At 43.2% G+C, this 144,179-nt stretch overlaps 4 protein-coding genes and 1 long non-coding RNA gene across 8 annotated transcripts in view; 2 read left to right on the top strand and 3 right to left on the bottom strand.

Moving 5' to 3' along the window:
• Window positions 1-11,858, bottom strand: part of LOC128414860 (cytochrome P450 2J2-like) — a 16,238-nt gene extending 4,380 nt beyond the window's left edge. Inside the window, exons 1-5 of the mRNA XM_053390772.1 lie at window positions 11,731-11,858; window positions 9,481-9,630; window positions 8,866-9,026; window positions 3,033-3,209; window positions 595-736 (exon numbers count right to left, since the gene is read on the bottom strand). Coding sequence (XP_053246747.1) covers window positions 595-736; window positions 3,033-3,209; window positions 8,866-9,026; window positions 9,481-9,571 — 571 coding nt within the window. The 5' untranslated portion in view covers window positions 9,572-9,630; window positions 11,731-11,858. The remainder of the gene's footprint in view (window positions 1-594; window positions 737-3,032; window positions 3,210-8,865; window positions 9,027-9,480; window positions 9,631-11,730) is intronic.
• Window positions 11,859-34,647: 22,789 nt separating this feature from the next.
• On the top strand, window positions 34,648-57,470 carry LOC128414868 (cytochrome P450 2J2-like). Its single transcript, XM_053390783.1, has 9 exons — window positions 34,648-34,818; window positions 38,658-38,820; window positions 41,467-41,616; window positions 42,332-42,492; window positions 44,532-44,708; window positions 45,899-46,040; window positions 48,649-48,836; window positions 49,875-50,016; window positions 57,248-57,470. Exons 1-9 carry the CDS (start codon window positions 34,651-34,653, stop codon window positions 57,439-57,441), a joined length of 1,485 nt encoding a protein of 494 aa, XP_053246758.1. The 5' UTR covers window positions 34,648-34,650; the 3' UTR covers window positions 57,442-57,470.
• Window positions 46,025-48,554, bottom strand: LOC128414871 (uncharacterized). Its single transcript, XR_008330748.1, has 3 exons — window positions 48,123-48,554; window positions 47,079-47,223; window positions 46,025-46,127 (listed from the first exon to the last, which is right to left on the bottom strand). It is a non-coding gene; the product is annotated as an uncharacterized LOC128414871 (long non-coding RNA).
• Window positions 57,471-72,564: 15,094 nt separating the features above from the next.
• On the top strand, window positions 72,565-118,842 carry LOC128414857 (cytochrome P450 2J2-like). Of its 4 annotated transcripts, XM_053390766.1 has the most exons (10): window positions 72,598-74,139; window positions 74,672-74,821; window positions 75,024-75,184; window positions 94,063-94,239; window positions 95,921-96,062; window positions 101,581-101,768; window positions 102,144-102,285; window positions 117,210-117,311; window positions 117,752-117,773; window positions 118,643-118,842. In XM_053390766.1, exons 1-10 carry the CDS (start codon window positions 73,977-73,979, stop codon window positions 118,647-118,649), a joined length of 1,254 nt encoding a protein of 417 aa, XP_053246741.1. In that variant the 5' UTR covers window positions 72,598-73,976; the 3' UTR covers window positions 118,650-118,842. The 4 variants fall into 4 exon arrangements, with proteins under 4 accessions (XP_053246740.1, XP_053246739.1, XP_053246742.1 ...); XM_053390765.1 differs by lacking the exons at window positions 117,210-117,311; window positions 117,752-117,773; window positions 118,643-118,842 and adding an exon at window positions 103,735-103,957 and having other exon boundaries at window positions 72,565-73,891; window positions 73,977-74,139; XM_053390764.1 differs by lacking the exons at window positions 117,210-117,311; window positions 117,752-117,773; window positions 118,643-118,842 and adding an exon at window positions 103,735-103,957 and having other exon boundaries at window positions 72,567-74,139.
• An 11,531-nt stretch (window positions 118,843-130,373) lies between these two features.
• LOC128414859 (cytochrome P450 2J2-like) overlaps window positions 130,374-144,179 on the bottom strand; it is a 15,844-nt gene continuing 2,038 nt past the window's right edge. Inside the window, exons 2-7 of the mRNA XM_053390771.1 lie at window positions 139,927-140,083; window positions 136,880-137,029; window positions 136,379-136,539; window positions 134,719-134,895; window positions 132,714-132,855; window positions 130,374-131,203 (exon numbers count right to left, since the gene is read on the bottom strand). Of these exons, the coding sequence (XP_053246746.1) occupies window positions 131,010-131,203; window positions 132,714-132,855; window positions 134,719-134,895; window positions 136,379-136,539; window positions 136,880-137,029; window positions 139,927-140,083 (981 nt within the window). The 3' untranslated portion in view covers window positions 130,374-131,009. The remainder of the gene's footprint in view (window positions 131,204-132,713; window positions 132,856-134,718; window positions 134,896-136,378; window positions 136,540-136,879; window positions 137,030-139,926; window positions 140,084-144,179) is intronic.

Here is a 144,179-nt window from a genome sequence, read left to right as displayed (position 1 = left end):
ATGTTTGCAATTTGGTCTCTGGTTCCTCCAGCTTGCACTTCTGGGAGTTCTCAGTCCACATACTGCTCAGTCCACATACCACAAGGCTTAAGCCTGCCTTGTAGAATTTTGAGCATAACCATGCTAGCGTGTGAAATGATCGCAATTGTGCAGTAGTTGGAGCATTCTTTGGCACTGCATGACATAGCTCATAGCTTCTCTGAGTTATTCAAGCCCCTTTGCCATGACAAGGCAGTGATCCATGAAGGAGTTACAGACCTTACAGGGGCTGTTTCAGGTAACCTGGTCCCAAGTTTCTCAAGGCCTCATACAATAATGTGTGATGAAAACATCCAACATGCGATGTAAAGGGTTAATGCTCACAAGGGCTGCAGAACTCTGTGATGCCATACATGTATGTCAAAAGCATTCAGCTTATTTCAATAACCCTTTGTCTCCCCAAACCTCCATCATAAACTCACTTACTTTTAACTCTTTCTGATGTTTTATGTTCTTTGTTTTATCATCTCATTAGATGTGAATGAAACCGTTAAATAATTACGGTCCACTCTAGAGATCAAGAGAAGCCCAGGCTCCCATTGTTCCCTCTCTCACCTTGGATATCTGGATGACTTGCCAGGAGGAGAAGCGCCCATTTCAGAGAACTGACGGTTGTGTCTGACCCTGCTACAAAGAAGTCAAAAATACACCAAGCCATGTTTTCTTCATCATAGGTGGACTCTGGGTCATTCCTGCTCTGATGTTGAAAATGAGGAAGGTGACAAGTCATTCACATGCATTACGATCTGTCCTTCAGCACTTACTTTTTCTTCTTTTACCCAGTTACTACAATGCCACCAACATATGCTTGATGAAGAGCAGGGCACCCCATTACACTGCTTGCTGCAAAATGGGAAGATGCCACCACCGCCGCCCTGCTGCCACTGCTGCCCCCCTTACCTGAATCGCACAACAGTGCCCACAAAGTGGGCTGGATAGAAAGATCCCGCTTCTTGCCATTCCACCACCCAAGGCAGCTGCCTCAGCCTGCCTAATGGGCTGGCCGGCCCTGTGCTTCATAGTTGGTTGTGGCAAGAGATCTATGCACACCTTCCTGTGACCACAGTTGTAGCTGCTGGTGCTGCATTTGAGGATCTGTGGTTTGGGGTAATAATCCAGCACTGGCAGGAGGAGTGGGATCCAATGGAATCTCTCTGGCAGCACACATTCAAAATGTGCACTAAAGGTAAAGGGACCCCTGACCATTAGGTCCAGTCATGACCGACTCTGGGGTTGCAGCGCTCATCTCGCTTTATTGGCCGAGGGAGCCGGCGTACAGCTTCCAGGTCATGTGGCCAGCATGACTAAGCCGCTTCTGGCGAACCAGAGCAGTGCATGGAAACACCTTTTACCTTCCCTCCGGAGTGGTACCTATTTATCTACTTGCACTTTGATGTGCTTTCAAACTGCTAGGCTGGCAGGAGCAGGGACCGAGCAATGGGAGCTCACCCCGTCACGGGGATTTGAACTGCCGACCTTCTGATCGGCAAGCCCTAGGCTCTGTGGTTTAACCCACAGCACCACCCGTGTCCCGAAAATGTGCACTACTTAACACTAAATATAATTATTTATTCTTTTGTCACCATAATGAAATTATGTTAAAGTTTGTTGGGTCGTATATCTTTGACCCACTGAGTCTGCTGCAACGGCCCTGCAATAAATTTGTACCCCTGCTGTGGGGTACAAACTCCTCTTGAAAGGACCATGCTGTAAGATCATGCAGACTGAAGGTGTAATGAATATTTCTTAAAGCCACAACAGTCTCTGCCATGTCTTCAATTCTCCAAAGAAACACAGATCCTGGGTGGGTGCCTGCTGCTGCTACCGCTCGGCAGAGAAAGAGGGGCAGGGACTCGACTTAAGACATTCCCAAGGTGCTTTTGAGTTGGCTTTTGGTGACCATGGTTAAGCTCTGAATTGTGGTAGAGATGAGGTTTCAATCTGTGGCTTATTTGCCTGCTTTTCAACTAGTTTTAAATGTTTTAATCTGTCCTGAACGTGAGGGGTGTGAAAGGGTTAGCAATTCAAATAAAGTCTTATTTCATGCTAATGGATCTGCCCAGTGGTGGAGGAAGGGGGGGCAGCGGGGGCGGCGGTCCGCCTAGGGTGCCATCTCTGAGGGGGATGACAAGATGGCACCCCGCAGGGGGCTTACCCTGCCACCCCCAGGCGTGGTGGCGTGAGCCGCTGCCATCGCACCACCACCATGTGCAGGATCCCTCTGCTGTCCGTATGGTGCACATGTGGCACCGCTGTATGTAGTGGCGCTGCACATGTGCCATACCTAGTGGCGCTGCACATGCTCAGCTGGGCGGTTTGCCCTGCCCCTGTGGGTGGTTTGCCCCGCCCCTTGACACCCCACACCTGGTGCCAGACAGCCTTCCTTCACCCCTGGATCTGCACCCAGGAGCGGTATAATTTGATCGCTGTTAACTGGAGGTGCCTGGGGTGGCATACAGAAAATTGGCCAGATGTGTAAGCCACAGATTGTGTCCACTGGGTAGATTGGTGGCATTGTGTACAGTCCTGCAAAGGATAGCATGGGTTAGAACTATGTACCAACAAATCCTTCACTGAAGAAAAGTGGGGTGAAAATGAAATCATTGAACCAACAAGCAGTGCTTTTCTGTTTTCTCAGTCCATGTCTGAATGTGAGATGAACAACAATACAAAATAATTTATGTACAGAAACAATGCTCCATAGGGAAGACCCCTCAACACACATGAACTCCTACTCATTCACACTCATATTTGGGGTTATGAAAATATCTGCCTTTCCCTAGCCATTTCAATAGATGCTTCAATAGATGGATGTTCACCCACTTTAGCAACTAAAAAACTGTGAAAGAAATTTGGGGAAAGCTCAAGGTGGTTTCCAGCTGAGATTCAGAAAAAAAATGTTGGTTTCCTGGCAACAGATTAGTATTCACATGTAACAGGGAATATAATGACTCCTGGGATGAGCAGTATTCAGTTGCAAAATAGATACTTACTTTCTCCATCTGAAGTAGATAGAAATCAATGAAATCCTGTGGCTCATGCAGAGATAGATTCTCCTTATGCTTCTCTATCTCCTCCTTTGCAAATGAAAGCATTGCGTTCAGGCAGTACAATGCCTTCTTGTGAGGCCCTGGGACACGTCTCATAAGCCATGGGAACATTTCATATAGCTAAAGGAAAGATAGAGAAAATTTGGTCACATTGTTCATGCTTGGATTAGCAATGTTCAAGGGACGTCTCTGCTCTCAGTATTTCTCTTGCAGAGGGGAGCACAGAGAGAAAATCATTTTGACTGTTGACCTCTGAGCTCCAAAACCACATTGCAATTGGGGATAGACCCTGTCAGAGAGTCACTGTAATTTGTTGAGAAGCACAGGGTGATTCCATGATAGCTCCACGATAAACAGGTCACACCTGTCTTGTGGCATGGATTATTTCCTCCAACACTGCAAGACGAACCCATGAAAGTGCATCATGGTGGCAAACAGATGGCTGAATCCTGACAAGACAGAAGTACTGTTCTTGGGGGACAGGGGGCTGGCTGGTGTGGAGGACTCCCTGGTCCTGAATGGGGTAACTGTACCCATGAAGGACCAGGTGTGCAGCCTGGGAGTCATTTTGGACTCACAGCTGTCCATGGAAGTGCAGGTCAATTCTGTGTCCAGGGCAGCTGTCTACCAGCTCCATCTGGTACGCAGGCTGAGATCCTATCTGCCTGCGGACTGTCTCACAAGAGTGCTGCATGGACTACTGCAATGCACTCTACATGGGGTTACCTTTGAAGGTGACTCGAAACTGCAATTAATCCAGAATGCGGCAGCTAGACTGGTGTCTGGGAGTGGCCACCGGGACCATATAACACCAGTCCTGAAAGACCTGCATTGGCTCCCAGTATGTTTCCAACCACAATTCAAAGTGTTGGTGCTGGCCTTTAAAGCCCTAAACGGCCTCAGTCCTGTATACCTGAAGGAGCATCTCCACCCCCATTATTCAGCCTGGACACTGAGATCCAGCACCGAGGGCCTTCTGGCGGTTCCCTCATTGCAAGAAGTGAGGTTACAGGGAACCAGGCAGAAGGCCTTCTCGGTAGTGGCGCCTGCCCTGTGGAACACCCTCCCATCAGATGTCAAAGGAAATAAGCAACTATCCTACTTTTAAAGGACATCTGAAGGCAGCCCTGTTTAGGGAAGTTTTTAATGTTTAATGCTGTAATGTGTTTTTAATATTTGATTGGGAGCCGCCCAGAGTGGCTGGGGAAACCCAGCCAGATGGGCGGGGTATAAATAATAAATTATTATTATTATCATGAGGGAGGAATTGAGACCAGCTTTCAGCACTTCCGTTGGGATTCCATCCTGTCCCACATGCTTAAGAGTTGAAGGCGTTATTCAGCTTGGCAAGGGAGAGAGGGACATTCAGCACTTCAAAGAGAGGCAAAGACTGGATACTGTCAATGTGTTTGAGACCATGTTTTCCCATAAGCACAATTCATGATAATGCTCTGCCCATCACTTCATCTGCTTGCTGCTGTGTCTCCAGACAAGGTTTTCAGTGGTGCCGTTTTCCTGGCTGTTGGTCCAAAGGTTGTCTTCATGCCTTCATACATTTTTCACTGTCATCAGTGAGTTAAATGTTTGACAGAGCTTTAGCCACTAGTCACTGACACATCATCTGATCCTTGCCTTTCTCAGTGCAGGAAACATCTTCTCATAAGGCACAAATTTGTAGTTCACAAATGTGAACCTCACCCTTTGCAGCAATAGCAAGCGCCCTCTCCTGACAGCCTGCTCTCGTTCTTCATAGAACATGTCCTTGGTCTGTATGTCAGAGCACATAGTGGGACTGCAGATGCTTAAGATGCTATAATAACATTCAAACCTGCAATTTGCAGCTTTGCAAAAATGTGTATTTTAGGCAAAATTGCATACAAATGTGTGCATTAGGAGAAAATAGCACCAAAAGGCTGATGAAATTTCATGACTATTTTTTTTTAAAAAAACATATCAGAAATTGATGTAGAAGTGTGGAGAACCAAATTTAAGATGGGAAAAATGAGAAACTAAGAGAAATAATAATAATAATAATAATAATAATAATAATAATAATAATAATAATAATTTATTATTTATACCCCGCCCATCTGGCTGGGCTTCCCCAGCCACTCTGGGCGGCTTCCCCAAAAAATATTAAAATACTCTAATACATCAAACATTAAAAGCTTCCCTGAACAGAGCTGCCTTCAGATGTCTTCTAAAAATTTTGGTAGCTGTTGTTCTCTTTGACATCTGGTGGGAGGACGGTTCCACAGGGAGGGCGCCACTACCGAGAAGGCCCTCTGCCTGGTTCCCTGTAACTTGGCTTCTCGCAGTGAGGGAACCGCCAGAAGGCCCTCAGAGCTGGACCTCAGTGTTCGGGTAGAACGATGGGGGTGGAGACGCTCCTTCAAGTATACAGGACCGAGGCCATTTAGGGCTTTAAAAGTCAGCACCAATGCTTTGAATTGTGCTCGGAAACATACTGGGAGCCAATGTAGGTCTTTTAAGACTGGTGTTATGTGGTCTCAGCGGCCGCTCCCAGTCACCAGTCTAGCTGTCGCATTCTGGATTAGTTGTAGTTTCCGGGTCACCTTCAAAGGTAGCCCCACGTAGAGCGCATTGTAGTAGTCCAAGCGGGAGGCAGTCAGCAGGCAGATAGGGTCTCAGCCTGCGTACCAGATGGAGCTGGACACAGATTTGACCTGTGCCTCCATGGACAGCTGCGGGTCCAAAATGACTCCCAGGCTGCGCACCTGGTCCTTCAGGGGCACAGTTACCCCATTCAGGACCAGGGAATCCTCCACACCTGCCCGCCTCCTGTCCCCCAAGAACAGTACTTCTGTCTTGTCAGGATTCAACCTCAATCTGTTAGCCGCCATCCAACCTCCAACCGCCTCCAGGCACTCACACAGGACCTTCACTGCCTTCACTGGTTCTGATTTAAAAGAGAGGTAGAGCTGGGTATCATCCGCATACTGATGAACACCCAGCCCAAACCCCCTGATGATCTCTCCCAGCGGCTGCATGTAGATGTTGAAAAGCATGGGGGAGAGGACAGAACCTGAGGCACCCCGCAAGTGAGAGCCCAGGAGTCTGAACACTCATACCCCACCACCACTTTCTGAACACGGCCCAGGAGAAAGGAGCGGAACCACTGTATGACAGTGCCTCCAGCTCCCAAGACGGCCCAGAAGGATGTTATGGTCGATGGTATCAAACACCGCTGAGAGAGAGAGAGCAACAGAAACGTAACCCAGATACAACTAAGTCCAGTGCCACCTTGTGGCTAAACTATATAATTATATTATCCACACACTATAGACCTTCTTTTAGCAACTGCACCAGGAGACAAAACTGCCCCATAAGGCTAATTCATAAATTAAAATAAGCTGTCGTCTCTCAAATCTAGGTCCATTATTCCAACTGGCCACTTACTCCTCCCCGGCCCAGGGCTGACTGTAGCTCTTGCACACTCCAAACCTCTACCTCGCAGCCAGGCCAAGGTTTGTTTTGCAGACAAAAAGTCTCAGGTCTTGTGGTCAGCTCAGGTTTTGTGCACTGCCTAGAGGTTTTATTGACAGATAAGCAGTATACAAATAAAATAGGGCTAGGAAAAGGCCTCCATAGCTCTGTTTCTCAGCAGCCTGCAAACACAGAGGCTGCAAACGCCACCTAGAGGAATGAAATTAAACATTGTTTTTGATGTATTAAGCACACCTTTCTGAGACAGCCTGCACCATTGATATTTCACATTATGTATGCATGAGTTTTTTTAATCTATAAAATAATTTATGCACTGCCATTTATATACTGTGATATCAGAGTAAAGCAGAAAAAAAGCAGACCATTAAAAACAGTACAAACCACTAAAATGACTAGCCAGTCAAGACAGCCTCATACAGCTGCAGTGGCATAGTGTGGGTTGCCAGTGCCTGGGGGCATGTGGAGGCAGGGGATGGCCAACAATCACCCAGTCTCAAATTTACCATTCATATAGATATTAAAAAACATGGGGGAGAGGACGGAACCCTGAGGCACCCCACAAGTGGGAGCCCAGGGGTCTGAACACTCAACCCCCAACACCACTTTCTGGACAGGGCCCAGGAGAAAGGAGCGGAACCACTGTATAACAGTGCCCCCAGCTCCCAGCCCCCCTGGATGGTTCAGAAGGATGTTATGGTCGATGGTGTCAAAGGCCACTGAGAGATCCAGCAAAACTAGGAAACAGCTCTCACCATTCTCCCTAGCCCGCCGGAGATCATCAACCAGTGCGACCAAGGCAGTTTCAGTCCCATGATGAGGCCTGAATCCCGACTGGAAGGGATCCAAATGGTCCGCTTCTTCCAGGCATGCCTGGAGTTGTTCAGCAACCACTCGCTCAATCACCTTGCCCAAGAATGGAAGATTTGAGACTGGGCGATGGTTGGCCATCGTGGCCGCATCTAAAGTTGGTTTTTTAAGAAGCGGTTTAATAACCGCCTCTTTCAGCGGGTCTGGGAAGGCTCCCTCACGGAGGGAAGCATTCACCACCCCACAAAGCCCATCGCTCAGTTCTTCCCAGCTAGCTTTTATAAGCCAGGATGGGCAAGGATCAAGGAGACAAGTGGAAATTGTCAGGTCCACCCATCCCCCTCAGGTCAAAAGGGTTTAGCTGAGGTCATACAGAAGGGGGCTGTTTTCCTTAGCAGTGCAGGGAATGCTTGAGTTGCTGACCTTTGTTTCATTAAAAAAACCCCAGCAAAGGAGCCACACCATAGGCGCCATGACTGCCACTGCTAAGTTGCAGCTCCCCCGCTCGCAATACAAATCAGGAGATTGATTTGCCCCCCCACTTGGGAAAATCAATGCACCTCTGTTGGGTTTAGAGTTGAACTCTTCAACAGTTATGGTAGCACTATTCAAACATGGGCATTTATGGCTCTCCTGAAACTTACTAGTGATGTTCCCAAAATTTAGAGATGCATAAATATTTATGGCACAAAGGTTCAAATACTGCCATTGTATATTCCAGGCAGAAGACAACCTTCACACCCACAGCAAAATGTAGTCATGTGGAGTTTATGGATCTAGCCAGCCAGCCAGCCATGCTGTCCTTGCATTTCCAAATTATATCACCAACATGCTTGGCAGGGGGTTGGACTCGATGGCCCTTGTGGTCTCTTCCAACTCTATAATTCTATGATTTTTTTCCCCTATGTCCTGGTCTGTGGTCTGTGTATGCTCAGTGCTCATTTGGATGTTTGGCAAGTCAATGTGCCATAGTAGGTCCCTGCCCCCAATAACATTTTGTCTTTCTTAAAACTTGAAGATAGCCCAGGATCTTAAATTGGTCCAAAATATGGCTGCCAAGACATATGCTCATCAATCAAGTCCTATAAGCCTTGATATACAGTGAGCAAAGAATAGACACATTTATTTTTCCATAATGACAATAAAATTGTAGAATTCTCTTCTTGAGAAGATTATTTTGTTCACTGCTGTTTACTTAAGGTGGGCTCTAGACAACTTGTTCTGAAAGGTTATTGTTCCATTTTTATTCAATTTTTTCTCCAAAGAGTCCCTTGTGGTTGGACATAGTCTTTTTATTCTTTCTTTCAATTTTTATAATAATCTTGAGAAATTATTTATGCTATGAGATCGTAAATAGACCTTATCTCAGATTAGATTTAAACCTAAACTCAGTTTTCCAACGCTCTAACTTCTATCATAATGGATTCCAGAATGCTGATTGGGGGATTTAAGGCACTTGGGAGACCTGTCAGGCTCAGTAGGAATGAAAATGACAACTCACAAAATGAGCAAAGCTACATAGATATTTTAGGAGAAAATTCATAGCTTCTATCAGCTTCTGGAACCTTTCATCTTCAAGAGCAAACAGGTGCCCAAAAGCCACAGCACATATCACGTTGGAGGCTGAATTAGTGATCGGCATGGAGGGGTCAAGTGGTTGTCCTGCAAAATAAGGTTATACTAATGTGAGTTCAGCCACTCCTGTTCATACAGAGAATGGTATTTTATGGTGGACAAGAGAAACTGCAGGAATCTCCAGAAATTTGTTTATTAACATCAATTAATTAATTGATTGGTTGGTTTATATACCACCCTTCATCACAAGATTCTAGGGTGTTTCACAGAGTAAAAATACAAGATAAAAACCCAGGTAAATAGTTAAAACAAAAAAACAAAACATTCCATAAGCACATTTAAAAGGCTGTAGAATATTAATCAGCCAAACACCTGTTTGAAGAGGAACATTTTTTCTTGGCACTTAAAGATATATAATGATAGCATTCCATTTAAGGCTCATTAGGAATCAAACAAAACATATCACAAAATGTACAGAGGTTATACACAAAGGTTTCTTCATACATATGCCAACCCAGCACCATCACCTATCATCACATACCCTTTGAACGTGCAAAAACCTCCACGAGCTGATGGGCTTCCTCTTCTATTTGGTGCTCCATGCCTTTCCTCCCCAGGCCTAGCTTCCGCATAGTAACAATACCAAACCGTCTCTGTTGCCTCCAGGTGTGACCATTTGATAATATAATGCCTATTAAAAATCAGTGACAATAGTGGAAGAAGGGAGAACTTTAGATAATCCCGAGGAAGTTAAAAAGTGCTTTATAAAATATTGTAATAAGCTATATAAAGCAGGAACTGAGACAGAGGATGAAATAAAAGAGTATTTATGTGGAAAGGACATACCTAAAATTAAGAAAGAAAATATTCAAGACCTAAACTCCCCAATAACTCCCCAATGTGTAATGTTGACAAGTTTCCATCTTTCCCTGGAAGGAAAAAAAATTCACTTCTCATTTGGGAGACGAATGGATGCCAAGTGTTGTAGAAGGATAAAGGAGTTCTCTTGCTCCTAGTCACCCTGACCTGACAGGTCAGTTTCTTGGCCAAAGCAATAGACCACACCTGAGCATACCATGAGTCTATTGAGAGCCCTGTTGAATAGTGCCAACATTCACCCTTTTCTAAGCAAACATTTACCAGCAAATATGTCAGCATCTCCCAATGAGATAAATTTGATTTGATTCACCTATTATTCCTAGTATGGCTATCAAAGGAGTTGGATGTGATAATCAAACAGAAATCTGATTGTCTCAGAAGTTCCTGCACTAATGTGTCAGCGAAAAGCGAGATCTCTGGAAAGCACTTCAAAATTTGACTTTTGTAGGGAAAACTGGCATCTGATACACTGGTAATTGTGGGCCCAGCCAGAGTGCCACCCACTTCTGGGTCAATGTCTACATGTAATATATGATTAATAACTCAGACAAACAACGATCTGGATTAAAAATGCCCACAACTTTTTTGATTAAAGATGTAACTTTTTTGATTACAGATGTAATCTGTAATCCATGCCTCTCCAAGACTTTGATCATCCTAAGTCCACTGCTGGAAGCCCTATGGCTTATCTTCCCCATGCTTGACTTCAGGACAGAGACATCCACCAATGGAGTCCTGGCTGTTTACTCGTGAGCAACCATATGCATCCCTGACACTTAGCTCTTCCTGCAGGTGGGCGGCTGTTGTGCCCTCTCTCACTCGGTGGCATCCTGAAAATGGTGCAGGATCACTACTGGGTGATGCACCCCACACTTGAAGACCAGGATGCCACCCAATACCTTAACTGTTGCTATGGTGAAGGCAAAACCTCTACACCAGCCAATTTGTTTACAGTGAAATTCCTTCCCAGCCCTTAATATGGCATTTGCAACCATTTGCAACCGTAGTAAGGTCAGGAGATATATGGGAAGCAAAATAAGGTTAAACTGTGAATGAAGGGAATAGAACATTGTTAAAGCAGTAACCTGAAAAGCAGAAAACATTTTAAAACCCCAAAATGACCTGAAAAATAAGAAAGGTTAATGACAAGGGAGGTGGGGAGAGTTTTGCTCCTTCTCTGACTGTGGTGAGGCAGAATGGCGCTGCCAGCTTTTCTGCCTCGCTAGCTGTGAGGCCACAGCCAATGCCATTTCAGCCAGCGAGGCGCATCCCCCCAAAAGAGCTCACTAACTGGCCAATTTGAAGTGCATCACCTGGTGGGAACTTGAGCCAGCTGCTCAAGGAGGCCAGTGAGAATTCCCCCAACAGCCGCCTGGCCATGTGCACTCCATCCTCACTGCCCAGGGATGGCAACCGAGTGAGAGAGGGCACAACAGCCGCCCACCTGCAGGAAGAGCTAAGTGTCAGGGATGCATATGGTTGCTCACGAGTAAACAGCCAGGACTCCGACCTGCCTTTTTACAGGTTTTATTAGGTGCAAGCTATATACAGTGGCGCTGGTGACACGGGTGGCGCTGTGGGTTAAACAACAGAGCCGAGGACTTGCTGATCAGAAGGTCGGTGGTTCGAATCCCCGTGACGGGGTGAGCTTCCATTGCTCGGTCCCTGCTCCTGCCCACCTAGCAGTTCGAAAGCATGTCAAAGTGCAAGTAGATAAATAGGTACCGCTCCGGCGGGAAGGTAAACGGCGTTTCTGTGTGCTGCTTTGGTTCGCCAGAAGCGGCTTAGTCATGCTGGCCACATGACCCGGAAGCTGTACGCCGGCTCCCTCAGCCAATAAAGCGAGATGAGCGCCGCAACCCCAGAGTCGGTCATGACTGGACCTAATGGTTAGGGGTCCCTTTACCTTTACTTTTATATACAGTGCAGAAGCCCAAAGTTCATGTCTGCCTCAGTCACTAGCAGATTCCGAGAGTGGGTTCTTCCTGTCCCCTCCCCAGCTTAAGGACCTCGACACCCTCAGTCTCCTCCTCCTTTCCTTACGTTTGACTCCCTTGCGAAAACTACGGAAGCTACATGTCTGTTTCCCTATCAGCCTGCCTGGCAGTGGTGCTAGGGCTCGCAGTAACCTCTGTGAGCCTTTGCCTCACTTCCCTCCTCCTTTCCTCCTCCGTTTTGCCGGAGGCTTCGCTCTCACCAGTCTCTGATGAGGTGTTACTGCTCAGCAAAGTCGGAGGCTCCCTGTACGTTTCTGCCTCCCTCCCCCTTCGATGGCAGTCCCCTGACACTAAGCAACAAATTTCTGCAATGAATACTGAACTTGAAGGTGTCACTTGAGCTTTCATAGAATATTAAACACCAGCAGTAAACTTCAGTCAAAAACCCATTTCAGCTAAGTTTTCCACACTGTTTTTAAGGATATAATTACACTGGTGTGTGATGTTAATAAGTTATTTTTCTACTGGCCCAACCAGACTGGTGTTTTATTGAAGGTGTGTATTCTGCAACATATTCTGGACACAACAAAAGCCAGTTGGGCAGTTCCCTCGTCCTGGCAAAGGGACTGAGAATGAATTGGGTGCCAAACTGCCCCCAACACCGCCTCCATCTCCAAGGGCACAGAGATGCCATGTATGAACTAACCTTGCAAGTCCAACACGCTCAAAGGAATGCTGGCTTGCTCCCCAACCTTGGAACTCTGCTCACTTACTGCAATAAAAGCTGTGTGGGATGTTAGATCAACATCTTAGCTAGCACTTAGCCATGTGTCTTTACCTTTTATATACCTGCTACACCTTGTAACCTGTGCCTTGGCAATGCATCAGTCTGATGTAGGCATCAAAGCCTTGGGTAGAAAGAGCTAGGAATTCAAGTTCTTCATCCAGCATTGAGACCTAGGCCAGTAAATGCATTAAAATGGCAACAGGTAACAAACTTCTGCCTGCAGCTGACTTTTACCACAGTGCACTACAATTGCTACTTTCAGAGAGCACTTGCTAGAGGCATTGGGTTGTATCTAACAATGTTAGAGCAGACCCACTGAAATTAATAAACCTACATTGGTCATTCCAATTAATTTCAGTGGGTGTACTTTGAATAGAACTACTATTGTCTACAACCCATTTCCTGTTGAGTGCAACATTAATAGAGAAGCTCTGTTGTTCTGTTTTTCCAGACAGCCCTTTAAATGTTTTCCCTGGGGAAAATACCAGTGGAAATTCTCACATTTCACTACTTACCCTTTCCTTTCCCTACAGTCATAAGGAAAGGAGTACGTGGTCGGTCTTCAAAATATTCAGAGTGGTCAACGAGCGCTTCTTCCACTGCTCGGAATCCAGACAGCACTACAAGGGGCAGATGTCCTAACCAAAGGGTGTAAATGTTTCCATATTGCTTTGCCATCTACCATTTGGGTCAAAAGAGAGGAGAAGATTGTTATAGTCAAAGAAAGAAGATACTAATTTGAACCTAAAACATGAGCTTCATCCTTCCTCCATGGGTGTAGCCAGGATTTTTGTTAGGGGGGCAGGCCTTTTGTTAGGGGAGGCAGAACCTCAGTTAGCTATGTATTTTTTATTGATTTTTATTGATTTAGGGGGGCAGTATGAGCTCCTTTGACAGTGGAACAGTCTCCCTTGGGAGGTTGTGGACTCTCCTTCCTTGGAGGTTTTTAAGCAGAAGTTGGATGGTCATCAGTCATGGATGATCTAGTTGAGATTCCTGCATTCCTGCAGAGGGGTTGGGATAGATGGCCTTTGGGATCCCCTTCCAAATCTACAGTTCTTTGATTTTATAATCTGCCTCTCTCTAATGGAACTGGTCTGATAACTTGGAGCTAAATGGTACCTTTGGGGATACCAGAACTGAGCCCAGGGACCACTTATTGCACAAAAAGAAAGTCAAGACTGCACTCCTGACCATTGCATTTGAATACGCTAATTCATTTCTTAATGTATGCACATTTAAATTTGACCCTTAACTTCTGAAAATGCTGAAGTGGGAAAAGGAAAACATCTGAAGAGGAAGAGGCATAGGCTGGGCTAGAGCACTGATGCAGGTTTCTGACCCACAATGGATCACAGCAGGAAAATTGCCACCATACAAATATATGGGTAAGAAATTAAGATATGCTCCCCCAAATGCATGTTTGGGTTAGAAATTATTAGCAATTTCAGATGTTTTAAAAGTTAATACATTCATATCTGATGATGTAGTAATTATGTATTTTTTTAAGAGTTTCCTCTAGAAAAAAATGACTTATAAATGTATTTAATAAACAATAAAACAAAGTATGGATTGACAAAGAGTGAATTCTTCTGGAGGAGGCAATGGAAAAGTCCCTGTTGTGTTTGTCTCTTGTCTACACGTGAGCTGTAGCTCCCCTTGGCTTTACTAAAATGAGTTTACGAGCTTCTGCTTCACTGCCAAGAGAATTTGGTGCCTATTAATCAGTCAGAAGGGGAGTGTTACACAGTGTTCTAGGTCATGTTGCAACATACACTAGAGAAGAAGGAACACAAGTTCCAGAGCAGGCTTCCTCAATCTAGGCCCTCCAGATGTTTTTGGCCTACAACTCCCATGATCACTAGCTAGCAGGGCCAGTGGTAAGGGATGATGGGAATTGTAGTCTCAAAACATCTGAAGGAACGAGGTTGAGGAAGCCTGTTCCAGAGCTTATTGTAATACAGTGGTACCTCGCAAGACGAAAAACTCGCAAGACAAAAGAGTTTTCCGTTTTTTGAGTCGTTCCACAAGACGAATTTCCCTATGGGCTTGCTTCGCAAGATGAAGGTGGGCGGCAGGGAGAAGAGCGCTTCTCCCCGCTGCCTACCCCGCAAGCTCCGGGGACAGCGGGGAGGCGCAGTGTGTCTTCCCGCTGTCCCCGGACCTGGTCTGCAGGCGGGCGGTGGGGAGAAGAGCGCTTCTCCCCGCTGCCGGCCCCGCAAGCTGCTAAGTACCGTTAATAGCCATGCTTCGCAAGACAAAAAAATCTGCAAGACAAAGAAACTCGCAGAACGAATTAATTTCGTCTTGCGAGGCACCACTGTAAACTGTTTTATTAGCTCAGCTTCCTGTTTTGATTGGTTCAGAGAGATGCCTCCTTCGGCCAGTAGCTATAAGCAACACAAACAATAATAATATTGTTACAAATCTGGGGTAACAGACTTTGTGGGTGCAAGGACTTTCATAACTTCTAGAGTTAGTAATTATTCAAAATTATAAAAGAGTAGAAATTAGTAGAAGAGAAGATGCCAGGCCAGGGCCTCAACTGCAATAGAAGCTGCTAAGAATGTGGAAAGGTGCTGGAAGCAAGTCATTAACACATCAATGGCAACCATTTCCAGGGCAGGAAGTTACAGGAAATATGATGACACATGGAGTAAATCTGCCCTTTTTGAGAAAAGGGTCTGGTTTCTGATTTGATCCCAGAATGCCCTGCTTTTCCTTAAAAGGTAAAGGGACTCCTGACCATTAGGTCCAGTCGTGGCCGACTCTGGGGTTGCAGCACTCATCTCACTTTATTGGCCGAGGGAGCCGGTGTACAGCTTCCGGGTTATGTGGCCAGCATGACTAAGCCGCTTCTGGCGAATCAGAGCAGCGCACGGAAATGCCATTTACCTTCCCACCACAGTGGTACCTATTTATCTACTTGCACTTTGACATGCTTTCGAACTGCTAGGTTGGCAGGAGCAGGGACCAAGCAACAGGAGCTCACCCTGTCGCGGGGATTCAAACCGCCGACCTTCTGATTGGCAAGCCCTAGGCTCTGTGGTTTAGACCACAGCGCCACCCACGTCCGGTTTTCCTTAGGTTGTCCCTATTTTCATTGGAGAAATGTTGGAGGGTATGGAGTTATCCAACTTCCAAGTGGTCTGAAGGCAATCCTGCATAGGGAAGTTTTTTAAATGTTTACTGTTTGTGTGTGTGTGTCCCAGTAAGATGTGTGGGGTATAAATAGTAAAATAATCATCAAGGAATGGGATGTCCCTATTTTCATCAATGTTGGAGGGTATGGGAGAAGGGGGGCAAGCAGGCAGAATATATTTCATTTTGCAATGTGTTCAGGGAACAAGGAGGAGGAAATGGGTGGAACTCCATGCAGCACTGGCTGGTGGAGGCTGCACCAGAGACCAGGGGCCATGACTTACTGCTGCTTTCAACCCAAGCTATGAGAGAAGCACAGCTATACTCTTGCAGTGTATTGTTCTGCACTCCCCCCACTGAAGGCTTTAGGTGTAAATATGTGTAAAATAAACCATATTTCTTAAAGACACCAGTCACTGCTGTGCCTCGATTTTCCAATGGAAACTCAACCCTGGGTAAGCACATGGGACTCCCTGGAATCTTGCTATGCTACCACTTGGCAGAGATTTGGGGTAGCATGAAATATATACAGTGATACCTCGGTTCCTGAACACCTCTGTTGTTGTACGTTTCGGTTCTCAAATGCCGAAGACCTGTGAGTAAATGCTTCTGTTTTCGAATGTTTTTCGCAACCCGAATGTGTGACATGTCTTCCGCTGAGTGCAAGAAGCTCTTGCAACCAATGGGAAGCTGCACCTCGGTTTTCAAACAGGCTTCCTGAACGGATTACGTTCGAGAACCAAGGTACCGCTGTGTGTGTCCAATATTTTCCCAGTATTACCACGGTTTTGCCAATTATACAGATTCCATTAATATTAAAATAATTCCAGTTAATTCCAAATGTATACAATTTAATCAAAGTGTTTTTTTGATCAATGTTTTTGTCCAGTTATTTTATTGCTGTGGTTCATATTTCTTATTAACATCTAATTACATTTCGTTGGTATAATCATTAAGATAACAGCTGCATTTTCAGCGATTACTATTTGTGTTAATACCTTATCTTACTTTCCATAGGAATTCAAATGAGGTGCTCTAAGTTATTTTCCCTTTCTCTGCTTGTGTCAGTCTGAATACACCCAATTACAAATTCCTTGGCCTTTATCTGCTGTCCAGTTCTTGAAATTCCTCCTACTGCTGTTGTCTGTCAGCATAGCTGGGGTGGGGCTATAATCCTGGAGAATTCTCAAAAAATCTCATTAGCTCCCTCCCATCGTGCTCTCATCTTGCTCAGTGTTTCTGGACAATCACATACTCCAACAGTCCACTCTTTCTCACTACTCATTCAACATCTAGAAAATTTCCACAGCCCGACAAGAGGGATCCAGCTCCCACCGCAGGGGATCTTGGAGTACTTTCATTTTAATTAATCACCATCAAAGTCTACATGCCTCCCTCATCCATGACCCCAAATTCCTTTCATTACGACAGCATTTTGGCCAAAGTCCACTTAAGCTGTGTCTCTTCTCTGTTGTTTTTAAGGAGGGTAGGGAAAGTATCCACTCTAATTTCCCAAAATAATCCATTCCAGCATTAGAGCTCTCCTCTCATCTTTTTAAACCACACGCAGTTAACTGTTCTTTTAATCACACGTTTTATTCCATACTGCAATCCAACATCATTTTGTATCTTTAAAATTTTGCGTTTGGAGAGAGTTGCCGAATCATTAATAAAGAAACTCAAAGTAAACAAGAAACCAGACACTCCCCTCTCCACCATCCGCCGCCCGCACTGAATAAAATCTTTCCTCGTTCCAAACCTCAGATCAATGCAGCTGGGTAATTCCACAGTTCTGGTGACAACCCACCCACCCTCTTCTTAAAAACCCCGAAGGAAGGAGAGTCCATCATGTTCCTAGGGAGTCCATTCCACTGTCCAAGACATTGGAAAATTCTATACCATCGGACTTCCGCTTGAGGCGCCATGGAAAATGGCTGAAAATTCCATTGCTCCGGTTCTCATGGGGTAATTAGAGGCTGAGATGGGAGTAAGCCTCCCAAAATCTTCATGGGGGTACAGGAAGACACAGTCTCATCCGCAGATGCCCAACAAACCAGCCCCAAATTCAGAAGGAAGGAGGGGCTGGGGGCACTGGATGGAAAGCCCCCGAGAGAGTCTGGCTCTCCTGGACGCTGTCTCTGTGAGCGAATCAAGTTCCATTTCTTAAGATGAAAAATTGGATTTAAGTTTTGGACATGCTTTGAGCGAGGAGGGAGGAATTACTCTGCTAATTAACCCAGCCTCTGAAGTGCCAAAAAAGACTGAGTGAAAGAAGGACTAACATCTAAGTTGGTATGTTGGAATGGAACGAAAAGGGGGGGGGGAGAGCCTCTCTTATTAATGTACTTTGCTTTATTATATTATTTGGCCCCCCCAAAAAAACAACAACCCCAGAAGAACTGTTTACATTAACTATAACAAGCGAGATTGGAAAGTTTTGTATTTGTTTATATAATATGGCTCTAAAATTATAAACTGTTTGGAAATAATAATACTATATAATTAAGGCTTTTGATCTTTGATTTGCTTGGAAGAGAATAAAAGATTCTCCAGGGTGTGGACATCAGACAGAAGCAGAATCTCATTAGCCGCTGGAGAGGTGTTAAAAAACCTTGGGCGGTTTCCTAGAATCTATGTGGGAGCTGTGTCACAATTTTAATTTGGAAACCCGCCATGATTGGAAGTCAACACCAGGCTGCAGGATTACAAATAGCCATAGAGGGAGGTGAGCTTTTAATATGTCATTATATTTGTGTTTATGGTTTGATTTGGTAAATCTCTCCTGGAAAGGCTAATATTTGATGCAATCGGTCTGGGAAAAGCAGACGCTTAGACCTGATTTTATCGGAACTGAGTGAAGATGGTGGCTGCCAGCAGCGAAAAGACCTTTGGATTGATTTGGCAGAAACACCAGCATGTGAGGAAATGCTACGAACTTACAGAGGGGAATCATAGACATAAAATCCACACAGAAACACATCATTGTTTGTTTTAACTCGCTTGTGGGAACAATTCAGAGGCTGTGAAAGAATGAAGGTCAACAACAGAAAGAATTAGAGGAGCCATCGGAAATGACTATGAAAAGCAGTAGAAGTATGAGATGATCAGAACCTTCAGAACTTGAAGCATGGGAAGTCCTATTAAAAATATATAATTTGGCAGAATATTCAGACTATTTGATATGTATAATTTGGAATATTTAATGTGATTTGATTGGATTGTTAAAATGGAAAACTTAATAAAAATGAATTTAAAAAGGAAAATTCTAAACCATCATAATGGCTGGGGGAAACAAACAAAACAACTGTTAACATTACATTAAGTTATTGCTAAGAAATACATACCTTGCTGAAAGTATCTTCACGAAACTTTACCCCAGTCCGCCACATGCTTCCAATGAGAGGAAGCTGGAGAGGTCCTGGAGGATAGTGCCTATTTGACCAGAGCTGTTTCAGGAAGTGCAGAATCAGAAGAGCCACCAGGAGAGCAATAAAAAATGCCCATATCTCCATCCTTGCTATCTCTTTCTCCTAAATTCTTCCTAGGATGTCTGATGAGGTTCACTTCTCTTTCTCTAAGGGCTTTTTCCTTTCTGCAGGGACCTCAGCACTGCACTGGAGAACATTTATAATTGATAGGTTGGGAAGTGGCTAGCTTGTTTGCTTTTGTCGAGGAGGGAAAAGTCACCCTGGTACTGCTTGTTCAAGATTTTGGGCGTGTCCACTCTGGAGTAATAATAATAATAATAATAAATTTTATTTATTTCCTGCCCTCCCCAGCCGAAGCCGGGCTCAGAGCGGCTAACAACAGTAAAACGATAAAATATTCTAAAATCATTTTGTTATAAAATTAATTCCAATCAAATTAATGGCAACCATTGGGCTAGCGGTTCTGTGAGGATTGCCAAAGGAGGGAGTCAGGCTGTGCCCTGGACAAAGGCCTGGTGGAACAGCTCTGTCTTGCAGGCCCTGCGGAAAGATGTCAAGTCCCGCAGGGCCCTAGTCTCTTGTGACAGATCATACCACCAGATCGGAGCTACAGCTGAAAAAGCCCTGGCTCTGGTTGAGGCCAGCCTAACCTCTCTGTGGCCTGGGACCTTCAACATGTTTTTGTTTGAAGACCGTAAATTCCTCTGTGGGACATACCAGGAGAGGTGGTCCCGTAGGTACGAGGTATACTAGGTATAATGTGAACTTGAAGTTGTTTGTGCTGACATCCACTGCAAAGAACTGTGATCTTGTACATTTCCCCCCAATGCATTTGAATTTCCCTGACCTGGGGATAATCCAGTAATCCCCCAATTTGTACTTCCCCCAAATTGGTGCACTTTGGGAAGAGGATGCTTTGCATTGGATGTTTTCTGCTGGGTTAATCAGTATTTCACTTTAACTACTCTCCTTTCTATGCCCTCTTGCTTCCCACTGTGTCAATTTAGCTTCCAGAGAAACTTGTGCCAAAATTTTCCTTTTTTTTTTTGGCCAAAAATTGTGTTCTTTCTTCTTCTTCTTCTCATTTGGAGAGGACTTCCATGTTCTTAAGGAATACTACTTTCTTCTAATAGCTTCTTTGATGTTGCTTGTTGACCATGCTGGCTTCTTCTTGGCCCTTATGATATCTTTCTTGATCTGTGGTATACATCCAAGCTGAGTATCCAACACTGTGGTTTAAAAATAACTCCCTAGCATTCTCAGTCTAGGACACCATCTTATGCCAAATCAGACCATTGGTCCATCTGGGTTAGTATGGTCCATCTGGGTTAGTATGGTCTACACTGACTGGCTGTGGCTATCCAGAATTTCAGACAACACTCTCTCCAAGTTGTACCTGAAGATGCCATGGATTTAACTGGAACAATGCTATTTTTCTAAACAGTGCTCTTTTTTCTAGAAAAAGAGGTGCCAGAACACACCATGAACTCCTCCCGTAGTCTCTTATAATGGCAATGACACCCACCTGAGAGGTGCTGGAACTGAGTTTCAGTGAGTTCCGACTGAAAAAAGCCCTGCTTTGACCCTCTGTCAGCTTCCTTCTGTTTTTTTTTTTTAAATAACTTTTTATTAAAAATTTAAAAAAAAACATATTATCCAGAAACATATAATCCTTATTTCCCCCCCATTTTTCCTCCCTCCTTCCCCCTCCCTCCCCCACAGAACCCCTCCAACTTCCCTCAGTTCCAGTCTTTGATTTCTCTAAAAATGCTGTTTTCTGCATGTTACACAGTTGTATAGATCCTCAAACTATTTAGCTGATTGTTATCAATAAAAAGTTTGTGAATGTTTATTCAAAACCAGCCAAGGAGTCCAGTTCGCTTTGTTGCGTCTTCAAATACTTTGTAAAGGGTTCCCATTCATCTTTAAAATCACAGTTATCCTTGTCCTGTAGCTTGTATGTCAGTTTTGCCAGTTCTGCATAGTCCATCAATTTTTCTTGCCATGATTCTTTAGTTGGGGTTTCTTCAGTCTTCCATCCTTGTGCTATTAAAACTCTCGCGGCCGTTGTTGCATACATGAAGATGTTTTTCAGCTTTTTTGGCAGATCTTTCCCTTCAATCCCTAATAAAAATGCTTCAGGTTTTTAAACAAATGTTAAATGGAACATTTTCTTCAATTCGTTGTATATCATTTCCCAATTTTTTAAAATTACCTTACAATCCCACCACATATGATAAAATGTCCCCTCCTTTTCCTTACACTCCCAACATATATTTGAACTAGTTTTGTACATTTTCCCTAACTGCACTGGTTTTGTGTACCATCTCTGCACCATCTCCATGTAATTCTCCTTCAATAGGGAACAATCTGTAAATTTTACCGTATTTTTCGCTCTATAGGACGCACTTTTTTCCTTCCAAAAATTAAGGGGAAATGTGTGTGCATCCTATGGAGCGAATGCAGGCTCCTTGGCTTCAGCGATAGCAATGCAAAGCCTCCAAAGTGTGCACCGACCCCTCTCGCTCTCCAGGCTTCAGGGATAGCCGCCTGAAGCCTTTGGAGCGCAGCGGGACCTTGCGCTGTGCTCCAAAGGCTTCAGGTTCCTTTTGCTGAAGCCGGGAGAGCAAGACTCTCCTGGCTTCAGCAGAGAGGGGGAGTTGCGCAGCGCCCCTTCAGCGAAGCAGGAGGAGAAATGGAAGGGGCTCCGTTTCTCCTGCCGCTTCGCTGAAGGGGCGCTGAGCAGAGAGGGGGAGAATTTTTCCCTTGTTCTCCCCCTCTAAAACAAGGTGCATCCTATGGTCGGGTGTATCCTATAGAGCAAAAAATATGGTAAGTCAGTTTCCCATAATTTTTCCCAATCTTCCATCATAATGTTGTGACCTACATCTTGTGCCCATTTGATCATAACTGATTTTACCTCATTTTTGGGAAGTTTCTTCTTTGGAAATTAAATGTACTGAGTTGAATTTTCTTGACAATTGCTCACTTACATCTGTATATACTTAATTTGAGTGCACTATAGTCACTGTTTCCAATCCGTTGAACAACACTTACACTATATCTCATACCAGATGCTGAATGCTACTCAACATTAAATCCAGGCTAAACATACCCAACTCCCTCAACTGTTCCTCTAGGTGAAAGATTATAAAATGTGGGGCTTTTAGTTTAGAAAGAAGGTAAGTAAGGGGGAACATGATATAAGTTTACAAACTTATGTGTGTTGTGGAGAAAGTGGATAGAGAAATTGTCTTTTTCACAGCTGCAGCACAATGGGTCAACATCTTCACTGAGCTACCTCAAGATCTTGTTCCTGTTCAGTCAACACCAGTTCAAACCCCAGAGTGTATGTGTGAAATTGAGATTGTTTTGCCCCAACATGCATCACTTTTACACAGTGCTATTTTTCTAGAAAAGGACATGCCATGAACACCTCCCTCATTCTCTTGGAATGGCAATGGTGAGGTGCTGGAACTAAGAGGTGCTGGAACTGAGTTCCTGTGAGTTCCCCTGAAAAAAGCCCTGCTTTTCTATTTCATAGAACAGTTACCTAAAGGTATAGAATGAAATAAAAAGAAACATGGAAGTGTGGGGGAGGATGAACTTGTCATTGTGGGGAAGAATTTCGGTGATAAAATGAATGTATTGCCAAGAATGTTGTTCTTGTTCCAATCAATGCCTGTAGTCAGAGAAGTAGTTCACATCAAACAATGGCAGAAGGATGTTTCAAAATTTATCTGGCAAGGGAATAAACCCAGAATTAAATATAAATTATTAACAGATGTAAAACGAGTCTCTTTGCTGGACATGAAATTATACTATGAGGTGTCCTGTCTCCTGGCTACAGGAATGGATATTATTAAATAATACAGAAGTATTAGTTTTGGAAGGACATGATAATAGATACGGTTGGCATGCTTATTTATGGTATGCCAAGGTTAAGGTACACAAGGGATTCCAGAACCGCATCATAAGAAAATAGATTTACCAAGTATGGGAAAAGTATAAAAGTCTGTTAGAGGCCAAGACAGCATGGTGGCTTTACCCACTTGAAGCAATATCTGTGAAAAAAATTAATATGAAAGGAGAGTGGGTAACCTATAAATATCTGTTAACAGTCAGAAAATCAATTAAAGGTTAAATATTATAATGATATAAATCATCGGTTGACAGATTGGTTACAATACCACCAGTTAATTGACATATTTAGAGGAGATAAACAAAGTGGGCTTTGGGAGAGAACTCTCAAGGTTCAAAAAAGAATTACTGGGAAATAATGATAAACTGTTATTGAGAATGTATAAGTTACTGTTGGAATGAGAGATGAACGATGAAGAAGTGAAGGCATTTATGATTCATTGGGCAAAAGATATAGATTATAATATACCACTAAATTTATGGGAGAAGTTGTGGAAAGAAAATCTAAAATTTACAGCTTGTAGTGCTTTAAAATAAAATTATATGAAAATGATGTACCGTTGGTATTTATCTCCAGTAAAGTTAGCAAAAATGTATAAGAATTTATCTAACGTATGCTGGAAGTGCAAAGATAAAGTGGGTACATTTTATGATATGTGGTGGTAGCGCAAAAAGGTAACAGGTTTCTAGGAAATGATTTATAATGAAGTGAAGAAAATGTTTAAGATAACTTTTCTTAAAAAAACAGAGGCCTTTTTATTAGGAATAACAGGTGAAGACATACCAAGAAATGTTAAAAGACTATTTATGCATGCAACTACAGTCATACCTTGGGTTACAGACGCTTGCGGTTTTTTGGGTTACGGACCGCTGAAACCCAGAAGTACCCGAACGGGTTACTTCTGGGTTTCGGCAGTTGTGCATGTGCAGAAGCGTTAAATCATGCTTTGCGCATGCGTAGAAGGGCCGAATCGCAAGCCGCGTGTGTGCAGATGCGCAGCTGCGGGTTGCGAACGTTGGGGGTGGCAAACATGCCTCCTGCATGGATCACGTTTGCAACCCGAGCGTCCACTGTACAGCCACCAGGATGCTACTTGCCCAGAAATGGAAAGAAGACAAAGTACCAATGAAGGAGGAATAGATAACTAAGATAATAGACTATGCTGAAATGGCAAATATGACAGTGAAAATCCGGGACCAAGATGAAAAAAAGTTTATACAAGACTGGATTAAATTTATAGAATATCTTAAGGTCCACTGTAAAGACTTAAAACATTAGCAGGATTGATATAGTATCTATGAATTAATGTGAATTAGGATTATCAATGCATTTACAACTGAAAGCAAAACTAAAGATGTGTAAGGTAACAAGGGAGAAATTGGAAACCAGGGGGTGGGGGGAAGTTTAGAAGGGATGAATAAGTAATTAATTTGGATGTTAAATTGTTAAATTATTGAAAATTGAAAATAAAATATGGGGGGGGGGAGAATCACGGGAGTCTGTTCTACTGCTGAACAGCTCTTACTGTCAGAAAGTATTTCCAAATGTTTAGTCAGAATCTCCTTTCTTGCAACTGGAAGCCATTGGTTCGAGTCCCACCCTCCAGAGCAGGAGAAAACAAGCATGTTCCCTCCTCCAGGTGACAGCCCTTAAGATATTTGAAGATGGCTATCACATCTCCTTTCAGTCCCCTCCGTTCCAGGCTAAACATACCCAGCTCCTTCAAGTGCTCCTCATAAACCTTAGTTTGCAGACCCTTGATCATCTTGGTCGCCCTCCTCTGCACACGTTCCAGCTTGTCAACATCCTTCTTAAACTGTGGTGCTCAGGATTGGACACGGTCGCTCACAGCAGGAGCATCACCACCATACAAATAGGTAAAGGTAAAGGACGCCTGGACGGTTAAGTCTAGCCAAAGTTGACTATGGGGTGTGGCACTCATCTTGCTTCAGGCCGAGGGAGCTGGTGTTTGTCTGCAGACAGCTTTCTGGGTTATGTGGCCATCATGATAAAACTGCTTCTGGTGCAATGGAACACCGTGATGGAAGCCAGAGCGCACGGAAACACCATTTACCTTCCCACCACAGTGGTACCTATTTATCTACTTGCACTGGTGTGATTTCGAACTGCTAGGTTGGCAGAAGCTGGGACAGAGCAACGGGAGCTCACCCCATCATGTGGATTAGAGCTGCTGATTAGAACCTTCCAATCTGCAAGTCCAAGAGGTTTGGTGGTTTAGACCACAGCGCTACCCGCATCCCGATCAGGAATGAAATATGTTGTGTGGAGGCACTATGGACTATTTGAAGACCACATCCTATATTACAGCTAAGGAATGGAAGAAAGAGAAGTTCAAAACAGCCATTCACCTCACTTCCACTATCCTTTCCTTCAATGGAAGAAGTTTGAGTAAAATGGAGGTAGAGGGACACTGATATGACTGATTAAGAGCCCCTCTAGCTGACACAGTTCCAGAGAGTTCCAGCTGTAAAAATAATAATGGTGTAATAAAGGAGTTCTAGGTGTAAAAATAACAAACAAAACCTTTTTCAAATGCAGAAGAAAAGTCACCCCCCCAATCATTTTCTGAGGTTATATTTTCTGAGAATTCTCCGGAAAAATAATCTCTCAAAGGACCTGTTGAAGGCATTTTACCATTGTACTGTTGAGAGTGTATTAACTTATGGTCTGTGTGTGTGGTTTGGGAGCTGCACAGTCAGGGGAAAAACAATGCTGTCCAGGGTTGTAAAGACTGCGGAGAGAATAATTGGGTGCACTCTTCCCACCTTGGATCAAATCTATGCTTCCAGGTGCCACAAGAAAGCTGCAGAGATAGCGCAGGATAGTGCGCACCCGGAAATGATCTCTTTCAGCTTCGGCCTTCTGGAAGAAGGTACAGAGTTATAAAGACTAGGACTAGCTGCCTGAGAAACAGTTTCTATCCAAATGTGGTTTTGGTTTTAAATGCAGTGTAAGGTAGTCTCTATGGGAGTATATTGTATTTAATTATGGGGTATCAGAGTTTTTAGGGGGCTAACCAGGCTGGGATAGCTGGGATAGCAGGCTTGTTGGTTTTTGAATGTGTGATGTAGATTTTTTCAATTTCATTGTTCTGTATGGGACAATGACAATAAAGACCAGCAATCATAGTCACAATCAGAATTATATTGTTTCCTCACTTGAACTTAATGAAAAGGTGCAAGTCACACACATATGTTATAGACACAAGTCCCTATGCCAGAGATCAATGAGGGTTTTATTGGCATAGCTAGATACATCAGTCAGGCAATTATGAGTACAGGTTAGACTTACGGAAGTAACAAAAGATTACACTTATGGTTACATGTACACCTAAGATTACACTAAGGTTACCTCTACCCACATGACCTACCTCTAGCACTAACACTGGTAAGCTTTTATCACTTGTATTGCTGGTTTTATCATTTGTATAGATTTCATTTTACAATATCCTTATTATATTTGTTCACTTGCTTCATTTTAAACATTTTGATGGCAAGTTGCCTTGTGATGGCTTGCAAACCTTTCTGCAAAAACTCTACTTTATCAAGCTTGTGGATCAGATGATAGGAAGTCAAAGAGCTGGGTGCAGTCAGCATACTAAAGCTACCACTTCCTAGATACTCTAGATGACTATGTCCACTGGCTTCAGGTAGATATGAATTAGCATGGCAGATAGCCCTGTTACTTCTTGAACAGTCCTATATCATCATCATCATCATCATCATCAAAGCCTCTTTCAAACACAGAATAAAAGCTCTTCTGATTCTGCACTTCCTGAAACAGCTATGGTCAAATATGCAGTACCCTCCAGGACCTCTTCAGCTTTCTATCATTGGAGGCATGCGGCAGACTGGGTTGAAGGTTTCATTAAGGTACTTATTTCTCAGTCTAATGTCAACAATTGTTTTATCTATTTTCCACAACCATCATTATGTTTAAGCTTAAACAGTAGCATGGGTTAAAATGGTAAATCAACAAAATCAGCTTTGATGTAACCCATAGATTTATAAATGTGCCTGAAGAAGTACGTTTTTGCCTGGTGCCAAGAAGTATATAATAAAGGCAGTAACCAAACCGCCCTGTGGAGAGCATTTCACATTCTCGTGTTGCCTCCTCCCCAAGGAATCCGGAAGGTGGCACCTTCCGGAACTCTTGTGGAGGAGGCACGCTAAGAAGAGCTTCAGAGAATGATCTCAGAGTTTCGATACGTGCATATGGAGACAGGCGGTCCTTGAGGCATTGCAGTCCTGAGCTGTTCTGGAGCTTGTGTTCCTTCTGTTCGAGTGCTTGCAATATTTATATTGCAACATGGCCTTGAATGCTGTATACCTCTTCCCTCCCAATAGATTTATGAGCACCAAGTTCCCTTGGCAGTGAAATCAAAATCTCTTCCCAGGAAAAGGGAGGGGAGCTTCCAGCTCACTTGTTGTTGTTGTTTAGTCATTTAGTTGTGTCCGACTCTTTGTGACCCCATGGACCAGAGCACGCCAGGCATGCCTGTCTTCCACTGCCTCCCGCAGTTTGGTCAAACTCATGCTGGTAGCTTCGAGAACACTGTCCAACCATCTTGTCCTCTGTCGTCCCCTTCTCCTTGTGCCCTCAATCTTTCCCAACATCAGGGTCTTTTCAAGGGAGTCTTTTCATCTTATGAGGTGGCCAAAGTACTGGAGCCTCAGCTTCACAATCTGTCCTTCCAGTGAGCACTCAGGGCTGATTTCCTTCAGAATGGATAGGTTTGATCTTCTTGCAGAACTGTGTGGAGGGAGTCTGTATGGAGGGAGTTCAGATCTTACAGCATGGTCATCTCAAGCAGAGCTTATTCTACACAGCAGTACAGCACCAAGACATCTTTCTCTGCCATACTTCAGTCTGCCCAAGATGGATCTCTATCTTTGCTCTCACGCATGTTCTTCTTTCCAGCACAGCTTTTTCTTTTCCTGTCACTTCACACCCAGTTAACCTGGCAACCTCTATCCTTTCTGGGCTCTGAGAAAGGACCAAGGGAAATCCTTCATGCCAGTATGCTGGCCAAGGTGGCTTGCAAAATGAGGGTGCCAATGCTGCAGCTTGTGGGGCTGGCTAGAAAGGCCTTTTCAAACAGATTTATTTTAAAGCCTTAAAAGAGAGAGAGAGTGCTTCAGTAATGGAGCCATTTTCCCAGCCAACCCACACAAAATGGCTGACTTCAAAGAAAGATACCTCTCTGACCCTTTCTCAGAACCTGGAGGTGGTGGAGAAGCTGCTAGAGCTGATGCCACTATTGTGACAGTGAATAATAAGAAGGGGAAAGAGGCAGGGATGCCACTACCAAGAAAAGAATGACAGGGGTGGCGGGTCTATTAGCTGTGGGAGTTGTGACAGCAGGGACACTGAAGAGGAGGGCACCTGCCAGAGTGTGCAAAGGGCTCCCTGATGTCAGAGGCAGAGGAGGATTATGATGAGGGTGTGGAACTGGAGAAATTGGACTCTGAGGAGGGGCCTACCCAGATCCAGAAGAGGGGCCAGGTGGACTATCAGGGAAGAAGCCCATCTCCGTGCCACTGGGCACACTGAGCACCGCATCAAAACAGGCTGACATGACTCCCACCAGTGAATAATCTTCCTTGCCTCACAAAATCACAAAGGGCACTTTTCCTTTGCTTGGTGCCCTAAAATGCACATTCTAGGCAGCGCGTCAACCCGAAATTGCACGAGGTTGCAGAGGCCATTTTGATCACTCTCCTCTCATGAAAAAAAATGGGTTGTCCCTTTTTTCTGGGGCAGTTGATGGGCAGGGAATCTGCAAATCAGAATGGGATCTATAATATGCAAGATCATGGACGCGGTTTAATAGCATAATCAAAGCCTTTTCAAATGGCTAAGAAAACCCCACCCCACAGTGAAGCAGCAATCATAGGCACAATTAGAATTATATAGTTTCCTCACTTGAACTTAATGAACCAGAAAGGGCATGAGTCAAGCACATGTGTTATGGTCAGAAGTCCCTTTGCCAGGGATCAATGAGGGTTTTGATAGCATAGCTAGATATATCAGCCAGACACTCACAAGTACAGGCCTTGGAAAAGCTACATCTATGTGAAGTGCTGCTAGTAAGCTTTTCTCATTTGTATTACTGGCTTAATAACAATAACAATAACAATAACAATAACAATAACAATAACAATAACAATAACAATAACAATTTATTACTTATACCCTGCCCATCTGGCTGGGCCTCCCCAGCCACTCTGGGCGGCTTCCAACAATATATTAAAAACGCAATAAAAGGTCAAACATTAAAAACTTCCCTAGACAGGGCAGGGCTGCTTTCAGATGTCTTCTAAAAGTCAGATAGCTGTTTATTTCCTTGACATCTGGTGGGAGCGTGTTTCATAGGGCAGGTGCCACTGCCAAGAAGGCCCTCTGCCTGGTTCCCTGTAAACTCACTTCTCACAGTGAGGGAACCGCCAGAAGGTCCTCAGAGTTGGACCTCAGTGTCAGGGCAGAATGATGGGGGTGGAGACACTCCTTCAGGTATACTGGGCCAAGGCCGTTGAGGGCTGTCAAGGTCAGCACCAACACTTTGAATTGTGCTTGGAAAAGTACTGGGAGCCAATGTAGGTCTTTCAGGACCGGTGTTATGTTGTTTTGGCAGCCACTCCCATTCACCAGTCTAGCTGCTGCATTCTGGATTAATTCTAGTTTCCGGATCACTTTCAAAGGATTTTATGGATTTTGTTTGACAATTTGTTCACTTTCTTCATTTTAAGCATGTTGATGCTATGTTACCTTGTGATGGCTTATAATCCTTTCCACAAACTGGAACCCTATGGTCTCACACATGTTTTCAAGCCGCTTTCAGACCTTCCTGTCCAACATGTGGATGAGATGATAAGGAGCCAAAGAACTGAGTGTTGTTGGCATACCAAAGGGATTACTTCCCAAAGATGACAATGTCCCATGGTTTTGGATAGATATGAATTAGCATAGCAGGCAGCTCTGATAATTCTTGAACAATCCTATATGGCAGGATCAATGGTCTTCCAATACCAAGTTATGGAGCCCACCTATAAGACAGAAGGGGATTCAGTTCATTCACTCACACAGGGTATCATGGCTGATAATATTGAAGACCACTTGGAGGCCTACAGGTGGCAAAAGGGCATGATTGCCCTTGTTGTCCTGCTGCTAGTAATCTAACATGGGGTCAGAGGCACTTTCAGTCCACAACCCATCCCAAGAACCAGATTTACAAGGTTTAAGAGGACCTGTGCCATTCCAGAAGGTCTGTAGCTGACAAAATATACCAAATTAGAATCTTATCTGCAATAGGGAAGACCAAACAGATGAGGTGTAATAATAATAAGCAAAGACTTTTTCAAACGCAGAAGGAAAGCTCCACCCCAGAATGAATCAGTAATCATAGTCACAATCAGAATTATGAACTTAGTGAACTTAATGAACTTGCTCCAACTCCTCGCTTGAACTTGATGAACAAGAAACGGCACATATGTAATGGGTACAAATTCCTGTGCCAAGGATCACTAAGGGTTTTGATGGCATAGCTAGGTGTGTCAGCCAGGCACTCATGAGTACAGTGGTACCTTGGTTCTCAAACTTAATCCGTTCCGGAAGTCTGTTCCAAAACCAAAGTGTTCCAAAACCAAGGCACGCTTTCCCATAGAAAGTAACGCAAAACGGATTAATCCATTCCAGACTTTTATAAACAACCCCTAAAACAGCAGTTTAACATGAATTTTACTATCTAACGAACCATTGACCCATAAAACAAAAGCAATAATCAGTGTACTGTACTATAAAATAAATAAGACAGTATTGTAGATGATAATAATTAAAATTAATTTTTCCCCTTACTTTCACTGATGATAGCCATTGTTTGGATGAGGGCTTTTATTGTGTGGATAAAAGCCACACAATCAATCAATCCACAGCCACACAATCAATCAATCAGTAGCTGAACTGGGTTCCACACAGTCACAAAAACAAATTAACCGAAAAAGCCTCAAAAATAAAAATGCAAAAACAAAAGCGCCAAATTTAATCTGTTCCAGAAGTCTGTTTGACTTCTGATATGTTTGAAAACCAAGGCACAGCTTCTGATCGGTGCAGGTGCCCTGGAAACAATAGCCAACAGCCGCATCAGACATTTGGCTTCTGAAAAATGTTCAAAAACCGGAACACTTACTTCTGGGTTTTCAGCATTTGAGAACCAAGGCATTTGAGAACCAAGGTACCACTGTACAGGCCTTGGAAAGGCTACACCCACATAAACCAACTTGGGCCTGAAGGTGGCCTTATAACCTCCAAGGCTTAGATGTTCTGCTCTCTGGTGTACACCACTAAGGTCATCTAAGCTGATGAGTACCAGTGACAAATGACATTTAACATCTGACAACTGAACATTTGACAACTGCTTGAACCATTTTCTTGCCACCCTTAAGCCACCCCTAAAACTGTTTTATCTCAGTGAGCTTTTGTCAGTTTCATTCCCTTTATATGATGTTATTTGATGCTGCTCTTATGATGATTGTTCACTTGTCTTATTTTCAACATGGTCATGGTCAGTTAACTTGTAATGGCTTAGCAGCTGTCCCACAATCAAGGTCCTTTTTGGGGGGTTTTTTTGGGGTGTGTGTGTGATGAAATGGAGAAGATCCACTTATTGTATGACTCAGTGTTTGATTAATGGAAGCCACGGTGACAATAATTCCTTCTTAATAATTCCTTCTTAAACTCAAGAAAAAACATGCTGCCTAAGCATGTTGGAATACATGGATCATTCCACACATACCCCCAAACAAACATTGAAATAAGCACAATGGGACCTATATCTTCTTTTGAAGATGGGTATCTGAATGGCAGAGAGTTCTCTGATGGCAGCACAAAAGAGAGCCAAGATGAGAAGATTCTTGGTACTGTATATTCTAATTAAAAAAAGGGGGGAGGGGGAGGGAATGGTTGTGCTGAGTGTGAGGTCTTCCACTATCTTCCAGTTGTGCACTTTGAGAATATAGGCAGTGTGTGATGCCCATCTAGTCCAACGTCATCCAACATGCAGCTTCCTTTGCTGTCCACAAGTTCTACTGCTATGAGAGAAGGAGAAAAACTTTCTTATCTATTCATGGCCTCCACATCATGCATAAGCTTATAAACTTCTATCATGTCACCACTTAGTTTCTCTAAACTAAAAAGTCCCAAGTGCTGCAATTGTTCCACAAAAGGGGAGTCACTCCATCTCCTTGATCCTCTTGGTTATTTTATCTTTAACAATGCTTCCCACCAACTTTGCATTCATATTATAGGTTTGCTACATAAGAAGATTGCTTTTATATTAACCAGCACTGTCTTCCCTGATAGAAGCCTTCATTTCGGATAGTTAGTTTGAGAAAGAGGGGTACAATCTCATGGAGCCAGAAACCAAATGGTGTGCAGATGCTCTTTCTTGGCTTTGGCAGAATTTATGAATTGGTTTTGACATCAGAAGTGGAAGGATTCTGGGACCATTAAAGGAAGAAGAATAAAGAAGATTGAGAATCTTGGTGTAAGTCATGAACAAAAAGAGAAGTAATTTTTATAAGGAATAAAATTATTCAGGGGTGTTTCCAGAGAAAACCAATAAGTATGACAGCAGACTCCGAATTAGCAGGATTTTTCTATTAGTGAAACAGGCAGAGAAGTGGGAATGTTTGGCATTACCTTTTCTCTTTGCTCTGTAGAGATTAATCTAGAAAATAATTTGGTACATTTATCACCAAATTCAAATTTCTTTTACCTCAAATTGGTTAAAATTTATTAGATTTATGGTTATTTATCAACTCTAATGGTTTCCCTAATCCTTACAGCTTCTCATAGACCTTCACTGATCCATTTTTCTTTCTGTTCACACTAACAATTTCCCTAGTTAGCAGCTGTTTTTTTCTTTTGATTAGCAATATCTTTTTCAAAAATATCCCACTTACACATCAGATATCACACTATAATATTCCCTGGTTTCTTGTCTATCTTTTGCTACCAACTCATTACTCTTCAACTATACACTGTTCAGTTCCCATTGTACGGAAGGAAATGCTTCTTTATTTATCCAGGGGAAAGAAATTGGGTCATGAGCTGCATAAAGTACAGGTTCAATTCTAGACACCATCTGTACTATTCATTCGAAGATGTATCATACCACTTTCAACAGTCATGGCTTCCCCCAAAGCATCCTGGGAAGTGTAGTTTGTTAAAGATGTTAAGAGTTGTTAGGGGTCCCCTATTCCCCTCACAGGAACGTGGGTGGCGCTGTGGTCTAAACCACTGAGCCTAGGGCTTGCCGATCAGAAGGTTGGTGGTTTGAATACCCGCGATGGGGTGAGCTCCCGTTGCTCGGTCCCAGTTTGAAAGCACATCAAAGTGGAAGTAGATCAATAGGTCTCCGGCGGGAAGGTAAACGGAGTTTCCGTGTGCCGCTCTGGTTTGCCAGAAGCGGCTTAGTCATGCTGGCCACATGACCCGGAACCTGTATGCCGGCTCCCTTGGCCAGTAAAGCGAGAGGAGCGCCGCAACCCCAGAGTCGGTCACGACTGGACCTAATGGTCAGGGGTCCCTTTACCCTTTACCTTTACCTTAAGAAAAGAGAACAAATTATAGTCTGATCTATAATATTCAAGGCCAGGTGGATCAGGTGTGATAACACAATCAAAGGCTGTTTCAAAAGGGTAAGGAAACCCAACCGAAGGAAGGAGTAAACACAGTCATAAATCAGAATAATCGCTTCTCTGCATTTGAACTTTATGAACCAGCAAAGGCATGAGGGTTTTGATGAGATAGCTAGATATGTCAGCCAGGACAACATGAGAACAAGCCTTTGAGCACAAGTTGGTGTCCTTCATAGAGATATTTTATGTATATATGTGTATATATATGTATATATGTACACACACACACACACACACACAGAGACACTTGAGGACCCCTGAGAAATGACACTCATTCAATCATTCCTACGGTTTTGATATATTTTTCAACATGTAAAACAAAGAATAAATAATAATAACAAAAAAAAACCACCCAACGTTTTCTCCTGGCATCAAAAAGTGTATAATGAAGGTCCTAGCAGGACCTTCCTGGGGAGATCATTGCATATATACATTTTTATTCCTTGAACTTTATTATTATTTATGATAAATATTATTTTGCTCCAGAAAATGTATTCTAAATGTTGTACACCACCCTGGGATCTTTTGTTAAAGGGTGGTATGTAAATTGAATAAATAATAAATAATAAAAATAATAACTTATGGTACACATATTTCTAAAGTTCATCATACAGTAAACTTCCCTTGTTGCAATTCATATTAAACACACCTCCTCTTATCTGAGTGACACACATAAGAATTATTATAGTGTTTAGCTTTGGAATTACATATCGAGGCTAATTGGATATGGCGTCAGAATGCTTACTGATTTTTTTAAAAAATAATAATAATGATGGAGCATATAAAAAGAGAGAGAAATGCTGATGTCTCTGAGGAAAGCAAAAAGTCCTTAGAGAAAGAGGATTGAACCTAAGAAGGCATCCTAGAAAAAAACGAGGATAAAGGGAAGGCAAAGAAAGATGGAGATACAGGCATTTTTTATTGTTCTGCTGGTGGTTCTTCTGATTCTTCACTTCCTGAAACAACTCTGGTCAAACAGGCACTATCCTCCTGGACCTCTCCAGCTTCCTCTCATTGGAGGCATGTGGCGGATTGGAGTGAAGCCTCGTGATGATACTTTGATTAAGGTACTTATTCCTTCGTTATAACTGAATCTAATGTCAACAATTGATTAATCTGTTTTCCCCAACAGTTATTTAAGCTTAAACAGTAGCAGTGGTTTAAATGTTAAATGCAACGGCCCCAATTAAAAACAGAATTGAATGCAACAAATCCCCTACATTTATAAATTAGTGAATTAAACTTAGAACTGAATTTAATTAAAAATCACCCAAGGCTCCATTGCCAAAGAAATTTAATTCATGTTCAGATCACCTAGAATTTTTATAAACTGTTCTCAGATGTAACAAGAGCAAGAAAAAGCAACTAAGAAATTTTTAAAAGATACAAAATAAGATAAACAATTCAGATATTATTTTTGAAATTATTCAGTGATTTTGTTGCTTGGAATTAGTCCATTCCAGGCACTGCCCCTGTGTATTATTTAAGGGTATTATTATTAATACTTAAAAGCATAAAACGATATAAAAGCTGAAAATGTGCACTCAGAAATTAGCGATCAAAAAGATAACTTGTTCTATACCATTGCATTGAGGAAGCACATAACATGCATTTTTTATAAGCAACCAGAGATTTAACATGGAGAAGTCTTTACCTTTATTCTTCCCAATTTTCTAAAGGCATTACTTCTGGTGTGCATGAGCACCCTATCTGAAGCCCCACAGCAGGAACCACACACACACAAGACACAAGGAAATGCATTAAAAATGGACTGAGCACATAGGTCCTCAACATGAGTCCAGGGCAGTGCTTCATCCAATACAAACCGGCATATGCTATTCAAGTTGTTTAGGCTTGAAAAGTCTTCATTTTGTTCACTCAAATTAGAAACTCTTTATAAATTTTAATTAAAGAGTTTTGGAATATTATTTATGATGAGATGAAAAAAATATCTTTAAAGTAACATTCCTAAAGAAACCAGAAGCTTTTCTGTTCGGAATCTTGGGCAGAGATATTCCGAAAAATACAAGAAAAATCTTTCTATATGCAACAGCTGCCACTCGTCTATTAATAGCATCTAACTGGAAGAGGGGGAAAGATAGCAACATTAATGGAATGGCAAAATAAATTATTAGACTATGTGGAAATGGCTCAGTTAACAAATAGGTTAAGAAGTAACACAAAGCAATCATTTTTTCAAAAGTGGGAAATGTTTAAGAGATACGTACAGAAAAAATAAAATAACAGTGACATACTATCTATGGCAGTGTTTGAATGACCCTTGTGTAAGTAAAATATTAAGAAACAAAGAAAAATTGGTATGATATGTTGTAAGAAAGTATTCGAAGGTACGTTAAAAGTAAGGCAATATTTATAAGTGCATTCAAAATCGTAAATGTCAACTATACCGGGAAATGATGGGAAGTCCACAATTATTTTATCATTTTATTTTACTTTGATATATGTTATTTTTATTTTATGTAATATTATTTGATCTTAGCTTAGTGAAAATCTAAGCGGAATTTGAAGTTTAAATAAACATCTTATAGTAATTCAAATTTATTTTTTTTTCTCTTTGTATGCATGTGTATGTGTATTTGTGAAGTTAAATTTGTAATGATATTAATGAATTTCAATAAAGTGAAGAGAGAGAAAAAAAGAAACTATAAAAATGCAGTTCAAAGACTAATATAGCCCTTTCATCTTAACGGATCTCTGCAGTAAATACTAATCTCCAAGTACTGCTCCCACGAAGAGGGCAGCACCAACTGCAGCTGTGAAACGAATGGCACTGAGACAGGGAGTCCACAAGGTGATTCTGCTACCACCTACGAGTCGACACATGCCATATAGAAACTGCAACCTTTTGCCATGTGTATTTTCCTGATTCCACATAATGACCCATGCCCCAATTCTGTGGTTTTGTGCTTTGCAGTATTTATCATAATCTTGTATTTTTAGTTTTACATTATTTTTAACCAGTGCTATTTTTCTAGAAAAAGAGGTGCCAGAATTCACTATGAAAGCTGTGCTTGTGAGGCATCTGATCAAGGCCTGTATTTTCTGATCAAGGCCTGTATTTTAAAAATGAGCTTAAAGATGTTTTAATGCCAGGCAGAAGACCAGCTGTCTAAAAGACTGGCAGATGTTTATCCTCCTGGACAAGGGCCCCCTGATTTATAGCAGGAGCCAAAATTCTCAAAGTTGTAAAAAGGGAATTACAGGCTGAGAGCAAAGGTTACTAGGTTACTGACCCTACAGAATATAATCAAGCTGCAAAAGCACTAATAAGAGTTGGTAAATAGTAGGATTCATTGTTTAACAAAATATAATACCATGTGTCTCCCATTAGAGACTTGAGCCACAGGTTAAAGGGCAAGAGCTAATGGGAAAAGCAGCTGGCCAGGAAAGAGGGTTGTAAACTGAAGAAGTTTTTACTTTGAAAAGGCCTTTGCTTCTAAAAATCTATATATGTTATGTATGAAATATATTGGCTTAAATGTAATTATGCAAAGGATTTAGAAAGTAAGAAATGTTAGATTCTTATGTTAGATTCTTATTTCATAGAATCATAGAGTTGGAAGAGACCACAAGGGCCATCGAGTCCAACCCCCTGCCAAGCAGGAAACACCATCAGAGCACTCCTGACATATGGTTGTCAAGCCTCTGCTTAAAGACCTCCAAAGAAGGAGATCTTTCATTGATGGTGTGTGAGAATGTGAACCCAAGATCTCTGACCTCTGTTTAAGATAAAAATTTAAAACCATTAGCCATCTGTATTGGAGGGCAATAGGGCAAGGAGGGCAAGAGGTGATCTCGTAATTAAGGTGCCTTGTTGAGGCAAATGTAAGATATATGGCTACTTGTTTGCCATTTATAGATAGAAGGAAATATAGCTCTTTGTCTCCCATAAAAGGTAATAGGAAATGGGTGTATCTTTTATGATTGGTTCTAGCAAACAGCCAATAGAAATTTCAACCAGGCTGATTGGACAGAGGCAGCCAAAGGAGGAGCAAGGGGGCTGGGCTGAGGAAATACAAGTGCTGACCATCAGGGCTGGAGCAGGGCAGAGCTTGGTAACCATATACCACTGTGTCTCTCATTTATTTGTCTGACAAATAAATTATTATTTTAATTTCTCTATTGCTGCGTTGAATATTTCATTCCAGCTAAGCGTTAACCACAAGCAGGGTGCTACACTTGTTCTCTTAGAAGGGCAGTGGCACCCACCTAAGAGCTTCCAGAACCCACCTGAGAAGTGCTGGAACTGTGTTCTGCTGAGTTCTGGCTGAGAAAAACCCTGGTTTTAATATTATTATGGGTGTTGCATACAGCTGCTGGTTGAAGAAGGCATATCTCTAAAACACATTTTGCAAAACAAGAAGCTCAGCTGATTAAGCAGCCCTGGAGCTTGTCTTCCTTCTCTTCTATTTTATGTTGCAGCTGCATGTCCTAAAATGATGTGTACTTTCCCCATTGCAACTGATTAATGGGCATCAAGTTCTCTTGGCAGTGAAGATGGAGCTCACAATCCCTTTTTTTCCGGGAATGCCAGAGGGGAACTTGCAGATTGAGAAGACAACAGAAAACAGGAGACAAACAGAACAGGCCTTTTTCAAGGGCTCTTCCACACTCTTTGTTAGTCCACATTTGCTTTATGTATTTGTTTATTGAATACATTTATAAGCCTTTCCCCCCCAGGCAGGGAAAACACAGGCAGCGGGGAATAAAACAAATGGGCTGGAAGGAAGGAATAAGGAAGGAAGGAAAAGCAGGTGCTGGCAAAGAACTGCACATAGCAAGAAGCTGCAGAAGTGAGGAAGGCTGAAGCCACACATTAAGTTGAAATAGCCATCTGCTTTCTTTGAACATAACATTCCTCTCCTCTATTTTACCCAAATGTTAGCTGGCAAAGCAATATGGAAATATTTACACCATATGGTTAGGACATCTACCCTTTGTAGTGCTGTCTGGATTCCAAGCAGTGAAAGAAGCGCTCATTGACCACTCTGAAGAATTAGATGAGCGACCAGAGACTCCTTTCTTTATGGATATAGCAAAAGGAAAGGGTAAGTAGTGAAGAACAAGAATTCCATAGTAACAATTGCTCTGCACGGTGATTAGAGATTCAATTGCAGGTAGCAGTTTGTTGCTTGTTGCAATTGTAATTCATTGACTGTCCTGGCTCTCAGTGCTGGGAAAAGAACTTGAATTCCTAGCTCTTTCTACCAAAGGCTTTAATGCCTACATCAGATTGGTACATTGCCAAGACACAGGTTACAAGATGTAGCAAGTACATAAGAGGTATAGGAACATGGATAAATATAGTACCAGCTAAGGTGTTGATCCAAGTAGCAATACGTCTCCCACATCTTTCTTTTGAAGAATGCAGTAGGCAGAGCTCTTAGTGCAGTAGGTGAGCAGAGCTCAGGGCTGGGAAGCAAGTGGGTGCTCATTTGAGCATGTTGGGCTTGCAAAGTTTGCTCACACCTGGTGTCTCTCTGCCTTTAAAGAAGGAGGCAGTTGTTGGCGAGCGGCCCATCAGAATCATCACATGATGTAAACAATATGCTGCTATCACGCAGCTGGTGAGTACACAAATCCCAACAGCAGTGTTGGTGCCAGCTTGGCATCCAATTCACTCTCAGTCCCTTCATCAGAATGAGAAGGCTGCTCACTGGCAATTCTATTTTGCACTGCGGTTTTTATCCTCTAGCCAGGTCAGTTTCATAGTCTTTTATTGCGTGGACAGGCGGAGTCCCCAGATCCCGAGTGGTCCCCCCCGTCATGTGGAATAACGACTCTAGACAATGTGCTATGGGATTAAATTGGCCACAACTTTATTAAATTTCAAATGTGGGTAGACCTTGGCTCAGGCATTGGGCGTTCTCCCTCCCCAGTCCCCAGCCGGGGACCTAGGGAGCTTCAGGGTTATCCAGTGTGTGGGGGGGGATGGGCTGGCTCTGGAGAACATATGTTCAAGCAGAGACAGCCGCCCCCGTTACACCACCGCTGCAGGGGAGAGCAATGACGACCTTTCGGCGTACGGTCAAAGCCTCCCTTCAGAAACCCCTTTAACGGGGAACCCTGGTATCGCCGCCACAAAGAGGAAGATGGACTAAAGGATTCCGCCCAAGGCCTGATACCGCCAAAGTTGTGACGTTTTGCTACGGGAAAGGCGAAACCTGCCAATGCAGGGAAATTCCTTTCCGGCCCTTTAACAGCGACCTTATCATAGCAGTGCCCGTATACCTGTGGAGAAAGGTTAACCTGCAAAACCTATGAAGAAAAGTCAACCTGCAAAAGAAGACATTAACTGAGGGTGGGTAGGGTGGGAGAAGCTCTGGAGCCAAGTGAGGATTACCAGGTAAGATCCTCTCTCTTTGTGTGGGCAGGTAATCCCTCCCCCTACCTGGCCTGGTTTCCCTGGCAACGCTTCCCCCAGGTGGGATTAGACAACTCACTGAGGTAGGCAGGGACCTCCAGGTATCCCACCTGAGGGAAGGCAAAGCCTATGCTGATGGGGCCACTCCAGATCCAGGGCTGCACGCGTCCACGCAAAGGGCGCCCCCCGTTTTAAGCGGGGAGCGGTCATTGTCTTTTAACCCTCTGGCTCTGAATTCTATTTATAATATTACTGCATTTACTGCATTGCACCAGGTACAAGTTTTCGAGCACGTGTGGGAGGATTATAGAGAACAATGAGCCTTAGGGTGATAAAAAAGACCCAATGAAATTGGCAGATATTACTAACTTAGGCTCATTAGTTTCAATGAGTCTACTGCTGAAAACTACAAATGCATAAACTTAATTCTGTCCCTCGTTTGTTGCGGCATAGTTGCCCTAGACAGCAAGTTTACATCTGATGGTATCTCATGATAAAGAACTACAAAACTTTTTTAAGACCTCTGAAAGCAGCCCTGTATTGGGAAGTTTCTAATGGTTGATGTTTTATAATGTTTTTATATTCTGCTGCGGAAACCTAGTGAGATGGGTGGTATGCAGATGTTGATGACGATGATAATAACTACTATTACTACTACTGGTGGGACGTGGGTGGCGCTGTGGTCTAAACCACAGAGCCTAGGGCTTGCTGATCAGAAGGTCGGCAGTTCAAATCCCCACGATGGGGTGAGCTCCTGTTACTTGATCCCAGCTCTTGCCAACCTAGCAGTTTGAAAACATGCCATTGCAAGTAGATAAATAGGTACCACTCTGGTGGAAGGTAAATGGCGTTTCCGTGCACTGCTCTGGTTTCACCATAAGCGGCTTAGTCATGCTGGCCACATGGCTTGGAAGCTGTACGCTGACTCCCTTGGCCAGTAAAGCGAGATGAGAGCCGCAACACCAGAATCCGCGACTGGACCTAATGGTGTCAGGGGTCCCTTTACCTTTACTACTACTACTACTACTACTACTAGATACTTGCAAGTTCAGTCTTTGTTGCAGAAATTACTAGTGCATCAGGTACCAGTTTTCCCTACAAAAGTCAAAGTTCATAGAGCTGTACATAAATCTCACATTTTGCCAATATTGTAAAGTGCAGGAATTTCTGGGACCACCTAAATTCTGTTATATTATCACACAAATTGGGATAGCCAAAACCTTTGTGTAAATCAATAATGAATGTCAGTAAACAAAGTTTCTTCTTGGCTGGTAACTTAATGTTTAACATTAATTTCGGAAAGAAATAATTTCTCATTGCTTTTCCGTAGGTATTGTATTATCAAATGGTCACACCTGGAGGCAACAGAGACGGTTTGGTGTAGTTTCTATGCGGAAGCTGGGACTGGGGAAGAAAGGCATGGAGCACCAAGTAGCAGAGGAGGCCCATCAGCTCGTGGAGGTTTTTGCACGTTCAAAGGGTATGTGATGCTAGGTGATGGCGCTACGTATCAATACATCGTCCAGGACTGGTTTGAGGGCCAGAGCACGATGACACCTTCACCTGGTGGTATATTGCTAGTGGAACTACCACCAATTCTCAGCTCCCCCTGCCACCACCCCCATGCGCAGAGGGGGGAACAGGTAGCATCGGGCCCAGCCTCATGAGGTACCAGGGTAAAACCACCTCCACTCCCACTGAGGATGCTGAGGCGGTTTCACCCCAACACCTCATGGGGGTTGGGACCAATGCAGCTTCTTCCTCCTCTGCTTTTCACCATTGTGATGTATCATTATATCACAATGTTTGGCTGGTGATACATCACAATGTTGAAAAGTTGATATCACCCAGACCTAGTAGTTCGAGCCTAGCATATGTTGTAGTATGAAGAAATCTCTGTGTATGGCCTCTGTACATTCTATAATTTCAAAATATATCATATTCCAAGGAATATGATATATTTTGAAATTATAGAATTGCAGAATTGGAAGGGATCTTGGTCCAACCTCTAGCAACCAGCTGTCCCTGGGTGGACATGAACCACCAGCCTTCTGGTTAGCAGTGAGACCCACTGACCCTCTGTGCTTGATCCATAATGTGGAAACAAATTGCTGTTTCTGTTGACTGCCATAAAATACCACTCTTGGTATGAACAAGAGTGGCTGAATTCACATTAGTATAACTTGCTTTTGCAGGACAACCACTTGACCCCTCCATGCCCATCACTAATTCAGTCTCCAACGTGATATGTGCTGTGGCTTTTGGGCACCGGTTTGCTCTTGAAGATGAAAGGTTTCAGAAGTTGATGAAAGCCATTGAAATTTTCCTAAAATTTCCCGGTAGCATCTTACATGCTGTGAGTAGACATTTTCATTCCTACTGGGGTCTTAAGTCCCCCAATCAGCATTCTGCAATCCATTACGATAGAGGTTAGAGTGTTGAAGAAGTAAAATCAGAATTTAATTTAATCTGATGTAAGGTCCACTTACTGTCTAAGAGCCTAATCAATTTCTCAAGATCAACAGAAATATAGTGTCCAGATCAAGGGAAGTAACAGTACCACTCTATTTTGCCTTGGTCAGACAACACCTGGAATACTGTGTCCAGTTCTGGGCACTAACTGATCTTTAAGGAGAAAACGAGGGAAAAGGAAAAGCTCCCTTCTTAAAGGTTTGATTTTTTTTTTAAAGGGGAGTCATGGTTATTACTTAACTGGGGGTCTGGGGAATTCAATACATAAACAAATTCTCCCCATCTCTATTTTCCACCCACACCCATCTCATGTAAAAAGGCCAGTCTCTTGTTCCATTAGGAGTCCTGGGATTGTGCCCAGTTTTGGAATGAAGCCTGTCAGCTGGAAAAATCTTTTGAGCCCTAGTTTTATTTCACATTTTCAGCCAGGGATAATTCCCAGTATCCAGTCATTGTGGGATTCAGGAGAAGTTGCAGACACCTTCCTTCTTCTCAATGAGACTCAAACTAATAAACTACCCCTGAAGAATAATCTTTTTTTTTATTTTTATAATATTTTTATTAGAGAATTTTTAACATAACATTACAATAAACACAACAAATACATAAACAAACAAGAACGAAAACAAAAAAAACAAGTACAATTTCATATCTTAATTTCTTATACCTTTCTTCCTCGGCTTCCTCATGCCTCCCTTTTCTGTATTCCAGATTCTAATCAATTATTCAGCAAATCTTCCCTTATTTTAATTTAATTTAATCTTCCTTATTCTCCTTGTCTTAACCATTACTAATAGTAACCGTTTACTTTCTAGTCCAACATCATTCTAACTTTCATTAATTTTGTAATATTTCTTTAAATAGTCCTTAAATTTTTTCCATTCTTCTTCCGCTGCTTCTCTTCCCTGGTTTCGGATTCTGCTCGTCATTTCTGCCAGGCCCATGTAGTCAATCACCTTCATCTGCCATTCTTCCAGAGTGGGTAGATCCTGTGTCTTCCAGTACTTCGCGATAAGTATTCTTGCTGCTGTTGTGGCATACATAAAAAAAGTTATATCCGTCTTTAACACCCCTTGGCCGACAATACCCAAGAGAAAGGCCTCTGGTTTCTTAGGGAAGGTATATTTAAATACTTTTTTCAGTTCATTATAGATCATTTCCCAGAATGCCTTAATCTTCGGGCACGTCCACCAGAGGTGAAAGAATGTACCTTCCTTTTCTTTACATTTCCAACATTTATTATCAGGCAAATGGTAAATCTTTGCAAGCTTGACTGGGGTTATGTACCACCTATAGATCATTTTCATAATATTTTCTCTTAAGGCATTACATGCCGTAAATTTCATCCCGGTGGTCCACAACTTCTCCCAATCAGCAAACAAAATGTTATGACCAATGTCCTGAGCCCATTTAATCATACTTGATTTAACCGTTTCATCTTGTGTATTCCATTTCAGCAGCAAATTGTACATTTTTGACAAATTCTTAGTACTGGATTCTAACAATTCAGTCTCCAATTTTGATTTTTCCACCTGGAAGCCAATTTTACTGTCCAATTTAAACACTTCATTTATTTGGTGATAGTGCAACCAGTCTCTCACCTTCCCTTTTAGTTTCTCAAAACTCTGCAATCTCAGTTTGTCCCCTTCCTTTTCTAAAATTTCCCAATATCTTGGCCACTTCGACTCCATATTTAGCTTTTTAACTGCCTTAGCTTCCATTGGCGACAGCCACCTTGGGGTTTTATTTTCCAGCAAATCTTTATATCTAATCCAGACATTTAATAGTGCTTTTCTGACAATATGGTTTTTAAAACCTTTATGAGCTTTGACCCCTGAAGAATAATCTACGGTAAATCAGTTTTTTAAAGTGCTAATCCAAAGCACGAACCATGTGACCAATTTTTCTCTATCTTTCCTTTAGCTTTATGAAATGTTCCCGTGGCTCATGAAACATCTCCCAGGGCCCCACAAGAACGCCTTGTCCTGCCTGGAGATGGTGCGTTCATTTGCAAAGGAGGAGATAGAGAAGCATAAGGAGAATATGTCTCTGCATGATCCACAGGATCTCATAGATTTCTATCTACTTCAGATGGAGAAAGTAAGTATCTGTTTTGCAACTGAATACTGCTCATCCCAGGAGTCATTATATTCCTTGTTTCAGAGCACAAACTGAAATGTTAAAATCTGAAAACCAGAGAGAGAAAATAGTGAGCACAAGCCATTTCTTTATAGACAATGTTAACTATAAGATTCTATGGCTCAGTGGTTCCTAAAGTGGGTGGCACTGCCTCCTGGGAGGGAGGGCTGGAGGTGTAAATGACTATCAGACTTTGAAAAGCTAGTATCACTTGATCAAGTTAATCAGTTTTGCTTAATTAATTAAACTGAATAGTTTTAACTGGATTTTGAATAAATGTGGAATTAATTGTAACTTATTTTTATTAGGGTAGAGGACACTGGGAATGAGTTGATGGAATCAAGGGGGCAGCAGTTGGACAAAGTTTTGAGAATCACTGCTGTAGCTCATAAGCATATCTTCACCACTCAAATGTTGCCTGTGATGCCTGAATAGTATGAATGGCCAACTCACCAAGTAGATTGTGGCAGGTGTCTTAATGCACATTACAATGCAAGGCAGGAATAATAATAATAAAAAAATCACTCCTCATTTTCATCAACAGCACCAAACAAATCCTAAACAAAATATTCCTAAACATAACTTCAAACCTCTGCCTCATCTATATTCATACATATTCTTTCCTTTCAACAATCCTTATTATGGTGATGAAAGAATGGTTAAGTATGTTTAGTGGTAAGTAATGCATATTTTGAATATCTGCTGCCAGAGAGATTCCATTGGCTCCTTTGCAACATGCCAGTGTTGGATTATTACTGCACAGATCCTCAAATGCAGCACTGGCAGCTACTGTTGTGTACACATGTCATCTCTAGTCCTGTGAATACCCCACCTAGCTCACCACTGATGGAGAAGCGATGATGGCAGTGGTGGCAGATTCCAGAGAGATTTCCCTGAAACCTCACAAGATCTCAACTGGGTCTCTTGTTTTCATTGCCACTTTGTGGGCACTGCCATGCAGCCCAGGTATTGAAGGCAGTAGTGGTGGCATTGTCCCATGTTGCAGCAGGCAGTGTAATGGGATGGCCTGCCCCACAACAAGCATGTGTGGTGGTATGGTAATAAGTGGAGTAAAGAAGATAAAGTAAGTGCTGAAGGATAGATTGTAGTGCATGTAAATGATATGTCACCTCCCCCGCTTTCTATATCAGAGCAAAAACATCCCAGAGTCCACCTATGATGAAGAAAACTTGATTCAGTGTATTTCTGAGCTCTTTGTAGCAGGGTCGGACACAACCACCTGTTCTCTGAAATGGGCACTTCTTCTCCTGGCAAGTCATCCAGATATCCAAGGTGAGCGAGAGAGACCGGTGCAATGGGAGCAAGGGCTTCTCTTGATCACTAGGGTGGACTGTAATTCTTTACAGGTTTCATACGCATCTAAGGAAATAATAATAATAATAATAATAATAATAATAATAATAATAATTTTTTATTTATATCCCGCCCTCCCCGGCCAGAACCGGGCTCAGGGTGGCTAACATCAAAATATATAATACATTAAAACATAAATTCAGCAATCAACTGAAATAAAGCTTAAAATCGGATTAAAATTAAAATAAACTCAGATGGCTACCCACAAATTATAACTATAGGGTTGGGAACCTTAAGTACTCACCAGGCCCAGCTATTTGTATAAGCTGGTGAGAAGAGATAGAGAGGGCACTTATATGCAGAGTCTTGTAAAAGGAGGGGGGTCAGGTCAGACTGTGCCCCGACCAAAGGCCCTGCGGAACAGCTCTGTCTTGCAGGCCCTGCGGAAACATGTCAAGTCCCGCAGGGCCCTGGTCTCTTGTGACAGTGCGTTCCACCAGACTGGGGCCAGGGCCGAAAAGGCCCTGGCTCTGGTCGATAGGCCCTTTCCACACTGTCCGTAGCAAACATTAAGCAAGCAACTTTGTTATATGGTTTTAGATGCTGGTTAAAACGTTTCATTTCAGCAACCTATATGGGCACATAATTCAGTTACATAATCTTGTCTCTGAATCCTGTTGAATTAATCTCTATATTATTAATAATTATGTCATGTTTGATGCATACATCTTAGAGATTTTATTTTTGATTCAGCAGTTTATAATTGCAATATTCAATGCACTTGTTCCATCAGCATAAGGACTTTTTGTTGCACAGTTAAAGTGCTTCCCCTGGGACTGGTTTGGAATATGCAGCTGGTGCAGAATGCTTTGGCCAGGTTGTTGAATGAATAACATACACCTCTGCTGAGGTAGCTGATGAGCTACCAGGCCATGTTCAAGGTCTTATTCTTAAGCTATTAAGCCGTGAACAACTTGGGACTAGGTTAACAGAATGAGATTCTGTAAGGTCACTTACACTTATTACAGAATGCAATCGAGTGGTGTCCCTAAAATGAGCATTTCTATTCTTGTTCCTGGGTTGTGGAATGCTCTTCCCTCTGCCATATGTGAATCATATGTGTGGTTTTGTTCTGTTTCTGTATTTCGCATAACGTACACTGCTAAAAGATGTTTAAATTATTAAGCATTTTAGAAATACATTTTAAATAAATACATACATGCAAGCAAGGCCTCCTTAAAACCAATGTTCATGCTGTGTATAGTGGTACCTCTGGTTACGTACTTAATTCGTTCTGGAGGTCCGTTCTTAACCTGAAGCACCACTTTAGCTAATGGGGCCTCCTGCTACCACTGCACCACCACTGCACAATTTCTGATCTCATCCTGAAGCAAAGTTCTTAACCCGAGGTAATATTTCTGGGTTAGCGGAGTCTGTAACCTGAAGCGTATGTAACCTGAAGCGTATGTAACCCGAGCTACCACTGTACAAGGATTTCAAGGGAAGAGCATGGGACATTGGTGACAGGTCTCCTCTCCTTTCCTCAGACTTGCTCCTTGCTCCTTTGTTTCTGCCCCACGTTTACACACATACATTACTGCTTTCCAATTTTATACCGTTTTATTCCGTGAGGAGGGATTTGAATGAGGAGAGAGAGGAAAGGAGTAGAAAAAGGAGTAGGGAAGGCAATTTGAAGCTTGGCAAGCAGCATGGTCAAAGGAAGGAAGGAAGAGAAAGATGCATAAAGAGGTTAATTGCTTTTGCCAGGGGTGTAGTGGTCAATCCAAAAGTCCAGGCTCCCTTCATGACAACCCCCAAGCCATGCCCCTTCTACAACCCTGCAACAAATATGAAATATTGATCAATGCACAGATTATGACTTCAATAAGAAGCCACCATTTTTCTTCTCGACCACCCTGTCTATCCTTGGTGCTGCTTTGCATAACACCTAGCCTGAAAGAGTTCTGGTGGACTCCCTCCCTCCCTCCCAACATTTTGTTTGGGACTCTGGAATCTTTTAAAATATAAATGTCAGTTTAACACGTAGCCAGTATAACCCACCTTTTCATCTTCTTAGATGAGTGGGTGATTTTCTCTTTGAGAAATTCATCATTATTCGGCATGCAGAGGGCTGGCCAAGAGGTCCCCAGCAGACATCACCATTGCCCCTGTTGTAAAATAATTGCCTGAGCCTCATCTCCGCCTCTTCATGCTCCACTGCATGACTGAGATCAGGCGAGGAAAGGAGATTTAGTGAAACAAAGTAGGAAATATTGTGGGGTGGAGGATATGTTTGTTTGTTTTTAAGTGTAAAACAGACAGCCTTGGATCATAGCCCTTCAGCCAGCTCTAGTAACCGGAAACAGCTGAGAGGAGGTTCACTTTCCCCTTTTTCACCCCTGGGATCTAGAGTAGAGAAGAACCATGTACATTGACATGAGCTCCTTGGAGGAAAAGGAGGGCTATAAATGTAAGAAACGGGGACTCATTCACAAAATCTATGCAATAAATTCGTGGGAAATAAATGTCCATCTTTAAAAAAATGCAATATTCAAAATAAATCTTATGTTTCCATCATTCTCTTCAGATAAAGTCCACAAGGAGATAGAAGATGTCATAGGTTCTGCTCACTCAATCAGCTATCAAGATAAGAAGAAACTGCCCTACACCAATGCTGTGATTCATGAAATGCAGCGCTTTAAATATGCCTTGCTTTTTGGGGTTAACAGGCAATGCACAAAGGATGTGAAGATTCATGGTTTTCTCATTCCCAAGGTACAGAAGATTGAGATGACTGCACTTACGTATCCCAAGAGCAAAGAGCAGCAGAAGGTTGCATACTGAGAGATGCAGGCAGCCATGCAGAAACTTTCTGTGTAGTCTAAAACTTGAAGGGCAAGAAAGACAAACAAGAGCAGGAGCTCCACCTGCAGACATCGGGCATGTGGGGCAGGGAAGGAACATGCAGTGGCCAGAAGTCTCAGCCTGGCTGTGAGCTTTCCTTTTAAAAGGGGGGGGGGCACCCTGTGTTCCTGTCTGTACAGAAATATTTTTTAAGGGGGGAAGGTGGAGTGAATATGGCTACTGGTAAATGTGTACAGAGACACACAGACACACACACACACAAATAAAGCCCCAAGTTTGGATTCAGTCTGAACTCTGAAAAATTTAGTTCTGGGATTTGTTGTTGTTGTTTAGTCGTTTAGTCATGTCTGACTCTTAGTGACCCCATGGACCAGAGCACGCCAGGCACTCCTGTTTTCCACTGCCTCCTGCAGTTTCATCAAATTCATGTTGGTAGCTTCTATAACACTGTCCAACCATCTCGTCATCTGTCGTCCCCTTCTCCTTGTGCCCTCCATCTTTCCCAGCATCAGGGTCTTTTCCAAGGAGTCTTCTCTTCTCATGAGGTGGCCAAAGTACTGGAGCCTCAGCTTCAGGATCTGTCCTTCCAGTGAGCACTCAGGACTGATTTCCTTAAGAATGGATAGGTTTGATCTTTTTGCAGTCCATTGAGTCTCCTCCAGCACCAGAATTCAAAAGTATCCATTCTTCAGCGATCAGCCTTCTTTATGGTCCAGCTCTCACTTCCATACATCACTACTGGGAAAACCATAGCTTTAACTATATGGACCTTTGTTGGCAAAGTGATGTCTCTGCTTTTTAAGATGCTGTCTAGGTTTGTCATTGCTTTTCTCCCAAGAAGCAGGCATCTTTTAATTTTGTGACTCCTGTCACCATCTGCAGTAATCATGGAGCCCAAGAAATGTATTTATCTGAGTGCATTCTGATTCAATTGTTTCTTCTTTGCAGGGGACTGGTATTTTTCCTGATCTGCGCTCTGTTCTTCTTGATCCGACACGATGGGATACACCTGCAGAGTTCAACCCAAATCATTTTTTGGACAAAAATGGACAATTTGTGGACAGAGAAGAATATCTGCCATTTGGTGCAGGTAAATGCAGAAGTTCAAGCTATGTTGTGAATTGTAGCTGTGCTTGTTCAGCACTTCCAGGAAATGATATCAACAGCAGCAAGGGGCTAGAGGAGAAGTAGTGTACTTCTGGGAGGAGTGGCTCTGATGGTCGGCAGGATGGGGGAAGGCAATGAAAAGTTTAGGGGATATCTTGGGTAGGCAGATATTCACCTATGGGGCCTCCATCACTGACAGTCTGGACCTCTGCAAACTTGCTACTCCCTTGCCCTGTCACTGAGAGAGGCAACACTGCCAGGACCAGGATGCTGCTGCTCCCTGTCATGTTTCAATTTTTAAAGAACAAATGAATATTTTTGTTCCCTATGTGTCAGAATCTGGGCATTTTGTAAGGTGAGGTAAGCCTGGCAAGACAACTTACTCTATACTCGTATTCACGTCATGCTTTGATTAGACTTAACCAGCCTCATATAACCAACATGCTTATCCCACACTTATGTCCTATTGTATTTGTAGATAGTGTTGTACACCACCTTTATTTTATGAGTGGGTGGTATAGATTTTTTTTAAAAAAATAAAAGTTTAGAAAGTTTAGACAGCATTCCTATGTGCACTTCACAGAGAACTCCCTCCTGAAATAATGGGGATTTACTTTTTTTTTCATAATATTTTTTATTAAACAATTTTTATATTAACACAAACAAAACATACAAAAACAAACAACAAACATTAACAGAACAAAAAACAAGTACCATTTCATGTCCTAATTTCTTAAACCTTACTTCCTCGACTTCCTCTTGCTTCCCGTTTCTGTATTCCAAGTTCTTACAATTATTCAGCGAATCTTCCCTTATTTTACTATAAATTTATGTTAATCATCCTTATTCTCTCTGTCTTAACCATTACTAATAGTAACCATTTATTTTAAGCCCAACATCATTCTAACTGTCATTAATTTTATAGTATTTCTTTAAGTAATCCTTAAACTTCTTCCATTCCTCTTCCGCCGCTTCTCTTCCCTGGTCTCGGATTCTGCTCGTCATTTCTGCCAAACCCATGTAGTCCATCACCTTCATCTGCCATTCTTCCAGTGTGGGTAGATCCTGTGTCTTCCAGTACTTTGCAATAAGTATTCTAGCTGCTGTTGTAGCATACATAAAAAAAATTGTATCTGTCTTTAACACCCCCTGGCCGACAATACCCAAGAGAAAGGCCTCTGGTTTCTTGGGGAAAGTATATTTAAATACCTTTTTCAGTTCATTATAAATCATTTCCCAGAATGCCTTAATCTTCGGGCACGTCCACCAGAGGTGAAAGAATGTACCTTCCTTTTCTTTACATTTCCAACATTTATTATCAGGCAAATGGTAGATCTTTGCAAGCTTGACTGGGGTTATGTACCACCTATAAATCATTTTCATTATATTTTCTCTTAAGGCGTTACACGCCGTAAACTTCAACCCGGTGGTCCACAACTTTTCCCAATCAGCAAACATGATGTTATGACCAATGTCCTGAGCCCATTTAATCATACTTGATTTTACCATTTCATCTTGTGTATTCCATTTCAGCAGCAGATCATACATTTTTGACAAATTCTTAGTACTGGATTCTAACAGTTCAGTCTCTAGTTTTGATTTTTCCACCTGGAAGCCTATTTTACTGTCTAATTTAAACACTTCATTTATTTGATGATAATGTAACCAATCTCTCACCTTCCCTTTTAGTTTTTCAAAACTCTGCAATCTCAATTTGTCCCCTTCCTTTTCCAAGATTTCCCAATATCTTGGCCATTTCGACTCCATATTTAGCTTTTTAACTGCCTTAGCTTCCATTGGTGATAGCCATCTTGGAGTCTTATTTTCCAACAAGTCCTTATATCTAACCCAGACATTTAATAGTGCTTTTCTGACAATATGATTTTTGAAACTTTTATGCGCTTTAACCTTGTCATACCACAAATATGCATGCCACCCAAAAATATTGTTAAATCCTTCCAAATCCAAAATGTCTGTGTTTTCAAGAAGCAGCCATTCTTTTAGCCAGCAGAAAGCTGCCGCTTCATAGTATAATTTAAAGTCTGGCAGGGCAAACCCCCCTCTTTCCTTTGAATCCGTTAATATCTTGAATTTTATTCTGGGCTTCTTGCCCTGCCAGACAAATTTAGATATATCTTTCTGCCACTTCTTGAAACAATCCATTTTGTCCATAATTTGTAATGCTTGAAACAGAAACAACATTCTTGGCAATACATTCATCTTTATAACTGCAATTCGACCTAACAAGGAAAGCTTCAGATTTGACCAAATCTCCAGATCTTTTTTCACTTCTGTCCAAGTTTTTTCATAATTATCTTTAAATAAGTTCACATTCTTAGCTGTCATGTTCACACCCAGATATTTCACTTTTTTAACCACAGTCAACCCCGTCTCATTCTGAAACCTTTCTTTTTCAATCTGTGTTAAATTTTTCTCCAATACCTTAGTCTTTAACTTATTCAATTTGAATCCTGCCAATTGACCAAACTCTTGAATTATTTCCAAAACTCTTTTCGTGCTAGCTTCTGGCTCTTGCAATGTAAGTACTAGGTCATCTGCAAATGCTCTCAGTTTGTATTGTTTAGCTCCGACCTGAATCCCTTTAACCAACTGGTCCCTCCTGATCATATTAAGCAAAACCTCCAGGACCGATATAAAAAGTAATGGGGAGATAGGGCACCCCTGTCGTGTCCCTTTTTCAATCTTAAACTCTTCTGTTACCACATTATTTACAATTAATTTTGCTTTCTGTTCAGAATATATTGCACCTATACCATTTTCAAACCCTTGGCCTACCCCTATCCCCCGGAGGTTCTTCAACATAAAGCTCCAAGAAATATTGTCAAAGGCTTTCTCGGCGTCCACAAATATCAAAACAGCCTTAGTGTTTATGTTCACTTCCAACTTCTCCAAAATGTCAATTATATTCCTTACATTATCCGACAAATGCCTTTTCGGGAGAAAGCCCGCCTGGTCTCCATGAATCTCCTCCATCAAAACTCTTTTCAGTCTCTTTGCTAAAACATCAGCAAAGATTTTGTAATCCACATTTAGTAGGGAGATGGGTCGGTAGTTCTTAAGTTGGGTCTTTTCAGTCTCTGTCTTTGGTATAAGTGTAATGTAGGCCTCTCTCCACGTATCGGGTGCCCTTCTCCCCTCCATGATCTCGTTGCAGACTTCCTTCAAAGGTTGTATAAGCCCTTCCTTCAAAACTTTATAGTATTTGGAAGTCAATCCATCCGGTCCAGGTGATTTGCCCAACGTCATGTTTTGAATGGCATCTTCTATTTCCTGTGCTGATATCTCCTGGTTCAAAATTGTCTTACTTTCCTGGGAGATCTTTTTCAGCCCATTTTTCTCGAGGAATTGTTGTATGTCTTTATCTTTCTGCGGCCCTTGTGTATACAATTGTCTAAAGTAGCTCTGGAAACAGTTCCTAATTTCCACTGGGTTGCATATGTTCTTTCCATCCACTTCTAAATTTGTTACCGTGTTGAGTTTTTGTCTCTTCTTTATTTGCCAAGCCAGTAACTTGCCACATTTATCTGCAGATTCAAAGGTCTTTTGCCTCATTTGTTTAATTTTCCATTCTATTTCTTGATTCATCAGTTCCATATATTGTGTTTGATACAATTTAATTTCTCTTAAAATCTCTTGTGATTTTGGCTTCAGTCTTAATTTCCTTTCCCCTTCTTTTATCTTTTCCAAGATTTTCTCTTTCCTCTCATTTTGCTTTCTTTTCTTTAATGAATTTTGTTGTATCAAAAACCCTCTCATCACGGCTTTACTAGCGTCCCATACTATTCTTTTTTCTACTTTAGTCCTTAAGTTGATTTCAAAATAATCTTTCAAAGTTTTTTGGGCCTTCTTACAAATCTCCTCGTCTCTAAATAAGGTGTCATTCATTCTCCATCTGAAGGAACCAGTTGTTGTTTGCTTCATCACCATCTTAACTGCGTTATGGTCGGAGAAGGTTTTTGGGCAGATTTCCACTTTCTTTATGTTCGACGCCATACTGCTAGTCACCCAAATTTGATCAATCCGTGTCCATGTCATTTTGGCTTCAGAAAAGAAGGTTCCCTCTCTTTCTAATGGGTGTTTTGTTCTCCAAATGTCAATCAAGTCCATATTGTCAGTCATTTCAAAAAAAGTTTTTGGTAGTCTTCCGTCTTTTGTGACTACCTGTCTTTGTGCTTTGTCCATATTTGTTGAAACTACTCCATTCATGTCTCCCATCATAATCAGTTTATAATCCATATAGTCCATTAAAGTCTCATGCAACTTCTTAAAAAATTCTGCTTTCCCTTCATTTGGTGCATATATCCCCACTATCAAAAATTTTTCTCCTTGAGATTGAATTTCAATTGCCAGATATCTTCCTTGATCATCTTTAAAGATTTGTTTCGGCTGCAAATTTTCCTTTACGTAGATCACCACTCCTCTTTTTTTTACTTTGTCTGAAGATATAAATTCTTGTCCCAATCTCTTATTTATTAACAATTTTCTATGTGCTCTTGTCACGTGGGTCTCTTGTAAACAAATCAAGTCCAATTGGTCTTTCTTTAAAGCATGAAATATATTTTTCCTTTTTCGGGGGTTGTTTAGACCATTACAATTCCAAGTTAGAAGTTGCAAAGCCATGATGGGGTTATTTAGTTCCTCCTACAGCTCCCAATTGTTGTTCGTCCTTTGTCGGTGGTTCTGTGTCCGTATCTAGTCTTGAAGGATGTCCTTCTCCTGGATAGGTCTCTTTCTGTAGGTCTTCTTCGTGTTCTCCCAGGAACTTGTCTTTATCACTCACTGTTTTTATTCTTCTTTTCTTCCCCTTATATTTAAAAGACAGGCCTTGGGGAAACTCCCACCTGAATAGTATGTAGTTCCTCTTCAGTAGTGTCACCAGATCCTTGTAAGGACCTCTTGCATCCAAGATACTTTTAGGGATATCTTTAAAGATCTCAATATGAAAATCCTCAATTCGAAGGGTTGTTTGGTAGTGCAGGTTCAATATTTTATCTCTCTCTTCTTTGGATCTTAGAGTTATCAAGCAATCTCTGGGTCTATTCTTCTTCTGCCTTATTCCCAACCTGAATGCACTCTCTATTTTGAACTCTTCTTCTTTCAGATCTTGCTTCCAGAAGTCAGAAAACTCTTTTGTCAAATAATCCACCAAGTTATCTCCTTCCTTTTCCGGCACAAGTCTAATCCTTAGGTTTTTCTCCTTGCGTTGCATATCCTGCATAGAAAGTGTCAGTTCATACTCATCCAGTTTCCTGTAAACCGGTGGAAGTTTCCCTTCAACGGCAGTGGCAATTTCCTTAGCTTCTTCAGCTATCTTTCGCGTTGTAGATGAATCTTCCAGTAGTTTCCCAATTGCTTCTGCGTTAGAGTTCACTTTATTCCCAAGGTCAGTTATGCTTTTAGTATTTAAATCAATTTTCCCAGAAATTTCTTCAATTTTCTTATTTGTTTCAGCACCTTGCTTCTTTAATTCCTCTAGAGAATCACTTATTTTTCCCAAGGCCTTTGTAAACGCTTCTTCCGAAGACATTGTTTTCACTCTTGCCTTTGTGACAGCTGCAGTTCCCGAGGCCCCTGATACAGAGGCCCTTCTTTGCATAGAAGAGTCCACTTTGTATTGTCTACCAGATCTCAAAGTTGTTTCTTGTGAATCTTCTTTCTGTTTACCATCTGCCATAACAAAGTCTTTCGTTCAAGGTCATTCCCACACTCTTAAGCTGTCAATAGAGAAAAGTTCTCAGGTTTTAAATTCCACTTGGTTGCTGAAACTGTCCCAATCCTCTAGAGGGCGTAAAGTCAGTTCCTGAACTTTAAATTGTTCCCACACTTCCAAAGAGCAAAAGCCCTCCAAGTCCTTTTCTTTGTAAAAGATCCAAATCAATAATGTCCTGCAAATAACTTACTATGTAGCCAAACACGATGTTTCAAGTTGAGAGTAGCCAGAGTCTATATGTCAGTTACTTTCTAACCTTTTTTGTAACGACCGTCCTTAGCCGGTTCCTTTCCTCCGGCAGTCCGACCCCCAGGTAGATAGGCAGCGGTAAACAATTCAATCTCCTTTAAAACAGGCAGAGAATCCCTTTAAAATCTTCTTCCCCCCCTCTCCTGCCTTCTGGGGGGGGGAGTTCTTTACTTGGTGTTGGGTTTCTTGGCTCATAAACTCTCCTGTCAAAAGTTACAGCTTAGCTGTCTTTCGCTTTAATCTTGCTGCAGGACGGAAAGCAGACTTCCTTTTTAATGCTTATCCATCTCGGTGCCCAAATTCCTTAATTTTAGTGTCCAATTTTTAATGCAAACTCAATCCTACTCACGGAAAGTTGCTCTTTTTAAATCCAAAATCCTCGGAAGAAGTCAGCGCTCTCCGCTGATGGCGACGCGGCTTCGCTTCGCAGGCTGGGTGATAGCGACTCTCAGCACCGCTCCACGCACCCTCCGCTGATCTATAGCCTTTAGAAAGGCTATTTCACAACGTCGGGGGGGGCAAAGGTGCCCGCCGAGTCTCCGGTTCACAGGCTACGCGCCTGTGACTTTTGAGGGTCCTTGCTCCGCCGTGAGCTACGGGACCCGAACCCGCAAAGCAGATCTCTCCCGGAGCTCCGGGAGAAATCCGCCATTCAGCGCTGGCGCTAACCCGGAAGTCAATAATGGGGATTTACTTCTGGGTCAATATACATTGGATCTAATTGTTAGTGTTGGATTTCATAGTATAATCATTCTCATACTACACATGGAATCATTTAGTATTCTAAGACTTCTTTGATGAAACAGTTGAAAAGCAAATTAACATGGCTAATATAGGCACCTTAGAGGTAGTGAGTTTCTCCCCCTTTTTCTGAAAGAAAACAAGTGTTCTTATACTGAGGACTCAACAACACAGCTGCAAATATAACATTTTAATTGCTTTTCAAGTGCATTATACAAATGTGAACTCTATGGTGCTGATGAGCTAATGGCAAATTCCATATATATATATTAAAACATTTTAAAGCATTTTTACAGCACACACACACATACACACACTTGGCCTGAGTTGTGTGGTTTCTCCTCTGACTGCCAGGGGTTCTGCAAGGTCTCAGGCAGAGGCTGTGTCTCAGTCCTTGCAACTGAAGGCTCTAGGAGTTTTATAGCTGCGAAGTAATTTACACTGATAAGTAAATTATTACTCAGTTGCTGACTTTCCCATGTCTCCTCTTCAGGGGCTCGCATATGTTTGGGAATGCAGCTGGCAAAGATCGAAATCTTCATCTTCCTGACCAGCTTGCTGAGAACATTCAGCTTCCAGCTGCCAGAAGGAGCGAAAGAACTCAATCAAGAGCCTTTACTAGGGGCTACAACACATCCCCATCCTTATAAACTCTGTGCTATTCCCCGTGGCAATGCAAACCTCTGATTTTGTTTAAAAGCACCATTTTCCTCTCAGTGTCCCTCTAGTCCTACTTTACTCAAACTTCTGTCATTGCTTAAAATAGACACTTTTTCCCTTTTAGTGTAAAACCCATCTCACAATATTCAAACCGGATGGCAGCATGCTGTTGGCCATGTGAAGGTGTCAGTTGCTTGCATATTTATTTTTGCCGTTGCTTAATAAGAGTAGAAAAGCATAAGAGGAACTCTGCTGGACCAGGCAAGAAAGGCCCTGTCTAGTCCTCCAGATGCCTATGGGAAGCCTCCAAACAGGAAACTGAATGCAACAGCACCCTCCTCACTTACAATTTCCAGAAAGTGATATCCATAGCCACAGTGTAGGCAGAACACAGCCCTTGTGGTTTGTACCCATTGATATCTTTACCCTCCATGAACCTATCTGATTCTCTTTCTGAGTCATCCAAGTTGATTGGAATCACTACATATTCTGGGAGCAAATTCCATAGTTTAATGCTGCAGAAATGATGTATTGGTCCGAAGGGAAGTCACTCCCAAATTTTGTCTGCACACCTAAAATGAGATCTCTGTAACCATGACTCCTCTACCTACAGGTGTGTGATTGTAAGGCACAACCAAGTTTTATGCAAGCCAGATTTGAGGGTGGGCACTAGAGCATACATAGAATGCCCAGGGCAAACATGGTGTTTTCAATTCCATTTTCACTCAGTGCACTCTGTCTATGCTCAGAGATTTAGAGAAACCTTTTTAAATGATTGTTTGGGAAGCAATTGGGTTGCTTGCTTGTAAAAGATCATGCTGGTTCTGCTTGAGCAAGATTTTGGGCTTCTCTACCCTGGAGTATAATATGAATTTGAAGTTGTCAGTGCTGACATCCGCTGCAAAGAACTGTGATCTTGTGTCATTAACTCCAATACCAAAACACTTTCTAAGGCCTACTGACTCCTCCTTGACTGGGAAGTCAAGGAGGAGGAGGTTAAATTGGCCATGATTAAGTGGGGTCAAGACCATGGCCATACCACTGAGATGTTCCAATGGGAGAATCTTTGGCAGGTAAATTGGAAGTTTACTGCCTGCTGTTCCGTAAGAGAAAACCTGAAAAAAAATGCTGTATTGCTGGTACTTGACGCTGCGTAAGCTTTCCAAAATGTACAGGAATTTGTTGTTGTTGTTTAGTCGTTTAGTCGTGTCCGACTCTTCGTGACTCCATGGACCAGAGCACGCCAGGCACTCCTGTCTTCCAGTGCCTCCCGCAGTTTGGTCAGACTCATGTTTGTAGCTTCGAGAACACTGTCCAACCATCTCGTCCTCTGTCGTCCCCTTCTTCTTGTGCCCTCCATCTTTCCCAACATCAGGGTCTTTTCCAGGGAGTCTTCTCTTCTCATGAGGTGGCCAAAGTACTGGAGCCTCAGCTTCAGGATCTGTCCTTCCAGTGAGCACTCAGGGCTGATTTCCTTAAGAATGGATACGTTTGATCTTCTTGCAGTCCATGGGACTCTCAAGAGTCTCCTCCAGCACCATAATTCAGGAATACCTTAGATATTTGTTGGAGATGTGGGAAAGCAGGTGGCACTATGTTTCATATATGGTGGACTTGCAGGAATGTTAAAGGGTTCTGGAATGATATTCATCTAGAACTTAAAAAAAAGTTCAAGGTAAATTTCCCTAAAAAACCAGAATCATTCCTACTGGGCATCACTGGTACTGATATTCCTAAGGATACAGTGGTACCTCAGGTTACATACGCTTCAGGTTACATATGCTTTAGGATACAGACTCCGCTAACCCAGAAATATTACCTCATGTTAAGTACTTTGCTTCAGGATGAGAACAGAAATCGTGCTCCGGCGGTGCGACAGCAGCAGGAGGCCCCATTAGCTAAAGTGGTGCTTCAGGTTAAGAACAGTTTCAGGTTAAGTACAGACCTCTGGAACGAATTAAGTACTTAACCTGAGGTACCACTGTATAAGAAAAAGGTTTTTGTATGCAACCGCTGCCGCGAGAGTGCTTATTGCGACATATTGGAAAAACGACAAAATCCCTACTAGAACTGAATTGCTTTTGAAACTGAGAGAATATGCAGAGTTAGCTTCCCTCTCTGAAAGAATTAGAGATAAGCCCAGACAGAAGTTCATACTAGAATGGGATAATTTTAAGAAATATCTGAAAAGTAGCTGCTATAGTCTAAACATGGTGATAGCCTTTGAATGGTTTCTGTAATCAATGCTGGTTAAGGAAAAAGACTTTAATATAGCAACGATTGTGTTATGTTAACATATGAGAGTGCTGGAGGTGAAATAGTTAAACAGGTTAAACAGGTTACCCAATCGGAACCCAGGAGGGTGGAGTCAGAGGGACTATCAAACCAGCTCTGGGAGGGGCAAAGAGGGGGAGTTCGTTGGGAGTTGGGTGGTTGGTTGGAGTGGGAGTGAATTGGGATAGAGTCTGTGGGGAGGTTGAGTTAGTGTAGTGAAATAAGTTGAGTCAGGAACAGGTAGGAGCTAGGAAGACAAGTAAATATCTGAGAGGTGGTTTAGTGAGTGAGAGCAGGTAGCGGAAGTTGTAGGTCTGGATAGGCACCCCATGATTGTAACTGACTGAGACAGTTTATGAAACCACACGCTTGTTAAACTGCAATAAATAAACAGAAGTTTATGTTCCAATTTAACCTTGACTGGACTCAGTATTTTACCCAGTAGGGCCTGGGTGGTGGCAGTGAGAAATAAAGTGGTGGCACAGGGATCAATAGACGGTGAAACGTCCGGGGACCCTGTGTGATCGCCACAGAAAAGTGGCGGCAGTGGTGGGATACGATTAGTCTAAGAGCCTGTGAGGGGAAGCAATACACTTGGAGAGGGGAAGGGTAAAATCAGTGAAGTGATTACCTGGCCCGAGGATGTGATTGAGGTAAACCCCAGATTGCCACGAGGCCAAGATCCCAATAAGAGCAAGAGATCTCAAAAGACTGTTCTGGCAGAGGCTTAGGCTCAGGGTCAGTGGATGTAAGCTTGAAAGGTTAGTGTGATGGCCTGGGATTCGGACTCGGATGCTGAACCTGAGGGATCCCAGCCTGTACAGGATTCCCCGCTTTCCAGAACCAGCTGAGCTGGGGCTGGGGCATGAGCCTGAAGGGTCCTCACCTGTGCTGGATCCTCAGGTGCAGGCATCAGCTGAGTCTGCTCTGGCTCCTGAGGTGATGGAGGACCCATTGCCTGCAGGTGCTCCACTCTCAGCCCCGTCAGAGGAAGCTGAGGTTGCCTCTGGGTCCGGTAACCCTCCAGCGCTCTTGAGCTGCAGAGGCTCAGGGCAGAGAGGTGGAGGGAACTAAGTTTCTGCAGGAGGAGGGCTCGCCTCCAGGCCAGGAGATGCGAGTCACCAGAAGATCGGGGCCGCCCTATGCCTTGGGGCCGCCCTATGCCTCGGGGCAGATAAAAGCTGGCCAGCCCTAGTCCCAAGTTGTAGGAGCAACATTGTTGGTTGCCAGTTCCTGCCTGAACCCTGTCCTGCCTTCCTGCCTGAGCTCTGATTTCACTCGGCTCCCTGTCCTGCATCCAGCTTCTGCTGCTACGGATTGCCTCCCCGTTGCACCTTTGACTACAGACCGGACTTGGACCTTGCCTCTCGGGTAACCCACGGGACCAGCACAGTTAGAGGCAAAAACCTAAAGCTATACTTTGGGAACCAGGGTCTTGAAGAGCCAAGCCGGGAGGAACAGGGTTGAGAGTAAAATTCTCTTATTTAATTAATTAGTGAAAATACTGACACACATAATGCCCCCCAAGAAGACCAAGCACCCCGTGAGAGAAAACCCATACGAAATCTCTGGAGAAGAGAATGGGAGTCCCCAGGGGGAGGAAATGAGAATAGAAGAGATGACTAAAACCCCACCTGAAGTAGAAGTTCCACAGTTCTCGGAGCATTTTGAAAAGTGGAAATTAGTACAAGAATGTAACTTGAAATTGGAGCTTGAGAAAAATAGAACTGAACAAGAACTGAAAAAAGAAAAATTGAGGGCTGAGCTGGAAACGGAACAGTAGCGGTTTCAGTTAGAGATGAGACGGTTGAAATTAATGGTTTAGGAAAATCGAAATAATAGTAGTAACACTGATGGGCAGAATCAAATGAAGATAGATTTAAAACACCTTCCTGAGTTTAGAGATAAGGATAGCCCAGAAGCATTTTTAGTATCCTTCGAGAAAGCCTGTCACCATTTTCAAGTGAGAGAGGAAGATAAAATGATGATCTTGAGAGCTAGAATAAGTGGCCCTCTAGCCGAAATGTACACACAAATGACTGAGGAACAATCCCAAAATTTTGAAGTGTACAAGCAGTTAATATACACCCGCTTTGGGATTACCTCAGAGCAGTTGGGAAAATTTTTTAGAAGTGTGACAAAGGTGAGGGAAACAAAAAATTTTTTTCCTTCCAGTAGCACCTTAAAGACCAACTAAGTTAGTTCTTGGTATGAGCTTTCGTGTGCATGCACACTTCTTCAGATACACACTTCAGATACACACTATTCTTCAGATAGATGTGTATCTGAAGAAGTGTGCATGCACACGAAAGCTCATACCAAGAACTAACTTAGTTGGTCTTTAAGGTGCTACTGGAAGGAAAAAAAATTTTTGTTTTGACTATGGCAGACCAACACGGCTACCTATCTGTAAAGGTGAGGGAGGAAACCTTGGTGCAAAGATAAAAACTTACCTCACGAGATGGTTAGAGCAAGAGAATTCAGACATGGTACCTAAGATTAGGGAAGTGATAGCATTGGAGCAATTTTACGACACAATAAATGCCCAATTGAAATACCTGATAAAAGAAAGGAACCCCAAGACAATAGAGGAAGCAGCTGGTTTAGCCGATAAAATAAATGAAATCAGAGACCATGGATTTTAATGGACCAAAATTTGGTGGGAGATATTGGGAAACAAACAAGAATAAATTTCAGCAAATCAAAGGAAAAATTACCTCAGAAACCGATAAGAGAAGTAGCCCCTCATCAAAGAGCCAACATGAGAAGGCACACACCCATACAAAGTTTACTGAGGGAAAAGTCACTAAAACAAGTTATGCAGGACCCAAAGACATTTCATGCTGGAGATGTGGAAAATTAGGTCATAAAAGTTTTGATTGTAAAACAGGAAAAGGAATGTCCATTTGTAGCACCACACAAAAACAGACATATTGTATCCAGCCTGTGGAGCAGGGCCAGACTAGTCAGGTTGTCAAGGGAACCAACATGCCAGCTAGGCCTGAGCCTGCTGAGGTAGTAGATGCCAAAGTCCTGCACTGTTATGCGATTCAACAAGATAATCTCTTGTTAAAGAAAGCTGGAGAGTATATCTGGATAGACGGAAAAAGATATCTCGGGTTAAAGGGCACGGGTTCACAAGTCACTATAGTCCACCCGGAGATAATCAGGGCTGAAGCCATAATTCCAGGAAAATTAATAAAATTAAAAGGCATTTCGAAACAAGCAGAGATCCTAAAGGTGGCGGAAATAGGTGTCAGGTTCAAAAACTGGGCAGGGAAGTGGCAGGTAGCCCTTTCAGAAGAAATTCCCACCACTGTGCTCATTGGTTGGGACATTTTAATAATAATAATAATAATAATAATAATAAATTTTATTTATATCCCGCCCTCCCCAGCCGAAGCCGGGCTCAGGGCGGCTAACAACAATAAAACAATACAAAAGTACAACACAAACAACACTCTAAAATCATTCATTATAAAATTAATTAAATTCAAGCCACTGGCCACCATTGGGCCAGAGCTCCGCGAAGATTGCCGAGGGAGGGAGTCAGGCTGTGCCCTGGCCAAAGGCCTGGCGGAACAGCTCTGTCTTGCAGGCCCTGCGGAAAGATGTCAAGTCCCGCAGGGCCCTAGTCTCTTGTGACAGAGTGTTCCACCAGGTCGGAGCCACAGTCGAAAAAGCCCTGGCTCTAGTTGAGGCCAGCCTAACTTCTCTGTGGCCTGGGACCTTCAAGATGTTTTTATTTGAAGACCGTAAGTTTCTCTGTGGGGCATACCAGGAGAGGCGGTCCCGTAGGTACGAGGGTCCTAGGCCGTATAGGGCTTTAAAGGTTAAAACCAGCACCTAAAACCTGATCCTGTACTCCACCGGGAGCCAGTGCAGTTGATATAGCACCGGATGAATGTGATCTCGCAGCGAAGACCCCGTAAGGAGTCTCGCTGCAGCATTCTGCACCCGCTGGAGTTTCTGGGTCAGTCTTAAGGGCAGCCCCACGTAGAGCGAGTTACAATAATCCAGTCTGGAGGTGACCGTCGCGTGGATCACAGTGGCTAGGTCAGGGCGAGAGAGGTAAGGAGCCAACTGCTTAGCTTGGCGGAGATGGAAAAATGCCGCCCTTGTTATAGCTGCAATCTGCGCCTCCATGGAAAGGGAGGTGTCGAAGATTACACCCAAACTCTTAATGGACGGTGCTGGCACTAACTGCGCCCCCGCAAGAGATGGGAGTTGCCCCCCCAATCCCATATCGTCCCGTCCCAGCCACAGGACCTCTGTCTTCGAAGGATTTAGCTTCAACCGGCTCCCACGTAACCATCCAGCCACAGCTTCCAAGCATCTGATCAGTGTGTCTGGGGCCGAGTCAGGATGGCCATCCATCAACAGATAGAGTTGGGTGTCATCGGCATACTGATGGCACCCCAGCCCAAAACTCCGGACAAGCTGGGCGAGGGGGCGCATAAAGATGTTGAAAAGCATTGGGGAGAGTATTGCACCCTAAGGTACTCCACACACCAAGGAGTGGCGCGATGACAATTCCCCCCCAAGCGCCACCCTCTGTCCCTGACCAGAGAGAAACGAGCGCAGCCATTGAAGGACTGTGCCCTGGATCCCCACGTTTAGAACATGTGCAGAGTACTTTCATAGTTACCAGAGCAAAAGGGAGCCTACAGTCACCTAATCCTGAGGGGGTGGATACAGTAGCAGAGGCAAACAATGCTGAACGACAGCAAGGGGATAATCTGTGTGAGGAAAGAAAAGACACCTTTTTGTTTCCTTTGACTAAAAGTCAAACCCCAAGTTTTGCCAAAAAGCAAAAAGAAGATACTGAGTTACAAATGTACTTTGAGGCAGCCAATTTGGAGAGGCCGTTAACTCCTGAGTGTCCAGAACGTTTTTGTTTGAGCAAGGACCTTTTATATCGATAAGTCCTTCCCCACCATCTGGGTAGGGTGGGGGTGAAGAAGTGAGAAGGCAGTTAGTAATCCCACATGAATACCGGGGCAAAATCCTCCAGCACGCTCACAATAGTGTATTTGGAGCGCATATGGGGATCACACATACAAAACGGAGAGTTGCTCAAAATTTTTACTGGCCAGGCATGGGGAAACAAATAAAACAATACCGTCAAGCCTGTGACATATGTCAGAGAAGAGGCACCGGTCAAGGCAAAACAAAAGCCAAATTGTGCCCCTTGCCTATCATATCAACCCCTTTTCAACGGTTAGGGCTGGACCTGATAGGGCCATTGCCTAGAGCCAGCAGGCAGGGAAACAGATACATTCTCACCATGGTGGATTATGCAACCAAATATCCAGAAGCCATTCCGTTGCAAAACACTGAAACAGAAATGGTGGCAAGCGTTTTAATTAACTATATGGGTAGATTGGGCTTTGCCAGTGAAATAGTCACTGAATTGGCTTCTTCTTTCACATCAAGACTAATGAAAAGGCTATGGGAAGTGTGTGGTATTAAGCATTTAACATCAACACCTTACCACCCTGAAACTAATGGATTAGTTGAAAGATTTAATGGAACCCTAATGAGAATGATTAAAACCTATATCGCAGAAAATCCCGATTGGGATGACAAGATACAACCACTACTGTATGCACATAGGGATGTACCCCAAGAAAGCACCGGGTTTAGCCCATTTGAATTATTGCTGGGACGTAAAGTAAAAGGGCCCCTGGACTTACTTTGCATGAATTGGGAAGAACAGCGAGATCAAGATCCAGAGTCCGTAGTGGAGTATTTATTTAATTTGCAGAATACCTTAAAGAGATCCCTAGAGTTAGCAGGGGGGGGGGGAATTTAAAAAGTGCCCAAACCAAGCAAAAAAACTGGTATGACAAGAAGGCCAGGGTAAGGTCATTTGCACCTGAGAGTGAAGTGTTGCTGCTGAGACCAATTAAAGGGAACAAACTACAATTAGCTTGGGAAGGACCATATAAAATAATAGCCAAAATGAATGAAGTAAATTATGTGATCCAGCAAGGAGAGGCAGGACGGAAAGTGGTGCATGTAAATATAACCAAACCTTATTTTAGAACAGAAAACTGGGCACTGTATGCCCTACGAGAGGATCCAGGTGAACCAGACATACCATGCTGGGGGACGACGACAAGAGAGAGTCCCAGGGTAGTTTAAAGGACATAAAATTGGCCCCAACTTTAACCCTTAAACAGCAAGAGGAAGTAAAACAGATCTTGCAGGAAAATGAATCCTTATTCCATAATATTCCAGGAGTGGCCAAGGGTGTAGAACATCAGATAGACACAGGGGAAGCCAAACCCATTGCTGTGAACCCCTACCATATAACAGGAGGGTATGTGGAGAAGGTTAGCAATGAGGTGCGGGACATGTTGTTGTTGTTTAGTCGTTTAATCGTGTTCGACTCTTCGTGACCCCATGGATCAGAGCACACCAGGCACTCCTGTCTTCCACTGCCTCCCACAGTTTAGTCAAATTCATGCTGGTAGCTTCGAGAGCACTAACCATCTCATCCTCTGCTGTCCCCTTCTCCTTGTGCCCTCCATCTTTCCCAACATCAGGGTCTTTTCCAGGGAGTCTTCTCTTCTCATGAGGTGGCCAAAGTATTGATTTAACATGTTAAATCATAGGACATGTTAAAAGCGGGAATTAATGCACCTTCAGAAAGCCCTTGGGCAGCCCCTATAGTGCTATTGGACAAGACCGATGGATCGGTATGCTTTTGTTTGGATTTCAGAAAACTGAACCATGTCACCAAAGCAGATGCATATCTCATGCCATAATTGGATAATATGATAGAGACCATTGGGCGATGTCATTACATCACGTGCTTAGATTTAACCAAAGGATATTATCAGGTCAAAATGAATCTGAGGGACCAAGAGAAGACAGCATTTAAAAGTCCCTTAGGGCTCTATGTGTTCAAAGTTATGGCATTTGGGTTAAAAAATGCACCCACCATGTTCCAAAGATTAGTGGACAAGATTCTAAAGGGACTGAGCTGGTGCCCAGTCACCTATTTAGCTGATATTGCAGTGTTCATTGTGACCTTGGAGCAGCATAAAGTACATTTAAGACGAGTTTTACAGTGACTTAAGGAGGCAGGGTTGACTATCACAGCGAACAAATGCCAGATAGGTGGTGCGACCATACAGTATCTAGGACATATGGTCGGAGGAGGGGTAATTAAACCAGGAGAGGCAAAGGTTGAGGCCATTTCCACCTGGCCTACCCCTACTTCCAAACGGAAGGTACGCACTTTCTTAGGACTAGCAGGGTACTATAGGAAGTTTATTCCAAACTTCAGTGAACTAGCAGCGCCGTTATCCGACCTTACGCAGAAGAAGGAGCCAGACCAAGTCAAGTGGACATCAGCCTGTCAGCAGTTCTTTGGCGCATTGAAAGGAGCCTTGATGTCAGGACCCGTTCTTGCAGCGCCAGACTACAATCAAGAATTCACTGTGTTCACAGACGCTTCAAATGCCGGAATTTGGGCTGTATTATGCCAGCCAGGACCAGAGGGAGACCTGCATCCAATCACCTACATCAGCAAAAAGTTACTGCCTAGAGAAAAGCACCTCTCAACAGTTGAGAAAGAATGCTTGGCAATTGTGTGGGCCCTTCAAAGATTGAAGCCGTATATCTGGGGACGAGGCTTTGTGTTATGTACAGACCACTCACTATTGATATGGCTGCGATCGATGAAGAGTAAAAGTAAGTTTCTGCGGTGGGTCCTATTACTACAAGATTTCAATTTTACTATCAAAAGTGTGAAAGGATCCTTGAACATTGTGGCGGATGCCTTATCACGAAAACCAGAGAGTGAAGGATGAACAGAGACAATCAACAATTTACTTGTTTATGTATGTATATATATATAGGAAAAAAACAAAACAAAACTGTTTGATCAGGAGTGTAACTTTAAGAAGTTAACTCTCCTGAATCGAAACTTCTTAAGGTGGGAGGTATGTGATGTTAACATATGAGAGTGCTGGAGGTGAAATAGTTAAACAGGTTACCCAATCAGAACCCAGGGGGGTGGAGTCAGAAGGACTATAAAACCAGCTCTGGGAGGGGCAAAGAGGGGGAGTTCGTTGGGAGTTGGGTGGTTGGTTGGAGTGGAAGTGAATTGGGATAGAGTCTGTGGGTAGGTTGAGTTAGTGTAGCGAAATAAGCTGAGTCAGGATGTAGCCTTATTTGAGTTCACCGATTGGGTCTGCATTGCTCCGGGACAGGAGGAAGGAAGTCAAATGACACCGAGGTTGGTTCAAAGAAAGAGTTTATTCTGCTCTCCGGATAGCAGAAGGCACTTGCGTGATCAAGTCCACAGCAAGTCCAAAGAAATGACAAGTTTCATGCATATATATATATCCTCTGGGCACCCTCTCCCCCTTCCCCAGCCACGTCAGCTTGTACACGCAGGTTGACATCACAGATGTTCCTGCTCCGGCACTCTTAACCCTAAAAGGGATTTCCTTCCTGCACTCCTGAACATAAAAGGATCTTCCTCTTTCTACTCTTATCTTGGAGGAAGGGGTCATCATCTCCGAGAACACGCTTCTGGCGTTTTCCCCAGACTTGGGTCTGTGCATCTTTGTGGTGGGAACATAAGATAAGGCACAAATGTGTTTTCTCTGTTCTACTGGTACAGTCAGGGTCATCCTTGACGTCACAAACTGATAAAGGAGAGAGCTGTGTTCTTGTTATGCATTTGCTCAATGGCTCAAGTTTATGCATTTTAGCTAAGGAAAAATAGGGATTTTGGTGCAGTTTAAAACTGTCTGCACAGTCAGTTTTGGGTTTTGGGAAACCCATTCCTTCAAGGAACAGTTAGGAGCTAGGAAGACAAGTAAATATCTGAGAGGTGGTTTAGTGAGTGAGAGCAGGTAGCGGAAATTATAGGTCTGGATAGGCACCCCATGATTGTAACTGATTGAGACAGTTTATGAAACCACATGCTTGTTAAAGTGCAATCAATAAACAGAAGTTTATGTTCCAATTTAACCTTGACTGGACTCAGTATTTTACCCGGTAGGGCCTGGGTGGTGGCAGCGAGAAATAAAGTGGTGGCACAGGGATCAATAGACGGTAAAACGTCCGGGGATCCTGTGTGATCACCACAGATGGTTTATTAAGTAAAAATGACAAAATTATGTAATATATGTAATTAAAAGGATAGCTGTATGGAGAGGATAGGAAGTTACATGTTCATGAAGAAAATACATAGCCGAAATTTAATGTAACTTTGGTAATCAATGATATGTTTATTTGACTGAAAAAGACGATTATGATTTCATGTTGTATATAGGTATAAATGAACAATAAAGCAAAATTTTAAAACAAAGAGGGGGAAAAGAACGGTGATCTTGTACATATCCTCCAATGAATTTGGATTTCGCTGGCCTGAGGATAATCCAGTAAATGGTGAAAAAACTTTCCCCAAATTACTGCACTTTGGTCAGTGGATGCTTTGCCTGGCGGTGGGAGGTTTTCTGGCAGATGAACCAGACTTTCACTACTACACTCCTTTCGACTGTATGCCCCCTGGTTCCCTCTGTGCCCATTTGTGTTCCAGAGAAACACAAATGTGGCAAATTTTGTACTCTCTTTTCTTCTTATTTGATGGGATTTCCATGCTCTGAAGGAATACTACTTGCTTCTGATAACTTCTTCGACGTTGCTTGTTAAGCATGCTGGCATCTTCTTAGCCCTGGTGGTACCTTTGCTGATCTGTGGTATACATTCTAGCTGAGCACCTAATACTGCAGTTTAAAAATAACTCCCCAGCATTCTGAACATAGGATTTGGCCTTATGCCAAATCAGACCATTGTTCCATCAAGCTCAGTCTTATCTACATTGACTGGCTGTGGCTATCCAGAACTTCAGACAAGACTGTCTCCCAGTTGTACCCGGAGATGCCATGGATAGGACACAGTACTATTTTTCTAGAAAAACAGGTGCCAAAACTCACCGCGAACTCCTCCTCCCTCCTCCTCCTCCTTTGTTCTTTAGAGAACATGTCCAGCCCAACCTTGAGATGCTGGGTCTTTTGCATGTACAATTCACATCCTACCACTGCGCAACAGCCGTTTCTCTTTCTTGGGCAGCAGCTGCTACTTTAAAAAAAATAATTTTATTTTCTATTTTGACAAAGTGATAATAAATAAGAATAAAAATGTGCACCCTGCCCCCGAGACCATTCCATTATAACTATCCAACCTCCCAAAATTTCAACACCTCTTGTGATAGTTTGACCCCTTTCTGTTTTAGCAGCACAAATTCTGCAAACACCTTCCGTATCTCCTGTATATTCCCCGTCTTACCTTAATAACACATGATAATTTATCATTAATAGCTATATTAAGGGCTATTGCCATGAGGTCCTGGCTGAGGGCTTCACATGGGCATTTGCACCGGGCCTTTTCCATATGCAATTTTATTTCATGAATTTATGGTACATATTTTCCCAATGTTTCTAGCACAAATCAGTCTTACACTAGCCAAAATTCTAATTGCAATTCATATTAATCAGACTTCCTGTCATCTGAGTGACACATGTAAGAATGTTTATAGTGTTTGACTGTAGCACATGACTTGGGATTACATTCCAAGGTTACTTGGATATGATGTCAGAACACGTTCCTTTTTAATAAGAGAGTATATAAAGAGAGAGAAATGTTGATTTCTCTGAGGAAAGCAAGATCTCCTTAGAGATAGAGTGTTGAACTTAACCAGGAATCCTAAAAAGTATCCAGGAGAAAGAGAAAGCAAGAGAAGGATGGAAATAGGGGCATTTTTTATTGTTCTGCTGGTGGTTCTTCTGATTCTGCACTTCCTGAAACAGCTCTGGTCAAATAGGCACTATCCTCCTGGACCTCTCCAGCTTCCTCTCATTGGAGGCGTGTGGCGGATTGGGGTAAAGCTTCGTGATGATACTTTCATTAAGGTACTTATTTCTAACTCAGTCTAATATGAACAACTGTTTTACCTATTTCCCTTAACAACTATGATATTTCAGCTTAAACAATAGTAAGGGTTGAAACAGTAAATGTCATGGCCACAACCAAGTACAGAATAAAATGTGATGAAACCCCTACATTTACTGAAACTGAATTAAAAATCCGCCAATGTTCCATTGCGAGAGAAGCGTCATTCATATTCAGGTCACACAGAATTTTTATAAACTACTTTCATGTGTAGTAAGGTCAAGAAAAAGTGGCTAAATAAAAATTTAATAAATGAAAAATTATACAAAATAAACACATATTTTTTAATAAATTCAGTGAACTAGGTAATCTGAATTTGTTCATTCCAGGCACTGCTGCTGTGTTACGTACAAGGGCATTAGTATAAAACCACACAAAAGTTGAAAATGTGCATTCAGAAATTACCAATTGTTATAGGAATTCTAAGGTCTACAAAATAGAATAAATGTTGATAATTAAACAAGGTAAACACACATGTTGTTGTTGTTGTTGTTTACTGTTTAGTAGTGTCCGACTCTTCGTGACCCCATGGACCAGAGTACGCCAGGCACTCCTGTCTTCCACTGCCTCCCGCAGTTTGGTCAAACTCATGCTGGTAGCTTTGAGAACACTGTCCAACCACCTCGTCCTCTGTCGTCCCCTTCTCCTTGTGCCCTCCATCTTTCCCAACATCAGGGTCTTTTCCAGGGAGTCTTCTCTTCTCATGAGGTGACCAAAGTATTGGAGCCTCAGCTTCACGATCTGTCCTTCCAGTGAGCACTCAGGGCTGATTTCTTTAAGAATGGAACGGTTTGATCTTCTTGCAGTCCATGGGACTCTCAAGAGTCTTCTCCAGCACCAGAATTCAAAAGCATCAATTCTTCGGCGATCAGCCTTCTTTATGGTCCAGCTTTCACTTCCATACATCACTACTGGGAAAACCATAGCTTTAACTATACGGACCTTTGTCGGCAAGGTGATGTCTCTGCTTTTTAAGGTGCTGTCTAGGTTTGTCATTGCTTTTCTTCCAAGAAGCAAGCATCTTTTAATTTCGTGACTGCTGTCACCATCTGCAGTGATCATGGAGCCCAAGAAAGTAAAATCTCTCACTGCCTCCATTTCTTCCCCTTCTATTTGCCCGGAAGTGATGGGACCAGTGGCCATGATCTTCGTTTTTTTGATGTTGAGCTTCAAACCATATTTTGCGCTCTCCTCTTTCACCCTCATTAAAAGGTTCTTTAATTCCTCCTCACTTTCTGCCATCAAGGTTGTGTCATCTGCATATCTGAGGTTGTTGATATTTCTTCCGGCAACCTTAATTCCGGCTTGGGATTCATCCAGCCCAGCCTTTCGCATGGTGAATTCTGCATATAAGTGAAATAAGCAGGGAGACAATACACAGCATTGTCATACTCCTTTCCCAATTTTGAACCAATCAGTTGTTCAGCCCATATGGACACCGTGAGCGAACGGCAGCTCATAGGGATGCCACAAGCGGTGCCATACTGACTGCTTGTGTGCCCTTCGCCGCTTCACAGCTGGGGGGAGGCAGTGGCCCATCTTGACACCCCCCCCAGGGTGGCACCTGGGGCGACCTGCCCCCTCTGGCCTCCTCTTCATACACCACTGTGTATACTGTTACATGTTATGTGCTTCCTCGGTGTATGTTTATAACCAACCAGAGAATTAACATGAAAAATCTTTACCTCATTCTTTCAAATCTTCTAGAGCCATCACTCCTGGTGTATATGAACATTATATATAAAAAGAAACCCCACAGCACTAACCACAGACACATAAGAAAATGCATTTTAAAAAGAGTGAGCACAAAGATCACTCTGCATTCATTCATGGCAGCACTTATCTGTATCTGTTGCAGACCTGCATATGCTATTCAAGATTGTAAGCCTGGAAAAGTCTTCATCTTCTTCATTGGAAATACAAACACTTTTTTAAAAAAAGGAATTCAAAGACTAATACAGCAAACTGCATCTCTGCAGTAAATGCTAATATCCAGGTAATACTCCCAGCAAGAGGAAAAGGCCAGGTCTGTGAAATCAGCATCAGAGAGTCATTTAAAAGCACCAGCTGCAGCTGTGAGACTAATGGCACTGAGACAGGAAGGATGCACAGGCTGATCCTGCTACCACTTACTAGTCAACACTTGTCATAGAGAAAATGCAACAACATTTTGGCACGTGTATTTTCCTGATTTCACCTGGCTCCCCATGCTGTAATTATCCTACTTTATATGGTTTAGTGCTTTTCATTATTAATCAGATTCTTGTCCTTTTATATTAGTTTCTATATTATTATTATGTGTGTTGTTTGTATCTGCAGGATGAAGGATGCTTAAATCTGAAAGACACCACACAAAACAAGCAGCTGGTCTAATGAAATAGTTTATTGCAATATACTCTGAAGCTTGTCCTCCCACTCTTCCCATGTGTGATGCAACATGGCCCAGAATGCTATGCACTTCTCCTCTTCCAACAGATGAATGGACACCAAGTTCACTTGGCAGTGTAGCAGGATATTATTATCTATTTCCAGGAAAGCCATGGGACTTTTGTAGCTCGTATGTAGCCAGGGAAGACACGAGACAATATTTAATTTGTTTGTTTGTTTAATACATTTATAAGCCAAATTACTCAGACAGGTATTTCTTAATTCCTTACCACTTAATTCCATCCTCTTCTTAATTCCTTACCACATATTTGTATGGTGGCTCAACAACTTTGGACTACCCTGCCTAAAAAAAGGCTTCTCCAAAAATTTCAATGTGCGGGGATGACAAAAGAAATTCTGCACCAGGTACCACCTGACCTTGCTACACCTCTGCTGTTGTGACCCACCGTGGGTCATAAACCTGACCCAGTGCTCTAGCCAAGCTTATACCAACTTGATGCCCTCCAGACTACAATGCCCATCTGCCCCAACCAGCATGGCCAATGGTCAGGGATGATGGGAGTTGCAGTCCAACACTATCTGGTGGGCTCCAGTTTCCATATCCATTCACAAAAGGTTTTTATGGTGATGATGAAGTAGCCTCTGGCAATGGTTGGCTCATCTAGTTGCCTGTCACCAGATGGCTGGAGACTATGAAGTGCCTCTCTGCCGCTCTGATCCCATGCAGAGAAAACACGGGCAGGAGGGAGTAAAACAAATGGGTTGGAATGAAGGAAGGAACGAAAGAAAGAAAAGGAGATGCTGGCAAGAGAAGAGAGTATAGTGAGATGCTTAAGAGGTGAGGAAGGCTGAAGCTCATATATTAAGTTGAAATACCTATCAGAACATAGCATTCCTCTTCTCTCTTTTGACCTAAATGATAGATGGCAAAACAATATGGAAACATTTACACCCTTTGGGCAGGATATCAACCCTTCATAATACTGTCTGGATTCCAAGCAGTGAAAGAAGCGCTCATTGACCACTCTGAAGAATTTGAAGACCGACCACAGACTCCTTTCCTTATGACTATGGCAAAAGGAAAGGGTAAGTAGTGAAGAATGGGAATTTCTGCTGGTACTTTCCCCGAAGAAAACATTTAAGTGGCTGTCTGGAAAAAGAGAACAAAGGTTTTCTATTAATGTTGTACTGAACAGGAAATAGGGGTTCTATGCAGTGCCAGTTCTTACCAGAGAAGACCCACTGAAATTAATGGGCATGGCTAATGTGGGTCTATTAATTTCCATTAGTTTACTCTAACAAGTGCTTTATGGAAGCCAGAATTGTACTACACTGTGGTTAGATTGAACTGCAAGTAGAAGCTTATTTCCTGTTGCAGTTGCAATGCATTGACTGTCCTGGCTCTCAGTGCTGGATGAAGATGTTGAACTCTCTGCTCTTTCTGCTGAGATACCTGCGAAATACACTGAAGCAGACTTTGCATCGTTTTGTAATTGTTTGCCTCAGAGATACTGAATAGCTTGCACATTCAAGGGCATGAACAAAGTTTCTTCTTGGCTGGTAACTTAATTGTAACATTAATTTCTGTAAGGAAGAATTTCTCACTGATTTTCCATAGGTAATATATTTTCAAATGGTCACACCTGGAGGCAACAGAGACGCTTTGGTGTAGTTACTATGCGGAAGCTAGGAGTGGGGAGGAAAGGCATGGAGCACCAAGTAGCAGAGGAGGCCCATCAGCTCATGGAGGTTTTTGCACGTTCAAAGGGTATGTGATGCTAGGTGATGGTGCTGAGCTGGCGTATGAAGATATATTTGTGTACTACCTCTGTCCATTTTAGAAAGGATTGTGATATGTTTTTCTTGGTTCCTAATGGAGATCCCAGCAGTTTCTCTTGGCCACCATGAAATCCCACTCTCAGTATGAACAGGAGCAGCTGAACTCACATTAGTATAACCTTATTTTGCAGGACAACCACTTGACCCCTCCTTGCCCATCACTAATTCAGTCTCCAACGTGATATGTGCTGTGGCTTTTGGGCACCGGTTTGCTCTTGAAGATGAACAGTTCCAGAAGCTGATAGAAGCCATGGATTTCTCCCTAAAATTTATAGGAAGCTTCGTTCATGCTGTGAGTAGTCATTTTCATTCCTGCTGATTCAGAGAAGTCTCCCAGGGGCCTTAAATTTCCCATTCAGCATTCTGGATTCCATTATGATAGAGGATAGAGTGTTGGTGAAGTGAGATGAAGTTTAAATCTAATCTGAGATAAGGGCTATTTTACAGCCTAATCAATTTCTTACCATGAATATAAAAGAGAGAGTAATGAAACTAGGTCCACAAATCGGGACTCTTTGGAGGAAAGACAGGCTAGAAACGGAACAATGGCCTTCAGAACAAGTCATCTATAGCCCACATAAAGTGAACAAAATAATTTTCTCAGGAAGGGAATTACACTATGGTATAGTGTGGGTGGAGCCATGCAGCCTGTGGCCCTGGATGTGACCAGACGCTACTATGACAGGCTCCCTCATGATGTTGAAGCCATGGGGAGACATCAGATGATTCCCCCTTTTCTTTCTCTGTAATGCAGGGGTCAGCAAACTTTATCAGCAGGTCCACTGTCCCTCAGACCTTGTTGGGGGTTGAAGTATATTTTGGGGGAAAGGGGGGGAAAGAACGAATTCCTATGCCCCAGAAATAACCCAGAGATGCATTTTAAATAAAAAGACACATTCTACTCATGTAAAAACACGCTGATTCCCAGACCGTCCGCGGGCCGGATTTAGAAGGCAATTGGGCCGGATCCAGCCCCTGGGCCTTAGCTTGCCTACCCATGCTGTAATGTGTTTCTCTGTCCCCTTTTCTTCTGCTGGCTGCAACGAGCCACCAAAAGGCAAACTTTAACACTTCTCCATTCCATTCTACTGTGCTCCACATCCCTCCCTCACCTGCTTCTGTTAAAATAAGAATTTTTTTTACCTGCCAAACAAAATCTCTCTCTTTTTTAATAATAATTTTTATTAATTTTAACAGATAAATTATAATACATACCACAAAACTTCACCACTTATACAATCTTTTTTTGGACTTCCATCAGCACCTCTGATGATCCACCGTTTTAACCACTTCTTATGCATTTCTTAAATTCATATTGCCTTTAATTATCTTAACTAACCATCCTCCCCTTTATCCATTTTTGCAATAGTTCCAATAATTCACCTCACAAAACTTCTTGCAAACCTACAAACGTAGTCTGATCATCACAATTACTTTTCAAATAGTCTGTAAATTTACACCAGTCTTCTGGGAATTTCTGGTCCCGCAGATTTTGAATCCTTCCTGTTAATTTATCTAGTTTTGCATAGTCCATTAATTTCATCCTCCATTCTTCTCTCGTCGGTAATTCTTCTTGCTTCCATTTTTGTGCCAATAATATTCTTGCTGCCGTTGCATATAAAAACAGCTTACATTCTTTTCTATTTATATCACTTTCTACAATGCCCAATAAAAATGCTTCTGTTTCTTTATAAATGTATATTTCAACATTTTTTTTCATCTCATTATATATCATTTCCCAGAAGCTTTTAACTTTTTTACATTCCCACCACATGTGAGAAAATGTTCCTTCTTTTTCTTTAAATTTCTAACATTTATTGCTAACTTTATACATTTTAGCTAATTTAACGGGTGTAATATGCCATCTATACATCATTTTCATCACATTTTCTTTTAAAGCATTGCATGCAGTAAACGTTAAACCTTCTTTCCATAGTTTTCCCCAATCACTCAGCTGTATATTATACCCAAAATCTTTGGCCCAATGAATCATAACTGACTTTACCTTCTCATCCTTCAAATGCCATTCAAGCAGCAATTTATACATTTTAGACAAATTTTTACAGTTATTACATTTAAGTAATAATATCTCTAGTTCAAACTTTGATTTATTTTCATCAAATCATTTTTTTCTCTAAAATCCTGTTTAAACATTTCATTGACCTAACGGTAGTGCAGCCAATCATTCACATATTCTTTGATTTCCTCATATGGTTTCATCTTCCATTTACTTCCTTCTTTTTGTATTAATTTCCCATAAGTTATCCATTTCCCACTCGTATTGATCTTTTTCACACTCATTGCTAATGGAGATAACCAATGCGGTGTTTTACATTCCAGTAAGTTTTTGTACCTATCCCATATTTCTATTAAAGATCTTCGAAATATATGGCTTCCGAATCCTTTATGGACTTTTGTTTTATTATACCACAGATATGCGTGCCATCGAAATCTATTATCGTAACCTTCCAAATCTAACAGTTCTGTATTTTCTAATAACATCCATTCCTTTAACCAACAGAGGCAAGATGCTTCATAATACAATTTCAGATCTGGTAGAGCGAAGCCTCCTCTTTCTTTAACATCTGTTAACAACTTATACTGTATTCTCGGCTTCTTTCCCTGCCAGATATATCTTGAAATTGTTTTTTGCCAATCTTTAAAAATTGTTGCCCCTTTGATTATTGAAATTGTCTGAAACAAAAATAACATCTTTGGTAGCACATTCATTTTAATAGCTGAAATCCTTCCCCAAAATGACAATTTCATCCTTCCCCATATTTCTAGATCTCTTTTAATACCATTCCACACCGGTGTATATTATTTTGAAATAGATCAATATTTTTGGAGGTTAACCAGATTCCCAAATATTTAACTCTTTTAACTGCTGCTATACCTATTTGTTGCTGCAACCCTTCCACCAGGTCCTGTTTCATATTTTTAACTATCATTTTAGTTTTCTTTTTGTTCAATTTAAAGCCTGCCACTTGCCCAAACTGTTCTATCTCCTCTAGTACTTCTTTCACACTTGTAACTGGCTCTTCTATTGTTAATACCAAGTCATCGGCAAAGGCTTTCACTTTATACTCATTTCGACTGACTGAAATTCCCTTTATTTTTTCATTTCTCCTTATTTACCTTAAAAAGACTTCCAGTACCGATATGAATAATAATGGTGATAATAATTGACACCCTTGTCTTGTACCTTTAGTAATTTCAATACATTCTGTTACTATATTGTTTACAATCAATTTTGCTCTCTGTTCTGAGTATATGGCTTTTATTCCTTTTAGAAAGAATTGACCAGTGTCCATTAATTCTAAATTCTTTAACATAAATTCCCAGGATATATTATCAAAGGCCTTTTCTGCATCCACAAAAATTAACATCGCTTGCTTTTCATTTCTGGCAGTCAGATATTCAATTATATTAACTATATTCCTTATGTTATCTTTCATCTGTCAGCCAGGTAAATAACCTGCTTGGTCCTTATGAATAGTCTCATCCAATATTTTTTTCAATCTATTTGTTAGTATACTTGTGAATAATTTATAGTCATTATTTAACAGCGAAACTGGCCTATAGTTCTTTACTTGTGTTAAATCCGAATCTTGTTTTGGTATAAATGTAATATATGCTTCTTTCCACGTTTCTGGTAATTCTCCCTTTCTTAGTATATTATTCCTAACCTCTTTCAGCAGCACAAGTAGGGCGTGTTTCATTTCTTTACAATATTTTGCTGTAAATAAATCCGGTCCCGGTGTCTTTCCACTTTTCAATTCTTTTATAGCAACTTTAATTTCCTCTGTTTCAATTAGGTCATTCAGTCTGTCTTTCTTTTCTGTCAGAATTTTTTGCATTCCTTTCTGTCTCAAGAAATCTATTTTTTTAATGTCGTTTTTTCCAGCTCTTTTATAGAAATCCACAAATCCTTTTCTAATATCTTTCGGATTATCTATTTCTTTTCCTTCCACTGTGACCTTCTTAATTGTATTCTGTTCCTTTCTCTTTTTAATCTGCCATGCCAACCACTTTCCAGATTTATTAGCATATTCAAAGTTCTTTTGTGGCATTCTTTTAATATTCCACTCCACTTCTCGATTTATTATCATTGCAAATTGACTTTGGAGTATTTTAATATTCTGTTTTATTTTCACATTATTTGGGTTTTTAACTAATTTCTTCTCATTTTCCATTATTTGTTTTAATATTTCTTTCCCCCCTTTTTCTCTAAATTTATTTCTGATAGTGTTCTGCTGTATAAAAAACCCTCGCATTACAGCTTTGCTAGCATCACATACTACACTCATTTCTGTTCCTTTGTTACAATTATTCACAAAGTAATCAGTTAAGTTTTTCTGTGCTTTCTCATTTATTTGTTGATCATCCAAGAGGTTCTCATTTAATCTCCATTGAAAGGTTTTTCCTCCATTTCTTTTATTTCATATTTTATTGCATTATGATCCGAAAGTATTTTGGTTGTATTTCTATTTTTGTCACTCTTGGTGTTAAGTCGCTGGATATCCACACATAATCTATTCTTGACATTGATTGATTTGGTTCTGAGAAATAAGTAAATTGTTTTTCTAATGGGTGTCTTAATCTCCAAACATCTACCAAATTACAGTTCTCAATCATTGAAAAAAAAGTCTTAGGTAGTGTGATGGGATGATGAGCTGCTTGTGCGTAAAGTCCTAGTCCCTCAGAGTTTGGCTAAGTCCACAAACCTCTGTCTGTGACGGAGCTCCTTAAGCATGGCTCCATCAGTCGCTCGTAGAATCGGACAGTGGGTGTTTACGGAACTTCTTCCAGCATAAAAGTTCCTTAACGGAAACGCGTCTTCTGGACTCTCGGCGTGACAGTTTCCGGCGAGGAGTGGGTGTCCCTATGGGAGGTCCTGAAACCTCCCCACTATTTTCGCTGGAAGTGTCTCTGAGCCCTCCCTCCGACTCACTTTCCCTTGGAGCCCTTCCTCTCCCCATGCTGGTTCCCTCCCCAGCTGATAAGTCTCTCTCAGCCTCTGTGAGCCCTTTCACCTCCTGTTTCTCCGATGGCAGTACCCTGACAGGTAGTTTTCCTTCCTTCGATTTTTCTCTTGGCCTCAACCTATCCATTTCCATTGAAACCACTCCATTCATATCACCCATTATTATAATTTTCTGATCCACAAATTCAAAAAGTTTTTCTTCTAAATCTTTATAAAATTCTGTTTTACTTCCATTTGGTGCATACACCGACTATTATCAATTTTTCACCTTGCCATGTGACTTGTACCGCAATTATCCTACCTTCTTCATCTTTAAATATCTGCTGAGCCTCAAATTTATTTTTTATATACAAAACCACTCCTCTCTTCCTGCTTCTGTCTGATGAAACAAATTCATTTCCCAATTTTTTATTAATCAATACTCTTCTATACTTTTTCGCCACATGAGTTTCTTGTAGACAAATAATATCCAAATTCTTTTTTTAAGGAAATGTTCAATTTTATTTCTTTTCTTTTTGTCATTAATTCCATTAACATTCCATGTCTATAATTGCAGTGCCATTTTGTGTTCCCTTTACCAGTAAAAGTATAAAAGTCTTAAACCTGTCCTTCCTCCTCCTCCTCCTCCTCCTCTTCTTTACTATCCTTTTCTTTTTCTTCCAATCCTACTGGACCTGCTGCTCCTGCAACTGTTGCTTCCTCCCCTTTTCCCAGCTCTTTGTATCTTCTCAGAAATTTATGTGTTTCATCAACGCTTGTAAATTTAAACTTTTTCCCTTTGTAGTAAAAGGAGATCCCTTCTGGAAATTCCCAATTAAATTCAATTTCATTCTTCCTTAATGTCTGTGTCAATGGTTTGTAATGATCACGTTTTTTCAGCAGACGAAGTGGGACGTCTTTAAAAATAATTATAAAAGCTCCATCAATGCACAGCCTCTGTGTTTTTCTGTAAAATCAAATTCTTCATTTCTCTACCTTTAAATATAATCAAACAATCTCCTGGAAATTTCTTTGCTTTGACAGTCCTTGCTTTGATTCTAAAAGCATTCTGAATTGTCTTTCTGACATTTTCCACTTCCATACTTAACCACTGTGCAATCTCCGTTGTTAGTTTCTCCAAAATGTTCTCTCCTTGTACTTCAGGCACTGATCTCAATCTCAAATTTAATTCTCTTTGCCTCAATTCATTCAAAGCAATTGCATCCCACAATTCTTCTTGTGTTTTATTAATTTCTGAAACTTCTCCCTTAACCTTTTCTTCCTCTTTCTTTATTTCCCTTACTTCTTGTTTTGTTCGTTTTTGTTCGTTTGTTTGTTTCATTCCTTCTTCCAGGCTTTGCATTCTTTTTGTTATTTCCTTCATCTGTGCCTTCAATTCATTAACTGTCATATCAAATTTTTTATCCATTGATTCTAGTCTCGTCTCCAAATTCTTCTCGCTTTGTTTAATGTCTTTTTTAATTTCTGTGAACATTTTTTAAATGTCTCCCTTAAATTCAGTTTCCTGTTTTGATCCTCTTCTTTCCAAAGGTGTCCCACTTTCTCCTACTTTTTCTGTGTCTGAGGCATTATTTCTCTTCTTCCTGCCACTACGTGTATATTAACAATCTTTGGAAGGCCAAATTTCTTTAAAATAAACAAGTAAAGGAGAAAGAAGAAAGTTTTCTGCCTCTTGTTTGGCTAATACAACGTAATGTCTTAATAAATAATAAGATAGAATAAGCAAATAATAATAATAATATTGAAAAGAAGAACAACGAAGGAGACAATCTGTAAAGGGAATTGGGGTTGCTTGTGCGTAAATGGTGCTGCAGCTCTAGGCAACGTTGCCTGGCTAAACCTTTCCCTGGCTGGACAGCCCTTTCTCCATGGCTGTGTCAGTCGCTGGCAGAATCCGTCAGTGGGCGTTTTCTGAACTTCTTCCAACATAAAAACTCTTTGACCCCAAGTCTCCTCCTAGCCTCCCTGTGCGAAAGTCTCCTGCGCAGAGTGGGCGTGCCCAACGGAGGTCCTGGGCTCTCCCCGCTGGTCTCTGTGGAAGAGTCTTGTAGCCCTCTCTCCGCAGTCCCCCCTTGCTTCCTAGTGTCCCTCCTATTTCCTTCCTCAAAGGAAGTTTGCTCTCTCTCTCCCTGCTGGTCCCTTCTCCTGCATCGTTAGGGAGCCTTACCTTCACTCTAGGCTCCGATGGCAGTTCCCTGACATCCACCTCCCCTCCAGGACCCCCCTCACCTCCGTTCCGTTCCTTTGGCCTAAATTCCTCCCTTTCCCCTGACGGTGACGCGGGGAATCCCCGGAAGGAGCTATCTCCCTCCTCCGAAGATTCAAACATTTCTCTCCACCTGCTGCTATCTCTTCGCACAGGGTACTCTTCCCAGTCCGATTCCTCTCCCCCGGATACCTCTCCTCCCTCCTCTTCGGAGGCCGGAAACCCCATAAAATCTTCTTCCTCATCTGTGGTGCCAAATTGCTCCTCCCAGAACCTCGATGTGGGTTTGGGCTTCCTTGGGAACCTGCCGTGAAACTCCCCCTGGAGATACTCATCCCTGATGTTTTCCGCAGGAACCCACGTGTTTTCCGATTCTGGTTCCCCCTCCCAAGCCACCAAATACTCCACTTGTCCCCCTCGCCATCTTGAATTGAGTATTTCCATGGCTTGACTACTGAATTCCCTCTCCTCTACGTGTGGGTGAGTGGGGACCACTCTCTCTCGCCCCGGCAATTCCAGTCCCTCCCTGTACGGAGAGAGTAGGGATCTATGGAACACCGGGTATAGTTTCATGCTGGTTGGCAACTTGAGTCTAAAGGCTACGGGATTAACCTGCTGTGTCACCTCGAAAGGTCCCAGCCGCCTTGGCCGCAACTTCTTGCAACCCCCCTTGAACGGTAACCCTTGGGTTGACAACCACACCCGGTCCCCTACCCGTATGGTTTCTCCTTCCCTACGGTGTTTGTCGGCCTGCCTCTTATACACTTCCTTGGCCCGTTCCAAGTTCATCTTAAGTTGTTGGTGTAAGGCCTCCATTTCTTGCACAAACTGCTCCGCTGCCGGTACACTCCACCTCTCCTCCCCTCCCCCTGGGAAGGCCCTGGGGTGACACCCATGATTGGCCATGAACGGGCTCATTCCCGTGGACACATGCTCCGCGTTATTGTACGCAAATTCGGCCAACGCTAGTTTCTCTACCCAATCGTTCTGTCTCTCGCTGACATAGCAGCGTAGGTATTGTTGGAGTATACTGTTCGCTCTTTCCGCTTGCCCGTTGGTCTCCGGGTGTCTGGCCGTTGAGAAGCTTACCTCGACTTGCAGCAAGCTCATGAGCTTCCTCCAGAACCTGGAAGTAAATTGCTTCCCTCGGTCGGACAAAACCCTCAAGGGGGCGCCATGCAGCCTGAAGATGTGCTCCACAAACAGCCTGGCAGTTTCCTCTGCTGTCACCGCATGTGAGCAAGCGATAAAGTGGCACATTTTTGTTAACAGGTCGACAACCACCATGACGGCTGTTTTACCCCTTGACTTGGGCAAATCGGTCATAAAATCTATGGATACCACCTCCCATGGTCTTCCCGGTGTGGGTAAGGGTTCTAGTAACCCCGCGGGCACCGCCCTCTCCCCCTTTGCTCGCTGGCAGCAGTCGCACCCTCGTACGTACTCCCGTACATCTTCCCTCACCCTTGGCCACCAGAACTGCCTGGTGACCAGCAACATGTTTTTGTGTTGACCAAAATGCCCCGCTGTCGGGTTATCATGGAGCTGTTTGAGTACCCTTCTCCTCAAGTCCTCCCCTGGTATGTACAGTGCTCCCCTGTAATACAGTACCCCTTCTTTCTCCTCAACCCCCCCATGGTTTTCCCCCTTGCTCCTGAGTTCCCTGATCTTGGTTTGGGCGAACTCGTCGTCCTTCGTCAGCCCGGCTAGTTCTCATCTCTCTACTAATACTCCCCCACACACCCATCGGTTCTTGGGGATCACATGTCGGGCTTCTGGTGGTCCTTCTCCTTCCATATACTCCGGCTTCCGGGAGAGGGCGTCTGCTCTGATGTTTTCCTCTCCCGGCACGTACCGAATCTCGAAGAAAAACTTGGAGAACTCCTGAGCCCATCGCACCTGTCGCTGGTTGAGTACTCGTGCAGTCCTCCAGTATTCCAGGTTCTTATGGTCCGTGCACACCTGGATCTTGTGCTGCGCCCCTATTAACAAATGTCTCCATCGTCGAAAGGCTTCATAAATTGCAAGCAGTTCCCGGTCATAGACCGTGTAGTTTTGCTCCGACTTGCTCAGCTTCCTCGAGAAGAACGCGCACGGTCTCCAGCTGGACTGGTCTCCCGGCTGGAGTAGCACCGCCCCTACGGCTCGGTCTGACGCGTCTGTCTCCAGCCTCATTGGCTTCTGCAAATCCACATGCAAGAGCTGCTCTTCCGAAGCGAAGGCCTTCTTCAGCCTTTCAAAGGCCTGCTGTGCATCTTCCATCCAGACAAATTTCTTTTTGCTACTGAGGTAATCTGTGATGGGCGCTGTCAAGTGGGCGAAGTTCTTGATGAACTTCCGGTAGAAGTTCCCAAACCCCAGGAACCTCTGTACGTCCTTCCGGGTCTTGGGGGGTCTTCCATTCCAGCACCGCCTGCACCTTGCCTGGGTCCATAGCTAGGCCCTTGTCCGACAACCTGTATCCCAGGAACTCGACCTCTCGGGCGTGGAACTGGCACTTCTCCAGTTTGACCCACAACTGATGTTCCTGTAGCCTCTTTAGCACTTCCCGGACGTCTCTGACATGCTGCTCCTCGTTGTCCGAATAGATTAACACGTCATCTAAAAAGGCCACACAATTCTTGTACAGCAGGGATCCCAACACGTGGTGCATGAAAGATTGAAAACAGGTGGAGCCTGATTGTAATCCAAAAGGCATAATGAGGTATTCAAAGGCCCCCAGAGGGGTGAACATGGTGGTTTTCCATTCATCCCCCTCCCTCATCCTAATCAAATTGTACGCACCCCAAAGGTCCAGCTTAGTAAAAATTTTCCCCCTTCCTCACCCTGGTTAAAATATCGTCAATCCTGGGCATTGGGAAGGTCACTGGTTCCGATACAAGGTTCAAGGCCCTAAAATCTACGACCAATCTGGGCTGTTTGGTGTCTTTTTTGTCCACAAAGAACACCGGACTGCCTCCCACCGCCCTTGATTCTCTTATGAAACCTCTTTTCAGGTTCTTGTCAATAAACTCCCGCAACTCCTGCATCTCCCTGTCCGACATGGCATACAGTTTACCCACTGGTAGCTGAGCCCCTGGGAGTAGATTGATTTGACAGTCGAAGGGTCTATGGGGGGGTAGTTTATCCGCTTCCTTCTCGCTGAAGACATCCTGCAGGTCTGCGTATTGTGGCGGTACCTTCCCCTTTTCCCCCACCGCCATCCCTGCCACCCTGGCTACCGCCATCCTCGGGGTTCCCCCCCCGTGACAGTGTTCCAAGCAGTGTTCCAAGCTGACCCAAAAGAAACTGTCCGCTGGTGCCATGCCACTACTGGATCATGTAGTGCCAACCAGCTCATTCCCAGTATGATGGGTGGTCCTGCCAGTGCGGCTACATGAAAGGCAATGGTCTCTGTGTGTCTGGAAACCCTCATTCTCATGGGGGGAGTCTGGTGCGTCACTTCCCCTCCCAAGAGTTCTCTGCCATCAATGGTTGTTACTTGTAAGGGACAGTCTAGTGGCAGGAGGTACAGCTGGTGCTCCAGGGTGAAATCCTTGCTGAAAAAATTACAGGAACTACCTGAATCCAGCAGTGCTTTAACCTTGATTGGGTGCCCATTGGGGAGTTCTAGCACCACCTCTAAGGCTATGGCTGCTTGGGGGGGGGTCTGGCTTGGGCACTTTTACTGGTCGCTGGCTTGGCTGCTGTGCCCGCTGATCGGCAGCCAAGCGTTGGCTTTTCCCTGCTCCTCCTCTCCCCCCTCCTCACAGCCAGCAGCCCCCACCATTCCTTGCCATGCTTTCCTTTGAGGGCAGACCCTGGCAAAATGTCCTGGCTGTTGGCAGAGGAAACACTTCTTGGCTGTTTTCCCCTCCTTTCCCTCCTTCTTTCGAACTTCGCTGGAGTTTGAAACCCCGCGCGCGCGCGCTCCCCCAATCTCCATTGGTTCCACTGGCTGGGAAGGTTGGTCCGGTATTTCAGGAATGCGGTTGTCATGCCAACGCTCTCCTCTCCCCTCCTGCTTCTCTAAAGTGCGCGCTTCTTGGCGCGCTCCAATCGCAAGTACAGCCTTAGTCAGCTGATCCATCGATTGAGGGCGGGGCGCGCGGGAGAGTTCGTCCTTCACTGAGGGGGATAAGCCTTCCTCAAACAACATTTGCACCGGTTCCGAGCCCAGTTCCTACCCAAGTCTATGGATAAGCATAGCAAAACACGACCAGTACTCTCTAACTGACTGGCCCCCTTGCTTGCACGCCATCAGTTCCCTGCGAACCACACTCTGCTCCACTCCACTTGAGAACATGGCGTCCATGGCACCAAAAAATTTCCTAAGGTCCTTTAGGGCAGCATTCTGCGTTGCCATTAATGGCCGGATCCATTCCCTGGCAGCGTCTTGAAGATGCCCAATAACATAAGCGACCCTCTCCCCATCCTCCGCAAAGTCGTCATACTGCAGTTCCAGCGCGTACTGTACCTCAGTCCTGAATGCATTATAATCCCTGGGGTTTTCCCCAAACTTGTGCACCAGTCCCGGTACCTTCCTTGCGATGGGGGTGGGCTTCCCCTGGGCATCCTGAGTCCTCCTTTCATCTAGCCGCGCCGCTAACAGAGCCACCTGCTGTTCCAAATCTCGGTTTCTCTCCTCCAGATTTGGCGCTGCCGCTGCTCCCTCTCCGGCACCTGCTCCTCCGGTTTGACTCATGATGCTGCCTGTCTTGTCTTTGTGCACAAGCAACGTCAAGGACTGACGGATTGCTGTAAAGGGAATTGGGGGTTGCTTGTGCATAAATGGTGCTGCAGCTCTAGGCAACGTTGCCTGGCTAAACCTTTCCCTGGCTGGACAGCCCTTTCTCCATGGCTGTGTCAGTCGCTGGCAGAATCCGTCAGTGGGCGTTTTCTGAACTTCTTCCAACATAAAAACTCTTTGACCCCAAGTCTCCTCCTAGCCTCCCTGCGCGGAAGTCTCCTGCGCAGAGTGGGCGTGCCCAACGGAGGTCCTGGGCTCTCCCCGCTGGTCTCTGTGGAAGAGTCTTGTAGCCCTCTCTCCGCAGTCCCCCCTTGCTTCCTAGTGTCCCTCCTATTTCCTTCCTCAAAGGAAGTTTGTGTTACGAAAAAGAAGCAATGCAGAAGCGAGCTCCAGGTGGCTGGAAAGCCAAACAGGATGTTGATGTTTTGGGACTGTACCGTGGGAACAAGGGACAGTCTATTCAGTGCACTGAGCACCGGATGTTAGCTCAGAGTGTCACATGACCCTGTACTGGAAGTACATGGGAGGAGTTTTTTCTCTCTCTGCTGTTGGTGATGAGAGAGAGCAGTCACGATTTCTCTGTACTGCTTGAAGGACAGAAATAAAGGCATGTAAATACATTTCTGTCTGTCTCTTTCCCCTCCCTGGGAATGGGGGGGGGTGAGTGGTGTGTTCTTTTCATGTTGAAAAGGATCGCCGATATAGACCTCGCCTGATCTTGCCGGGAGTCGCTGACAGGGAGGTCAACAAGGATTCAAGCCGGGCACCTGAAGGGTGGCCAATTCCTCTGACTTGGCTTGAATCAACATCTGGTAGCAATAGCCGATGGTTATCTGATCCATGGGAATCAGCATGAGAGGTGAAAGGTCGATGAATCGTTGCCATCCTCTGCACCTAAGAAGATAAGGAAACGTCTGCATGCAGCCAGAAGCTGAACAGACAGCTGGACACCGAGAGGGGTGTTTTCCAGGCAACGGAGCCCCAAAAGCTATGCTGAATTTCGGGCTAAAAAGTGTGAACACAGATTGATTTATTCTCTGGTTCACGAGAGCTGCGTTTGAAAAACAGCTCTGAAAGCAAAGGCTTGCATACCAGGAATTCTTGTGGTTGATAAGATTTCCTGTCCGAAGATGAAGTATGCACAGTTGCTAGGCAACGACCATCAGTAAGTGGAAAGTTACTGACTGGCGCAGTGAGAGCGTGAGAAGTCAAAGTTTGTTTTGGCTATCTACGCAGCTGTGCAAGGACTTTGAAAACAGCCCAAAAGTTTGCCTGCTAGAGTAAGCAGTAAACAACCTCAAAGAGACTTTTGGATTTTTACTGGCTTGAGAGTGAGAGCAGAGACTTGGATTCAGAATGGATGCCAAGAAGGGGGGAGGTTTACCCTATCCACCTCCCCTGACTAATGACAATTATTCATCTTGGTCTATAAAGATGAAGGCCCTGCTGCAGAATCAGAGGATCTTTGACGTGATTGAGAACCCCATCCCTGCAGCACCAACGCGAGGTTGGGAATCGCAGAATCCGAAGGCCAAGACGGCTATAATTCTGTGTGTCTCAGATGACCAATTGGTGCATATTCAGGATTTGGAGTATGCACGAGAAATTTGGGAGACGCTGCGTAGAACACATCAGAGGGATGCTGGTTCTTCAGCGTTGCTGTATTTTGAGAAGCTGACCAATCTGAGGCTTGCGCCTGATGGAGATGTTCAAGCGCACCTGACGGAAATGAAATATCTGCGCCAGCAGATGGTGGAATGCAATTTCCGTCTGCAGGAGGAAGTGTTTTGCTTCATGATGATAAACAGCCTAAATCGGACTTACAAAACGGTTGCCAGTCAGCTTGGCTCCCTCCCGGCTCAAGATTTGACCGCGGAGAGGGTGTCTGCCGTTGTTCTGAATGAACAGGACCGCCTTGCTGCACTGGAAGTAAAGGACAGGGGGAGGGAGGAACGGAGTTCTAATTCCCCCGCTAATGTGGCTACTGGAGAGAATGCTGTAGCTTTGAACGTTGTCCGATGTCACAATTGTGGACAGGCTGGGCATCTTCAGCGGAACTGTAAGAAGCCACGCCAGCCAAAAGGAGCTAAGGGCCGCTCAGCAAAGCCTGAGGCGTCAGGCAAAGGTCACCCCAAGCCTTCGGTGAAACCTGCAAAGGCTTTGATGGCGAAAGGAACCACGCCAGATGTTCGGAACTCGTTTATAATCGACACTGGATGTACCGTTCGTATGTCCCCACATAAAGGACTCTTTTCAACGTTTAAGAAGCAAAGCTTCGCTGTGAAACAGGCCAACGGTCAGGAGCTGGAAGCGACCGGGATAGGGACTGTGTATCTTAAAAGTCTGAACTTGACTATAAACAATGTTTACTTGGTTCCTGAACTGAAGTTCAATCTGCTGAGTGTTTCGCAGATTGCAAAGAAAGGACTGAAACTGTCCTATGATGCTGAGAGCTGCAAGATCTACAAAGATGGAGAGTTGTTTCTTTCTGCCAGAGAGAAAGATGGACTGTATTTGTTGACTTATGCACAAAGTGATTACATGGAATGTAATGCATCTGAGTCTAACCTAATTTCTCTCGCAGGTGTGACCAAAAGGGATACCAAGAAGGTGACCGGGGTCGGCAGAGCATTTCAGCGAGTGTATGCTGATGTGATTGGTCCTCTAGAACCATCTAGAGGCAATGCAAGATTTTATCTTGTGTGTGTGGATCATTTCTCTAACTTTGTCTGGATTTATGTGTTGAGAAGGCCACAGGAAGCCTTAGAAAGGTTTCAGGAGTTTTGTGACAAGGTTAAAAATATGCATGATGCTAACATTGATTTTCTTTTCACAGATGAAAAGCAAATTTTTCTTTTACAGGATTTTCAGAAGTTCCTGCAGAAGAAAGGGATAAGACACAAGGTTGCTGTTTCAGCGGAAGCATGGAACAGGGGTGTCTGTGCACGGGTGAACAAAGAATTGCAAAAGGGGATGGAAGTGCAATTGCTTAGTTCACATCTGCCACATGAGTACTGGGCCGAGTCGCTAATGTCGTATTGTTATATGAGGATGAGAAAGGTTTCAAAAGAGTTGGGAAGTTCTCCTTTTGAGAAACTGTTTCTTAGAAAACCTTCTGTTGCCCATTTCAAGGTTTTTGGGTCTCATGTGAGGACAGAAGCTCCAGGTGGAGTAAAGAATGCCAGGGGCATTTTTGTGGGATATGAAAAGGGTCTCTACAGAGTAATTTTGTCTGAATCTGGTCAGGTGATTCTCACAAAATTTCTAGAGAGTGCTCCTGAACAGGAGAGAGTGATAGTACACACATTTCCCACTGAAGACGATTCAGATGGTGATGGTGATTTTACAGAGTACAGTGGTACTGAGAGCGACAGTGATAGCTCGGAGAGCTCAGTTGTCACAGTCATTGAGAGGAAATCTCACACAATGGATAGGCCTTCACAGGTGAAGGATGAACCACTGTTTACTATTGGAACTGGTTCTCCAAAGAGTCCTGAGACTGAACCAGTGAGCAAAGAGGATCAGCACCTCATACGGAGGTCTGAGAGAGTTACAAAGGGTGAACCACCCAAGAGGTACTCAAAAGAGTTTGCTAACTTAGCTGTTGCATGTGTTGCTGTTGTACACAACCGAGGACAGGTTGGAGCTGTGTCTAAGTCAGAGACAAAGACACAACAGAGAGTTGCTAGCCAAGGTAATGCAGATGCACTCATTCCTTGGAAGCCAGACAACCAGAGAGGTACACTGGGGAACCCAGTGGCGGGGAGTTCCAAGGGTGGAACTGAAACAACAGGGGAGTGTTATGTGTATAACAACTGTTTGTTTTCTTCTCTGGATCACGCTTTGCTTGCCGCAACACGCATTGATTCTTTTGGGGGAGGATGTTACGAAAAAGGAGCAATGCAGAAGCGAGCTCCAGGTGGCTGGAAAGCCAAACAGGATGTTGATGTTTTGGGACTGTACCGTGGGAACAAGGGACAGTCTATTCAGTGCACTGAGCACCGGATGTTAGCTCAGAGTGTCACATGACCCTGTACTGGAAGTACATGGGAGGAGTTTTTTCTCTCTCTGCTGTTGGTGATGAGAGAGAGCAGTCACGATTTCTCTGTACTGCTGGAAGGACAGAAATAAAGGCATGTAAATACATTTCTGTCTGTCTCTTTCCCCTCCCTGGGAATGGAGGGGGGGGAATGAGTGGTGTGTTCTTTTCACGTTGAAAAGGATCGCCGATATAGACCTCGCCTGATCTTGCCGGGAGTCGCTGACAGGGAGGTCAACAAGGATTCAAGCCGGGCACCTGAAGGGTGGCCAATTCCTCTGACTTGGCTTGAATCAACAGTTTGCTCTCTCTCCCTGCTGGTCCCTTCTCCTGCATTGTTAGGGAGCCTTACCTCCACTCTAGGCTCCGATGGCAGTTCCCTGACACAATCAGAAGAAAAAAAATAGGGACCACCAAAGGGAACAACAAAAAATAATAAAAATATTCTTTCGTCACTTGCCTGGCCAATCCAATCCTTTAATCAAAATTCCAACAAAACCATACCGGCCAAATTATAATCCAGTAATCCCAAGGAAAAAAAATCAGAGAATAACAAAAAAGATAAGTGAAAAAAGGAGGAAAAAATAGAAAAAAGAAAAAAATTAAAATAAAAAGAACAAAAAGGAAAAAAAGAAAATTCTCTTCACCAAAGCAGCAGAGCCAGAGCTTTTCAAAAGCAAAACCAAAATTAATCCATCCCCGAGAGCACAGTCTGGCACCATAAAATGTAAAAATAGTCAAAGTCCTTCTACTCCAATGTCCACGTCAGCTAAGTCAGAAGCAGGAAGGGGAGAGTGGGTAAACAATTTCTTCTCCTTACTCAGCTTTCCTCCGAATAAAATAAAATAAAGAACCAGATAATAGCAAATATTTCTATTTCATTTTGGGCTTGGCAGTTTCTCAAAATGCTGCTTTGGCATGTAAAAAATAAAGAAGAAAAAATTCCACCATGAGGCTTCTTAACAGTTAACTACGTAGTTCTCTAAAAACGAAAGTAATAAGTTTCCTGGAAGACTCTCCTCCTGCAGTCCCAGAAACCCACAAAAAAGACCAAAAAAACCCTTAATAAGGGCTTTCGCCCCCCTCATTTGTTTAATTCACAGTCTTAAGTAAAGTGTTTATATTAAATTAAATATTCCGCTGTAGGACTACTCACTGTTTTTTGTTCTGTGGGTACTTCTTGCATATAAATAAGATCCCAGTTGGGGCTGACCTCCTTTTTACCACCCTGCTGCTTCTGAATTGTTGTTAATCCTTCCCCCCCCCCAACTATTTCCACCAATTAAATCCGGATTTGTTACTGTTTCTGAATCTACCGCTGTGCCAGGTAAGCTTGAGGCTGCGCTTCTCGAGGGTAGAAAATGGCGTCCAGCGCCGGTGTCTCAATCTCGCTGCTCTTTTTGCTCCTAAAAGGGGCTTTTCAGGCAGCAGAGAGACCGCTCCTGGGCTAGCTGGGAACCTGCCCTCAGGATCTTCCTCCTGAGGTTTTTGGGGGCTTGCGGTGCCCTTACAAAGCCCCGTTTCCCTCTGAAAAGCTGGATTCTTCCCAGAGGGCTAAATCCTGCTTGTGCTTGGCTCCGCTGTAAACCGGAAGTCTCATTCTTCTGAGAGTCTCATTACTCTTATTTCCTTCACATCTGAAGGGAGGGCATTCCACAGGGCAGGTGCCACTACCGAGAAGGCCCTCTGTCTGGTTCCCTGTAACCTCACTTCTTGCAATGAGGGAACCGCCAGAAGGCCCTCAGCGCTGGATCTCACTGTCCGGGCTGAACAATGGGGATGGAGATGCTCTTTCAGGTATACAGGACCAAGGCCGATTAGGGCTTTAAAGGTCAGCACCAACACTTTGAATTGTGCTCGGAAACATACTGGGAGCCAATGCAGATCTTTCAGGACCGGTGTTATGTGGTCCCAGTGGCCACTCCTAGTCACCAGTCTAGCTGCCACATTATGGATTAATTGCAGTTTCCGGGTCACCTTTAAAGGTAGCCCCACTTAGAGCGCATTGCAGTAGTCCAAGCGGGAGATAACTAGAGCATGCACCACCCTGGCAAGACAGTCTGCAGGCAGGTAGGGTCTCAGCCTGGAGCTGGTAGACAGCCGCCCTGGACACAGAATTAACCTGTGCCTCCATGGACAGCTGTGGGTCCAAAATGACTCCCAGGCTGTGCACCTGGTCCTTCAGGGGCACAGTTTCCCCATTCAGACCCAGGGAGTCCCCCACACCAGCCAGCCCCCTGTCCCCCCAAAACAGTACTTCTGTCTTGTCAGGATTCAACCTCAATCTGTTAACCGTCATCCATCCTCCAACCACCTCCAGGCACTCACACAGGACCTTCACTGCCTTCACTGGTTCTGATTTAAAAGAGAGGTAGAGCTTGGTGTCATCTGCATACTGATGAACACCCAGCCCAAACCCCCTGATGATCTCTCCCAGCTGCTTCATATAGATATTAAAAAGCATGGGGGAGAGGACGGAACCCTGAGGCACCCCACGCGAGAGCCCAGGGGTCTGAACACTCATCCCCCAACACCACTTTCTGGACATGGTCCAGGAGAAGGGAGCGGAACCACTGTATAACAGTGCCTCCAGCTCCCAGCCCCTCTAGACGGTCCAGAAGGATATTATGGACAATGGTGTCAAAGGCCGCTGAGAGATCCAGCAGAACTAGGAAACAGCTCTCACCTTTGTCTGATTTTTTTGAAGGAAGAGATGGGCATTACTTGACTGGGGAACTGGGGAATTTAATAAATAAAATAAAGAAAGACAAACTGCATTGCAAGATTTGGAGGACTGCACAGTTCAAAGGCTGGCTGTGTTTCAATTTGCATATTAGGCAAATTCACTCTTAAATGTAAACTGACTTGAATGTCTCCCAATCTGTATTCTCCAGTCACCCCCACCTCCCAACAAATGGCCTGGGATTGTGCCCAGTTTTGAATGAAGCCTTGGAGCTAGAAAAATACTTTGACCCTTAGTTTTCTTTCACGTATTCGGCTAGAGATATTTCCCAGAACCAGTCATTGTGAGATTCAAGAGAAGCTGCAGACTCCTACCTTCTTCTTAGTGAGACTCAAACTAATGTGCTAGATCTGAAGAATAATTTGGGTCATGTTTTAAGTACTACTAATTCAAATGAATTTACTCATGAAGTACATGACCAAGCTTCCTCATGGTAATGGCAGCATTTCTGCTATCTTTCCTTAAGCTTTATGAAATATTTCCATGGCTCATGAAACATCTCCCAGGGCCCCACAAGAAGGCCCTGTCCTGCTCAGAGATGGTGCTTTCATTTGCAAAGGAGGAGCTAGAGAAGCATAAGGAGAATCAGTCTCTGCATGATCCACAGGATCTCATTGAGTTCTATCTACTTCAGATGAAGAAAGTAAGTATCTGCTTTGAAACTGAATGCTGCTCATCCAAGGAATCATTATATTTCCTGTTATAAGTGAATACTTGTGAGGATCTTGAGCTGCCAAAGCTAGCTGAGATAACGCTCCAGGCACACAGCCATTTCTTTCTTTTTTTAAAAAAAAGATATTTATTAAGGTTTTATAAATAAAAAATAAAAACAAGAATGTTAAGACAAAAGAAAAAATACAGAAGAAAAACAAAAAATACAAAGATACAAAAAATACATAAAACGCAACAAACACAAAAAATAATTAAAAACCAATCAATTTTTTCAAATTTTAAAATTCTCATTATCTTGTTTCTCTGACCTCCTCACACCTCCCTTTCTTGTATTCCCATTCAGATAATCAATTCAGCAAATCCTTACCCTCTTTCTTTGAATTTAACTCAACATCTCAACATATTATAGCTTTATATTTTCATCCATTTTTACATATTCTTGTTAACCTTGTTACTAAGTCCACTTATCCGTATAGTAAAAGCTATGGTTTTCCCAGTAGTGATGTATGGAAGTGAGAGCTGGACCATAAAGAAGGCTGATCGCCGAAGAATTGATGCTTTTGAATTATGGTGCTGGAGGAGACTCTTGAGAGTCCCATGGACTGCAAGAAGATCAAACCTATCCATTCTTAAGGAAATCAGCCCTGAGTGCTCACTGGAAGGACAGATCGTGAAGCTGAGGCTCCAATACTTTGGCCACCTCATGAGAAGAGAAGACTCCCTGGAAAAGACTCCGCAGAAGTAGCAGTCGACTCACAGCACCGCACCAAGCACCCCACTACGTTCCGGAGCCCGTTACCGGGCTCCTTTGCCGATCGGGGGGGGGCGCAAAAGGTGCCCGCCGAGTCCCACGACCACAGGCTTCTCCTGCCTGTGGGTTTCAAGAGGGTCCCCGCTTCGCCGCAGCGGCAAGACCCGATTTCTGCTGAGCTGTGTCCCTCAAAGGCAGAGGGATTCCGCCATTACCTATGGCGCCGCCTCCGGAAGTGGCACACAGCCATTTCTATACTGAAGATTTATTGCCAAAAAGTTCAAAGCCGTTACAAGAGTTCAAAAAGAACATCCATCTCTTGCTCAGTCAGATGAATCGACTGACCTTTTCCGGTACCTCCCCCAGCAGGCCCATTTCCTCAGACCACGCCTCCTGTTTCCACTGTGCTGAGAGTGGCTAGATTCTCAAATGCAGCACCAGCAGCTACTGCTGTGTACACAGGAATGTGTGCATGGATCTCTTGTCACAACCAGCTATGAAGCACAGGGCCAGCCCACCCATGAGGCAGGCTGAGGCTGCTGCCTTGGGCAGTGGAATGCCAACAGGGGGCATCCTAACCTGCCACTAGTGGAGATGGGGAGCGGTGGCAGCTTCCTGCAAGATTTCACCAAACGCCTGCAAGATCTTACTGTCCTTACTGTTGTTAGCCCATTGTGGCACTGCTGTGTGACCAAAGTAAGGGAGGTGCCAGTGACAGCAGGGCAGTGGAGGTGGCACCTTCCTATTTCACCTCAGGTAGTGTAAGAGGACACCTCACACCTCATGAAGCATGTGTTGGTGGTATCCTAATAGGAGCAGGGGGGGTAAGATAAAATAAGTGCTGATGGACAGATTGTAATGCATGTAAATGACATGACACTTTCCCCGTTTTCAAAATCAGAGCAAAAACGACCCAGAGTCCACCTATGATGAAGAAAACATGGCTTTTAGTATTTCCGGGCTCTTTGTAGCAGGGACAGACACAGTCACCAGTTCTCTGAAATGGGCGCTTCTCCTTCTGGCAAGTCATCCAGATATCCAAGGTGAGAGAGGGAAACCTGTGCAGGGCTTCCTTTGATTTCTAGAGTGGACTGTAATTCTTGTGTCAATTAAATGTTATGGATTTTCCAAAAATTTTAAGAAACTGATAGCAAATTAATGCAAATTTACAACAAATTTAAAAGTTGATTCTCACCCACTCCCCATTCAAAATGTTAGCAGCAAAGGAATGAGAGAAAAGAAACAAGAACATACTTTCCCCTCATTTCTGTTACTTTTCCATCCTTTCCTCAATTTCCACCGGCTGTGCATATTTAAATTCCTGCTTGGATTTTTATCTAACTATAACATTTCTCCAGTTATTTAATGTCAGGTGCCGGTGGTGGTTGCTCATCAGTAACCAGGGAGGACTCCAACCTGTCTTTTACAGGTTTTATTGTGCAAACTATTTACAGTGCAGAACTAAAATGTTCATGTCCATCTTAGTCACTTGCAGAAACTGGGAGTGGCCCCTTCCAGCTTCTCCCCCAGCAAAACAACTTCAGCACCCCAAGCCTCCTCCTCCCCTCCTTGCATTTCACCCTCTGTGCAAGCAGGGCAACAGTGAGGTGCTTGGGCTCTCAGCAGCATCCTCGAGCCCTTTCCTCTCTTTGCTGGCCCCTTCCCTCTCTTCTCCGCTGGAGGTGTGGCTTTCCCCACCGGTGGACAAGGAACTGCTTCTCAGAGGTTTCGGCAGCTCCCTGTATCCCAGCGGGGCCCCTGCCTCCCTCCCCTGTTCCAATGGCAGTCCCCTGATATTTAAGTTGAGTTATTCTTCCTTTATCTAACCATATAATCATCAAACATTGTTTCAAATCATATTTCCTCCAATACAACTGATTTGTCTTCCTTTATGCGTTCTCAACATTCTGAATAATAATGGTAATTATATAATCTTCTTTAACCCCAGCATTCTCTCCAAACTTCACAATCCTCAGAATCATTCAAGAAGACTCTTTGTCTTCTTTGTTATGCTGTTCCTTTAAGGAAAAAAAGAAAGAAAAGGAAAGGAAAGGAAAGGAAAAGAAAGAAAAGACAAGAAAAGCGTGACAATATCCATTTTCCCAGACTGCTCTGCCCCCCTTAACACTATCCCTACTAAGTACTGGAGGAAGAGTGAACCTTATGCCTGTGAAACTTTAAAATGTTATCCTTAATATACCCACTCCCAATATTCAGCCAGGACCATACATATCCCCTTCTGTCCTTCACGTTACCAGATTCATTCTTCTTTACGAAGCACATTCAGTTTTTATAATGTATCAACAACATGAAATTCAGGGTTACTTCTTCCTTTCACTCTGAATGCTTGGAACGTTGAGAGAACATTCTCATGCCTTACCAAGAACCAGAGGCGTAGCAAGGTCATTGTCCTTTACCAATGCCCCCCCCCAAGTCCACCTTTTCTTGGGAAACATGAGCCTGGCTACAGGAGGTCCTTCTTCCGCCAGGTACTCTGGTTTGCGAGATAGCGCATCCGCCCTCACGTTCTCTTCCCCTGGCACGTACTGAATCCTAAAGTTGAAGTTGGCAAAAAACTCCGTCCAGCGTATCTGCCTTTGGCACAGCACACGTGCCGTGCACCAGTACTCCAGGTTCTTGTGATCCGTGCACACCTGTATCTGGTGCCTTGCACCAATCAGGAAGTGTCTCCATTGCTTGAACGCAGCCACAATAGCAAGCAATTCTTTTCGTAAATACTGTAGTTTAGCTCCGACTTCTTCAGCTTCCGGGAGAAAAAGGCACACGGCCGCCAATCCCCCTTGCCACCTTGCTGCATCAGTACCGCTCTGATGGCCTGGTCAGACACATCAGTTTCCACCCGCAGCGGCAGGTCGGGGTTGATGTGCAGTAGCTGCTCCTCTGATGCAAAAAGCTTCTTAAGCCTCTCAAATCCCTCTTGCGCCACTTCAGTCCACATAAACTTCTTCTTCCCACTAAGGCAGTCCGTTATGGGCGCCGTCAACTGCACAAAGTTTTTGATGAACTTCCTGTAGAAGTTGCTGAAACCCAGGAATTGTTGAACATCCTTCCTGGTCTTCGGGCTTTTCCATTCCACCACAGCCTTCACCTTCTCAGGATCCATCGCCAGGCCTTTATCTGACAACCTGTAGCCCAGGAACTTGACCTCCTTCGTGTGAAACTGGCACTTCTCCAGCTTCACCCACAGGCAATGCTCCTTTAGCCTCCTCAGGACTTCCCACACGTCCTTCACGTGCTGCCTTTCGTTGTCAGAAAACACTAGGATATCATCCAAAAAACAAACACAGTTACGATACAGCAGCGGCCCCAGCATGTGGTGCATGAAAGCCTGGAAGCATGGGCTTCCACATTGCAAGCCGAAACCCATGACGAGATATTTGAATGCCCCCAGAGGGGTAAACATGGTGGTTTTCCACTCGTTGCCCTCTCGCACCCTGATGAGATTGTACTGTCAGTTAAATTCAGCTCCGATCCTCCGAGCTGATACGGCTCATCTTGGCTTGAGCCCAGCAGAGTATTCCCAGAGTCCGCAATGAAAAGATGAGGCAGGTATGGTGCTACATTGCTATGCTTTATTACTAAGCTATGCTGAGAGCATACAAATATACATCTTGTCTCTGTGAGAAGCAGAGAGCAACTCCGACAAAGAAACGACAGAACAAAGGAAACAGGAAACCAGTGAATGTCACATCCCGTCTCCCTTTCCCGTGGGAATCCAACAGTATCTGCACTGTGGAATGAAAACATAGTCTTGTGACTACAAGCAGCTGCTCAGTGAGAGAAACAGAAACTAACATGTACGCCCCCTGGAGGTCCAGCTTAGTAAAAATTTTCCCTTTCCGCACTCTCGCCAAAATGTTGTTGATTCTCGGCATGGGGAAGGCCACGGGTTCTGTCAAGGAGTTGAGCATTCTGAAATCCACTACAAGTCTCTGTTACGATATGAAAGCAATGCGGCTACGAGATGCTAGCTTGAAAACAAAACATGATGGAATGTTAGGACTGTTCCGTGGGAAACAGAGGGACAGTTAATTCACAGTGCGAAGCACAGGAATTAGCTCAGAGTGTAATATGAGCTCTTCTGTTTGTTCCTGTACAGGAAGTGCAGGAAGTTTCAGTCAGTAGACTGCGAGAGTTTGAAGAGAGCAGTCACGTTTTCTGTAATGCTGCAAAGACAGAAATAAAGGCATGTAGATACGTTTCTGTCTGTCTCCTTTCCCTGCCAAGGGAGAGCAGGAGGGAGGGGCTGTGTTCTTCTCACGTTTGAGAAGGATCGCCTATTGCGACCTAGCCTGGATCTTGCTGGGGAATGCAGCCAGGGAGGTCAACAGGGAATATCAAGCCGGGTGCCTGGGACTGTTGCCAGTTTCTCTTGATATGGGCTTGATTTTCCCGACAGTCTCTTCTCGCTCGTAGCTTTCTTGTCCACAAAGAACACCGGGCTGCCACCCACAGCTTTGGATTCCCTGATGAATCCCCTTTTTAAGTTTTTGTCAATTAAGTCTTTCAACTCCCGCATCTCTTGATCAGACATGGAATACAGCTTCCCCACCGGCAGCTTGGCCCCCGGGACCAGGTTAATCTGGCAAATGTATGGCCGGTGCAGTGGTAACGTGTTGGCCTCCCTCTCACTGAACACTTCCTCCAAGTCTCAGTATTGCAGAGGGATTCCGCCTTTCCTTCCCATGCATGTTGCCGCCATCTTGGCCCCCCTGACTCGAGGTTCCCCTACTCCCAGGCAATTCTCCTAACAGTGTGCCGACCTGAAAGTCAGGGACCGCTGGTTCCAGGAAACCACCGGATCGTGTAAGGCCAACCAACTCATACCCAGAATAATGGGCGGACCAGCCAACGGGGCTACGTGGAAAGCGATGGTTTCGGAGTGCGTGGAAATCCGCATCCTCATGGGAGGAGTCTGATGGGTCACCTCCCCTCCCAAAAGTTCCCTTCCATCAATAGTGGTCGCTGTCAGGAAAATCCAAAGGCCGAAGGTGCAATTGGTGCTGCGCAGCAAAGTCCCTGCTGAAGAAATTGGCACTGGCTCCTGAGTCCACTAGAGCGTGGACCTCCATCGCGTGGCCATTTGGGAGCTCCAGCAACACCCTCACCGCTATGCCCGGTTTGGGGTGCCCTGGTCAGGGCTCTTCGCTGCTGCTGCCTGGCTGTTGCCCCGGTTCACCACCAGCCAGGTCCTCCCATTTCCCTGCACCTGGGGCACTCCCTCTTCTCCCTGTGGCATAGCCCCCACCATTCCCTGCCAGTTATGATGCTCCGGACACACTCTGGCAAAGTGTCCTGGCTTCTGGCATAAAAAACATTTCTTGGCTGCCTGCCAGTCCGATCCCTCCTTCTTGCTCGGCAGTTGGGCCTTTGAATGTTCCCGCGCGCGGGCTGAGTCAATTTCCATGGGCTCTGGCTGACTCTGACCTTCAGTAGCCTCTGCCGGCATCTCAAGAATGCGATCTCCATGGAAACGCCGCCCTCTGCTCTGCTTTCTCTCTAGCAAACGAGCCTCCTGTCTGAGACCCACTGCTAAAGTAGCCTTGGTTAGTGCGTCCATATCTTGGGGTTGAGGTCCTCTGGCAAGCTTATCTTTCACTTCAGAATTCAGCGCAGCCTTAAACAGAGCCTGCACTGGTTCTGAACTCAAATCCCACCCCAGCTTGTGGACCAGCATGGCGAACTGGGACCAGTAACTGCGCACAGTCAAACTCCCTTGCTTCAAAGCCAAGAGCTCCTGCTGAGTCATATCAACTTGACTCTCATGTGTAAGCAACGTCCATTGCCTCAAAGAACTTTGCCAAGTCCCGAAGAGCATCGTTATTAGCTGCTGCCTGACCCAATCTCTAGCCGGGCCCGATAAGTGGCTAATTAAAAAAGCAATTTTCTGCGCATCGTTAGCAAAATCAGCCCCCTGCAGTTCTAGGGCATATTTCATCTCCGTTTTAAATCCCAAATATTCTTGATGGTCCCCGTTAAATTTACCCACCAGCATAGGCATTCTTCTTCCCAGCAGGTCCCCTCTCGCTTCTCTGATGCGTTCGACTCTCCTCCAATCTGATACGCAGTTCCTCCGCCCGAGCCTCCAGACTGGCGTTGCGTTGCTGTAAATCAGCCAGTTGCTCCTCCATTGCTCTTATCTCCTCTCTCCTGCTAGCACCCGGCAACTGAGTCTCTGCAAGCTGTCAGGGATGATTGGTGAGTGCTAGCAGAGATAAGAGTCCGGGAATCCAGCCATATTTACAAGATTTATTGGTTTGCAGAGACTGAATCAGTTTTCATTTTCTTCCAGCAAATCCACTTCCTGAACCCAACCCCCTTCCTTCCTCTGTTACGAGAGTGGCTGGGCCCTGGAAGTGGCTCCCCCCTCTCTGATTCATTGCTTCCTGACAGCCCTTCATCACCCTCCTCGTCTGAGGAAGTACAGCTGCTAAGCAGCAGAGGCTTATCTCTGTAAGTCCCCATTCTCTCCCCCTTCTCAGCCTCCAATTCCCTGACATATATTCAAAATAAACCTTCTCTTTCTGTAATTTTCTTCAGATAAAGTCTACAAGGAGATAGAAGATGTTTTAGGTTCTTCTAACACAATCTGCTATCAAGATAAGAAGAAACTGCCCTACACCAATGCTGTGATTCATGAAATGCAGCGCTTTAAATATGCCTTATTTATGGGGGTTCCTAGGCAATGTACAAAGGATGTGAAGATGCGTGGTTTTCTCTTTCCCAAGGTAAAGAAGAGTGATACAACTGCACGCCTGTATCCCAAGAGTCTATGAGTAGGTTGCATATTCAGAGATGCCCCCAGCCATGCAGGAACTTCCTGTGTAGTCTAAAACAGGAGTTCCACCTGCAGACATGTTTCACTAGTGCTATTCCTGGGGCCACGTGGCACCTCAGAGGAGCATGCAGTGGCCAAAGGTCTCAGCGAGGCCTTTTTGAAACAGGTGTTGGGGGAGGCCCTGCTGTGTTTCTGCTTGTATAGAAATATTTTTTTAAATAGAAAGAAGTTGAGGATGAATATGGCCATTGTTAAATACCCACCTGTCCCCCCCAAAACTCCATTCAGTTTGAACTCTGCAAAGTGAATTCTTTCTTATTTGCAGGGGACTGCCATTCTTCTTGATCTGCGCTCTGTTCTTCTTGATCCAACACGATGGGAGACTCCTGCAGAGTTCAACCCGAATCATTTCTTGGACAAGAATGGACAATTTGTGGACAGAGAAGAATATCTGCCATTTGGTGCAGGTGAATGCAAAAGTCCAAGCTGAGTTGTGGTCTATAGACATGCTTATTAGTTGGCTTCCAGGAAATGACATCATCAGCAGCAAGAGAGTAGAGCAGAATGGATGCAATATCCCCTTGGCAGGAGTGGCACTGCTGGTCAGCAGGATGGGGCAAGGCTGTTGATAATTTAGGGAATTTCTGGGTGGCTGATTTTGGACTCACAGGTACCCAAACCCTTATGGGGCTCACACTTCACACTTGCCACCCCATTGCCCTGTCCCTGAGAGAGGTAACACTGCCAGCACCAGGGTGCTGTTGCTCCCTGTCACACGTCACTGCTGGATGCCATCCAACTTCTTTTCAGGTGACAAGGCTAAAGCTGCCCCACCTCTTTTCATGGAATGTAATTTAGCCTGCTATGAAACTATACTCAGAACTGAATCTGCAGTTAAACTATCCCACTTCCGTACTTCTCGCACTCTGAACTGTAAAGGAGGCTGGTGTATGTTCAGGTTTCAATTTTCAAAGAACAAATGAATATTTTTGCACCCTCTGTGTCAGGAGCCAGGCATTGTTGTCTGCAAGTATTCAGCAGACATCCTCACTGCTAACTGCTAACTTAAAGGCTCCTGCTGACTTTTTAATACAAAGAATTATGCCTATTCAATTGTTGACGAGAATGTTATAAATTAAAAAAAGGACTGGTTCATCTTTAAAAGATTATACAGTATTGTTTAACATGTTCTTGTTGGTGTCAAGGCAAAAATAGGTGTATAGAAAGGAGAATTCCTTGGCTGCCAAGATCCAGGTTTGGGGCAAGTACTTTTTGGTGAGAGAACCTCAACAAAGATTTAAAATTACAAACATGCAGGAAAGTAAAGCATGGAAACATATGCTTTAAAATAGGCCCTTGTGGGTTCCTTCCAAAATTTCCCTCTTCCCCTACCATAGTAAAAGCCCACACATTTGCTTCCCCACCCCCATCGTTCAGCCCGTACACTGAGGTCCAGTACCAAGGGCCTTCTGGAGGTTCCCACACTGCAAGATGTGAGGTTACAGGGAACCAGGCAGAGGGCCTTCTCGGCAGTGGTGCCTGCCCTGTGGAATGCCCTCCCAGCAGATGTCAAGGAAATAAGCAACTATAATACTTTTAAGAGGCATCTGAAGGAAGCCCTTTTTGGGGAGGTTTTTAATGTTTAATGCTATATCATGTTTTTAATATTCGGTTGGAAGCTGCCCAGTGTGGCTGGGGAAACCCAGCCAGATGAGCGGGGTATAAATAACAAATGCTTCTCCTCCTCCTCCTCCTCCTCCTCCTCCTCCTCCTCCTCCTCCTCCTTCTTCTTCTTCCCCCTCTTCTTCTTCTTCTTCTTCTTCTTCTTCTTCTTCTTCTTCTTCTTCCTGCGAAGTAATTGACACTGAAAAGTAAATTATTACTCAGTTGCTGACTTTCCCATGTCTCCTCTTCAGGGGCTCGCATTTGTTTGGGAATGCAGCTGGCAAAGATCGAAATCTTCATCTTCCTGACCAGCCTGCTGAGAACATTCAGCTTCCAGCTGCCAGAAGGAGTTAAAGAACTCAATCAAGAGCCTTTACTAGGGACTACAACACATCCCCATCCTTATAAACTCTGTGCTATTCCCCGTGGCAATGCAAACCTCTGATTTTGTTTAAAAGCACCATTTTCCTCTCAGTGTCCCTCTAGTCCTACTTTACTCAAATTCTGTCATTGCTTAAAACAGACACTTTCCCCCTTTTATTGTAAAACCCATCTCATAATATTCAAACCGGATGGCAGCATGCTGTTGGCCATGTGAAGGTGTCAGTTGCTTGCACATTTATTTTTGCTGTTTCTTAATAAAAGTACGAAGGCATAAGAGGAACTCTGCTGGACCAGGCAAGATAGGACCTGTCTAGTCCGCCAGATGTCTGTGGGAAGCCTCCAAACAGGAAACTGAATGCAACAGCACTCTCCTCACTTACAATTTCCAGAAAGTGATATCCATAGCCACAGTGTAGGCAGAACATAGCCATTGTGGTTTGTACCCACTGATAGCTTTACCATCCATGAACCTATCTGATTCTCTTCCTGAGTCATCCAAGTTGATTGGAATCACTACATCTTCTGGGAACAAATTCCATAGTTTAATGCTGCAGAAATGTTGTATTGCTCCTCACTTGAACTTAATGAACCAGAAAGGGCATGAGTCAAGCATATGTGTAATGGTCAGAAGTCCCTTTGCCAAGGATCAATGAAGGTTTTGATACCATAGTTAGATATATCAGCCAGACACTCACAAGTACCGGCCTTGGAAAAGCTACCTCCATCTGTGTGAAGTGCTGCTAGTAAGCTTTTCTCATTTGTACTACTGACTTAATAACAGCAATAGCAATAATAATAATAATAATAATAATAATAATAATAATAATAATAATAATAATTTCTCTTTCTTGGGGAGCAACTGCTACTTTAATTTTTTTTGACAAAGTGATAATAAATAAATAAGAATAAAAATGTGCACCCTACCCCCAAGACCATTCCATTGTAACTATCCAACCTCCCAAAATTTCAACACCTCTTGTGATAGTTTGACTCCTTTCTGTTTTAGCTGCACAAATTCTACAAACACCTTCCGTGTCTCCTGCATATTCCCCATCTTACCTTAATAGCATGTGTTAAGTTATCATTAATAGCTATATTAAAGGCTATTGCCATGAGGTCCTGGCTGAGGGCTTCACATGGGCATTTGCACCGGGCCTTTTCCATATGCAATTTTATTTCATGAATGTATGGTACATATTTTCCCAATGTTTCTGGCACAAATCAGTCTTACACTGGCCAAAATTCTAATTGTAATTCATATTAATCAGACTTCCAATCATCTGAGTGACACATGAAAAATGATTATAGATAGATAGATAATACTTTATTCGGCTATAAGCCCACAAGGTAAAACCAATCAATAAATAAAATAGCATTTTACATTCTAAAATATCAACTAAAATATTTCAACGCATAATCTCCTTCACGTTACATACAATCTCTAGATGTACCATATTGTGGCCTTGAATATAAAGATGGTGGATAGAGTTTACTAGATTTTTAATAGTCATGCAGCATTCCATGAAGTCTTTTATATGAAAGAACTGAATTCAGGAATCTGGCAACCTGTAATGTTCTATAAGAGTCAATGTCCTGGAGTAGATAGGCTAGATGTAATTCAGGTGGTTTAGCAACAGTTTCCAAAATGATTGAGCTCAGAATCCTTGATCAGGGAACAATATATAAAGGACAATTAAACAAGATATGATAAAGGGATTCTATTGATTTGTTGTCACATGCGCATAAAACAAAGGTTTTACCGTTAGAAAATCTATTACTCAGCACATCTGAGGGGAACACATTAAATCTGGCTCTAACAAAAGCGAATCTATGCGACGCAACCGATAAGGTAGACAGATATCGAGGTATCTGGGACATAAATGTAATGCCCCGATTTATCGGGGAACATGTACCTCCACCTGTAGTAAGATTTTGTTGCAAATCAACCTCCTCCAATCTTTGTTTGATGACCTTTTTTGCTGTAATTAGATCTAAATTTAGTATATCGGAAAGCGAGATTCCATAAGACAACAGTTTGGAATGGATTTTTGTTGCCCATGGGCTGGTAAATTCATCTCTCCAAAGGCACTGAATAAGATGGTAATTGGGCAATTTATGCCAAAGGGACAGCCAGTAATTAAAGGCATGTCTCCACATCAGGATCTCTAAGGAGGGGGTCTTAAGTTCTAAGCGAATAGCCGAGTTGCTTACACAGGAGGGTAGTTTCAAAAGGCGTCTGAGAAAAAGATTTTGCAATGTCACCAGAGGCATGAGGTTTACAAAAGCGCCCCATAAAGGGACCGCATAGGCCATAGTTGCAACCACTTTTGCACTATAAACTTTTAAGGCAGATGGAACATGCATAGCCCCCTCTGTAAAGAAAAAGCGCAATAGAGCGTAGATAAGGGCTTTGCCCTTATTTTGTAAGTATGTGATATGCGCTTTCCATCCCATATTATGCTGGAAGTAAATTCCTAGATATTGAAATTTGTAGACCTGTTCAATTGGCTTCTCCTCGAGTTCCCACCTATAAAATTTACGACTCCTGGAAAAAATTAGGACTTTAGATTTGGAATGGTTAATAGTAAGTAAATTTGTTTGGCAATATAACGCGAAGATCTTAAAGGCCCTCCTCAAACCGATTCTTGAATATGAGAGGATCACCGCATCGTCAGCGTACAATAGTAAGGGGCAGCGATAGTCTGCAAGCCTGGGTGCATGAATGGTGGTTTGGGCCTCAACTAGGGGAGTTCTCATGTCACTAATATAGAGGTTAAAGAGATAGGGGGCAAGGATGCACCCTTGTCGTACCCCCTTATTTATTGGTACAGAGTTTGTGAGATCGCCCTCAGGTGTTAACCTCACCCTAGCAGCCGTCCCTTCATGTAATTTGATCATAAGCCACAACAGCCTTTTATCTATGCCCCACTTTGCCAATTTTTCCCATAGCAGCTCTCTAGAGATACTGTCAAAAGCTGCCTTCAGGTCTATAAAAGCGGCACATAGAAGACCATGAGTGGGGGAAGAATACTTCCGCGCCAAATGATATAGAATTATTGCATGGTTGATAGAAGCACGATTTGGTCTAAACCCGGCCTGTTCATGGCCTATCAGATTGGAATCTTCGGCCCATTGGGTTAGTCTGGTTAGCAGGAAGCGAGTATAGATTTTTCCGATGATTGATAATAAACTGATATTACGATAGTTTCCTGGGTCCTCTGGTGGTCCTTTTTTATATATAGGAATTATGATGGACTCCTTCCATGATCTAGGTATCTGGCCCGTGGCATTAATTGCATCAAAGATTTTTGCAAGAATTTTGGCCCACCATGCTGGGTGTTGTTTAATAGCTTCCGCCGGGATCAGATCGGGCCCTGGGGCTTTATCAGTTTTCAGTTTAGCAATTAAATGAACTATTTCCTCCGGGTCAGTATCTGGCCATATGGGCAAGTGACATGAAAGAGTATCAGAATGAATGTTAGAGATAACTGTCTGGGAGAAATATTTTCTTAGAAATTGTTTCCATGTCGGGGCTGGTATAACCGTCAATGGGTATTTCCTCGATCTTTTGTTGATTAAATTCCAAAAACCACGAGAGCTGCGAAGCTTAGAGGCAGCAATCAGCGCTTGCCAACGTCTTAGCTACCATTCATGCTTGGCTGACTTCTGTGCCTGTTTGTAAGCAATTTTGGCCTGCAAGTACTCTGGGGGAAGAGTTTCAGCTCCAGAAGATTTATATCTGTTGTAGATACAACAGAGAGAGAGTCTAGCTTGCTTACATTTGGAATCAAACCAAGGTGCACCGAACCTGGGTTGATCTCGGTTAACCAGGTGAGTCGGCATCGTAAAGAAGCTAGTTAAATCTACAGAGAGGTGGGAGAACCACTCCAATATCCTATTTGGTTCAGACAACTCCGCCACTGAAACAATAAGGGGTTCGGAGATATTCCTCTGGAAGAATTCTGCGTATTTTTGGGCCTGTTTCATAGACCATTTAATGCTTCTTACTTGAGCTGCGGCATTTAAACCTACATGAATTGGGTGTGAACCGCTAACCGGGTGCCAGTCAAGCGTTAGCTTGGCCGCTAGAGGTAGGTGGTCACTGGATTGTACATTGTCTACTTTAAAATGAAAGAAGTTTGAGAATAGGTCATCTGAAACTAGAAGGTAGTCTAGGACACTATTTGATGTTGTGCCCAAATGAGTGAATTCTCCTGGCACGTCCGGAGGGCAATTGCCATTCAGAATGTTCAAATTCATACGAATGGCCAATTGATAAAGAAGGACTCCTGCCTCATTCACTCTGATGTCCTTAGATCTTCTTGATGTAAAAGAGATTAAATCAGATTTTGGGTAGGGGGGAGGTACCCACCACTTGGCCTTGATTATCCCATCCCAATTGGCGGCTGTACGTGCATTAAAGTCACCACCCATTATCGATGGAATATTAGGGTACATAACATAGCATGCCAATAAATGGTCTTCCAGAGAATCCCATCTATAATGGAGGTCCGATATAAGACCACCTGGAGGAAGATAAACATTGGTCATTAATAAGGAGAATTTTTCGCTTGAAATCAGACCTGTAAAGGCAAAAGGAGGAAAAGTCTGAACTAGCGAGAGTTTAGCGCTCATTTTAAGCGATATGGCGATTGCAAGACCACCTCTGGACCGGCCACCTTTTTGGGAGGGACTAGCTGGAAGTGATATCAGTTCAAAGCCATTTATATCTATTTTATCTTCTTCCCATGTTTCTTGTAAAAGGATTATCTGAAAAGAGTTTATATAGGACAAAAATTCGGGATCTAATCTTTTCCTTTTCCAGCCAGCAATATTCCAACTTAGGACTGCTAGCTGGGGACTTCTGTGTTGTTCTTTTAACAGTCAAAGTGAAGGAGGGGCAGACTCTCTGTAAGAGACAGAAGATGTAACAAAAAAATCAGTTATTTTACATTGGGAAGATGGTAACTGTGAGGAGCCCTCCAAATTAAAATCTTTAACAATTTGGTTCGACTGTTGGAACACCAAGGATGATCTACTAGAAATAGATCTCTGAACAGGAAGTCTCTTCATTTCGAAAATTTTTGTACAACTTGACAGAGAAATACCCAGAGAGGGAGAAATTAAGTCCGTCGGAGGAAACCCTCTAGCAGATTTATCATCAGGCATTAGGATGATTTTATTGATGCGTCCCATCGGGTCTTCAATCGTTTCCGACGACGGATCCCGAGGTGTAACATTCACATTTTCCTTTAAAGAAGGTAGTTGAGGGGACATCACGGGGGCGGTGATTGCGGAAGACTCTCTCAGGGGCATCACTTGTGGACTACTTCTATATCTGGTCGAAACTGAAGAAGATTCTAGCTCTGGCATAGATGAGTGAGTTAAAGAGGAATTTGAGTCAGGCAGGGAAATCAGAGTTTCGTCCTTAAGTGTGTTGGTCGATGGATGTAGATGAAGGTTAAGTGAGGATGGCAGAGCCTGGTCGTCTCGTGGAATAGCACTGGGGGCAGAAACAACTTGAAGATTTGAGTCTTGCTGGATGGTTTTTGTTTTCAAAGTGGGGCTGAGCTGAAGAAGGTTGATCACTTCTGTCCGGTGAACCCAAGTGGGGTTGTTTGAAGCATCGTTAGTATCTTCCCCTCTGTGTTGGACTTGCAAAAGCTGCGATTTAAGCGTGTCAAATCTTTGCATCATCACCGACTGTTCTTTCGGAGGGAGGGCTCTGAACGAATCAATAAGTTCCCTTTCATCAAGGGCAGTCTGCAGGTTTCCGTCCTCATGTATGGCAGTTTGAGACGGTATCGAGATTGGTCGAGAATGGCACGCCGCAGAATCATCGCAGTGGGGCTTGACAGTATTTTGAAGTAAGGCAGAGTCTCTTGTCCTAATATCCTCACCGCCAGGGCACCTGTTTAGAAGGGGTTTGATCTTGCTATCTGCAAAAACCCTCGTTGCTATGATATCGGCCATGGACAAAAGCGTTTTCCGCCTAACAATAATAGATGGTATCTTTTCAGAGTGGAACGCAAGTATCACCTTCAAGAAGTTGGTCTGTCGGAACAGGGGCATCACCGCATATAAGTTAATCAGGTGTTTCTTAATTTTTAAAAGTTTGCTTAAACAGTCTTTAGCCCCTTCTAGTGATGACCATCTTCCTATTTCCGACCTGACAGAAAGGCAACTTTTCTTGGGTTGCAGAGTTAATATCTGATTATTCAATTGGGAATTTAAGATATATTTAATTTTAGTCTCCTTTCTTTTATCTGAATTGGGGTGAGGCAATAAGTTTTTGACCTCACAAACTGAAGATTGTGTTGTTGATTCAAGTTTTTCGACTTTCAGCAGGATATTGGATAATTGTGAAGATACCTCATCCAGCCTTTTAAAGATACAGTGAAGGGTCTTAATTACTAAGTGTAACTGCTCACAACTGGGGAACTCCGCCATATCAGATGTTAAACCATCATCCTGTGTTGAGAGTTTTTCTTTCGTATTCTCCTTTACAGGCTTTACTTTTGAAAAATTTTGAGTCGTCAGAGTTGGAGTGGCTTCTAAATCAATTAGAGGTAGGAAGCGATTTTGGGTTTCCACCGCAAAGCAATGCTCAGCATTGTCACTCCCTCTTCTATTCCGGTGTGGCACCAACCTTGATAGTTTTGGTTTAGGGGATGATAGGGGCTCGTCAAAGTCTCTCAAGCGTTTGTTCTGACCCATACTTTCCTCAGGCCAAGGATTATACGATTCTTAAAATAACATAACATTTGACACACAAATAAGATAGTTAAGACCACCAGAAGATGGCACCGTGGGTGAAAGCTCCTTGGATGGATAATAATAGTGAAGTTTTCCTCTCCACTGCGGTAAAATCCACTTACAAGATCAGTCTTTCGTGGACACCTCGGACCCAGTTTGCAGAAGCTTTTCACAAGGGGAAGTATTGAAATGTGACAGCCTCAAGATGTCTAGGGGGTAGGGTGCCAAATGTCCTGGCTCCACTGGCCTCTCTCAACCCTCTATGACAGCAGCCTGGGCACAAACGATGACTTATCCAGGATTTAAACACCACACAGCGTCTTCCTCTTAAGCCCTCTCTCCAATTAGGATAATGGCGTTCTCTTCGACTGTAGCACATGACTTGGGATCACATTCCAAGGCTACTTGGACATGGTGTCAGAACACTTATTCCTTTTTAATAAGAGAGTATATAAAGAGAGAGAAATGTTGATTTCTCTGAGGAAAGCAAGATCTCCTTAGAGAAAGAGTGTTTCAAGAAAGTTCAACCAGGAATCCTAAAAAGTATCCAGGAGAAAGAGAAAGCAAGAGAAGGATGGAAATAGGGGCATTTTTTATTGTTCTGCTGGTGGTTCTTCTGATTCTGCACTTCCTGAAACACCTCTGGTCAAATAGGCACTATCCTCCTGGACCTCTCCAGCTTCCTCTCATTTTTTTTAAAATATAATTTTTATTAACAGGCCAATCAAATCACATTATTTCCAAATCACATTAGTTCCAAATTATACAGCCAGATTTTTAAATTTTGTTGGAGGCACCCATACTTCCAACTCCGAAGAGGGGTCCAAGCATCACTTATATTGCTGCTTTAATTAGACAGTTCTATCCAGTTCTGTCCAGATAGTCTCTTTATTACTTTCTTCATCTTCCGCTGCTGCTACCCTCCTCCCCTCCAGCTGCCTTGCACTTCATAATAGCATAGGGCAGGCTCCATTACCAAAATAAAAGTAGCATCCATTTTATGACACTTTAAATTATCTGGAATCCTGGTAATTGGTGGAGGATGCAGGGGACTCAAAGACTCCCATAGAACAAGTGTCCCAGCATTCCTTGCAAGGAGGGAGAAGGTTGTTAAATGGTTTGACTGGACCACTAGTTTTAAGGCGGGAAGAGACAGATGTTTTGTTACATGTACAGCAGCATCAGCCGGCAAGAGGCACTTTATAAAACTTAAGAGGTCAGGCCTTTGCCCCAATAAATTTACAGTCTAAAAGTTGATGGAGGGAAGGCCATGAAAACAGAGGTGCCAAGTTGCTCCCAAGACTGAGGGGGCCCAGCACATGTCATGCGAAAGTGGGGCAAGGGTCCAGGACATGAGGTGCAACCCCTCATTCAAACCACTTCTGAAAGCTCCTCCTCCTCCCTACCTCCAGCCTCAGCCCACAGACTGGAACCCCCTTAGGGTGTTCCCTCCACATGGAAGCCTCTCAAGACTCTACCCTGCCCTGCCCACAAACTGGAGGTTGGTGAAGTTATTGCTCACCACCTCAAACAGAGTCTAATTCTGTTTTTTTTAAAATAAATGTTTATTAAGGTTTTACAAAACAAAAAAGTCATCATTTCAAATAAATCGATCAATCAGATAAAGCCCAAACAGAAAACAAAGAACAGAAAAACAAGAAAAAATACACAATTAACAAGAAAAGAAAAAGAAGAAAAAAGAAGAATCCACTTTTAAATTTCCAAATTCCATATCCCTCTGTCCTGACCTCCTCACATCTCTCTTTTTTGTGTTCCTCTTTGTTCCGTCAAATTCAGCAAGTTCTAACCCTTTTTCAAACCTTACTTATAATTATACATTTCCAGTTATTATGTCTCAAATTTCCCTTATCTTAGCCCATTACTCCACCTTATATACTATGACATAATATTATTCTGTTCATATCCCCCTTCTCCTTTTTAAAATTCTTCTTTTCATATCACTTTTAACCAAATCCCACCTGCCCTGTTACCTTCCCTTCCACATCATGTTAACACTCAAACATTTTACAATATTTTTGTAAATAGTCCTTAAACTTTTTCCAGTCCTGTTCCATCAATTCTTCTCCCTGGTCACGGATTCTGCCGGTCATTTCTGCCATCTCCATGTAGTCGATCACTTGCATCTGCCACTCTTCCACGGTGGGTAGATCTTGTGTCTTCCAATACTTAGCGAGAAGTATTCTTGCTGCTGTTGTTGCGTACATAAAAAATGTTCTGTCTTTCTTTGACACCAATTGGCCAACTATGCCCAAAAGGAAGGCCTCTGGTTTCTTAGGAAAGGTAAGTTTAAATACCTTCTTCAGTTCATTATATATCATTTCCCAGTAAGCCTTAACCCTTGGGCACGTCCACCAAAGATGAAAGAATGTTCCCTCAGCTTCTTTACATTTCCAACACTTGTTGTCAGGCAGGTGATAAATTTTTGCAAGCTTAACTGGGGTCATGTACCACCTGTAAATCATTTTCATAATATTCTCCTTTAAGGCAATACATGCCGTAAACTTCATACCGGTGGTCCACAACTGCTCCCAGTCAGCAAACATAATGTTATGACCTATGTCCTGCGCCCATTTAATCACCGCTGATTTAACCGTTTCTTCCTGTGTATTCCACTTTAACAGCAAGTTATACATCTTTGACAAGATCTTAGTTTTTGGATCTAGCAATTCTGTTTCCAATTTTGATTTCTCCACCTGGAAGCCAATTTTTTTGTCCAAATTATAGGCCTCTCTTATTTGATAGTAATGAAGCCAATCTCGCACTTTATCTTTTAATTTCTCAAAACTCTGCAATTTCAATTTGTCACCTTCTTGCTCCAAAATTTCCCAATATTTTGGCCATTTGGCCTCCATATTGAGCTTTTTCTGAGACTTAGCTTCCATTGGCGACAGCCACCTTGGGGTTTTATTCTCCAGCAAGTCTTTATATCTTGTCCAGACATTAAACAATGCTTTCCTGACAATATGGTTTTTAAACGCCTTGTGTGCTTTAACCTTGTCGTACCACAAATATGCATGCCACCCAAAAACATTATTAAAACCTTCTAAATCCAGAATGTCCGTGTTCTCAAGAAGCAGCCAGTCTTTTAACCAGCAAAAAGATGCTGATTCATAGTACAATTTAAGGTCTGGCAGGGCAAATCCACCTCTTTCTTTTACATCAGTTAAAATTTTAAACTTTATTCTAGGTTTCTTGCCCTGCCAGACAAATCTAGAGATATCTCTCTGCCACTTCTTGAAACAATCCATCTTGTCCAAAATTTGCAAAGATTGGAACAAAAATAACATTTTTGGCAAAACATTCATCTTTATAGCTGCAATTTGACCCAACAAGGAAAGCTTCAAATTAGACCAAATTTCTAAATCTTTTTTTAACTTCTAACCAACATTTCTCATAGTTGTCTTTAAATAGATTCAAATTTTTCGCAGTCATATTAATCCCTAGGTATTTCACTTTCTTTACCACAGTTAAACCTGTTTCATTCTGAAACCTTTCCTTTTCCACTGGTGTTAAATTCTTCTCTAATACTTTAGTTTTTAACTTGTTTAATCTGAATCCTGCCACATGACCAAATTCTTTAATCAATTCCAAAGCTCTTTTCATACTAGATTCTGACTCCTGTACTGTCAAAACCAAATCATCTGCAAAAGCTTTCAATTTATAATGTTTGGCTCCGACCTGAATTCCTTTAATAGACCGGTCCCTTCTGATCATGTTCAACAGCACCTCCAGGACCGAGATAAATAATAATGGAGAGATAGGGCAGCCCTGACGTGTTCCTTTTTCTATCATAAAATCTTCAGTCACCACATTATTTACTATCAATTTTGCCTTTTGTTCTGAATAAATTGCTCCTATACCATTTTCGAACCCCTGTCCCACTCCCATCCCTTTAAGATTTTTCTTCATAAAGCTCCAAGAAATATTATCAAAGGCCTTCTCCGCATCAATAAAAACTAATACTGCCTTCGTATTAATATTCGTTTGCAACAACTCCAAAATGTCAATTATATTCCTTGTGTTATCAGATAGGTGTCTGCCTGGAAGAAAGCCTGCCTGGTCCTTATGTATTACTTCAGTTAACACTTTTTTAAGTCTATTAGCTAAGATGTCTGCAAAGATTTTGTAATCCACATTTAAAAGGGAGATGGGATGGTAGTTCTTTAATTGTGTCTTTTCAGCTTCTGTCTTAGGTATCAATGTGATGTATGCTTCTTTCCACGATTCCGGCGCCTTCTTCCCTTCCATTATCTCGTTGGAAACCTCCTTTAATGGTTGAATTAAAAAGTCTTTCAGAGTCCTATAATATTTGGAGGTTAGTCCGTCCGGTCCTGGAGATTTGCCCAATTGCATATTCTGAATGGCACCTTCAATTTCTTGTTCTGTGATTTGATGATTTAATGTTGTTTTATTTTCTTGAGATATTTTTTGTAATCCATTGGTTCTTAAAAATTGGTCTATATCAGTTTCTTTCTGCGGCCCTTGCGTGTAAAGTTGTTTAAAGTATCTCTGGAAACACCTTCTAATCTCCACCGGGTTCTGTATATTTTTCCCATCAATCTCAAGATTTGTAATCGTATTTAACTTCTGTCTTTTTTTCAACTGCCACGCCAATAGTTTTCCACATTTATTGGCTGACTCAAAAGTCTTTTGTCTCATTTGCTTAATTTTCCATTCTACTTCCTCATTAATCAATTTCGTATATTGTACCTGATATAACTTAATTTCTCTTAAAATCTCTTTTGAGTTTGGTTTAGATCTTAGCTTCTTCTCTCCTTCTTTTATTTTCTCCAAAATTTTTCCTTTTTTTCTCATTTTGAGATCTCTTTTTTTATTGCATTCTGTTGAATCAGGAACCCTCTCATGACCGCTTTGCTTGCGTCCCAGATTGTTCTTTTTTTCCACCGTAGTTTTCAGATTTACTTCAAAGTAGTCTCTCAAGGTCTTTTGGGCCTTCCTTACAATCTCTTGATCTCTTAGTAAGGTGTCATTCATCCTCCATCTGAAGGAACCGATGGGTGTTATATTCATTTCCATCTTTACGGCATTGTGGTCGGAGCAGGTTTTTGGGCAGATTTCCACCTTTTTTATCTTGGGTGCCAGTCTTCTAGTTATCCAGATTTGGTCAATCCTAGTCCATGTCATTTTGGCTTCAGAAAAGAACGTCCCTTCTCTGCCTAGGGGGTTTTTGGTCCTCCAGATGTCAATCAAGTCCATATTGTCAGTCAGTTCAAAAAAAGTTTTTGGTATTCTGCCCTCTTTCATTACAATCTGTCTTTGTGCTTTGTCCATGTTCGTAGAAACCACACCATTCATGTCTCCCATCATAATGATGTTATTATAGTCCATAAAGTCCATCAATGTCTCATGCAACTTCTTGTAAAACTCCGATTTCCCCTCATTTGGCGCATAAATCCCTAAAATCAAAAAATTTTCTCCTTGAGATTGAATTTCAATTGCCAGAATTCTTCCCTGTTCATCTTTAAAAAGAAATTTTGGTGATAGGCTTTCTTTTGCATAAATAACCACTCCTCTCTTCTTCACCTTATCTGATGAAATAAATTCTTGGCCTAGTTTTTTATTAATTAACACTTTCCTGTGAAGCCTAATCACATGTGTTTCCTGCAAACAAATTATGTCCAATTGTTCCTTTTTTAATAAATGGAAGATTTTCCTCCTCTTTTCAGGGGAATTCAGACCATGAATATTCCAGCTTAGTAGTTGCAGAGACATGTTGAAGTGGCTCTAATTTCCTCCTGTTGCTCCCAAAAGTGGCGTCTCTTTCTCAGGATCTTTCAATCCCCCAGGTGTAGGTATTAAGCTTAATGGTCCAGGTCCTAAGTCACTTGAATCTTCTTCAATCCCTTTCTGAAGGTCTTCTCCGTAGTCCTTCAAGAATTTTTCCTTGTCTTCCACAGATTTAATTTTCACTTTTTCCCCTCTAAAGGTAAAGGATATCCCCTGGGGGAATTCCCATCTGAAGATAATTTTGTTGCTTCTCAACAGTGTCACCAGATCTCCGTAATTCGCTCTAAGCTCAAGCAAATGTTTCGGGATGTCCTTGTAGATTTCCACCCTTGAATCTTTGATCTCTAAAGGCGTCTTGAAGTGCGCACTCAGAATCTTATCTCTTTCTTCCTTCGTTCTTAGGGAGATCAGACAGTCTCTCGACTTAATCTTCCTCCCTCCCTTTCCCAGTCTGAATGCACTTACAATTTTAAAGTCCTTTTCTTCTTCCAGAGACCAAAATTCTGTAAATTCTTTTGTCAGATAGTCAATTAAATCTTCTCTATCCAGTTCTGGAACTGATCTGATTCTCAGATTATTTTCTTTATTTTTTAACTCAATCATAGACAGAAGTGCCTGATGTTCCCCTATCTGTTTACGCATAGGTTTAATTTCTCCTTGAACTTCCTCAACTTTCTGCTTTGCCTCCTCAGCTATTTTACGATTTGCAGTGGTGTCTTCCACAAGCTTCCCAATAGTTTGCGCATTTAAATTGACTTGCTGAGTCAGATTATTAATACTAATTATTAATACTAATTCTGACCTCCTCTGGATGCAGCCCGCACTCAAGACATCAGCAATGAAGTGCTGGAGAAGTTCAAGGAGCATTACCACAAGGTGGGGCTCACAGACGACCTGATGGTAATCCTCCCCAAGTCTGGTGAGTATAGCATTTGTGATTTGTTTTCCTTTCAGCCTGTCTGGTTTAGCATGGTGCTGGTACTCACCATGAAGTTGCTACAGTAATCTCACACTTTTAACATTTGAAAGGAAAAGGTACCGGTGCTGCATACCCTTGAGTGCCCCCAGAAAAAAAACACTGCTCATTGCGAGGATAACACTGATTCCCACAAATTGATCCAGAGGTTGGGTTGTGAGTGAAATGGCAGCAAAGGAATGGGCCAGGTGAGATTTTCCAAGCTAGCATATCCATTGGGTATAAGCCATACCACCAGACATAAAAACAACCTACTTGTTTTGCCTAGTGGGAGTCAATCCTGACCATTAAGGCCTCCCATGCTTGCTTGACAATTGGATTTCCTAAAGTCACACCTCTGTGTTCTAATATTCATGAACTTCCTTCCCTTTTTTGCATTGCAGATGTTTGCTACAAGCTCCTCAGGTGAGTGATAAGTCTGGCTAAAGAGGGGGTGTTTGCTACATCTGGAAAACTGGAAGCTGGAGGGTAGAGAGTTACTCCCCCCTTTGGTAATGTAGTAATGGGCAGCCAGTGCCCAATGGTGATTTAGACCACCTGGAATCAAGCTATCTGGGTTTAGAGAGACAGGACAACACTCAGATACCAGGCACTGGAGGCTCTCGTGGTCTGTTGTGGGGACGGGAAACATCAGCAGCTGCCTAGACGCAGTTGGGCTACAACTCCCATCATCCTCAGCAAACATGGTCAATGGCCAGGGGTGATGGCAACGAGCATCAAAGACCAAGAAGCCTCAGGAGAGTTTCCCACTCCTGTTTGCAGCCAATCCTTTTTCCTGGGCACAAAGTGACTGTCATTCAACAGTCATTTGGGAGCCCAAGGAATCCTCAGACAAGTCCAGAAGCTTGTTTACAGGCAGATGTGGGCTTTTCTCTTCCAAGGTTGTTAAGGGGAGGGAGGCGAGGAGTGCATCTATGTGTGGGAGCAATGGCAAACCAAGCCCCACAAGAAGGGCCTGCCAACAGCTGCCCCAAGGAAACAGGGCCCTGAATTTTGCTGGCATCACACCAGGGCAAGTGTGGAGAAGCCTTGGCCATGCTGGCTGGGGCTGATGGGTGTTGTAGTTCAGGAGCTGCATCTGGAAGTCCAAACATTGACCAGCCCTGCTGCAGGGCTTTTCTGAGCAGATCTGCCATCTGTTGGTTGCTGTGAAGAAGGTTTGTCAATGGACAATCCAAGAAGAAAAAGATGAAGAGATAGTAGTTGGGACAAAATTTTGATATAGTGCCAGTTGCAGAGTTCAATGCTTTTTTCCACTGCCTTTTGTTTTGCAGTGCCTGAAGTGGACCCAATTCACCAGCAGCCAAGGCTTAACCTCCACCCCACTGCAGAAGTCCCACTGATTCAGAAATCACTGCTGCTGATCAGATCTCTCACTCCCTTCTCCCACTTCAGGCGTTCTCCACTCTGCAATCTGACCTCTGCTTCATCCACACCCCACCCTTTCCTGCTGAATAAACAGCTTTACAAGGTGGATTCTTTTTTAGCAATGTGTTTCTTTGAGATAGGCTGTTTTTAGCAAGGATGGTGAGGTCTATTGCAGATATTAATATTGCACAGTTTGAAGCGACTGGATGCATGAAAACCAACTCCTTTTTGGAAATAAAACATTGTCAAGGTCAATAAGTTTAATTAAAACTTTACTTGCAGGACTTTCTTCAAAACATGACAAAAAGCAATAAATGATACATCCAAACAGTTCCACAAGACATGTGCCAGTCCAAAGCATAGCCTCAGCATCTTAGAAAATATGAAATCCCCCAAACACACCTATAAGCATTCTTACTTCCACAGAGCCTGCAAAGAAAAAACACGAAGGCAGCTCCCTTCTCATGTGAGCTAAGGTTAAACACTCACACGTTAGCTAGCAGAAAACAACAATAGTTAATGATCAACTCAGTTAAAACTCAGTTTCCCTTAGAACAGCCTTTCTCAACTTGTGAGTCCCCAGATGTTGAGCTACAACTCCCATCACCCCTAGCTAGCAAGGCCAGAGCTCAAGGATGATGGGAGTTGTAGTCCAACAACATCTGGGGACCCACAGGTTGAGAACCACTGCCTTAGAATATCACAGTGGAATTTCTCCATGTTAAACCTTTTCAGCAATACACATTTAGCCATTTCAGTGTCAATTAAACAATTATACTAACAAGGTCCCCAGACCATTGTGTAACAGACAGTGGGCATTTAACTTTCCAGACTCAAAGTATGTCTTCTGGCAGCCATGAGGGAGCATACCATCCATTTGTATTGTCCTGCTACTAACCCCCATACTATGGGAATATAGTTTAAAAGTACCAGAATATCTAAAAATATCAAAAATATTAAGTTGGACAACAACTTCAGACCAAAAGGAATATATCAGTGGACATACATGTACCATATGCTTCAATGAGGCCCTTGCAGCATCACAACCCCAGCAACTACCTGCCTGAGATGATGGCTTCCTGTACACCCATTTGGGTGGACCAATCTGCATTTCAAATCCTTTCTGTATAGATCCTCAAGTGATTTCCCATTGTTAAGGTTGTATAGAACATTTTAATTTCCTATTCCACAACTCTCTACATTTTTAAACATCTGCTTTACAGAAATCCAAAGAGCATTTATAAATAGCAGTTATAGGTGTAGCTTTCTGAGAAGTTCTGGAAAGTCCCTCCAACAATTTAGGAGATGCCAAAGTGCTCAAAGCAGACACCAGCAGATGTTGCCTTTATAGATATTGCCATTCAGCATTCACTGGTAAATGATATTTAAACCTCAATGTAGGAAATGACCAAAATTCTCCACCTGAACCTATCTGTTGATCTAATATATAAATCCCACATATCAACCCACTTTTTCCAGAACAGAGGCTGACTTTCCATCTTCAAATCTGTATTGCCCCATCAAATTAATCTGCCATGAGCATATGGGCCAAATTATAACTGATGAGACAATACATGCCATGTCTTTGCAGTTGCTAAAATTGTAGGTGGGATAAGGTGGTATTTCTCTTTTCTCCAAAACTACCCATCCTAAGAGAAGTGCTAAGAAGTCTTCTCTAAAAATACCCATGCTGGGGTAGTCATAGACTAGTAAGGATTCAAAGGATGGCTGTTTCTCTGTTCCCGTTCTTTTTTGGGAAGGATGGATGTGGTATGTTTCTCATTCATTGTGAGCTGAAGGCGATGTTCCCCTCAGGGAGACCTCAGTTCTGCAACCCTGGTAGGTGCTGATCTTGTTATGGACACCCCACAACCCTGGGACTTCCATTCACCCAAATGCACAAAGACTGATCTCTCACCCCCTGTCTCCTAGCCCCCTCCTAACTTTCCTGCCTTGCAGATCTTCCTATGCACCCTCCCCTGCAGCCCTGAGACCACCCCCACTCGCCCAAATGCACAAAGGTGTTAGCGTGCAGTGCTCAGGAGGGAAAGAAGCCATCCAGGAGCCTGGCAGGATAAGACTTGTTGGATTTATTTGTGATGCAAAGCCATGGAAAGGACTTTGGGGGTGGAGTGGGGGAGAAAATAATATTTCCTCTGCAGCATGATTCCTCCTTCCCACATTCCTCTCCTCTCCTCTCTGGGATGGAGCTGTGCACTTGGGAGATGCTCCCCGCAACAGGGAGGGGAGGGAAGAGTTGCTGCTGTCACCACCACCGTTCAGCTGGTGCCTTTGGGGAGGCAGCCAGACCACTTCGCTTGGTGGGCTGCGTTCACAGCTGCCTCTTTTGTGGGGCTGAAAGGAAGATTCTGGCTTCTCTTTCTACAGCTGGACGGTGGGTCACTCCAGCTGTAGCCAAGGCTCAGAAGTGGGGAAGCATCCCTCACCCAACTTGCACCCTTAAATTTTTTGCACCCAGGGCAACTGCCCCAATGGCCCCTACCATGCTATGTCCCTGCCTCCTATAGTCTACAGTGGACTAACACCAGCCTTCCATGTTATTCTCTTCCTTTCAATTATTACAGTTCCACCTACTACAATTAACTATACTGGTGGCACAGTAAAATTGAATGGTTAGCATTAGCATCAATGCCTAGGAGGTTTTGTTCCAAAACTGTTATTATATGGTCTCAGACCATTAGCCTAATTGCCCTGTATAAAAGGGTGTTGTAAGTATGTGGACAGAGAAGGAGCATCCTACACAGCCAGAAGTGCTAGACAGAGACAAGTGCCAGAGTGAGAGAGAGAAGGCAGGGAAATGTTGGGCATATGATTTTTGATTGCTCTGCTGATGGGTCTTTTGATTCTGTATTTCCTGAAACAGCTCTGGTGGTCATGCAGACGCTTCCCTCCAGGGCCCCTTCCACTTCCTGCCATTGGAAGCATGTGGCGGGCTGCGATCAGGCTCTATTGTCAGGGAAGAGTTAGAGTTAGAAGATTCCAGTTTCCCAGAGGGAGAAAGCATTCCCCAAGGGGGGGGGGAGGAGAGCAGTGAATTGAAGAGAAGAGAGCAACAGGAACAACAGGGAGGGACCGGCTGTTCCCAGGAAAGGCAAGGGTTAAGTTCTAGCTCAGATTCGGAGGAGGGGAGATACAAGCCAGCTCTAGCCAGGAGGTTAGAAAAAAGAGCGGGAAAGCGAAGGGAAGGGCGCCTTCGCCATTTTGAGAGTGGCTGGTCATGGAGAAGCAGAACTCAGAAGGTATCTGAAAGAAGTGACTCTGAGGAATAATATTTAAGAACCGTTTATAAGAATGTTTTGTTAATACGCAATAAAAAGTTTTATAAAAGAACAAGAAGCGTTTCTGTGGTGATCTGAAGAGGACAACGACCAGTCCTGACATCTATCAAGAGACATTCACTAAGGTACTTCTTTCTAAATAACTGGCTGAGAAGGAGAATTCATGAAGCGAAGCATGAATTATTTTCTTCTCATGGTAACTGTGGATACCTATGGTCTTTGTGAAACCTTCTGGCATGAATTTTATAAGAGAAATCAGTATGTGATATCTAGGAGACTTGGGGTGCAATCTCCTGGGAGGTGGGGGATGTTGAAAGGCAGTTTAAGCACTCATGTTATTTTCACACCAACCCTGTGGTTGGGCTGAGAGCTAGAGACTAGCCCAAGTTCACTCAGTGAGCTCTTGGGCAGAACTGCATTTCTGCTTCTCCCCAATCCCAGTCCAACACTCTGACCATTGGAAAGTCATCAAAGAAAAGCATCTCCCCAGGCCTGGGTACTCTAATAGTTCTAACTTGAAATACATTTTGAAAGTGCCCAACCCAGGGAACAAATATCCTAGTATTTCTCACAAGTATATAGGCGGTCCACTCAGGAACTGACTTCTTGTTAGCATCTCTGGGTTACCGAAAGATCTCTGAAATGTCCTCAGAGGCCAGTGCACTCTCACACACTTGTGGGCAGAATGAAGATTCAGGGACAGAAAATCTGATAGCTTAAAGATATTTATTAGGATTTTTAGAAAACAAGACAAAAATGTCGTAACAAGAAAAAACATACAAAAAAGAATTTAAAAAAAGAAAATACAAAAAGAAAAAGAAAAAAAGAAAATCTGATAGCTTAGTTCAGACTGGAGAATAAATAGGCTTCTTCTTTTTTCAGCTGCCCAGATAAAAAGTGAAATGCGCAAATACTTTAAAATCCGATTCACAGTATGAATGACCAATGCCAAATGGGCAAACCCCCTCTTGCTCAAAAAAGTTTAAGGGTCAGGAAAGGTTAGCCATGTAGGCATGCTAGGATTGAAACATGCGGTTGTACAATGAGAGTGGCTCAGATAACTTTACAGAGGCGGGAAGAAAATAGCTAAGCAATTTATCAGGAGCTAGTGATCAGTGTGTCTGTTTCAGTTCAGAAGCATAACATCCAGTGGAGCCACAACTTACACTCTTTGCAATGATGTGTTCCATTTTAACTTCCAGCTTGGAGGTTTACAAGCTCATAAACACAGGTGTTGTTTCATTTATCTGTTTTAAAATGTTGTTGCACCAGCATTCCTCAAGCAGTTAGTAGCAGTTGGCTCCAAGGGTGGATGGACTACAAGTTAGTGAAGTTATCAGGCACCCCATCTAAAACATACCACACAGCTAGCTGAAGCATTTAATATGCTCCATAAGTAATATGCTTCAAAGTAAGTGGAACAAAACCAAGAGCACATGCATCTCTGGGTGCTGTCTGTTTGCAACATCACTTTTTGGTGTGGCTGCATAAGGAGCTTACAGATGGATTGAGATCTAAGACGGGCATGTACAGGGAACCCCTGACTTCTGCAGGGGTTGCGGTCTGGGTCCTTGCATGCAACAGCGGAGCACACGTAAGTCCTGTTAAGCATAATTATTTAATTGACACTGAAATGGGGAATGCCTGTGTGTAATTGAAACGGACATGGGGGATATTTCACTGGAGTATACCTGTAGGGACTGGGCAGAGGAGGAATGGTGGAGACCGCCTCCCCATGCTGACCCTTCCCGAGAGGAGGAAGAGGAAGACAGTATAGATTTACAACAGGGGGTTGAGGGAGGTCGCAGCTCAGAGGCAGATGAGGGGGAAAGCTGGGAAATCATGGGAGAGGGCTAGAACAACACCCAGCTGATACGTTGTCATTAGAATGCATTCCAGACCCTCCATCTCCCAGAACCCGGCGAGCCTTAAAAGTAGAAGAGCAAAGAGGTCAAAGACAGAGGGTACGGAGCAGCACATGTAGAGGAGACAATGAGAATGACGAATGAGGGAGTGGGCGAGACAGGGAGAGGGGGTGGAGATTCACTTGGGACAACGCCATTATCCAAGAGGCTGGGTTCTATAGCCTCTCTCTGTAAAGACTGAAATCAAGAAGAATGCTAAGAGACCTTTCCTTGTCTTTATACTTTCCTGGGCAACCTACTGGGAGCCACTAACAGTATCCTGACAATACCAAGTTAGAAACAGCTCTCCTTGAGTGCCTAGAATAGTTGATTCTGGTAGGTAACCGTGTTGGTCTGACGCAGTCTAAACAAACAAACAAACAAACAAACAAACAAATAAATAAATAAAGTCCAGTAGCACCTTAGAGACCAACTAAGTTTGTTCTGGGTATAAGCTTTCATGTGCATGCACACTTCTTCAGATACACTGAAAAAGAAGTCACCAGACCCTTATATATAGTGGGAGGGTGGGGGTTTTCTCAGAAGAGTAGTAAGAGATGGGTGATTGACTCAATGGGTATGGTAAACCTGTTGACGACTGTTAACGACTGCAATTAGTCCTACAGGAAAAAGCATGGGATAGTATGCAGGTGACCAAAAATAGCTTTAGCATGTGTAATGAGACAAGAATCCAATATCTCTATTCAGACGAGGTCTCTCCATAGTTTTCAGTTTAGTAATACGTTGTAATTTTCCTTTCAAGTCTATTTCTGAAATTCTTTTGTAATAAGACAGCTGCTTTGAGATCTGTACTGAATGTCCTGGGAGACTGAAGTGTTCTCCTACTGGCTTCTCTGTCTTGTGATTTCAGATGTCAGATTTATGACCATTTATCCTTTGGTGTAGGGTTTGGCCTGTTTGTCCAATATAGAGAGCTAGAGGGCACTGCTGGCATTTAATGGCATACACAGTGTTAGAAGATAAGCAATTAAATAAGCCTGAGATGGTATGTTTGATGTTGTTGGGTCCAGTGATGGTGTTGTCTGGGTATATGTGGCAGCAAAGTTGGCATCTGGGTTTATTGCAGGCTCTGGTACCAGTGTCCATGTTAAGTCTGGTTGCTGTATTATTGTGGGTGAGGAGATGTTTAAGATTGGGTGGCTGTCTGTAGGCAATGAAAGGTCTTCCTCCCAGGAGCTTGAGAAAGAGAACTGTTGTTGTCTAGGAGAGGTTGTAAATCTCTGATGATGCATTGAACGGTTTTAACTTGGGAACTGTATGTGATTACTAGTGGTGTTCTGTTATTTTCTCTTTTGGGTCTGTCTTGCAGCAAGTTCTCTCTGGGTATCAGTCTGTTTGTTGATCTGTTGTTTAACTTCATCAGGTGGGTATTTTAGTTCCAAAAAGGTTTGCTGTAGATCTCTTAGGTGAGAAACCCTGTCTGGAGAGTTGGAAAAGACGCGGCTGTAACATAGAGCCTGGCTATGTAGAATTGATTGTTTGGTATGTTTGGTAAGGTAAAGGTAAAGGTAAAGGTAAAGGTATCCCTGCCCGTATGGGCCAGTCTTGACAGACTCTAGGGTTGTGCGCTCATCTCACTCTAGAGGCCGGGAGCCAGCGCTGTCCGCAGACACTTCCGGGTCACGTGGCCAGTGTGACAAAGCTACTCTGGCGAGCCAGAGCCGCACACGGAAACGCCGTTTACCTTCCCGCTAGTAAGCGGTCCCTATTTATCTACTTGCACCCGAGGGTGCTTTCAAACTGCTAGGTTGGCAGGCGCTGGTACCGAGCAATGGGAGCGCACCCCACGGCAGGGATTCGAACCACCGACCATACGATCGGCAAGTCCTAGGCGCTGAGGTTTTACCCACAGCGCTACCCATGTTGGTATGGTAGCTGAAAGCATGTAGATATGTTTGTCGGTCAGTTGGTTTTCGGTATAAGGTGGTGTCTATGCATCCATCCTGTATTTTTATAGTAGTGTCCAGAAAATGTATTTCTTGCATAGATTGGTTCATTGTTAGGTTGATGGTGGGGTGAAAGTTACTGAATGACTGGTGGAAGGTGTCCAGGGTCTGCTGAGCATGTGTCCAGATAAAAAAAATATTGTCAATGTATCGCAGGTGCAAGAGAAGTAGAATAGTTTATTAACTATTGTTTTTGTTAATTTATTCATCTACTTTAAATATATACTCTTATGAAACTGCAGGTTATTACAATGTTCCGATCTGTTTACAATTTGTCTGTAAATATTCAATAAACCCTTTCCATTCTTTTATAAAAAGTCTGTTATCTTGATTTCTTATTTTTCTGGTAAGTTCTGCCATTTCTGCATTTTTTATAAGCTTTTGAATCCATTCTTCTTCTGCTGGAACTTCTGCTTCTTTCCATTTGGGGGCATTCTTGCTGCTGTAGTAGCATACATGAATAAGTTTATGTACAATTTGGGAAGTTATGTCCTTCTAATTCCCAAAAGCTTCTGGGGGTTGTTGTTTTTACAAATGTTATTACAAACATCCTTTTCAATTCATTATATATCATTTCCCAGTAAGTTTTAACCTTACTACAAGACTACCACATATGATGAAAAGAACCTTCTTTCTCTTCCAACACTTATTTGATTTAGAGTTATACATTTTTGCCAATTTACTTGTTGTCAGATACCATCGATATATCATTTTCATATAATTTTCTCCAAGACCATAACATGCTGTAAACATCAGGAAGAACTTTCTGACAGAAAGAGCTGTTTGTTAGTGGACTGGACTCCCTCAGGAGGTTGTGGACTCTCATTCATTGGAAGTTTTAAGCAGAGGTTGGATGGCCACCTGTCATGGATGCTTCAGCTGAGATTCCTGCATTGTAGGGGGTTGGACCAATGACCCTCAGGGTCCCTTCCAACACTACAGTTCTTTGGTTCTATGATCAGTATGGAGGGGGTTGAAAGGGGGTGGCCAAATCAGGAGAGAAAAGGAAGCGCAGAAAGAGGAGTGATCTGTGTGTAGGAGAGAGTTGAGGAAAGTGACGAGGAAGGTGGAGGAAAAAATGGATTAAGAGTAAGAATGGGGATGCAAAGTAAGTTGCAAAAAGGAGGGAGTAGGAGGCTTGGGGATAGGGTTGAAGATGAAAGCAGGAGCCTGAAAGGGCCTGAAAAACAGGAGATGGGATGAAGGTGATAATGGGTGCAAAGCAGAGCTGCAAAAAGAAGAGACCTCAGCAGTTGCATGAGATGGGAAGGGGAAGCTCTAGGGGGTTAATGTGTCAGGAATGACAAAGAGTTTGGCAAGTGGAGGAAGCATGAGTGCAGCCTCCTGTAACTTTCCTATTGTATTACGCCTTGCAGCGGGGAACAGCACAGAGTTTATAAGGATGGGGATGTGTTGTACCCCCTGGTATAGATTCCATATTGACTTCTTTAACTCCTTCTGGCAGCTGGAAGCGGAACATTCTCAGCAGGCTGGTCAGTAGGATGAAAATTTCAGTCTTTGCCAGCTGCATTCCCAAACACATGCGAGACCCTGCGGAGGAGACAAGGGGAAAGCAGCAAGTGAGCAATAATTTACTTTCCAGTGTCCATTTCTTTGTACTCTACACAATACTATGGTGAACTAGACATAGTTAGGACAGGGAAATAATCAAGGCTGTTGTCAATTCCCTAGCCTGCTGAGTGCCAACATTTCATAGTTGATTATGAGAGGCAAACTTTGGTCAACTGCCCTGAGCAATAGCGGAATAAGTCACAAACCCAGATTGAAAGAAACTGAAAGAGATAGGAGGAGAGGGAGGAGAGGTTGTAGAAGCTGATTTCCTTGTGCTTGCACCCCTGGTTTCGGTGTCAAGGTTTCTGGGTTTCTTTGTTTATTTGGTGCTCGACAGAAAGAGAGCTGCAAGGCTTTTAAAAAAAATACTCAACTGTCTCTGCACAATCCCCAAGGGTGATGTTCTGTGAGCTTAATAGTCTTCTTCTATAGTATAGCATTGTGCAAGAAGGTCCAGCACAGGGCTAATCATTTTTTTTTTATTTAAAAAAAGAAATCATAGTACTCTGAATTCGCTCTTCCCTCCCTCCCACCCAACAACATAAAATGTTTGGAAGGGTATATTGCTGGGGGGCAGAGACAATAAGGAAAGTGCCATATAATATTTGCAAGTTTAATATTCCAAGGGCAGCTCATAGAATGTCTAGTTGTAGGGTCACAGCTAACCGGGCTGAGACAAAGTCTCTGCCTGAGAGCTGCTGTCAGCCAGAGGTGACACTATAAGACTCAGTAAAAGAACTCTTTGATGTCTTATGGAAAAAGTAGAAAACTCATTATCTCTTAAGATGAATTCGGCACTTTGATTTGCCTTTCAACTGTTTCATCATCATAGTCTTAGAATACGACGAGATCTAAGTGTAATATGAGAATTATGACTCAACAAATCCCAGCATTAACAATGCAGTTGAGTGTACATTATGCATCGACCCAGGTAATCAGGCCTATTGTTCTCCGCCAGCCCACCTGAGAAGTTCATTGTAAAAGAGGTCTGAGCTGGTGCTCCAAGCTCAAACTGCATGGCTCTTACAAGCCATTTTTAAGTCTTTATACCCAGTGCTATTTTCCTAGAAACAGAGGTGCTAAAACTTACCACAAATACCTTTTATAATGGCAATGATGCCCACCTGACAGGTGCTGGAACTGAGTTCCTGTGAGTTCCAGCTGGGAAAAAGCCCTGCTCATACCAATAATTTAGGAACTTTCAGCACTGTAACTAAGTCAAGTTTTACTGCCTGTGCAATGTTTTCTGAATGCTCTGACCTTTGGGGAGTTTGTATGTGAACCATTATAAACTTACCAAATGTGTGGTCTTTTCCCTCTTCTGTGGAAGAGGGAAACTTTGAAGTACAAGGGCATATATTAAAGGTCTAGCAGCCTATATTTCCACACTTTACTTTGCTGCATATTTTTGGATTTAAAATCTTTGCTGGGGTGTTCTCACCAAAAGAGTACTTGCCCCAAACCTGAATCTTGGAATTCTCCTTTCTATATACCTATTTTTCCCCCTGACAACCAACCAGAAGAACCTGTAAAACCATACTGTACTATCATATAAAAATGGCTGGCTCATCTTTACTTTAAAACATCAACAACAACAATTGAATAGGCATACAGTGGTACCTCGGGTTAAGTACTTAATTTGTTCTGGAGGTCAGTTCTTAACCTCGGGTTAAGTACTTAATTTGTTCTGGAGGTCAGTTCTTAACCTGAAACTGTTCTTAACCTGAAGCACCACTTTAGCTAATGGGGGCCTCCTGCTGCCGCCGCGCCACCGGAGCCCCATTTCTGTTCTTATCCTGAAACAAAGTTCTTAACCTGAAGCACTATTTCTGGGTTAGCGGAGTGTGTAACCTGAAGCGTATGTAACCCAAGGTACCACTGTAATTATTTGTATTAAAAGGTTAAGAGATGTTTGGAAGTAAGCAATGAGGATGTCTGCTGAATTTCTGCAGGAACAATACTTTGCAGCACGTGGCAGATGATGTTAAACACCCAGCTCCTGACAGATATGGGACAAAAATACTCCTTTGTTCTTTGAAAATGGAAAACTGGCACATACCCCAATCTCCTATAGAGGTCAGAATGAAAGAAGTAGAAAGCAGGGTGATTTCATTGCAGACTCAGTTCTGAGTGTGGTTTCAGACCAGGCTAAATTACATCCCATGAAAAGATGTAGGGTAGCTTTAGCCTAAACATTCCCAGCAGTGCTACTCCTGCCAGAAGGATGTTATTTCTGCTCTGCCTCCCTTGCTGCTGCTGTTGTCATTCCCTGGAATCTCCCCCATAAGCATGCCTACAAATCACAACATAGCTTGGACATTGGCATTTACCTGCACCAAATGGCAGGTATTCTTCTCTAGCCACATATTGTCCGTTCTTGTCCAAAAAATGATTTGGGTTGAACTCTGTTGGCTTCTCCCATCGTGTTGGATCAAGAAGAACAGAACGCAGATCGGGAATAATAGTAGTCCCCTGCAAAGAAGAAACAATTGAAAGGGAATGCACTCAGAACACTGGATTGTCCTTCACTACCCTAGGGCTAATATTTGTGAAATTCAAACTGAATTTAAACTGGGTGGGGTTTTTGTGGGGGGAGTGGCATTTACCAGTGGCCAGATTCATCTCCAACTTTTTTTCCATTTAAAAGCTGCCTGTATGGGCAGGGGAAAGGACGGTCTTGTTCTCTCCATCCGTCTTTTAAAAGGGAAGACCCAAAACCAGAGGAAGACTGCTGGTCACCATATTTTCCCCTCCTTGATACATGAATAATAGAATTCTAGAGCTGGAAGGACTTCAAAGGACATCAAGTCCAATCACCTGCGATACAGGAATCTCAACTAAAGCTCAAATTACAGAAGACCATTCAACCTCTGCTTTGAAATCTCCAGTGAAGGAAAGTCCACAACAGCTCTGTCAGAACTTGAAGCCATTGGTTTAGGTCCTGCCCCCTAGAGCAGGAGAAAACATGCTTTTTCTATTTTCCATGTGATAGTCCTTCAGATAGTTGAAGATGACTATCATATCTCCTCTCAGTTTCCTTTCTCCCAGGCTTTAGCATAACTAGCTTCCTCAATCATTCCTCATAAAGCTTAATTTCCATACCCTTTATACTCTTGCACACCCTCCTCTGCACACGTTCCAGCTTGTCAATATCCTTCTTAAACTGTGGTACCTAGAACTGGACACAGGACTCCACGTGTGGTGTGACCAAAGTAGAATAGAGCAGTACTATTACTTCCCTTGCTCTGGACACTATACTTCTGTTGATGCAGCCTTGTATAGCATTAGCTTTTTTCTTTTTTTCTTTTGATGCTGCATCACACTGTTGACACTATACTCCTGACAAAAAAAAATAGCACTAGCTGATGGTGAAACAAGTCAGCAGATGGAACTCCTGCTCTTGTGTGTTTTTCTCGCTCTTCGGGTTTTAGACAACACAAGCTCCTGAATGGCTGCCTGCAACACTCAGTACGCTGCAGCCCAGTGATTCTGTTTGTTCTTGGGATACAGGAGTGCAGTTGTATCATGCTTCTATACCTTGGGAATGAGGAAACCACAAATCTTCACATCCTCTGTACATTGCCTGACAACCCCAAAAAGTAAGGCATATTTAAAGCGCTGTGTTTCATGAATCACAGCATTGATGTAGGGCAATTTCTTCTTATCTTGATAGCTGATTGAGTGAGCAGAACCTATGACATCTTCTATCTCCTTGTAGGCTTTATCTGAAGAGAATGATAAAAACATATGGCTTATTTTGAATATTGCATGTTTTTTTCAGATGGACATTTATTTCCCATGAACTTATTCCATAAGATTCTGTGAATGAGTCCCCGTTTCTTACATTTATAGCCCTCCTTTTCCTCCAAGGAGCTCATGTCAATGTACATGGTTCTTCTCTACTCTAGAACCCAGGGGTGAAAAAGGGGAAAGTGAATCTCCTCTCAGCTGTTTCCGGTTACTAGAGCTGGCTGAAGGGCTATGATCCAAGGCTGTCTGTTTTACACTTAAAAACAAACAAACATACCCTCCACCCCACAATATTTCCTACTTTCTTTCATTAATCCTCTTTTCCTTACTTGATCTTGGCAAACATCAATCAGGGAAAGGGCTCATGCACTTATTTCACAGCAGAGGCAATGATGGCATCTGCTGGGGACCTCTTGGCCAGTCCTCTGCATGGGATCCAACTGCTAGAGGTTGAGGTCCCTTTGCTCTCCCCCCTAAAATATTTGAGGGGCCCGGACCTCCCAAAGTTGATGGATGTTACCATTCAAATGTGGACTGGGGCTTACCTGCCCCCAATAATTTATTTGATTTGGCACCTCTGCCTCTTTATATCAAATAAATGAGCTTCTCTCAAAGAGAAAAATCACCCGCTAAGCTGTGCAGAGGAAAAGGAGCTTCATTGGCTATGTCTTAAACTGCCATTTATATTTCAAAAGATTCCAAAGTCCTTTTATCATGGCCAAAGAAAATGCAAAGAGGGAGTGAGTGAGCCCAGCAGAACTCTTCCAGGCTGAATGTTGAGCAAAGGGGGGGAGAGAGAATAAGAAAACAAGTGGCTTGTTACTGAAGTCATAATCTGTGCATTGGTTAACATTTCATATTTGTTGCAGAGGTTTAGAAGGGGTATGGCTTGCGGGCTGTCATGAAGGTACCTGGACTTCAGGATTCATCACTATACCCCTGGCAAAAACAATGACCTCTTTATGCATCTTTCTCTCCCTTCCTTTGGCCATGCCGTTTCCCAATCTTCAAATTGTCTTCCCTCTATTTGCACAGCCATTCCTCTCCTTCAGAAAAACTTTCATTGACTCACTTAGCTTCATCCACTACCCACAACTGCCTCCTGTTCCAACTTTCTTACACATTCAGACCCTCCATCTCTTCCTGTCCCAGTAATAATAGATTGGAAGCTTCCTATGGGGATAGGGCATTCAGGGCACTTTACATTTCTGATTCTGTTGACCTTGATTTTAGGTTCCAGAAGCTATGTAGGGAAATGTTGGTGGGGAAAAGGGTTCTTTCTAGATGCATTTAACTTATTTTGATAACCCTTTGTCTTCCAAAACTTCCATCATAAACTCACTTACTTTTAACTATTTCCGTTCCTTTAAGTTCCTTGTTTTAGCACCTCATTAGATATGAATGAAACCTTTAAAGAATTACAGTCCACTGTCAAGAGGTCAAGAGGTCAAGAGAAGCCCAGGCTCCCATAGCTCCCTCTCTCACCTTGGATATCTGGATGACTTGCCAGGAGGAGAAGCGCCCATTTCAGAGAAACGGTGGTTGTGTCTGACCCTGCTACAAAGAGGTCAAAGATACACTGAGCCATGTTTTCTTCATCATAGTTAGACTCTGGGTCATTCCTGTTCTGATGTTGAAAATAGGGAAGGTGACATGTCATTTACATGCATTACAACCTGTCCTTCAGCACTTACTTTATCTACTTTCACCCACTTATTACCATACCACCTTGTTGTTGTTTAGTCATTTAGTCGTGTCCGACTCTTTGTGACCCCATGGACCAGAGCACGCCAGGCACTCCTGTCTTCCACTGCCTCCCGCAGTTTGGTCAGACTCATGTTTGTAGCTTCGAGAACACTGTCCAACCATCTCGTCCTCTGTCGTCCCCTTCTTCTTGTGCGCTGCATCTTTCCCAACATCAGGGTCTTTTCCAGGGAGTCTTCTCTTCTCATGAGGTGGCCAAAGTATTGGAGCCTGAGCTTCAGCTTCACGATCTGTCCTTCCAGTGAGCACCATACCACCAGGAAATGCTTAATAAGGGGTCAAGAGTCCCATCACACAACCTGAAGTGACATGGGAAGGTGCCACCACCACTGCCCTGATGATGATGCTTCCTCCCTTACCTGCATTGCACAGCAGTGCCTGCAAAGTGACAGCAGCAACAGTGGTATCCAGTAAGATCCTGTGAGATTTTGATGAAATCTCACCGAAGCTGCCACCACTGCCAGCACTGCTTCTTCATCAGTGGTGGACTACCGTATTTTTCGCTCCATAAGACACACTTTTTTCCTCTTAAAAAGTAAGGGGGAGTGTCTGTGCGTCTTATGGAGTGAATGTGTGGTCCCTGGAGCCAAGTTGCCAGAGTGCAGCACGCTCCTGGGCTGCTCTTTGGGGGTGGGTGGAGGAACGGCGCTGCTCTGCCGGCAGCCTCCGCTTCCCCCTGCAGCCCTGGGAAACTTTGGGAAGAGTGGGCAGGCTGCGCACAGATGCCCTGCACTCCTGAGCTGCTCTTTGGGGGTGGGGGTGGGAGTCGCACTGCTCTGCTGGCAGCCGGGGCTTCCTCCTGCAGCCCCAGGAAGCTTTGGGAGAATTTGTGTTGCTTTCGCTGAAGCCAGAACAGCAAGAGGGATAGCCGCGCAAAGGCTCTTCAACAACATCTGATTCGGAATATATTTTTTGGTTGTTTTCCTTAGGTGCATCTTATGGTCGGGTGCGTCTTATAGAGCGAAAAATACAGTAGGTGGTGCGTCAACAGGGATGTCTTCTGTTGGCACTCCTCTGCCCAAGGCTGTTAGCAATTTCACCCCTCCCAACCTTCTTTTTAAACCTCATTCGAACAGTTTGTTATAATACTGTTGTTGTTGTTTTAAAATAAACATTTTAAAAGCCTTAGCCCCACCCACTAAATTGCTTCATAGATGTATCCGGAACAGCTGGTCCCCGGGGTGACCTACAGAAAATTGGCCTGAATTGAGAGCCACAGATTGAGGCCACAAGGCACACAGGGGGGATTGTATACATTCCTGCAAAGGATAACATGAGTTAGAACTATAGAACCAACATATCCTCCACTGAAGAAAAGTGAGATAAAAAATGAAACCATTGAACCAGTAGAGCTTTCCTGTTGTCTCAGCCCATGTTTGAATGCGAGATAAACACCAGTCCAGAATAATTTATGCACAGAAGCAATGCTCCAAAGGGAAGACCCCTTACTTGACACAAACAAATTTCTACTTATTCACACTCACATTTGGGGTTATGGAACTATCTGGCATTTCCTACCCATTTCAATAGATGTTTATGGATGGAAGTCAACCTACTTTAGCAACTAAAATGACTCTGAGGGAAATCTGGAGAAACTCGATGTGCTTTTCAGCTGAGATTCAGAATAAAAATATTGGTGTTTTGGCAAGACATTAGTATTCACATGTAAGACGGAACATAATGATTCTTTGGATGAGCAGGATTCAGTTTCAAAGCAGGTACTTACTTTTTCCATCTCAAGTAGATAGAAATCAATGAAATCCTGTGGTTCATGCAGAGCCAGATTCTCCTTATGCTTCCCTATCTCCTCCTTTGCAAATGACACTACCATCTCCATGCAGGACAAGGCCTTCTTGTGGGGCCCTGGGAGATGTTTCATGAACCATGGGAATATTTCATACAACTAAAGGAAAGATAGCAAAAATGCTGTCATTACCATGAGGAAGCTTGGTCACATGTTTCATGTTTTGGATTAGCACTTTAATAATCTGCATAATCCTTCAGGGCTAGCATATTACTTTGAGTCTAACTGAGAAGAAGGTAGGTGTTTGCAGCTTCTCCTGAATCTCACAACAACTGGTTCTGGGAATTATCCCTAGCTGAAAATGTGAAAGCAAAACAGTGCTCAATATATTTTCCAGCTCCCAGACTTCATTCCAAAACTGGGAATAATCCCAGGACTCCTCCTGGAACAAGTGAGTGGTCTTTTTGCAGGAGGTGGGGATGGGTGGAGAATATAGCGAGGGGGGGGGACATTCAAGTCAGTTGACATTTTAACTTGAATTTGTCTAATATGCAAAGTCAAACACAGCCATCCTTTGAAATGTGCACTTCTGCAATTTTTATTACTACTTATTTTATTTATTAAATTCCCCAGTTGCCCTGTCAAATAATGCCCACCTTTCCTCTACAAAACATCTTTTAGAAAGAAAACTTTTCCTTTTTTCCTATTTTCTGCATTAAAGATCAATTGCATACCTTTTCTGAATACCATATATATATATATATATATATATATATATATATATATATATATAAACAGCAACAAAAAAGTTGTACATTTATGTCGTTTGTGACAAGGGAAACAAAGTTCACAACAACAACAAAACAACAAAACCCCAAAACTCATATATTCTGACAATAAATCTTAGTGTACAGCTAACTTCCTGTCGTCTCCATACTTCACTTAGTATTTACTAACTTATTGCATAAACATATCCATTCCTTTTATAATAAAGTATTATTTCTCCTATATCCTTATTTCTTGCTTAATATAGTTACAGAGGATATTCAAAGGCTATGACTGAGTTCAAACTGCAACAACTGTTCTTAAGATACGTTTTAAAAACTTCCCATTTTTCAATACAATGGTACCTCTGGTTACGAACGTAACCCGTTCCGGAGGTCCGTTCTTAAGCTGAAACTGTTCTTATCCTGAGGCACACTTTTGCTAATGGCACCTCCCACTGTGCGTACGCCTCTGACGCGGGACTTCCACTCGCATCCTGGGGCAAAGTTCACAACCAGGAGCAACTACTTCCAGGTTAGTGGAGTTCATAACCCGAAGCGTGCGTAACCAGGAGCATTCATAACCAGAGTTACCACTGTAAATACTTGTTTTGAATTATCTTTCATTTTTCAGTTAATTTGGCTAGCATATTCAACTAATTTTTGTAACCATCCTGACCTGAAAGGGATTTTATCACTCTTCCAGTTAGTCGCCATTGGGATTCTCGTGGCAACAGTGGCATATAATTAGATTTAAACCTAATCTATCTTCTCCAACACTCTATCCTCTATCATAATGGATTCCAGAAGGCTGAATGGGGGCCCTAAGACCCTTGGGAGACCTCTCTGGCTCAGTAGGAATGAAAATGTCTACTCACAGAATGCTGGATGCTGCCTTGAAATTTTAGGACAAAATCCATGGCTTCTATCAGCTTCCGGAACTTTTCATCTTCAAGAGCAAACCGATACCCAAAAGCCACAGCACATATCACGTTGGAGACTGAATTAGTGATGGGCAAGGAGGGGTCAAGTGGTTGTCCTGCAAAATAAAGTCATACTAATGTGAGTTCAGCTGCTCCTGTTCATGCTGAGAGTGGGATTTTATGATGGTCAAGAGAAACCTGAGGTGATCTCCAGCACAATGGGGCAGTGTGTCTCCCAGAAGGTTGGTGGTTCAAGTCCACCCGGGGACAGCTATGGTCAGGATTCCTGTACTGCAGGGGATTGGACTAGATGACTCTCTGGGTCCCTTCCAAGTCTACCATTCTGTGATTCTAAAGCATATTACATTCCTTTCCAAAATGGACAGAGGCAGTACACATAGATTTCTGCAGGCTGGAAAATAAGAAAACCCATCACCATCACCTAGGATCATGTACCCTTTGAACTTGCAATGACCTCCACAAGCTGACGGGCCTCCTCTGCTATTTGGTGCTCCATGCCTTTCTTCCCCAGTCCCAGCTTCCGCATAGTAACCACTCCAAGCCGTCTCTGTTGCTTCCAGACCTCACCATTTGATAATATAATACCTATGGGAAATCATTGAGAAATTATTATTTACAGAAATTAATGTAAATAATTAAGTTGCCAGCCTGGAAGAAACTATGTTCACTGAAATTCATGTCCTTGAATTTAATAACTACTTGGTCTCTCTGAAGCAAAGAATTAGAAGATGATGCATAATCCATCTCAGAGTATTATATGGGTATCTCTACGATATTGGCGTAACAGAACCTCACTTTCTATTGCCTTTCGTCATTCAGAAATTCATTATTCATTATTGTGTGATAACAGAACAGAAATCAGGTGGTCCCAGTAGTCCCTGCACTTGACAGTATCAGAAAAATGTGAGATCTCCAGATATGTGATATCTACGATGGGGGATTTTGTCTAGCGTTTGAAATTATGGAAAACTCAGGTGATACCTGCAAGTTCAGTCTTTGTTGCACAAACAACCAGTGTTGATAAAGATAAACTGAACTCCTTCTGTGGCATTAGCTATCCCTCCCAGTTTGGTGTCATCTGCATATTTGATGAGCATCCTCTCAATTCCTCCATCCAAGTCATTTATAAAGACATTGAACAACAACATGCCCAGGTCAGAACCTTGCAGCACCCCCTTGTCCTCCTTTCCAAAGTGATGAGGAACTATTAATGAATTTGGGTTCTGTCAGTCATCCAGCTACAAATCCACCTAACAAGTACCTCATTCATCCCACATTTTAGCAACTTCCTTGCAAGAATATAATGAGGGGTTTTGTCTTTGACTTCTGGGAAATTAAATTGCCAGCGAGGCAATGGAGGAATTTGCCGGACCTTACATTCTTGACAGAGTTTCAGTTCCAACAAATATCAGGGAAATTGAAGTCTCCTTTTTTGAATGTTTGGTATTCTGTTCTAGGGAGGCAGCATCTAAGTCTTCAGTCTGGTTTGGCAGTCTATAGCAGAGTCCCACAGTAAGGTCACTGATGTTTCTCTTTCATACAGTTTTTACCCATATAGTCTCAATCTGCTTTCCTTGCTCAAGGTCTCTTCAACAGGTGTATACTTTGTATTGTTTTTGACTCATATTTAGTTTTTCTGCACTGCTTTAATTTTAGCTGTTTTTATATGTCTGTAAGACGTGGGTGGCGCTGTGGGTTAAACCACTGAGCCTAGGACTTGCCGATCAGAAGGTCGGCGGTTCGAATCCCCGCAATGGGGTGAGCTCCCATTGCTCGGTCCCTGCTCCTGCCAACCTAGCAGTTCGAAAGCATGAAGTGCAAGTAGATAAATAGGTACCGCTCCGGCGGGAAGGTATATGGCATTTCCGTGTGCTGCTCTGGTTCGCCAGAAGCAGCTTAGTCATGCTGGCCACATGACCCGGAAGCTGTACGCCGGCTCCCTTGGCCAATAAAGCGAGATGAGCGCCGCAACCCCAGAGTCGGTCATGACTGGACCTAATTGTCAGGGGTCCCTTTACCTTTAAGTTGCTGTGAGACATTCATGCAGAAGGCAATAGATAAATTAATAAGTGACGATGATGGTGACTGCCCACTGGGTCTACCCTACATAGGATTATTGTTCAGTACCACCAAACTCAGCTGCTCTCTATACTCCTTCCACATGTACTTGAATTCTTGTATGTGGTGCAATATTGCTTAGCTGTTACTATGCTATACACATATACCTATATGCCTCTTAAATACTCCCCTCAGTTTCCCTGCTCTTGCCTCTCATTAGTTTCCAACTCCTGCACCTGTCATCTGGCACCCTGCTTATTTCAAGCCAGTAAGATTTGCTCTTGAAGCCACTCATCATCATAAATTCAATGACTTTTTAAATCATTAATTAATGCGTTTATACCCCATTCTTTCTCCCAAAGGAATTCCACAACTGCAAAGAACAAGCAACACAACAACAATAAATATTTTTAAAAATTCAAATACAGATGCAGACTGGGAAAGTTCTCAAATGCTTCTTGGAAGGGGAAGGTCTTTGGAAAGTGCCGAAAAGACAACAGGGGGGACACCTGTCTACTATTCAAAGGGTGGGAATTCCAAAGGGTAGGGTCTATATGTTGCTGGGAGACATTCAAGCAGAAGGCAATTGATAAATTAATAAGTGACAATGATGGTGACTGCCCACTGGGTCTACCCTAAGTAGGATTATTGTTCAGTACCACCAAACTTGCCAACAAGGTCCGTATAGTAAAAGCTATGGTTTTCCCAGTAGTAATGTATGACAGTGAGAGCTAGACCATAAAGAAGGCTGATCGACGAAGAATTGATGCTTTTGATGGTATCTGCAGGAGGCTCTCACCCACAGAGTCTGGTTCTTGACTAGGTATATAAGGAATGAGATGATATTTTGAGCATCTTGATCCCAAGTTGTATATGCCTTTATACACCAAAACCAACATCATGAAATTATTCTGTGAGCCACCCCAATATTTTTTGATGAAGGGTGGTATATAAATTTAATAAATAAAATAAAATAAACCCAGTAGCTAATCGGCAGCCAGTGGAATTCTTTCAACAGTGGCGTAACATGTTGGCTGTTCCTGCCCCCATGAGCAGTTGACCCATTGCATTATTCATCAGCTGCAGCTTCTGGACTAATCGCAAGGGCAGCCCCAAATAACAAACATTGCAGTAATCCAACCTGGAGTTTACTAGTGCATAAATGGCAGTAGTTAGGCTATCCATAAAACACTTGCTAGAGGATTGGGTTGCATCTAGGTAAGTTTTACTCACAGAAGACTCATGGAAATTAATAGACCTTCATAAGCCATGCACATTAATTACAATGGGTCTACTGTAGGACTAGCATTGGCTCCAGCAACCCATTTCCTGCAGTTAATAGAGAAGCTTTGTTTATCCAGACAATCATTTAAATTTTTCTCTGGGGGAAATACCAGTAGATTGTCTCTTTCTTCACTACTCACCCTTTCCTTTTGTGTTAAAGAAAGACAACACTGGTCGCTCATCAAATTGTTCAGAGTGGTCAATGAGAGCTTCTTTCACTGCCTGGAATCCAGACAGGACTACAAAGGGTATATGTCCCGTCCACACGGTGTAAACGTTTCCATATTGCTTTGCCATCTACCATTTGGGTCAAAAGAGAGGAGAGGAATGTTATGTTCAAAGTAAACAGGTGGCTATTTCAACTTAACACATGAGCTCCAGCCTTCCTTACCTCTACAGCTTCTCACAGCTTCTTTTGCCAGCATCTCCCTCCCTCCCTCCCTTCCTTCCTTCCCAACCCATTTGTTTTACAAGGTCAGTTATATTAGATTAATTAGGGCATGGGTAAGTGAAATCAGCAACCTGACAAAAAGTTGCTGCATTTTCTATATGGCAAGTGTTGAATTGTAAATGGTAGCAAGATCAGCCTGTGAACTTCCTGTCCCAGTGCCATTTCTTTCACAGTGGCAGTCAAGGGCAAAGTTTGTAATACGATGCTCTGGGCGAGAACAAAATTTGACACCCCCAAATAGACCTTCTCAGTTAAGGATCTTCTCAGTTTTGCACACACAACCTTGATGCCCTCAGTGCTGCACCTCAGTGGAGGCTGAACGATGGGAGCTGAGGCGCTCCTTTAGGTATACTTGGCCGAGGCCATTTAGGGCTTTAAAGGTCAGCACCAACACTTTGAATTGTGCTTGGAAATGTACTGGGAACCAACGTATGTGACATCCTTTTATATATTTGAACATGGCTATCATATCACCCTTAACCTCCTCTTCTTCAAGCTAAACATGCCCAGCTCCCTTAGCCGTTCCTCATAAGGCATCGTTTCCAGGCCTTTGACCATTTTGGTTGCCCTCCTCTGGACACGTTCCAGTTTGTCAGTGTCCTTCTTGAACTGTGGCACCCAGAACTGGACACAGTACTCCAGGTGAGGTCTGACCAGAGCAGAATACAGTGGCACTATTACTTCCCTTGATCTAGATGCTATACTCCTGTTGATGCAGCCCAGAATTGCATTGGCTTTTTTAGCTGCCGCGTCACACTGTTGGCTCATGTCAAGTTTGTGGTCAACCAAGACTCCTAGATCCTTTTCACATGTAGTGCTCTCAAGCCAGGTGTCACCCATCTTGTATTTGTGCCTCTCATTTTCCCCCCAAGTGCAATACTTTACATTTTTCCCTGTTAAAATTCATCTTGTTTGTTTTGGCCCAGTTCTCCAATCTGTCAAGGTCGTTTTGAAGTGTGATCCTGTCCTCTGGGGTGTTAGCCACCCCTCCCAGTTTGGTGTCATCTGCAAATTTGATCAGGATGCCCTTTAGTCCATCATCCAAGTCGTTGATAAAGATGTTGAATAAGACCGGGCCCAAGACAGAACCCTGTGGCACCCCACTAGTCACTCTTCTCCAGGATGAAGAGGAACCATTGATGAGCACCCTTTGGGTTCGGTCAGTCAGCCAGTTACAAATCCACTGAGTGGTAGCATAGTCAAGACCACATTTTACCAGCTTCTTTACAAGAATATCATGGGGCACCTTGTCAAATGCCTTGCTGAAATCAAGGTAGGCTACATTCACTGCGTTCCCTTCATCTACCAGGCTTGTAATTCTGTCAAAAACCAAGATCAGGCTAGTCTGACATGACTTATTTTTCAGAAATCCATGCTGACTATTGGTGATCACAGCATTCCTTTCTAGGTGCTCACAGACTGTTTGCTTAATGATCTGCTCCAGAATCTTCCCTGGTATTGATGTCAGACTGACTGGGCGGTAATTATTTGGGTCCTCTCTTTCCCCCTTTTTGAAAATAGGGACAACATTTGCCCTCCTCCAGTCTGCCGGGACTTCGCCTGTTCTCCAGGAATTCTCAAAATGACTGCCAGTGGTTCTGAGATCACATCTGCCAGTTCTTTTAATACTCTTGGATGCAGTTCATCTGGCCCTGGAGACTTGAATACATCTAAACTAGCCAAGTATTCTTGTACTATCTCCTTAGTTATTCTGGGCTGTGTTTCCTCTGCTGAATCCTTTGCTCCAAATTCTTCAGGTCGGGCATTGTTTTCTTTATCGGAGAAGACTGAGGCAAAGAAGGCATTGAGGAGTTCAGCCCTTTCTGTGTCCCCTGTTTGCATTTCACCATCTTCTCCTCTGAGTGACCCCACTGTTTCTTTGTTCTTCCTTTTGCTACAAACATACCCATAAAAGCCTTTTTTGTTGCTTTTAACTTCTCTAGCAAGCCTGAGTTCATTCTGTGCTTTAGCTTTTCTGACTTTGTGTCTACACGTGCTGGCTATTTGTTTGAATTCCTCTTTGGTGGTTTCCCCCCTTTTCCATTTTTTGTACACATCCTTTTTTAATCTTAACTCAGTTAAAAGTTCTTTAGATAGCCACCCTGGCTTCTTTAGGCACCTTCCATGTTTCCGTCTCATTGGTATTGCCTGAAGTTGTGCTTTTACTATCTCCCTCTTAACAAACTCCCAGCCATCATGAACTCCCTTTCCTTTTAGTATTACTCTCCATGGGATCTCACCCAGCACTTCCCTAAGTTTTATGAAGTCGGCTTTCTTAAAGTCAAGAAATTGAGTCCTAGTATGCTTGGCTGCTCCTTTCCGCTGTATAGTAAACTTCAGAAGAGCATGATCACTCGCGCCTAATGATCCTTCCACTTCTACCCCACTAAGCACGTCATCAACATTGGTTAGGACCAGATCTAAAATGGCTGTTCCTCTTGTTGCTTCTCCCACTTTCTGGACAATGAAGTTGTCTGCAAGGCCAGTGAGGAATCTGTTTGACCTTATGCTCTTGGCTGAGTTTGACATCCAACAAATATCCGGGTAATTGAAGTCCCCCATTACTACTATCTCCCTTCCTTTTGCATGCTTGGCCATCTGTTCCAGGAAGGCATCATCTATGTCCTCCGTTTGGCTTGGGGATCTATAGTAATCTCCCACAATGAGGTCACTGTTATTCTTCTCTCCCTTAATTTTGACCCAAATGCTCTCACTTTGGCTTTGAGGTTCTAAATCTTGGAGTCCATCTTCAAGAAACTGCAGTCCGTGATCTAAGAATCCAAACCGTTCCTGTTTACACCATTTACGAAGCCAGCTGTTCACTTCCACTATTTTTCCCTCTCCCCCTGGGCCACGTCGTTCAACTGGGAGGACAGATGAGATGACAATTTGTGCATTTAATTGCTTCAATTTCCTGCCCAGAGCCTTGTAGTCTCTTTTGATCTTCTGGAGGCTATTGCTTGCAGTGTCATTGGTTCCCACATGAACCAAGAGGAAGGGGTATTTGTCAGTGGGTTTTATGATTCCTTGCAGTCGTTCAGTTACATCTTGGATCTTAGCCCCGGGGAGACAGCACACTTCCTGAGACATCTTGTCAGGCCCACAGATCACTGCTTCTGTTCCCCTCAGTAGGGAATCCCCTATCACCACTACACGCCTCCTCTTAGGTTTGGTCGGGGTTCTTCCGTGAGCTGTCCGTTCCAAGGTCGCCTGCACATTCCCTGAGGACTGACTTTGCTGCTCGCCTTCATATACCTGATCGACTGTAATGAGGGAGAGATCCTCAAATGGAGTCTGCTCTTAGTCTTCCATGCTAGGGGAGAGAACCTCAAAGCGATTGTGTATTTCTAAACAATCAGAGCGAACCCTGGGCCTCCTACTTCTTTGAGTCATGTTTCTTCATATATCTGGCTCCTGTGTTGGTGAACTAGCCTCTTTCTCAGGGGAGTCCCCTGTCTCCTCCTTGGTGGAGACGGTGTGCTCTGTTGCTTCCAAGAAGAGCTCCAGCTCTCTAATTCTTTGGAGCGTAGCTACATGTTCCTCCAGTTGCTGGACTTTGTCTTTTAAGAGGGCAATCAACATGTAATTGCTGCAGGTAAAGCTGCCTGCAACCTTTGGCAAGATGGCAAACATTGTGCAGGAACCGCAGGCGACTGCAGCTGTTCCCTCACCCTCCATCTTGAGAACGTGTTGTTGGGGGTGGCTACAGCGGTCCTCCATCATAAAAAGCGTGAAGACAGGACAAATAACTCCCCCCAAAAAACCTAGGTCTCCCCCAACAAACGTTTGAGACTAGCTCCCCTTAATCTAAAAGATGGATCAGCTCCTTCTTCAGCTGCTGCCCTGTTTGCTGTTTTATTAAAAGCGTTTCTAGTTTGATTGACCAATATGAAGATAATCCAAGGCTTAAGAAATTGAATAGCATATGCAGGTTAGTATCTG

This window comes from Podarcis raffonei, chromosome 5, assembly GCF_027172205.1.
Source record: "Podarcis raffonei isolate rPodRaf1 chromosome 5, rPodRaf1.pri, whole genome shotgun sequence".
NCBI lineage: Eukaryota > Metazoa > Chordata > Lepidosauria > Squamata > Lacertidae > Podarcis > Podarcis raffonei.
This window is presented reverse-complemented; position numbering and strand designations above follow the sequence as displayed.

Bases quoted from the DNA above. Each gene is read 5' to 3' on its own strand.
- LOC128414868 (XM_053390783.1), top strand. From the start codon at position 34,651: ATGGAGATACAGGCATTTTTTATTGTTCTGCTGGTGGTTCTTCTGATT. The intron at 44,709-45,898 runs GTAAGTATCTGT...TTTCTATATCAG, and splicing joins ATCTACTTCAGATGGAGAAA to AGCAAAAACATCCCAGAGTC. The intron at 46,041-48,648 runs GTGAGCGAGAGA...CATTCTCTTCAG, and splicing joins AAGTCATCCAGATATCCAAG to ATAAAGTCCACAAGGAGATA.
- LOC128414857 (XM_053390765.1), top strand. From the start codon at position 73,977: ATGGCAAAACAATATGGAAACATTTACACCCTTTGGGCAGGATATCAA. The intron at 94,240-95,920 runs GTAAGTATCTGC...TTTCAAAATCAG, and splicing joins ATCTACTTCAGATGAAGAAA to AGCAAAAACGACCCAGAGTC. The intron at 96,063-101,580 runs GTGAGAGAGGGA...AATTTTCTTCAG, and splicing joins AAGTCATCCAGATATCCAAG to ATAAAGTCTACAAGGAGATA.